Source organism: Fulmarus glacialis, unplaced genomic scaffold (genome assembly GCF_000690835.1).
Source record: "Fulmarus glacialis isolate BGI_N327 unplaced genomic scaffold, ASM69083v1 scaffold3624, whole genome shotgun sequence".
Taxonomy (NCBI): Eukaryota; Metazoa; Chordata; class Aves; order Procellariiformes; family Procellariidae; genus Fulmarus; species Fulmarus glacialis.
Window position 1 is genome coordinate 1 of NW_009208495.1, and position 106,258 is coordinate 106,258.

The following is a 106,258-nucleotide window of genomic DNA, read 5'->3' on the forward strand; positions in this document are numbered from 1 at the left end:
CCCCCCGCCCCGCCCCCGTCTCCTGGGCCGCGTGTTGATCTCAGAAATTCCTGCGAAACCTTGGCCTTCGTGTACTGAGTCTGGAAGTTGAGCGCTCCTTGACCATAACAAAAACACTGCATGGCTGAGGCTGGGAACGTACCCCTACTGCCTGGCCCAGGTGTCATCTTATCTGAGTTGTAGCTCAAGTGGAACAACACTGAAACCTTGAGAACTTTTTAGTAATTACACCTGGGACTGTGACCAGGATGGAAATTTACAGATGACTAAAGCCAATCATCTTGGAAACCTATAAACAGTGGTCCTTTGAGCTCTTCGGAACAGCAGCAGGCTGTGCCCAGCATCTCCCTCTGAGTGGGACGCCTCTCAGAGCTTGTAGCCTCTGGAGTCTGTGATATTCAGAAGACTGTCGTATGACGGGACCTAGGCTGAAACGCTTCACTCCTCGAGACTCAACCCTTCGCCTGTTAAGAAATGCTGAGACATTTTATGTGAATACTTCTTCACCAACCTCGATTTTTAACAGGTACCTTTTGTACATTTTTATATATATATATTTCTGTCTGTGTTTGTGTGAACTAAGAGTAAGCATAATCTGTAATTAAGTCGTGATTATAGTAGGCTCTACTAACATTTACTTCATAAATATTGAATTAGTTAATGATTAAGTGCTGCTAAAGTTTGTTAATGATTAGTTAATGATTAAGTGCTGCTAAAACTGTCAATGAACCCTAGACTGCTGCTAAATACATATAATCTCTAAGATATAAACTGTTAAGACATAACATGATTTTTCTTTATACGTTTCCTCTGTGTAGTAAATAATAGAGTGAACCTTGCCATCGAACTCTGTTAAGTCGCACCTTTATAAATCTCTATTAAAATCCCCTCCTGCTAGTATCTTTGACGGTGATTCTTTGGGCGGCCTCTAAACCACTCAGTCGCGACAGCTTGGTTTATGCCATTGGGCATGGTAAAGTAATAAGAAGACAGATATGAAATATGGCAAGCATATGGCATTTGCATATAAATAACAACAAATGTCATTTTAATTTACTCTTCCACAGAAAAGACAAACACTTCATCTTTTCGTATTACCAAAACCATGAATTACAGTGCTAAGTTTATCCATCATTCCTCTGTGTGTAGAATTACCTTGATTCAACTACATTTATGCTTCTTATAACAACTAACTTTAATTCAGTTGTAAAAACTTTCATTGATTAACATCTGTCAAGCTTTGCACAGCTTTCTCTTAATACAATATACAAAATGGATATATACGTTATCAGCTGATACATACATCATATGAATCAAGTCCAACCAACATCCACAGTGCCTTGCAACATGTAGTGTCAGGCCTTTTTAAGAAGAAAGCTCATCAACCTATCTGCTCAACATCAACCAAGAGAGAGTTTGGACTGTTTGGCCTAGAGAAGAGAAGGCTCAGGGGCAATCTTCTCAATGTATATAAATACCTGAAGGAAGGGTGTAAAGAAAACAGAGGCAGGCTCTCGTCAGAGCCCAGTGACAGGACAAGAGGCAATGGGCACACACTGAAACATAGGAGGGTCCATCTGAACAAAAGGAAACACTTTTACTGTAAGGGTGACTGATACTGGCACACATTGACCAAGGAGGTTGTGAGTCTCCATCCTTGGAGATATTCAAAAGCCATCTAGATGTGGTCCTGATTGAACAGGGGGGTTGGACCACATGACCTCCAGAGGTCTCTTCCAACCTCAGCCATTCTTTGGTTCTATGAATCACTGCAACAGGGCATTACAAATCTGAAAACAGAGGAATAAAGACTATCTATTGGCTTACTCTTAAATACCACTAATCTAATTAACTTTAAATAAATTATTGTATTGTTTCAACAGTTACTCTCAGTTCTCTGTTGTGCTTATTCAGCTGTGCTAGGTGGAAGGACTGTTTTCAGTGATGTAATATACATTCTCCCATATATATTGTTCCTAGGTCTGTGGATTAAATTGTCTCTCTTATTAGTTGCAAAACATATACACAGACTTTCCACTTGAAATATTTAACTTGAGTTAAATATTTCTATTTTTAAGAAATGTTAATAGCTTAATATTACTCAGCAAACACACAGGGATATCTCAGTCCTCCTCCTCTACAATATTCTGCTGCAGAAAGCAACATTAAAAACATTTCTGCTAAATGGTATCTGTTCTTCTAATGTATATTTAGGCAACATGAAAGCTCACCGTTAAGGGCAGTGTAAATGAGATTTATAAACTATAGAGAAAAGTTTTCAGGCAAACTGATGATATCCAGACAGTATTTTTCTCTGCCCTCTGATTTTAGAGATACATGTTAAAGATCTACAGAAGCAAAGAGCAGAATAAAAAATAGCAGTACTAAATTCTGGAAAATTCTGTTAACTCAAGCATTTATGAATACAGAATTTGTACTTGTGAAAATAAAGATGTTCCTTCTGTTTAATTAGTCAAATAGATTGAAAATTTCTTTAAATTCAGAAAGGATATGGTCAGAAAGGATATGGTATGGAGAGAGAGATATATATGTGCATGTATGTGATGCTTGAGATAAATCAGAACAATTAGTTTTTAATGAATGTATACATTCACCATCATCAAGTGAAGTAAGTGGAAGCCATCCCTTTTTCTACAAAAACCAAGAACTGTAAAACCATTTTGTCACATATATCTTGGTACTGAGATGCATACAGCTTCTCATGCAGCAAAGAAAGATGAAATAGAGTTAAGCAGTAAAGAAGAAAGTTTTTGCATTTAAAAAAAACCACATAAATAGAAATTTCTCAAGTTTGGAATGCTTGAGTCTAGATTATTGTGCCATAATTAACTTTTTACATTTGTTTGTAAAGAACATGCAAATTTTCAACCCCAGAATTAATGATCTGGATCCAAAATCTTCCACCCATTTTAACTTCTTGTTTAACAATGCATCTAAGATGTTCAGTATGTAGGATAATTGTTCTAAGAGGCGGAGGAACTTAAACAGGTAGTCTCCTTCTTCAGTCCGTTATAAAGTTTTATTAGAAAACACACTCTTGTTGACTGTGTACACCTCTAACACTTGCATCATGGAAGTATTTATGTGAAAGAAAACTTACTAGGAGATTTCTCTTCTTCCTCCTTAGGTTCTACTTTCTCTGCTTTTGGTGGACCTTTGATTTTGTACATTAATGAACGGAGTTTGCCAGTCAGGGAAGAATCTTCCTCTTCCTCTTCCTCCTCTTCTAGTGGAATACCTTAGCAGATAATAAAACTGGTTAGAAACAAAACTTAACCTTTGAAGATTAACTCCTTCAGTATTTAAACAATACCAAAAACATCTACAGGAACTTTTTTTAACCAGCAAATTTCATACAGGGGAAAAAAAAAATGTAGGAAGGCCAGCAGCTTTAACATGTTAGTTACAGTAGCACCCCTCAAATTATGTTTATTTCGGTACCCATACTTCTTATATCCAGATTTATAGTATTATTTTTTCAGTATTATGACCAAAGAGATGGTATTTTTTGAAGATTCTACTATGGCAATTAATTTTGCCTCAAAGTCACATTCGATTACATATCTGACCCTTTGTTTCATATTGCAGGATGTAAGCTAAAGAAAGAAATGTATGGCTGTATCTCACAACATATTTTTCAGTCGAAATATTTAGCAGTCATAAACAAACATATTAACTGAATTTAAAACTGTAAGAAGACAGATGTTCAGAGATCATACCAGTGATACGTGTTTTTCATGAAAATGTATATGATGAGATGGGATGTCATTTTACAAGGTAGTTTAATACAGTTCAGTTCACTACATTGCTTCACAACCATTCAAAGCATTTTCAAATCTCTCACACCTCTTAGTGATGATCAGATGGCACGTGTAATGCGCAGAAGCACAGAACATGTAAGCAGGTTCCCTTCAGACCAAAGCTGATTGTGCCAAGCTGAAATGTAAGCTTTTGCTGTTTGGCTGCTGGTCAAAGTGAAATTGAGAAAAGGAAAAGATTTCCAGACAGAATACTAAAGATATACAAGCTGGAGCAGAGGGAGAACAATAAACTGCAGAGGCTAAAACTGGTATTAAAAAAAGAAACTAAGAAAGGAAAAAAGAACTGAAATGCGGTATCAGGTTGGAAAAACTTTGCTGCTGGCAGCTACCAAGGGGAAGGAGTTAAAGTTGTGACTAGGAGTGACTTAAGTGACTAGTAAGAAAAAATTCAGTGGCAGTGGGAGAGAATGAGAGATCTAGAAACTGAAATTGGAGACTACATATGGAATTCAAGGAATGGGAAAAGTGAGACTGGCTGGGCAAAATGAAAAACTAAGAATGAAGTAAGGCTACAGAGTCTGGAAAAAGTAAGAACAGGAAATGTAGCCAATAAGGAGAGGAAAGAGAAAGCAGACAAGGATGTTAAAGGAAGCAAGAAACTCTCTGGCATTGAAAAAAAAGCTAGGCCCTGGAAGCAAGAGAGAGACACTGGGAGGAGAACTCTTGAGAAGCTGAAATGGACGGACTAGAAGAAATGCACTGGGATCATGAGTTAAGACAGTGTTGGACTGGAGGAGATAGGGTCTGTGACAGGTCTGCTCCAGACAGGGTCTCATTCACTGCTCCGTATCATTCATTATTCATTCTGCATCCTCTTAAGAGTTGCAATCCATTCAGAAGCTGACCATCTCATGTTGCTACTGGCTAATCACTTAATTCAAGTGGCAGAGGTTGATGCACTGGAGCAGATGGTTCCAACCCAGATAAGTGTCAATTTGATATTATGCAATAAAATCTGTTGTAAATTTGTTTGGTTTGTTTATAACCAAGACATTACACACAAAAATTACGATAGAGGACTACGATTTTGCTGGCAAAATTAACCACTCTCAGTTACAACATGCTAGGATTAAGACTGCCTGAGTAAGTTCAATTCAGACTATTTGCATATATTCATTATGAAGCAGCTTTTAATTACTTGATTGCATACATATTTTTCCACTTAGACTGCATAGTATACTTAGTATTAAAAAGCTGATTAAATATTCCAAGCACAACTACTATTCATTTTATCTGCAGCTGTGATTGCTTAGCACCGATTTTCAGGACTAAGTCCTGAAAGATAATGAGGAGCATTTATCCGCAGTGACCACCTATGATAAATCTGTACAAAGTAATGAATATGGTTTTGTTTAGTATCCAGAGAATCAATAAATTACTTTAATCATGAGACTGTGCTTCCTCTATCTTCAATTCTCTCTCTCATTCAACATACACATTTATAATGTAGTAAACAATGTCCCGGTTTCAGCTGGGATAGAGTTAATTTTCTTCCTAGTAGCTGCAATAGTGTTGTGGTTTGGATTTAGTACAAGAAGAATGTTGATAACACACTGATGTTTTATTTATTGCTAAGTAAAGTTTACACTAGTCAAGGACATTTCAGCTTCCCACGCTCTGCCAGCGCACAAGAACCTGGGAGGAAGCATAGCCAGGACAGCTGACCCAACTGGCCAACGGGGTACTCCATACCATATGACAACATGCTCAGTACATAAACTGGGGGTTGGTTGGGGAGGAGGATTGCTGCCTGGGGATGGGCTAGGCATCGGTCGGCGGGTGGTGAGCAACTACATTGTGCATCACTCATTTTGTACATTCTATTATTATTATTATTGTTGTTATTATTATTATTATTTTCCCTTCCTTTTGTGTTCTATTAAATTGCCTTTACCTCAATCCACAAATTTTTTTTTTTTTCCTTGATTCTCTCCCCCATCCCACTGGGGGCAGGGACAGGGAGCGAGTGAACGGCTGCGCAGTGTTTGGCTGCCTGCCAGGTTAAACCACAACAACAATAATAAAAGTACACCCCTAAAAAGAAAAAAAACCTACAATCAGTAGGGTTTCACCTCATGAAAAGATGAAGAGTGATCAGGAGCTAAGCTAACTCAACAATACCAGCAACAAGATTTCAAGGTAAAATAAATATATTGCAGAGTTAAGACATTTCCAAGTAAGTTGTGAGTCTTCCATAATCATCCTGGAGTCTCAGAGAACTCTCTGATGCCAAATAGGTCAGATCAAGTACTAAGTGACTGAACAATAGAGATGATGGTATCTATCTTAATAAAAATGGTAGAAAAAAGGAGTAACTATAATATTAATTATTCACTTCAACGCTTGGAACAAAAATGCCGGAATGAAAAAAGCAGTTTTTGGTAAGCACTTAGAAGCAAGGATGAATAACAATCAACACAGGATTGTCAAAACCAAATTACATTAAACCAACTATATTTCCACCTATAATGTAGTTAACCTTACAGATACAAATCTTGATTTTAAGGTCTTCTAATACTGTCTTATACAATATCTTCAGAAATAAGCTGATGAAATACAACCTAGATACCCACTGACCTACTCATCTTTGGCTGAGGCTAAGGCTGAGGTGATTGAAAAATGGTAATTGGCTTATCGAGAAATCACAGCTTGATGGTTGCTGGAGGTTCTAATCAGGTACTCGGAAATAGCAGCACAAGATGATAGCAGAAGCTTTCACAATACAAGCACAGAATGGTATGGGAGGCACCATGGCTACAAACAGACATCACAAACTGTTAACTACAGGTCACTAAAAGAATGCAATTCCATGAACTGGGTAAAGCTGGTTTTAGGGATAACCAGTGAAGAAAGAACTAGCAGACTGTATTAGTAAACATTTAAAGGTGACCTCAAGCAAACAGGAGGAGGAGGAAGAAACTGTTAAGATTACCATGCTCTTCCTGGGGAAGAACTTGAGATGCTGTCAATTCCTGCAATGACCCTGTCCTGTTCTTCTTGAACAAGATGGGTGCCATCAACCATAGGACCAAGAAATGCACTGGAAAAGTGACTACCAATATATCTACCAAGTAGGTAGATATGAAAAAGCTTGTGTATATCAGTTTCAACTGCATAATTATTGGGAATGAGCAGTAAAAACTGAATGACTCAGACTATAAATGTTAGTATCAGTGTAAATAGACTAATAATTCCATGATTGTCTTGATTAGACTATGATCTCAATGGACTAACAGAAGATTTTTGGCATCACATATAAAATGTGATTCCTTAACTCACATAAATTGCACAGGGTATCTGATATAGCTCACCCTTAAGGATACCCTAAGGAAATTCAGATTCAATGACTGGGGCAACTCAAGCTGTAATCTGCAGTGCAGTAGTGTTTTGTAACGATTGACCATCACAGTTATGTATACCCCACTAAACTAAAGCAGCAGCACCACCCCTCATCTAGTGTTTTTTATTAAATTTTCTACTGCTCAACTTCACAGCAATAATGTTCTTTCAATACCTTTTATCTGTTTGCACACATATACATGCCTATATAAATCTTTTAAGGTCATCCAACCTTCTTGTTTGGATCATTTTTATTTTTTCTAATTAAGTCTAAAATTGATATATAAACAGAATAATACCAGATAATATTTAATAGATATACAACAATGAAACTTAAAACCATGCATAGGTTTCCCATATTTTTGTAGTATGCACCAAAGTCTGTCAGGGAAGTCACCATGTACACAGTAATACATCTAACAAAAAAACCTCATACTAGTATTTTTTTTAACTGATCTGCTCTTCTTTCATGTAAAGTGTCAAAAACACAAACAAAAAATGTAACAAAACCTTGCCACTCACCGCAGTGAATTAGAAGATCATCATGAAATTCATATAACTCATCCCGAATCTCCTCTGGACAGGGACAATCCTCTCCCAGTTGAAAATTCAGCAACATATTAATCTTTAAGGGAATTAAAACACAGTTAAAACATTGAGATAACCTAAGACGTATTCTAATGTATAGCCATACTTTACCTGTTTATAATCAAATTTATAATCAAATTAACATAAAACATAGATTTCTAATACAGCTTAAAGGAAATGCTAAAGCAATGGTACTTCATAGGCTTTAATTACAATTAACATCAAAATAAGTTACACTTAATAATAAAGCTATTTCCTGGAGGTAGACAAGATTATTTCCAACATACAGATGTCAGCACAACACTAACTTCATGCTAACTTTTAACAACTTAAATTATCAAATTATCATCAGCTTGCAGAACTGGATGAATCTCAGCTCCTCAGCATTGAGCAGTAATGTTCAATTTTTCTGTACTGTTGAGAAATGCTAAGTTAACTCTGGTTTAGAGCCTGAATTCTGAAGTACAGGTATAAGCGTTCTGACATGCAGTATTTTGTGGCATCTTAATAAATTTTATTTCAAATTCAATTTTGGTTCTCTAGCAGTTCCAATGGTAGTTTAGAAGTCAGAAGTCTATTTTACCATCACAAATTATTTCTTTTATCTTTAGATTCAGCCATTTGTTTAATATTACCTGTTCTTGAGGAGGAGACCGAAATTCTTTAGTCTTCTTGGCAGTCAAAGCAGCAGACATATTCAAGGCTTGCATGAGTTCATTATACCTGTATTTCTGATTGTATTGCAATTTTGATACATATCGGTCTGCAAATGATACAATTGCTTCCACTCTATGTTGTAGCTCACAGTCACAGAAATAATTGAGTAAATGACACATCTAGGATAGAAAAACCAGACTTAAGTTCAACAGTTTAACAAATTCTAATTGGGGAAGAACTGCAGTGGATACTATACACTGCAACAGGCTGTAAAAATGAGAGACTTTTTTCCCCTGTTTTTCTTTTAACACTCTAAAGGTGACAAATTTATACAGTTTTATTATCTGATCGATAATACTATGTTGCATTCACAATCTTTCACTCCATGCACTCAAAACATGTAGAAATCATAGAATCATAGAATAGTTTGGGTTGGAAGGGTCCTTTAAAGACACCTGGTCCAACCCTCCTTCTTTTAAAATACACCTATGAAATAAGTATTTGCATATCTATTTTGAGTGTAGATACATGTAGAAAAAACTGCATCATCATTAAATTTGGTTATTAATGTGAGGTTATAAGGCAAAGTGGAATAAAGATCTTCAGGATTTTAAATCTTACAAACTAGAGAACAGACAAAAAGCACTACCTCTCTTTCATCAATAGTAGAACATATGTAATAGATTTATATTAAATGATCACCTGAAGCTTAACAGATTCTGGTAATCTTGTCTGCAATAAGCCCTTTGCAGGAGCTTTTGTTTCTTTTATTGCTTTCTCCCCAGCTTCTACAGCTTTGTCTTCAACTTGTGTAACTTCCTCCTTCTCTGTCCCCTCTTCTGTTTCTTCCTTGTGATCTCCAAACACATTGGGATCAATGAGGAGTAACACCTGCTTCACATCATCATCATCAAAAACCCCCATTACGAGCAATGTTGCTATCAGTTTAAGAACAGGAACGAACTGGAATGCAACCTGTCCTCCAACAGGGTCTCGTATATGAGTACCACTACACTGTACTGCCTCTGTTAGCATACTTATGGCTTTGGATTTAAGTGTATCAAGGGGTATCTCTGGGCTGGATGTTTGACATTCCTCACTGGTCACAATAAAGCATGGAGTAGAAAAATTAAAGCCTGGTTTCAGACAAGTGCTAAGCCCTACTCCAGGTAAACCATGCTTCTTTGTTTCATCAGGATATAATTTAATAGTTCGAGTTTCATCTGTAACTGGAATGATAAATTCATTGTTCATTATGAGCTTGGCTTGCTTGGCGTGCTCCAAATGGATACTAATGAGCAAGTCGTAGAATCCAGAACGTAGGAGTCCAGGTAAATATTGATTATCTATCGTATAAAATAGCTGAGATATGTCCACATGGCTACAAAGTGCATAAGCAACTCTAGTGTTTCCTAAAGCACTAACTGAGCTATAGAGTTTTAAAGTGTGGTAGTGAAACTTCATCAAATCTTCTTGTTCACATAGTTCCAAAATATCAACGCATCTGTTATGAAATAAACAGAACACCAGTCAATTTCATGAACACTAATTTTGTAAAAGAAAAGTTTTATAATCTCTGCACATTTTGGTCAGTTTCACTTTAAACCATTAATATTAAGGTTGATACTGACTAATCTGATAACATGTGGATCATTAAACCACAGTAAATGGTGGTAATAATTTGATGAGATTATTTACAATTAGTACTCCATAGGGAAAAAAAAGGAAAAACGTAAAATAGAAAAGCTTCTTTGGAAGCTATGGTAAATTTTTTTTGTTTTTAAATTTTTTGCTTGTTTTTAAAAGAAATGCATTTGGAATGCTGAAACTCTGTGGTAATACTGTCACTAAACAGTGCCTTTATACTTTATTGAGGATTACTGTTGCATTTTTTCCACAAAACACAGTAATTTTTACTCTTTTCTTGAATTCAGTTTTATTAACAATAAATAAAATTGGTTATTGAATTATTAAAAGAAGCTGCAAAATAACTGATAAAAGTACAGCTTTTGCTTAATAGTTTGATTTGTCACTGGTTACGATATTTGGTATTTGGATACATTTTTATTATCCTCACTCTGAAGATAAAACGTAATGAAAATCTAAGAAAGTCAGGATCTTGTCAGTAAGAACACAAAAACTTAATTCATGTAAATTCACAGCAGATGAAACAGGAACAGATTACATGTTTTTATTACAGAAAAAAAATCAGCAAAATAGTACTTGCGTGTTCTTTATATTTGTTTTTTTCAAGCTGTGAAAATCTCTATGTTTAAAGACCTAGCAATTTATAAATTATTTTATAATTTAAATAAAATCAAAATAGTTATGTTTTCTCTTATGTATGCAAATGTCATCACATGGCATTAAAATTATTCAATTCTTGAATCTACTTAAACTTCACGAATATGATATTAAAGCAGATAAGATCAGAAATTTTAAACAACTCCAGTGTAAATATTCTCCAAAGCAGGTTTAACCAATACCCAGGTATCAGCTTTCAATACATTTTGTCCACATTAAGTCACTGCCGTTCTTTCCAAATGTACCTGTTTTCTTCTGGGATATGAAGTGCCATCATCTGCAGAGGTTCCAAACACTGCACAACCCAGCCATGACGTTCACTGACACGCTCAGTTTCTACTTTCAGAAAGCTGTTTGGCATCCTGCTCCATAAAACAGGTGTAATTGTTTGCACATCAAGGCGAGGGGGACACTGAGGAACAGGATTTCTTTCTTCACTTTTAAAAATTGCGGCTGATAAAGGCATGGTATTCTGAAACAAACAAGTGTATTAAAATTATTTTTGTAACATCTAATTATGACTAAACCTATAATACCAAAAGGAAGTATCATTTATTGATAGCAAAGTACTAATAGAAACATATACTATTGCAATAAACAAAATCCATTTAAAAAAACCAGCATTAAAGGTGTTCTCTCCAAATAAATCTAAACTATTTGTCAAAATAAACTGAAGTTGTTGAACAATTAACTTCATATAATAATTACATTTACAGAGGTAAATGTAGAAGTCAAATAAAAAGTCACGCCATTGATTCAATCTTCCCAAACAAATTCAACTGAGCAGAAATGTCTGTGGAAATAAACAGATTTTAAAAAGCACCTTTATAGAGAATATTTTGTACCTTTAATTTACCAAGTTCAAACTGAATCAAGTTAGTGCTCGTAGGCTGTACAAAAGTTGCTGGAAAAAGCTTTGTGTTTGGTTCAACCTAGAAGAGAAATGAGATTAAAAAATTTTAAAAATTAAAAAAGCAACAAGAATCTCCTCCCACAATATGATACAACATAAAATAAATACTATATAGCTTATACTTCATTATCAAATAACTGCAGACACTGTATTGAAGTGTTGATTAGTGTCTACCTGTAGTTTACCTCTAATATAGTAAAGCATTTGCTGAGTTATCTTTATAGGCCCACCTAACTTTCAGGCAGGTGTGTCTGCTGCCTTATGTGCTCTCAACACCCATAACAAGAACTTTGGTAATACCATGTGTTTATTCTTCTCAAACATATCCAGATCCAACACCTCATTCTAGAGCAGCTCCTTAAAAATCCAGCCACTTTACAGCTACATACTTTGGCTCTTGCTCCAGGAAATGCACCCCCAACACAGGGTAGAATACAGCTTTTTAGACCACCACACATATTTCAGAGTTCTTTCACATTTTATGCTGGACAAAATAATCACTCCCAAAAAAGCTCAAAAACAAATTTCTAAATTTCTAAGACAAAGGTAGCCAGAGGGGGATAAGAAGAGGGTGAGAGCGCATCATTTGATTGGGATAGTGCAAATCTTTATCTCCTATTAAGATCAGTGAATTTCTGATCCATACTCCAAAAGTAGAAGAATGTAATTTTTGTAAAGATCTCAAAGATCTCTTTATTTCCAGGCTTAGCATTTGTCTGCAGTCTTATGAAATCACAGTGAATCACACTGAATCACAGTGCTGAAGTTTTAAAGTGTCTGTTTGGGTTTGGGATTTTTTTGACAGCTACATTATCCTCATTTCCCCATTACAGCTGGACTCAAAGTACATGTCAGTAATACTAGTTTATTCTGAAGAATTCTCTACAAGATCACCCACCCCTACTGCCATGAAAAAAAGAATTAAAAAGATGCTTATAGAGCAGTATATTATTAAAAAGACTTCAGTGCTCAGGGTGGCTGAAAAAAGGTATGCTCGATACAATCAATTCAACGTTTCAGGAGTTCAATTAAATACTTTAATCACATCATTGTGTATTTTGTGTACTATGCATATACATTATACATGCTAAGTACAATTACAATACTCGTGCTGTGAAGGAGTAAACTCCTAACTTTGAGGATAGCAAACTATCAAAAATTGCAAAACAATAAACTGAGAGTCACAAAAAAAAAAAAAATCCATATTCTTTTAGACAAGAAAACATCTCCAAAACACAATATAACTTAAACAAAATGTAAAATAATACCATGCGTGCAGAATAAAGTTTCTGCAGAACTATGACTATTGGGATAGACAAAATAAAGTAGGGCCAGGTATGTACATTCTAATCATTTTGATAAGGAAAAAAACCATAAACCCAAATCCAGAAACAAAAGGTATCCTGGACTGAAATACACTACTAATAAAATGTGTCTTTTATTTCATTAAAGCCTGAAAGTAACTGAGACAATATAACTCTCAGCCTCTGACCAAAGATAGGTATTTCCTAGTAATAATAATTGAATTTATAATTTCTAACCTTGTTTGAAGGTCAGAAAACCATTACTAACTCAGAATAAAATAAAACGTCATGTAAACTAATATTTAAGATGTCCTTTCTGTTACGAATACCTTAACATTGGCCTGACAATTAATGACGAAATCTCAAATATATATGTATACACTATCTTTCATTTACTTTTCTATTATAGACAGTGGGTTATTTTCTGAATATCACCATGGCATTCAATAGTTAGATCAAGAACTACAGCAAAATGCATTTCTTCTCCTCAATATATTGACCTGTAGGTCTTTTAAAATGAAAACAGCATACAAATATTGTCCCTCTACTTCAGTTAATCAAAATGAAAAGTGCAAACAGTTACAAGGTTAAAATAATTATCCTGCAGCCTCTAGCCCAGGATCAGTCTGGCCAAATATCAGTCATTTGCTGCAATATGGGTGAGAGATTAGATTTACTGAAGTATTTTAAAGATTTTATTTTACGGTAAAAATATTCAAGAAATGAAAATGAAAACTACATAAGACTATTTTCACTACTTTCAAAAATAGAGAAAAGATTTAAATTACTTGAAATAAGCAAAAGTTGAGAAATATTTCACCCTCAGACGTAATACGCCTGTTGGAATATACCATTGTATCTTTACAGGAAGTGCTGGGTGTTCTCATTTTTCAACAGACCAGGTGCTAACAGGTTTATTGAAAAACATTTCCAAAAGCAACTCCAGGTATTTTTCCGTGGAAAAGAGAGGAAACAGAAGAGAAATAATTTTATTTTCTGAGATGACTTTAAATTTAGTACAAAGAACGTGGTTACATTAATTGCAAGTCATAAGAGGAAAAACCTGAAAGTGCTTTTTACACTAAAACTTCCATGGCTTTGTTCAGAAGCTGTCATATTAATTTTTAATCTAGCTAAAAAAACAGCAAAGCATGGGGCTTAATCACTTTCATCTCCTGTTTTCTTTTCCCAGGATGTCGACATTTAATATCCTCCCAGCATGGCACTGAAGTCTCTGACTACTCTTATAAAATATACCAAAATCACAGCTGCTAGATCATCTCCACCCCCACTTACAGTCTGTGTGCAACTCTGCCACATTCATTTTCAATGGAGTCAGTATACAAAGTTCCACTAAATGTAGTTGAGTAACATTTAAGTTTCATTTGTATTACAGATTTGTGGAGGTTTTGTTGACATAGAAGAAAGCGATGCATTGGTCCTAACACCGGATAATCTCTTGCACAGTAGATGCTCCGCTATGGACAACTGATTTTACTAAGAGCAAATCTCATCAATCTGGTGCTGAAAACTTCTGTTAACTACTGATCCATTCGCATAATGACTCCACGTTTTGAGAACATTAATAGCATTTAGGGCCCACCCCATTTATTTTGGCTTTGCACATTAACGCATATTTGAATTCTGGGTTTTGAAACTTAACAAATCACAAGATGTCCAAATCATAGCTATCTGCAGAAGACACAAAACCTGGTAATAATAAACTAAATTTCTTTTCTCAATCCACACCAAAAATTACTATATCTAAAGTCTAATTTTGACCTTATGCTAACTTAAATAATTATTTCCCCTATATTGTATAACAGATTTAGTTGACAAAAAATATTTTAAATAATAGTTGACATTATAAATCAAGATTATGAACCACAAGAATTGAGAGGTAAAAAAATATTTTTCTGAACATATCTACCCATAGTCCTTCCTCAACATTTGAAACAACTGTAAGAAGTTGGAAAAATGTAGCCTTACAAAAGAGAGAGAAAAAAAGAGGGATAAAACAGAATAATATAGGAAAACATGTTATTGTCACACGAATAGTGTTCAGTTAGATTTCTGAACAAGAAAAAACAATTTTATAATAGCATCGAAATGACCAGCTTATTAGATAGCTTCCTGAAAATCTGGTAATACCTGATAACAAGTGCCAAGCTCTTTTCCATTGGCTGTGAATGACAACATTCCAGTAGCCAGGTCAACAAAGCATCCAATTTCTAAATCAACATTACTGCGACCTGATCTCTGGGAATTCGCAATTACATCTCCTCCCCAAACCATATAGCAATTGCTGCGCTTCACACTGAAAGAACAGCAAGAACAAAGAAAACAAATCATAGGTCACTTTAAACTTGACCAAGTATTCAGTGAAGATGTACTTTTCAATGGAGTAATAGAGATCGTCAAAGGTGCTTGTGCTATTAGTTTTGTTTTCTCATTAACAACCCCCCTTTTTTTTAATAATGTAAGCATCATGGGTAAGGGATTAGACTAAATGGACCTTTTTTTTTTCCTTTTTTATAATTATGAAACAATTTCACATACTTCTGTGTGCTTATGTAAGACACATTAAAACAAATAACAGGTTCATCCACAGTGACCAAATATGGATGTTAAAAGAAAGAAGCACCACAAAACATTCTTTCAAACAGAACATTAATGATAAATATACTCACTTTAACAAGTCTATGTAAAACACATTCATATATAAATGAGCACAGAACACTCCTAACTCCATAATCAATTTTCTTATTAGTTTAAATTAACGTTTAAAATATCATCAGGCTTTTGAATAATTCACTGTTGAACAACAGTATTAAAATACAATCTTTAATAAGTGATAAATAAATCCATACCTTTCATGAACCCTGCCTCTCTCATCACCTAAAGTAACTGTCACTGTACAATTTTTATTTAGGTCAAAATTCTCACTGTAAAAATGATAGTCTGGTGTTACCCAGCCAACCCAGACAGAGGATGGGTCTTGGCCAGCAAATATCCGTAGTGAATAAAAATACTGAAAAGAGGAAAAGAACATATTAGTAACAGAAATCAAAATTATTTTATGAAGAAATACTCAAATAGTGATTAAAAAAATCTCCTATATATCAAACTTTAATAACAGTAATTCACATTCTCTTAATAAGTCATTTAAAATGCTCCTAAATTTAAAAAAAACAGACTACTGTTTAAGATAGTGAGGTTTATGCCTCTAATCATACAACTCTGGGCATTATTATTTATTCACAGTGTTATATCATAGCAAATGATTAAAAAGGCTTCTTTCAACAGATCAATTTCTAATCAACATGCTGCCACGACTAAATTTACTTCATAAAGTAAGAAGAACTAAGCATCTCAACGTATTTACTTACTATAGTAGAAGGAGCAGCAATTTCTTGGCTGTGCTTTCTAAAGATAAAGGAACATCAGTAAATTAGTTTAAAAAAAAAAAAGTAGTAAAAAAAAGTACTCATTATTAAACTAAGTGTACTTACAAGCTAACTCATGTTTGCTGGGTACTGAGTATGCAAATTAAGTATGCAAAGACTGTACAGGATACAAATATATCCAAAATAATTGATTGCAGTTAAGGTGGAGAGGGGAGAAGAGATAGATTTACAGCAATTAACTAAAGGTGAAGGCAATGCTGGAAGGTGCTGAACTCAGCAGCACCTGGTCTCTTTAAAAATCTGTCTCACAATCTTTTTTTCTTTGCATGGATTAGTCATTTTTCCAATAACAATGAGCTATTGAACAATAATGTAGATGAGCATTAATTGGGTGGACAAAAGATTCTGAGGTGGTTTCCAGCCTGGCTGAAGAGCTTTGCAAATCCCAATGATTTTGAAAGGATGGCAGCTGCTTAGCAATGAATAATTATAAACCTTGTGATGCACCTCTTCAGAAACGATTCTCTCTTGTCTGGATATAGCATTCTGCAGCAAATTGTATTATATATTTATTAAAACCATTGAGAACAAAAAAACCTCATTAACATGCATCCCATGATAGTGTGTGCTTAGTGCAAAAACAAGTATAAAATCATGAGTGTACAGTCATAAAGAATAATAGAACATATTACATTTACATTGAAAGCATGAAATAGGATAACTAAAAGCAAGCCTAACCGTTTTTGGAAAACATCAGATGAAGCATTTTCCACACCCATGCCAAAGTTGAATGATGAGCGGAACTCAATGGGCATACTCAAACGACAATATATCATGTCTGAATTGCTGTTCTGTGTGCCAAATGTTTTGTGAGTAACTTTTAGCCGAGGTGGATTCTCAATGGTTCCATCAATTCTCCATATCTAAAAATAATAGAAATAATTTTAAAATAATACTATTCCAAGAAAAATGCTGAAAACTTTCATTAAGCAACTAGAGGATGAGATAACTTGAAGAGTCAACTTAAATTATTCAAAATGAATTAATTTCAAAACTATGCAACTTTCTTCTCTTACAGGGAATCTAGCCTGAAGAGCAAGGGAAGCAACAGATTCAGTATATCCTGACTACAGTAAATATTTTCAAATTGGTCCATACAGCATTTAAAAAAACAAAAGTATAGATTTTATTAAATTAATTCACTTTGAGTGCACAAGTCATTGAAAAATTGCTTCACAAGAATCGGTAGTTTTCTACCACAACACAAGGAAATATCAATTAGAATCCTTCAGATGATCATTATGAAGTCCGAGTCTGATATTATTATTTTTCCTTGTGCTGAAAAAGTGAGTATGCATTTAAACTCAGTGACAGGAACATTTCAAAAACTTTTGAAGACAGGAATACAGTTGAAATGATCCTGATAAACTGAAAAAAATGCTGAGATCATTTAGTTGGAATTCAGTGAAGTGTATTTTGTTTAAGAAGGTCATGTTCAAAGACAAGTATTAGGGAATAATTGGCTAAACACTTAAATTAAACTAAATGGCCTAGGGATTATAGTAAAAAAGCTGATCAGGAAATTGTGGAATATATTAATATGGAATATTTTATACAAAACATAGGACATATTATTCTGCTCTAGACTAGATCAGTTAAGGATTTGTGGAATTCCTATCACTGGTGCATCATAAGAATGAACGAAACAGATAACACTCAACGACACGACAGGTACACTTAAATGTCCCTCAGATTAGTGAAGTGGACTAAATCAGTCTTTGTTTAGCTCACACTTCCATTAGCTTAAGTGATGCTGAATTCAGCTGACAATTTTTAGATATTTAAGAAGAATGTATAGTAGAGAAGGTTTAAGAAAATGGAAGCAAATGTAAGGTAGAAAATAAAAAATGGTTCTAAGACATCACAACTGACATGTTTCAAGAAGCTAATCACAACAACATAAATTAGTAAGACATAGAATAGAACAGATAGGTATACCCATATGAATGGTAATACTACCATAAATGAAGTTGGAGACAGACAAGATCATCTGGAATTATCTAAGAGTGACTTAATAGATTTATATGACAAACTATCTGATGACAGTAAGTATTAGTAAGGGTTTAAAGTCTCAGCTTGCTAAACAAACAGTTGATAAACAGGTGTCTCCCCAACATGTAATGTTACCTCAATGTGAGGATGATTTTTTGGCACATTGACAAATGTTGGTAAGCGTTTACTAAACCACATAGCAACATCTCGGTTCATGTTCACAGCAAAAGGTTCAAAACCTTCTTGAAGGCCACACATTGTATAATACTTGAATGTACTGGCATCCATTCCAAGGTTCATACGACCAATCTGAGATAGACCCAGTGCACAAATTGGAACAAAACCTAAGAAAACGATACAACAACAACGAAAAAGCCAACAGTAATTTATTTGGAGAATACAAGCATTCTATTTTGGATCCATCTAATGTGAACTAAACTTTAGCTCCTACAAGTAATGCACATGAAGTGATGACATAGCAAGCATTTAAAACATTAATATTGAAGGTGGCTTAAGTTCAATATAATTGCTACCAAAAACCCTGAGGACGTAGGCAATGAATCGACATTACACACACTATCCCATTTATTTAAGCATTAAACCAGTTTAACAATTGTTATTAGTTAGTAGATTTGTGTGAACAACAAACAAAAAAATGTCAAGTCAAGAGGTAGTTTTGTGAACAATCAGATTTAAAAAACCAAGATTTATCAAACCAGTTATTCATTTATTAGGAGAATCAGTTATCTTCATCATTTTTAGACTAATAAACATGCCTTTATACAATGAATTGGACACCGGAAGACAATGTTGGCTAGATCAAAGTTATTAGCAAATGTTAAGTATGCTCTCTGAGGGCACTGACGTTTCAAAAGGACTTTGAGATGAGGTTCAGGTACCTCAGTACATCTGTTTAAAATTTAGTTTGTCATCAGTAGCTAGAAATTTGTTTCCAACCTTCATCCCTCCATCATTCATGATGGTTAAATATACACTTCTTTAATGCTGGCATTTTTCATGACCGAACTTTTTTGGTCTCCATATACATGTAGCAGCCAATAGACAGGGATGAAAGGGTGTTGAATTATTTCTCCATCTCGCAAGAAACAGGACTTGGAGCAATTTCAGCCAAAAGCCAATAGTTCAACCTCTAAAGGAGAAATTTTCTCTCCTACGCTTCAATTTTAAGCCTTCAGAAAAGCTCTCTTAAGACAGTCCCTCACTCTCTACCATTAGAAAAACTGCATCAATGGTCAGACCAAAGAGGGACAGTAAGCAATTGCAAAGTCTTTTGGCAATTACTAATGGGCATGAAGCTACTACTGGTTGGAGGAGATATGCTTCCAAAGAAAATGTCAACTAAAAAATAAAAGAAAACAGTTTGAAAATACTCCCTGCCTCCTTCAATACAGTCATGTAGATAATATTGTTCAAAAAAGCAAAGGCCAAAAACAGAAGAGGAAAAATAGCCCTGGAAAAGGAGAAATGCAGAAAAGCTATGAATAGGACAGAGAAAAAAAAATTACAAATCAGACTCAATTTATGTTGCAAAGAGTTGTTCTTTTGGTGCAGCTTCTCACCACATAGTACTCATTTTGTCCTTCACAGACAAGAACATAATACATGTATGCTCCAGTGAGATAATCAGAGACTACATTTTCAGCTTTTGGGAATTTTTCAAGGTGCTGATTATTACCACTTCTTCTTAACGCTGAAGTTCAGTCCTGTGAGTAAGCCTAACAAGGCTTGAAGAAAATTTACTCATTCTGATTACTGAAATCCCATTAATATCTTCTTGTGGTTAAAGAAAAAAAAGAAAATCAATTTGTGCCATATAAGCGGTCTTAAAATAAATTTTTGTGAAGTTAATGTGTAGCACAGCCTGAAGGTTCACATCAGTGAAACACGATTTCTCAGCTCACTAAGCCATTATGACAGACTAGTTTGTCTGGGTTTTGTTTTTTCTTTTCTTCTCATAACCATGTAATTATAAAAAGAAAATTACCACTTTCTATTCCAAAGTCAGCAAACGCAAGTTCTGAACCTTTACTAGTTATAAGCAACTCTCCATTCAGAGTAAAGATAATTGATTTGTCATCCAAGTTTATCATACAACCAACCACGTCTCCTGGTTGCCAGCTTCGTCCAAAGAATCCACTGCCTTGATGCCAACGCTGGCCCTGAACAAAAAAACAAGTAAATAAACACCATGCTAAAATTAAAACATAAAACACAAAATAAATAAAGCAAAACAAACAAATATTTCACCTTCCAGGATCCCAAAGTAATTTGCAAACAGTACTGACCATGGCTTTCAGGTAATTAATTTAATTATTATCTTAGTTATTTCACATACAGAAACTAAGGCACCCTAACTTCAGTAATATGCAAACAGCAATTTAGAACCTGGATGATAACCATTGTTTATTGGATTCCACTTCTCACATGCAGTGTCATTATCATCCTTCTGGTCCTTTAGGAGTCAAGTTTGGGAAGAAAGAATGCACAGAAAGCAGAAAAGACAGAAAAGGGAAAACAGAACTGTGGTTCTCTCTTCCAGTCATTGAAGAATCTTTGCTTTATTTTTGTAAAACACCACTTACAAAAAAAGGAAGTGAATGCTGTATTTTGTTTACGCTTATAACAGACTTCTTTACTCAGTTGGGTATATCCTAGGAAGATAGATATAAACCAACACATTTTTGTTAGCATAATTTCAACAACCAGAACCGAAATGCAGATACTATGCAGCATGAAACAGAGCTCAGAGATCTCTTTATATGAGTCAAAAATATTACAGTAGTTGATCTGGACTATACAGAGGAAACCTATACGGTAGGTTTATAGGTCAAAAAAAAGATAAAGATGTACTGACTTTGCTTCCTTCAAATACAAATGCTTGGTCATCAGCGCCCAATTCTATGTCAGGTCGACAGCCTGGCCTGGCCCAGCCAACACGCATATCTCCACCTGTCACAGCTTCAAATTCAAAGTACCACTTTCCAGACTTCACTGCATAAGACTGTTCTACTCTGAAAAATCGTATCTTGTCAATGCTGACTTTTTCCACTGTTTGGTCAGCTGTAAAAATAAACAGAGAAAAAAACCCCACCTTTTATAATTAGATGAAACTATAAATGCCACCGTTTAGCTCTTCATCTGTCCCCAGCATTTTCTATCTCTGAAAACAGCCATTATCTTTCATGTTTAAGAACCTTCATAGTAAAAGTTAAAAAAGGAGGAACAGTAATCAGCATACAGAGCCTCCCACATTCTGATTCTATACAGGATGAGCGATTATCCGCTATTTAGAATCAGAGTATTTCAAAGTATCACTCAATGCAGAGCCCCAAACACAAAACTGACTAGAGGAAACCTCAGAAGTGTAAGATTACTACATGCAATACAATCCAATGCAATAATGCAGTACTACAATAAAACAAAAACACTTGCCTACACAAGTCAATACATTTAGAACATTTTAAAAAAATTATCAAATAAGTTTTGTTTTGGTTCGTATTTTTGTCAAAAAATTACAGTGGCATAGCAAATATGAAGAAAACTTCTAAACAAATTTCTGCTCCTCATTTCAATTAAAAAAATTACTGAACTTGGTGCACTTCTTTGACTACTTCTTAAGAACCAAGTTTGATTTGAAGTAGTTAAACCTAATCTGCATACCATGTAAAAAAATTCTTTTAAATTAATCCCATATTATTTTATTTCTTTCATTATTTCCAAATGAAAACCAGTATGTCCACTCACACTCCAGATTTTCTCCAATCTAAAAATCATGGAAATTAGAATTATCATATCATTAACTACAACCAATCTTTAAAAAGAATATATCTAAGTAATATACAAGTAATTTACAAAGTATATTTGCACCTTTCATTAAAGTCCACTGCAAAAATACAGTACTATTAATTCATATCTTATGTCTTCCCTATCTATTTCAGTGTTTTATGTTTTTTTCCCAGCAGTGAGGGGAAAAAAAGGCCATGATTCATATTGAAAGTACATACCTATCTCTTGATCAGGTGGCTCAATACTATAACCATAGCCCGCAAATGTTCTCACAGCTTCACGAAGGCTATCTCTGTTTGATTTTTTAGTACGTTCATCTAATAATGCATATGGCACTAGGCGAGGATTACGTTTGTTCTTAAGATCCTAAAAGGGGTTATAAAAAAAGAACAAGAAGAAAACTGTGTTTAAACATCACAAAGATTTTATACGAGACAGAGTGTATTCTGAAATAATGTGAAGATTGCAGGAGAGAAACAATACTGATGAAGAACAGTTCTCTGAATGCAAGCCCAATTGTTAATATTAAAAACCTAAAGACAAGAATGAAAGAGAAGTATGGAAATATATTCTCATACATCCTGCAGCTGCAGCCATGCAGGTCTGACAATCCACTCAGACTTGCATGGCAAGGCTTCTTTTCCTGCTCCCCACCCCCTCTAACTTTTCCAGACATTACACGACATTCAGTATTTATCCTCTTATTTAACACTCCCAATTGATGTTCCAGAAAACAAAATCTCACGTTCTTTACTTACTCCAAATGCATCTAAAGAAGTCCTTACCTGCTGAATGCCATAGGTCCATCCTTGCTTTATTCTGTCTTTTGCCCAGACATTATGTGCATTTTCTGCTAGTTTGTCAACTAGAAATTCTTGAGAAGGTAACAACTTCACTTCAGAAAGATCAAGAGGGGCAGGTTTATATCCATTTGACATCATGTAACTGTAAGTCAACAAAGGAAAACAGAGAGTCAAGATACCCCACTAATGGTATTTAAAGTTTTCTACGTGGCATTCATAGGGTGGGGTTCACTTTCTCTCTCCACTTTTCAATCTCCTACTCTCCCATTTCTTTGAAAAAATCCTGCATTGCATTTGGTCATCTAATTAAATGTGACCCAGATCTGTATGTGCACCCCTAAATAGTTGCTATGAAAAAACCAAATTGTTATTAAATGAGTACTCTTTATACTTTTTAAAATATTTGTCATTTAAAACTTTCAAGTAATTTCTATTTTAAAGACCTGCATGATGACTTCTTATGAAATTATTTTTTATGCATTATTAAGTATGGTATCTTTCATACACTAGTCTGTAAAGATTGCATTACCATTTTTCCAACAGAAGAAAACATATTTTAACTACCATTCTTCCCACTTCTTCAATAATAAGTTTAGTAGTTTTTTAGTAGTAGGTACCACCCTCTCCAACCTTTCCACATAGTATAAAGACTGCTCTGCTGTTTTAGACATATGCAGACTCCCTCTTGCTCAAATCAGATCATTTCCATTTGTTAGGATGATTCATGTAGGCAGTAGATATTTTAACAAGAGTCAGAAGCTAAAATTTATTTGTTCTGTTATTGAAGACAATAGTATCAAAACAGTATTATAATAGACTGCCTGCAGGATGAACCTTGGGAAAGGTTCTTTTTTCCTTTTTTTAATTTATGCCATCAACTGGATCAAGATTACCATCTCCCATATCATAAAACTATTTATTTTACTGTTCTCTTTAAAAACCTAACTTTGTTTCTCATGGATAAAGCTGTTTCAGGAAAAAAGACATCTTGTGAGTTGAAAAACTGACGTGAAATGGCAGTATCCAAATCATTGTTTCTGTCTTCAAGTTTTGTTGCAGGACAGGGCTTTAATCTGTCCCAGGAGGACTACAGAATCCTCACAGACAAGGCTAGAATACAGATGTAATCCGTGATTAACCTTCGCCACTTTTGGGGTGATTACTACTGATGACTTAAAGATGTCTACATACAAAACATCATTCAACTATTTTAGCTCTGACTGCCATAGTTTAGCTACCAAATAAAAATTAAAGCAAAAACCCAACTGTATTTTATGCAATAATCCATGTATGTACATTTCCTAGAAATGTGTAACATTATAAGAACAGTAATCTTCTATTTTTTTCTCTTCTTTAAAGAAATGCATTAATAATGTCTCTGGAAATGTGTGTATGTTGAACAACCCTTTTCTTGGAAGGGAGGGAAGGAGAGGTGCAAATCGAAACAGGAGTTATGGGAAAATGGCATACCCTCTTTCAGGTAGATCAGTTTACCATCATATACATATACTGTTCTTTGCTATGTGATAGTAAAGCACTGAAATGTTGCTTTTAACTTTGCAATATCTATTCTAAGATCATGTAACACAGGTATAATTGCATGTGGTTTAAGTATGTGACTATTTTTGTCTCTGTGAATCATTCCACAAGGTGATGTAATGCAGCAATATTCAGAATCAACCATCATCACAGATAAGGTAACGGACCAGCCATGTGCTCTGTAAGTCCATTTCGGGTATGGGTTCATATCAAGTATTTTTAAAATGACCTTACAATATTTTCGTTTAATTAATACCCTGTAGTTACAAATAATATATAATAGTTACCATAAGGTACGTACTTTTTAGGAAGTTTGACTTTTTCAAGATCTTCCTCAGCTGCTGGATGAGCATGAACAATGTGACATCCAAGGGCCAAAAGGGTTCTGTCAACATAAAAAAATAGCAGTAGTGAAACACAACATTATAATGCTCACCTGTTTTATAAATTTCTTTTGGTTTTAGTATAAATACACAGAACTAATGATATTTAAAAACCAGGGAAGTCATTCAAAATAATGGAATTTCAAAACCCAAATATTTTAACTTATCAAAAATAATAAATAAAACCTTCAAAGTCTAAAAAGGTACAAATCTGTGGTTTGAAAGTTATGCCACTTTATTAAAACCAATAGGATTTGGTGTTGTTTTTTTCTTTGTATCTCTGTAGAGACAAGATTTTTCTAAATTGCTCTGAATGTGTTCCTGGAACTCCTAGCAAAGTTAGCAGAACACACTTTGAATTAGATATTCTAATGTTTTTATATCTTACAACAGTATGAAGTGCTTGAATAAAAATTAAAAACCCCCAAACTTTATTTTCTTTTAAATTTAAAGCTCACTTGAGGGTTTCAGTTGACATTTGTAGATTATAATTCTTCTCTGTCTCAGGCAATTTTGAGAATTCCACAAGACAAGGATGATGCCTTTTATTATCATCCCGTATCTGTAACAAAACAACAGAAGAGAGTACTTTCCTGATACCAGAATCAGAGTAAAAAATCAGTTAATTCTTTGCAATAATGAAGACATTGTAAACAATACCATTTATCTTTGCTCAATGACAGTTACTCATCATTATATAAATGAACTTTCCCATAATTCATTTCTAATGCACACTATAAGTACTCCTCTATAACCAACAAATCTGAAAAAAAAAAATAGCAATTTCAGGCGTTCTGCATAAATGTACAAAACACAAGAAAGCAAGCCTGTAAGCTCAATGAACATTTCTGCTGAATGCCTGAGCAATATATGCTCAATAGAGCACAACCTGATCTATGGTACACATTCTGATTCAAAAACCTTAAAGAATCACTTGGCAATGTTTTCCAAATTCTACTGGAATAATTAAGCAGAGCATTCTTTTTGTGATACCGACATAAGTCTTTGAATACTTATCTGACTCTTAATTAAACAAGCTCTTTCACTCAATGGCAAGTGCTTCTATCCTGATGGCAACTAAGAGTTACGACATTTCACATACAAAAACCTTTTTCAATTGCCAAAGCTCAGAAACATTAAAAAGGTTAGTAAAGCTCAGAATTCCAACAGCAATGACATTTTAGCAGACAGTATGATAGAGTTACTGAAAGGTAAATCAAGTCCCTAAGTAAAAATTGCAGAAGATAAGAGAACGAAAAAGATTCTTCTGAGGTAGAATAGAGTTGTGGTGTGCATATAGAGGACTACCCCAGTAAAACTGAATTTGAATTTTATATTACTAGGGGAAGGTACCAATTTTAATATAATTGTTGAATTTAACATAATATTCTAAATACAATATTCTTGGCCTACTTTAACTGTTTTTCATTTGGTGACATCCATTGGGCAGGGAATGCCTTGTCATATGCATTTAAATAATGTTGACCAGGTCGCCTTACTCTCTTCAAGCTGTTAGGTTATACCACATTATAAGGGATCATTATAATGATAAGTTTTAACTGTAACTAATTAAATAAAAAAAACTGAGCTTTGAGGAATTTGAATGTTTACAAAAGTCACCAAAACCCTGTCTCCATTATCAACAGAAGCAAATTTCAACAACGGACTTTTTGCTTGGTATCTCTTTGATCCCCAACGCTAGAGTAACCAAAGAGTTAATTGAGGGGTTACTCACTATTGGTATGATTTTCAGTAGATTTCCATCTTGGTATAGCTAGTATGTTTCTCAATTAAGATATTTTTTCAAATGGTTAATTACTTATAGTGCTAAAATATGTACCTTATTTATATTCCGAATTTGCCTTCTAATCACTAGTTAATATCACTGTCTCCTGCCAGCTTACATGTTCATCTATTGTCAGTAATGTATAGATCACTATTAAATACTCTGTTCAACTTCCAAATCCAGGTTTTCTGGTAGGAGACTTAACTTAATATAGGTGACTGTACCCAGACAGGCCATTCAAAACATACCTTGCCATACGTCCAGCCCAGTTCTATTTTATTCATTCCCCACAGTTCATGGATATTTTCAGCTAGTTTGTCCCGGATCTTTTCAAGATGAAAAGGAAGAGCAATCTAAGAAAAGAGCATAACAATTCCACAAATAAGAAAAGGTTCCAGTTACCACACCTTGTAGATCCAAGATCATCTAGTTCAGTTAAATACACCACAACACACAAATGATGAATTGCTAAGAAAGGGGATAAGCTAGCTTAGTTTTTATATTGTGAATTTAAATTTTGTTAAGACATATTATTGCATACTTAACATACCTGACTGGTGTCTATTGGACAAGGGATAAAGGAAGCTTGGGAGAGAAATTGTGTTGTACCCAGCAAATCCCTCACTCCATCAGAATCTCTCTTATATTCTTTCACTGGTTCCAGTTTCATCTTCTCTTTTGGAAGCAATGCTTCGTAACAAGGAGCATAGCCAGCAGGAGGCAGAAATTTAAACTCTCCATGACGTCCACCCAATAAGAAACGAACTCTGTGCAATTTTCAATGAAGAAATTATACTCTTAAATAGTCAGCATATACTAACATTATAAATAAATAATTTAGAAACTTAAACATTTATTTGAATAGTATTTACAAAAATGCAGGTATTTCATGCTTTGATAAATACCAAAGAGTTACCAAGCATTCATACTAGCAGATACTATCAATAACACCACCACCTACCCACTATTTTTTGAAAATTTGTTTTGGCCAAAAAAAAAAAAAAAAATTTCAATGCAGTAGCGTATTTTCAAAAAAAATGTTTCTTACTTAAAATCAAATGGTTGTAAATTGTGAAATTTTTAATGCATTTAAATTATTTGGAAACACAAATCTAATTTACATCGGACTGTTACTCTAAAAAATCCCATAGGGACTATTTATATACCACTTGAAAGTTTTAAGTGCACTCATGCAGGCAGTTGTCACGTGAGGAAAAAAAACAACAGAGGATATGGTGAAAAAAACCCACTACAATCATAATACATAAATCAAGCAAACAAAATTATACCAAATAATGCAACTGGGAATGAGTTTCAGAAGCATAACCAAGATTCCTATTAAACCCCTAAAGTTTTCTGTTTCTCCTCAGATATATATTTTTTGTACAAATTTAAGAGTATATCAGGAAAAACAACAAAGACAAAAAACTATCCAACTTCACACTTTGGTCCTCATGTAGGCAAACTCTAAAGGTAAACAATCACAAAAATTAAGAGCAATTCTTATCTCTAGGAACTAGCCCATCTATTGATTGTGATGGGGTGACCAGAAGCAGCCTACATGACTTTTTACTTACACTTCTAGAAATACTAGAACTATCAGATCAAGATATTTCATTGACAGTAAGAGACATAATATAAAAACAGGAGAAAAATTAAGACACACAAGTTTTCTCAAACAGGATGTATATTAGCACAAGTCACAAATATCTGAAACGGTTCAATGTCCACGAGAAATGTATTATTATTGATTACTTCTATTAAGCTTGAACTTTCTAATTTCATTTTAAAAACACATTGTTTAAAAGATTTGAATGATCCCAAGGCAGCTAAATATTTGAGATGACAACTTTGAGCTTAGACCTCTCTTTATGGCAAGCCCCCACACCGATCAAAATACTTTAAAAATAAAAAGGAGGTCAATTTATTTTAAGACCTAGAAGTCTAACTTCCTAAATAGACAAAAGTCAAAGGAAGAATCAAAATGAAAAAACGTCCATGAAATTCTTCCCTTGCCAACCACACCCCAGTAAATAGCTCCTTGCTTCCTGCCAACTTGGTCAATTTTTCTGAGTTGTAGCAAACCATTCAATCTCACTTGATCTTTGTGATGTTCTTATTCCTTCCAAGGCCTGTTTTCTCCCTGCTCTTCACTGCAGTATCTAAACCTCCACACGGGCTATATCCTCCTAATGCTGCACACTCCCTTTTAAAAACCTGAACACTCCAAAAAGTTGTGGCTTTTTGTCTCATTTTAAAAGAAATGTTCAGATCTTTCCATTTGAAAAACTTGTTTTTAATTTGTCTGACCTTAACCTTAAACACAACCCTCCTGAAAATCAAATATAAAGCAATATAACTCCTAGAAGACAGCTAGAAATAGCTCAAGAGATCGATTTAGGTTAATTACTACTCCTTTTGCTTCATTTGGAGTTGGGCTGTACATAAGCAACTGCGCCTACCATTCTAGCAATTTACTAGCAGTTATACTTAGTTTTCATAGCCCGAATGACAAGACTATGCTAAATAGTCTTTTGCTTACTACAAAGGCTGTGTGTGAAAGACAAGACTCCCATGATAACAGTATTTAACATACCTCATGTTTAATTAATAAAAGCACCAGGCATTTACTTTTAAGATGTTGACTTTTCACGTCAACACATCCAGACCCCTAACTTCCCTAAAAACATGCTGGATGGCTCATTTAAAGTTAATCTCATATTTCATTTCTTTATCTCTGTGTTTACGCACTTTTTAAGATAAGGTTAAATAAATCTGAGTAGAAGAAAAGAAAAATAGACGAAAAGAAAATTAATTCTCAATACAGAGTTGTTGTTTAAATTCCTTGATTATTTGAATGGCCATATTGTAGTACTACAAGTAGAGCTCATAGCACCATTGGCACCATAGAAGGAGGAAAAAATGCATAGGGAGAAAATGCCTACAGTAAAAAACAGAATAAGACACAGTGCAGGTAAACAGGTGCTGAAAAGGTTTAGAGAGGAAAAACTGATGATGGAATGATAAAGCAGACCCAGAATCAGTGATGAGAAAGTCACAGAAAGCAGAGGAAAGGCAGATAAGCCACAACAGAAGTAGAAACATAAGAGTTTGTGCCCAGTGCAGAACACACTCCTCCACTCATAAACTCAGGATTCCCATGTAATAATATTTCTCTGATATTAACCGACACAGAAGGTGACATATAACCTGCTACTGCCACCAGTTACTATTAACTACAAGGGAAAATGCTCTCACAAAATACACAAACAACATCAAATAAGAATGAAGAAAAATAATTACACCAGTTTAGGCAGATTTCTTACAGAAAAAAGTAATGAACATTTTCAAAAGCTCTTGTACTAATGCAGCTACATAGTAGGGTCATTCCCAGAGAATAAATGAAAATTGATTTATTAAGCCCTTCCCAGGCCCACTTTATTCTGTTTGGTCTCTGTTAGTATTCTTACCTGGGAGGTTCTCTTAAGCATGAGATGCTCCAAGTATTTATATATTGATCACAGAAGGAAAAGCCCACAGAGAACTAGTTATCTGATTTACTTCACCTCAGAGAAACAAAGATTTCTTTTTTCTTAATTGCTAAATGTATGAACCATTTATAACCTGAGCTTTCTTTCACTTATGAAAGCTATATACTGTCTATTCTGACCATACCGAACCTTCACATCTCAAAAATTACCACGTATAAGAGAAACCCTCCTTTAAACAAAAGCCAGCCCTTTGCATTTTTTCACTCCTTCACCACAGTATCTTAGTCCACCCCTGACTATTTCTTCTAAGTTTGGCAGTTCCTGCCAGCTCTTGACATCTAGACCGTTAGCATTTTTTCATAGTGAAAAATTTTCATAACTTATCCTAAAATTGTTGCCTGTCAATACCAGCAATAAAGATGCTCTAAGATGAACTGAACAGAAATTGGTCATGTTACAACAACAGTGCAAGAGCTAGTGTTCTGTTGTTGTGTCAGCTTTGTACCGTTAACAGAAGTATTTTGACCACTTAAGTAGAATGACATTTGCAGATTTTCTGAATGAATTAAAGGTAAGATGACAATAGAAGCCTGAAGGTGGTAAGTTTGAATTTCAGTATTTTAGCTACAAAAAACAGGTAAGAAATGGGCAATATTAGTAACGAGATTCCAAAACTGCTTCCATCAGTTCTTTGTGTTTCCTACTGTGAATATAGTATCAGTTTTCATGATTCCTGAAGAATTTTAATTAGTGCCAAATGTAGTGCTGTGTTTCTAATGTGGGGTTTTGTCACTGATAATTGGAATGAGACAAAATTAATTTCCCCCAGGTCACCAAATACTCATAAAATAATAATTTTCAGACACTGTGACTTGGTCAAATTGCTAACAGGCTCACATTTCACCCTTTAAGCGAAATCATCACTAAACAAATCAGTACTTTCCTGCCTCCCTCCCTCCCAGCTGCTGGTTGGGCAGAACCGAAACAACAAAACAGAACAAATCATACATTAATTTGGACAATATTTTGTGTGACAAGACAGCAAAGAAAACAACAATTAAAATTAAGTTGTACTTACTTCACACCTGCTGATAAGCTTACAACAGGGAAGAAAAACCCTTCTGTACTGAAGTTCTCAAACATTCCTTGAACAGGCTGTCCATTAATGCGGAATGAAATGCTGGGTACACCTAAATCCAAGCAGCAGCTAACCACATCATCAGATGCTAATAAATGCTGATTGACAGATGCTACAGCTCTGGGTACTCGACCTAGGATAAAAGTACTCAGTAATCAGAACCTTTAAGCAGACTCTCACAGGTTTAATAATGGAATTATTTCCTCAAAAACATCATCAAGTTTTTTGTTCGTCGTCATGAAGACATGATCTTGCCTTCATCTGTTTTATGAATGGTTCTGCTTTTAGAGACAGACAGTGAGTCAACATTCTTCAAATTGATATGTGGCAGAAAAGTGCATAAACTGAGCAAATCACTTGAGACCTCTGACACTGTTTGCAAGACAGAACATGCTCAGCTGAAATCATGGAAGTTCACACCGTAGCCTGATGCAAGAGTACTGAGACACAGTAAATGATGCCCTCTTTTTAAAGCTAACATTGATATATCAAATTTTTTTTTTCTTTAGTTATTTGTGAAATACCAGATTCGCATATCTCTGAATATTCAGTGGTGAGACACTGGAACAGGTTCCCCACAGAAGTTGTGGATGCCCCGTCAATGGAAGGTGGAACCTTACAGCCATGCACAAGACTCAGCAATTATAACAATTAACTACAGATAATATATCTCAAGTAATCTAACTATACACATTTACAGATAACTGCAGTTTTTCAATTGCACTTGAGCATCTGAGTATATTTTTAGCCAAGGAATATCTCTTCAGAATTCCTTTCAAAACAATTCCCTTCACAACATTGTATTTTAACTGTAAAGCAAGACTAATTAAGCAGTTAAGCACTATTCCAAACTATGTATTTGGAACTTCTTAAGAACAAGCCAAGTCAACTGTTCAGGACAGTTTAAGTACTCTGAATTTTCCCTTACTGCAGGATCTGAGATTTAAGAGACTTTCCAGCACTGTATTTCTGAGGTTCAATTAGTGTTTAATGATTTATTCAGCCATTTCTAATGGAGTATGTTACAAATGTCTCTCAGCCTACTCCCAAAAATCAGTTTCTGTCATTTGAGAATTGTTCAGTAGTGCTGAAAAAAAAATTGAATTATGTTTGTGTGTGCACACACAAACACAGATATTTTATACACAAAATCTGATGCTAGAACAATGCTAATATAATTGAAAAGTCAAACACACCCAAATTAGGAAATGTTAGAATTAAGGCCATAAAATCGAATTCAGCGTATTTATGTACACTGGATCTACAACACACCTCTTAATTGTGTGGCCCCACACTATTCTTTTCTGAGCAATTAAAGAGTACTTAGCTGTATATGGCATTTCAAGGCACTAAGAAATACGGGGAAATTAATGATTTTGCCTACATGCCTTGAATAGTGTACAGTAAATAAAGCACAAGTCACAAATTGAAAAAGTTAAAAAATAACCATCATTTACTATATGCAAAAGAGATCTGGAAGGAAAAATAACATGCTACTTCATAATTAAAGATTGTACAAACAAGGACTGAAATAACGTCTACTTTTTTCCCCAAACTTCTGAATGCTTATGGATGGCTACACACTCGAGAAACAAAACCGTTGAATCAAGACAGATCTATAGAGTGTGCTGATATTAAAGTTTTTTCGAAGTCTTTTGAACAAATTTTAAGAGACTTTTACAGGAAACATAGAAAGCTAAATTCCTGGTTAAAGAAATTGTTACAAAATGTCTTTTACAACAAAATGTTACATTCCCAACTCAATGTTTGAACATGTCAGAGAAAAGGTGGCCAGAATTGTCTAACTTTGGAAAAAAAAGTCCACATCTCATTCCGGAAAATGAACTCAGTTTTCAACTCAATTCTATCTTAAGGCAGAGACCCAGCCAATAAAATTTGCTCTCAAACAATTTATGATTAACTAAGGTATAAGCCAGAGACAATACAATTTTAGACCATATTAATGCAATGTTAATAAAAGGGGATCCTTCAGCTTCATCTATATTCTTAACAAAATCTTCTATATGAACGAAAGACCTTTACCAATTAAGATAGATTGTTACACATTTTAGGTACAAAACCTAATTGCCAGAGCTCTGTTTTAAATATTTATGTAAGCAGAATACATATGTAAAATCGTCTAGAAATTTTAGCAACTGTTTTGCTTCCTACTGCTTTTCTTTCTCCTTTCATTACTTGTTGATAGTTTGATTAAGAATAATGTTACAAAGATAGCAGATGATGTAATTAAGGGTATACAACTAATTACCTAAATATTTTATTATTTTATGGCCTTATGCATTATTTCTTCTCTGATGTGTTCCTTATTTAGAGAGTATTTAGGAACTTTCAGAAAGCAAAACCAACCACCGGCATTTCCTGTGTTGCCATTTGATTCTTACAATTAGCCAATAGCACTTTGCTGGTTGTTTCTACAGGAACATACATTGGCACGGTCAAAAGGTATTCTGCTGTGACAAAACCGTCTGCTTACAAAAAGTATATTCTAGATCCCTTTCCCTCGATATAGTATTAGGGGAGGCATAACCACACAAAAAGCAACAGCCTTGCTCATAGTCCAAAGCCACTTTCCAGCTAACTATGCACCCCAGAGGGATCTCACTAACCCCTCTCCAAAGCATCCTAATCAGATTCTTCTGTTTCCTCTTTTTTCCTCAGTGGTTATTCTTTATAACACACTCATTGTTACAAAAATTATTTGAACTGCAATGCTTCAGATGAGCCCTCCTGTAAACTCCTTTCACTCTTCTAGAGCTCTTAATCAAATCTATCCAATTACATGGCCAGTGACTTCCACTTTTTTGTTAACTCAGTCCACGAACATCTTCAATTTGCTTGAACAAAGAATGGCTAATAAGACCACAAGTTTACCATCACTGATCCTCAAGTGACCACAAAATATGCATTTTCTGGCATCCATTAACTAACTTCTTTATAAACTGCAAGAGTAACCACTTCACTGCAGTACTAATTGAGAGCCTCCTAGATTACGACACACATTAAGAAGCATTCCTAGAAAAACTCTTTTTTTTCTGCTAAGCCTATTTTAGATAATAAGCCTATTTTAGATAATAATAATATTTTAGATAATAATTTTAGAAAAAATAAAAATATTTTTTCAAACAGCATAGCAACTACAGGTTTTCAGTTTGATATTACACCACAGAAATTTATGTTCTAAAAACAACCTAAGTTGGTTAATTGTGGAGCAATTCTTATTTCTAATTGCCAAAATTATCTTTTATGAAACTATTTACCAAAATTTAAATTCAATTTATTAAATCTGATAACAATGTCATTTTACTTCAACTGTAGATACAAAGTGAAAGAATAATGCAAATGTAGATCCATATACAATGAATTTGCCTGAGATCAATACATCCATTGATCTTGAACAGATAGACTTAAGTCATATTGATCTAGATCTGGAAAATGCCATTTTTGATCGAAATCATGAAAATAGAAGCTATCTGCTAAAAAGCCTAATTGGTATAATTCAATATTAACTGAAATCTCAGACAAGAAGTCTGATCTGAAATTCTAAATAACTTCATGGTATCCTGGAGTTCTGAATGTAGCTCACTATAAAATAGCACGCTATATACACACAGGTACTGAAGGTAAAGGTAGGTAATTCCTAAATGTAAGAGTAAGTGGAAGTGAACAAAGTACTTACCAGACCACAGATGAAGGCCATCAAAACCGTAAGAGTACAGGTCATCACCAACACCATTGCCTCCCCATCCTTCTCCACCTCCAGGATAGGGGGCATAACCTGAAGTACAGGCCCATCCAACTCGTAAATGGGTGGGTTCTGCCGTCAAGAATGGATCAACCTGATCAATTATTAACTCAAAGTACCACTTCTTGTATTGTGCAGAGCCCTCAGCAACACCCAAAAATATGTTTGGCCTTATGCTAAGAAAGAAAATGTAAGCCAGTTAGTGTAAACATAAAATGTGACATATGAATTATATTGCTGTATAATAGTCAAATTCACTTTGCAAATACAGTAAGAGTGTAGATGTCCACATTTTTCTTATAATATTTAAAATAGTGAGCCATTTTATGACTTTATACAGCTGCTGTAGAATCATCTTCTCAGGTATAGGTTCCATGCTTTGAAAAACTTATAGTCAAAAAAGGAATAACAAGATCATTTCCTAAAATCAAAAAAACAGGAGTGAGGTTGCCAGGAAATCAGATCCCTCTTAAAACACACAAGTACTTCACAGCATGTTTACATACTCTGTAATAATTATTAGGTAAAGCCATCCTCTGTTTTGAATGAGAAACAAGCAAATTTCATCTTTCCATTTCAGAACAGATCTCACTATTAATTGGCAATTTCTGTTTGAGCACAGTTTCCATTACAATTGCTGTATTGTTAGTAGAAATGTTTTTTTCAGAAGTTGATACATAAACACTTCCTAAAGTGTGTGTCTCAATATTGAAAGGTGTGGAACATATCTTAGGTTACAGTATTTTCTTCAACTAATCATCAAAGACATGCAAGTTCCATTTTTTCTAATATAACAATAAAACATGTCACTATACCTTGTCACATCATTAATCAAACGTGTTTGCAAGAGTAAGTCTCTTCTAGGCAGTAGATTGTCACAGATCAAATTTTGATTGGCACGAACCGCAACTCCATTACAGACACAGAGAGAGCAAAGCACATCGAGAATCTTAAAAAAAAAAAAAAAAAAATCAGAAGAAAGTTAGGGAAAGGCAGTTGTTAGCTTAATTTACATTCAGAATAGACCTCTAAAGGAAGGAATATAATACACATTATCATGATTGTTTTCTAAATACTTTTCACATATATGGACCAAGTGTAGTCTGTACTACTGATAGAGGATATCAAACATTCCTGGAACACAAATTCAGAACACAGGGTTTGCAAAATGCCTCAAAAACCTTCCTTTGAGTTTCCTTATTCTCATTTCGATTAGAAAAAAGCAAAGCTAGAACAGCAGTATGTCAACTCTTTACAATTTTTTTAATTAAATCTCATTAAAAACTTGAAATGTAAAATTAAATTCTTTGAGAAATTTACTGCAGCCCAAAAAACTTTCTGAGCAAAATTAGTGGGCAATTCTCAACTGCAATTCTCAGACTGCTTATGAATCTGTTCTGAAAATATGTTTTCAATATGAGAAGTAATGCATTTATTTTTAAAATGAAAAACATTTAAAAGAATTCACTATAAAAGCAAAACAGAGTTTCAGAAAGATCTTATTCTAAAATTTTGGCTTTCTTTTTTTTGGTCACAGTCTGAAAAGTGAAAGAGATTGACATAATTCTCCCACAGATTACTGAAGCAAAAGGTTTTGGAAGAGAGAACACGCAACAGCAGTGTAAACTAATGTATTGTGAACTTTGCTATGTCCCAGCCTATGCATTTTCCTTTCTACCACCTCTGTTATTGGGCAGAAACCTCTAGCAGAAGGATAGAGGTAATAACTTAAATAACTGCAGAAACTCTGACCAGTACTCAGCCGTAAAGTGTCTTAATAACCTTAACGATTATCAATAACTCAGAATTTACATATAAACCGTTTAAACAATTTCTATGCACTTGCTGACCATATTTTTGACACAAGGCTTTTCATTTAAAAAATCCTTCAAATCAATAATTTCCAAGACAATTTTGGCTAATAATATTACTGTTTCGTATTTCCTAAATCACAACAGAATTTCTAATCTAGCAGGAGAACAAGATATACTGTTTCCAGAGTAAGAAATAAATTCATTACTTCACATTACTTCATTACTTACTGATGTTTAGTCAAAGACATTGCAAATGGAAATGCACAAATCCATTACTCAGTCTAATTCTTCTCCTGTACACAACATTTTCCTTTTCTGCTTTAAGTTCTCACTATGAGGTCTACATTAAGATGCTCCAGCTGAAAGGTTCTCTTTGCAGATGACTGGCACAGCACAATAATCTAGCTAATAGCTAAAAATAGTACACTAAACTTATCGCTGTAATTTCAACTTTTTTCTTATGCCTACTTATATCAGTTCATACTCCTTAACCATGCTTAAAAATACTTCTCTCCTCTTCCGTGTCTGGAGTTGGTTAGGTTCTCTGTATTACCTTCTCCTGTAAATCAGTAATTTCAGCTCACTAAAACTTTCTTTGTTCTTCCTCCAGATTATCAGTCTTTCAAATAAAATTTTAATTGAGGAAGGAAACTCACATCAGAAAATCACACATAAAACTATATATTCTCCTCTGTGTTGTGATGACATCCTGATCGCAGTCAGAAACTGTGTTCACCTTCTTCTGTCATAATAAATTGCACATTGATGTCTAAATTTATTTCCACCATTATTTCTTCTGGTATAACTCAGGGGTTTTTTTCCTTTCTTCTGAACTCCTGTGTTTTCAGAAATTTGGATTATTTTTCCGATCTCTCATTTTATTTTGTTCTTTTCTGCTACTATTACTATTACTCAAGTCAGGAATGACTTTGCAGGATTTAGTTCTGTCTTTCTGCAGATACAACAATGGTAGTTCACTGCTTCTGTAGAGCCCTGCATCACAAAGCAAGCTACTCTGTCCACCTGCTTACAGCCACCAGAATGCTTCATTTTCTCAGCAAATCCAAAGTTCTGACTGGTTATCATATTTCTTAACTATTTGCTTGTCATACGTATTTGCTGTATTTGAAACGGAAAAGCAATTATATATTACACATTTTTTAATCTCAAAGCAATTTTGCACATGTACTTCAAGGTTATTTTATCCCTTTAAAGGTACTAAAATCACATATCTCCATGTAGACATTTCTCTGGGTTTTTTCCACAAATGATTGTAAGATTATCAATACATCCCTAGTTTTCCAAACATACCTTGTATTTGCGCCCGTGTTTATCCAACAATGAAATAATGGATTTGATGTGCTCCTCAGCTATTATATTCAAAGCTTCTGGGCTTTCAGTCAAGATGCAGTGCAACACTTCCAAAATACCTGTATGAAGGCCACACAAATAATGTTGTCATTAAATCATCCGTGCAACTGAACACAATCTAAAAGCTCAGTAAATAACAGAGTATCTTAAGAGGTGCTATCTTTTCTCCTAAAAAGAGAATGAAAACACTTTTAAAGGGTATTGATATGACTATGATGTGAACCACATTAGACATAAATGCATTATGAAGCTGCTAATTTCTGTTTTCTTTTGAAAAGAGCCACAATTTTAAAACCATTTGAGAAAAATGCAAGTTTAGCTCCTTCTTTTCAATGAAAGAGATAAAGGTTTTAGTAGGGAGCATTTTATAGTATTTCAGTATTTTGTATTAAAAAAACCTTCTCTCTCTCTACATATATATATACATATATATGTTATTTGTACTTGTGCCCACAAACAGCTCTGGTGTTATTCGATAGCAATGGGACAGTAGTTTTAATACCGTCTAACCCAATTCATTAATTCACTGAAGTCACGTTCAGCACTGATTGGACGTGATATTGCACATACCAAATGTATGGAACCAAAAAATGCCATAAAAATGTCTGTTTAAATGTAATACTTTGCTCAATTAAAAAAAAATGCAGTGTATTTGTTTTCTAACACATAATGTATTCAAGGAAAACTGCTCTGACAGCTGTGTATGGTGTATTGATAGTTAATTGACACTGATAAAAGTGAGTCTTACCTGAGGAAGATTCTACTCTGTCCAATTTACTTATTAGCCAATCGAGGTTACTGGAAAACTGAGTACAATTGTTTCTGTTGCCACGAATGAGAGCAGCTGGAAAAAACCCACAAGGTATAATTTTGTAACAGGAGATTTCCTTTTTAAATCACCAATGTTAATCATAGATATTTTAACACAATTTTTATAACAACTTCACAAAATAATAAACAGACAAATCCCAAATACACATATGTTACGGTAATAAAGAATTAAGATTTTCATTAATTTGAATATCAGCAACTGACATAACTTTTACAGAGCATGTAGTTTTTGAAGTTGACAGGGGTCTACTGGATTAACAACAATTTCAGCAAAAAAAATGTTTTATTTATCTTTTATTTTATTGTTAAATTTAAATAGAAATTATCCACCACCCTTGTTTGATGCAAATGTCAAGCACTGTCATGATCAAGAGGCTGAAACACTTCTTTTTCTATTTCTTTGTACCAATGAGTGGGAAGACCATATGCAGAAGTTTAAGCTCAAGTACAGGTTGGTTGTACTGCTCTTTAGCTCTACTTTCTGATTAAAACATGTTATAGAATGGATAGCTTTTAGTCTTCAGCAGCGCATAACACAATGTTACTTGACTGCACTTTGAAAGTTCATCAGCATTCAAGTATTTCAAGCAATACTGGTTTTTTTTTCTTCCAGAAGTTATTACTTATCATAGAAAAACAATAAAAAAGCGTTTTGCATACAATTGTCAAGGGTTTTATTATGAAGTATTAACTTAATTTTTATTACATCAGAACAAGCGTGTTCAAGATGTACCTGCAGAAGAAAATCAAGACAAAATCTGAAAAGGCCTACGAAGCACTAAAGAGGTTTTTTTCATCCTACTTTTCTTTAAACTCATAAGACTGTAGTAAAATGCAGGCAACGGTATCTCATTACTTTCTAAAGCAATGAGAAGATTTCACCAGAAGCATCTGTATGTCTGTGCTGTGCAAATAACCTCATGCTTCAAAGCACTTCCCCTTGTTTATTCTTGTCCTAACTCTCGACTTGCATATTTTACTGTGGTTCAGGACTAACTTTCTTTGTAATGAAATTAGAATGTACTTAGACTCCATCAGAAGACAAGATTCTCCTATATGAGGAATTACGCAACTCAGGTAGCAAATTAGTGATTTAAAGAAATACACTTATATATCTCCTACTCTATAATTTTGGCCCTACTACAATACAGAAACAGTTTGACCTAGAAAGCATGGCACTGAAATTGAAAAAAAAGATTTTAATTTCTTTTTTATGTAATTATTTTTATTAACATTTACATCTAAGCCTTAAGTGACAAACATGGATTCAGCAGATCTATAAGTTCTGACTATCACTTTTAGGCTTCTCGTCAGCTTCATATATAAGGACTGTTGTCCAGTTTTTCCAATTTTTAAAATAATAATTCACACCTATTTGCATATCACGGGTACATTTAAATTAAAACAAAACAAAACAAAACACATTTGGCATGCTGCGCCAATCTTTTTCCTAGCTGAGATTTATTTCTCTGCTGTATCATTGCTCAATGAACTCTGTTCTCTGTAATAAATATCAGCAAGTATATGGAAGAAATTCTGTAATTTACATGATAGAATGAATAACACACAAACTATTCTTTGGTGGTGAATATAGCAAGTAGAATATAAAGAATACATATCCTGTTTTTTTACATTAATAGATTATTGAAGAACTTACCTAACAATTTGTAAAGGAGATTCAAAATTTCTTTCCATGCTGTACCATGCTCTTCTCTTGCAATTCCTGCAAAATGAGCTGCGCTGTTGTAGTCATTTAAGCGATCAATGCAATTCAAAACTAGTGCCAGCATTCCCTAAACACATGACAGAGACGAAAACGAACTGTACATGAAAAAGCATCTGTTGTTGTCCTTTTAAAAGATTTTTTTCCTGTACATATTTAAAAGTTGCATCATCTTAGAATAAAAAAACCCCAAACTACTGTGCTTGTAAGATTTGAATATGTATTTTTCTGTATCAGAATCATCCATTTTAGAGAATGATTCAATACTGTTCCTTATTCAGCTAAGTATTATAAAAAGTAAGGAATAAACACAGCTGACAATAAAGGCTTTTACACTTTTTGTGAACAGACTCTCTTTTACATAGGAAAAAAACCACTTCAAATTTATATACGAAGTAATTTTTGTTCATTAAAAAAGGTGGAAATTCTACTATCCAATAAAATATCTGTAAAACAAACATGTTCAAATACTAGAATAGATTTTTAACTTCAGTTTGATTGGAGACTAAAATGGTATGGAAAACCTGCAAGCAATCCAAACATGTCTAAAAACATTGTAAAATATATTTCCTATTTATACAGAAGTGTAATCATTCTGTTTTCAGAGAGAAGCAATTCTACAATTATGTAATACATATCTTTCTCTAAAACTAGCATTCTTCCAGTTTCTAGAGATAAAGAGTTCCTGTTTCACACCCTGGTGGACAGAAAAGACACCAGAAATAAACCTTGAATCAATGATAAATGTTATTTTTCATTTGGGGTATCCAGAATGTATAACTTCATAGAAAGAAAAAGAAATTTCTTGTCACAATCGTTTCTTTTAAAAATGACATCTGTTTAAAGATGCTTAGAAGTATTTAAAGATGCTTAGAAGTATTAAAACCAAATTTTATGAGAGAGCACTTGTGGCCTGTGACAAGTGTGAAGTGAAAAATATGTAACAGCAAGTTATACAGCATTACAGTCTATTTTTTATATATATTTCAGCTATGGAACTCTACATTATAAATCATCTGCGTGCATCTACATGATAATGTTTACGTTCTACTCAATGTTCGTGACATGATACACTTAAAATTAAAATAATGTAACAATTCCTCTCTCTGTACCTCTTCTTTGAATAGATTTTGTCTGTTTTTGAGTGACCGAAGCTTGCTTTGCTTATTTTCATGTTCCAGGTCGTCTTCGGGAAGCTGGAAGTAAGTAATCAGGTCTTGCAGAGTCTGAGCCATCTCCTCAACAGGCAGGGCAGTGGGTGATAGTGTTCTGTTGTTTCCACTACAGAAAACAACAACAAGAAAGACTGGCAGCATTATTCATTTTCCGACTGTAATTTACAGTATTATGTAGCAGCCTATTTTCTGTTGGTATCTAAATCAAGTCTTGTTATACATATGACATACGTATATGAGCAACAGATGATCTGAATGGTAAATCATTCAAACATCTATTGTTTGGGTGTCCAGCACTCGGAATTGGAGTGGAATTATGTTTCCCTTTCTGCACTGATGTAAAGCGAGGGAATGATTTAAAAAAACTGAAAAAATGAACAGAAGAAAACAATGTAAGTCAGCAAAAAGACGAAACAGAGATGAAAGATGTACCGAAGTCCTTTCTTACAGTAATTGATTTTGTTTAGATACTTTAAATCCTATTGATGATATAGGTGTAATGTGCAGATGGACTAAAATAGTAGCATTTATTGAGGCTGTACACCCCCAGTCTTCTAGGCAAAGAACACAAAAATAACAGGTAATCCTAACCATTAATTAGGTCTTCTGTATCAACTCTATATAGGAAATAAAGAAGAGTGGTATTTAAAAATACAAAGCATTTCAAGGAAATCTCAGTTGTCAGTAAAATAATGTCTCTTTCCTGTTCAAGCATTTGCTCAATCTTGGGTGACAATGCAATTTTTCAGGGTCTGACTCACTATTATAAATAGCATAATCTAGGAGGAGCTGATTGCTAGCAGAGGTGGCTCTGTTTTTATATCCTCAGCACAAGAAATATAAAGGAGTAGTATAGTCCCTTGTGATACCGAAGAAGTGATGTTTTAAAGGCAGTCTCATATGGTGGGTTCTGTGGAAGTGAATTCTTAATTATAAACTCATTTTTCTTCATTTTTTCATCTATTAGGCAGTAATACAAGGATGACCACTTGATCATCATAATTAAAACTTCTGCCAACAATTTACTGTAAAGAATGAGGGAAGGGAAAAGGAACAAAAGTAACAAAAGAAATAGCATAATAGAACTATGCTTCAAAATGCCCCATATTTTCAAACCAACATAGCTAAAGGTATTATTCGAAAAGTCAAATACAACCACACATGTAAGACAGTTTTCGTGATACTTCCCTTCATTATTCGAATACTAAAGCGCTCATGAGAACAATCAGTTTACAACTATTTCCATGTAAAGTCTCAAACTTATTGGTAACTAAGGTCTGTGAAAATTAAGCTAAATTGGTAAGTGACAGAAAACATTCTGAACAGTTTTGTACAAATTGACAAGCCAGATGATGTAAAGCATTAGAAGAAACCTTTTTAGGCACAACATATACTTGAAGAGGACTGGAAAAATTTAAGCTGAAGCAAGTGCATTAATATGGTGAAAGCAAGTCAAACTTTGATTCAAAAAAACTATTTCATAAATAATATTGTTTAAATACAGGCTTGAATCCAGAAACTAGGGATGAAATGTGATAAATACAGTATCTTTTCATGCTCATTTTGTCAATGGTTCATTAAGATTCAACATCTCCTGAGGACGCAAAGGCTCTTCAGTCAGCAACATACAAATTTAGATAAACTGCTTTAAATTATATTCATGTCCAACACATTTGTTTTGCTATTGGCCAACATTGTATTTTTCCATGAAAAGAAAGGTGTTATGTTGCCACATGTGTGGCAAGGATATTAGGCAACTACTTAACAAGTACAGCTCTTTATACAACTTTCTCAACAAATCAAGATTATGACAGAGCAAGTCTGGCATCATATTAAATTGTTTAAATTCCCTGACTTTCTAATATCCTTTGTAGTATTGACTCCATGCTCAGGGTACTCATATATTGCATGTTTCACAATGCCCAGGTATCCAAGGGCTTTGGTGTTTTGATCTGTGGAAATAGCCATCACTGTTTCCACATTAGTTTTTGAGTTCTATTATACAGTTAGTGGAACAACCCAATCTCAGATAATTCTTACTGAGCCATAATTACTAACTGAGTTGCCCTCTAGAACAGCAAAGATTTGGAAGATAAATGCTATTCAGAAGGTGATTCTACTGATTCTATTCTAAAGTCTTAGAATCACAACTTGAATTATTCCTTAAAATCAGACATAGTCAGTGTTTCACTGCTGAGATGCTGTTACTGACTTTGAATACCCATAAATCCATTCCACTGCAAATAAATGTGTTAGTTTAAACAGGACATTTAGGAATGCTCACATAGTAATTTAACTGAGAGAGAGAAGTTAAGAAGTCGTTCGTTTTACCTTTTCAGCTGACAGTTAGCCTTCTGCCCTAATTGTTGTTACTGCCTATAATCTGCTATACTGCATACAGTTTACCAGAGAGAACTGCCTCTCGTCTGATCTTTAAATCTTCCAGGTACGATCAGAGGAGTGATAGAGAAGTCGGAGGATCAACAGGATGGGTGATTAAAAACGTACAGGTAAAATATTTCAGCCCAGATTTTGAAGGCAATAAATTGGTATTCTCCTCCCAGACATGTAGAGATCTATTTTGTACTTCCTTCTATTGTTTATTTGCATGGACTTGGGGCTGCTGTGGCTTCCCATCGTATTTTTGATCTAAACAGTATTAGGCATCAATATTCCTTTCCGATAGTTTGACAAATTTGAATAGACTTAACTATAATATTTGGTCTACCAAGAAAAACAGAAAAATAAGAACCCTTTTATGAATATTGTGAAGTTCTAGCTACTGTAGAATACTTACTAATGGAGTTACACTAAGATCATTTAGCATGTTTTCTTCAACCTGGATTATGATCGAGTTTGCTTCTGGCTTCAAGGTATTAGATTTCATGTAAATAATCTTAAATAAGCTGTTTTATTTATTTAATGGCATTACTCATCAAAATTACAAACTTAAGTCAGTAAAAATTTATTGCTACTAGCTTCTAAATATAAATACTTGAAAGCAGGAAATAAGGATTCTTTTAGAGAAATTCTTACCATTTCAGAATACTTTAAAAAACAAACAAACAAAAAATGATTGTATAGAAGATGATAACAACTACCTTATAAACTGGCTGAATAAGCTTGTAGTATTGCGAATGATTCGAGCAGCCTGGGATTCCTCGTGCTGACATCTTTGTAATGTTAGACCATCATCCATATGACCTTCTTGGTGTAATATAACCTATTGAAAGTCAGTAATTATCACAGTAATTACTTAAAAAACCTTTGTGTTTTTAAATATTTTGTCACTTATTTCAATATTGCACTGAAAACAGTAATTGCATATATACTGAGCTACTACTTGTTAATCACTTTATCTGAACACCTGTTTATTAATTAATTACAAATTTGTCATCAGTCTCACATAAAAGTTATTCAGAGAAGACATTTTAATGTACCCTTATTCTCCTGCAATTCGTTAAACATATATGCTTATCAAATATTTTCCAATTGAAACAAAAAATGTCATTCTTTCTATATGCTGGCTGTCAGGGAAAGAAGATCTTCACTACCTTAAGCATCATTTACTAAAGGATTCATGCATGAAAAGACTACTGACAAGAAAATCAAGCTGGAGTGACAAACATCATAAAAATTACAATGCAGTTAAAGGCGCAACAACATTTATGAGTAACTTCTGACTCAATTTAACCCTTCTCTACACGTTATGCTGGATTCTTATCAGAACCAGATGTGAACTTCAAGCAATAATAGACATCCTTCGGTGGGTTTTTAATTTTTCCCTATAAATAAATACCCAATTTCACAAAAAGCCAGCACAATTTTTAGGTATCACAAAAACAAGTCTTGATCATTTTGAGTCATTAATCCTACAGCACTTTTCTAAGAATTAAATGTGAGTTATGCTGCTGCTTTGCCCAAGATGTAACCTATTGAATTCTTCACTGAAAAATGTATTTTTTTAGCTCTGAAATAGTAAAAATTTGCTGTCCAACTTCCCAGTTAGCTGAGTAATTCTGAAAGCACTGAATAGTTAACAAAGAAACTAATAATGTTACACAAGTGTTTACTGCCACAAATGGGAAGGTTATTTACCAACAGCTTTTTGTACATACTGGCATATAGGTATACCAAAGCATTGGAATGTGATGTTTTTCTATACTTGGCAGGATCCAAAGTACACATGTGCTCTGTTCCTTCCTTCCAATGCTGAGGAAGTGCTTTTAAAAGAGGCAGACATCACCCTATGAGTTTATCCGGACCCCAGAATCCATGGAAATGTGATAGAGAAGGCTAGGAAGACATTTTTGAATGAGTATATTGATAATATTATCTTAAAGGAGACTAGTTTACATATTGGTCATCTTTCCTCTTTGTTCAAGTACCTCTTTACACAGCCACACTCTGGGTGACTCTGTTAGCTGAGATATCACTGTTTCCACAAAGAAGGGTCCCGGGGTCTCTTAACTGAACAATAACTAAAGAACCGTTCTTCCCATCACAAAACTAGTAAGAAAACATTTGACAATCAGATAATGTTTCCTCAGGCCATTGCATGCACCTAAAGATTTTGGAGCTACAGGAATGGTACAGGAATGAAAACATTTGACAGATAGGATATTAAAGCTGCCACGCTTCGCAAAGTAATTGCACCTTCACCATTGTGTAGCAGATATGCACTCTTCTCCCGAAGTATGCAGTAGATCAGGGAAAAGTCTTTTAGAAGAATCTAATCTTCCCTATTTCTCTGACCAAAAAACACCATCCCAAAACCTCAGCTAAATCATCCAGAAACACCACAATGACAAGAAAGTGCTACTTAGAACTCCAGTAAGTAGATCATGGCCAGAAGCATCCAGCACTGCCTACTCCAATTCCTCAGATAAACCACTTCGCTGCATATGAAGGGGCATTTGGCACTGCCTTGCTTGTTGAGGTACAGCAGGGCATTGGTGTTGACCAACACCCTGAGCAATGGTCTCCAGGACATGAATCCAAAACATGTAGCATATGTTTCTCTGTTCTGTGAGCTCTGGCATTCTGGAGCTCTGCAGGAAGAGTTCATAGCTTGCACAGAAGCAAGCTCTCAAACTGAAAAGACAGGCATCCATCACTCACACTGGATAGTGGAGGAATGTTGAGTAGAATATTGATGTAAACATCTTCACCACCTGGCAAAGTCTTGAACCCTTGGTTACCAAGATCTCAGAGAGAGAGATGCAACAGATCAAAATTCTGGCAGAAATTGTGCAACAGAAGCCTCATAAATGATGGAGAATTTCTTACCTATTTGTGTCTTGCAAAGACAGCATGATAACTGGATACATGAAACTACACCAAAGCCAAACAACAGAAATTTTTACTTGGCATTTTGAGTATTTTATAACAGAACTAATCCCATAGTTGATTTCTCCTCTCTACAGATTTGCAGCAGCTGTCAGTGATAATAGCTAGGTTATGTGAAAAAAAACACCCTTTGCCTCTAGCAAAAATAAGGTATTTCTCAGTCCTCCTAGGGCTACTGAGGCATGTTAACAAAAAGTGCAGATCTGCTTGAGACTGAAAGTGAAAATCTCCTGACAAAATGATGGTGAAGGATGCATACAAAGCTATGACTTCACTTCTACTGTAGAAAAATAAATTTGATATGACATTTAAAGGGATGTGTATAGCTAAACTTGCTTACAAAATTATAGTCTAGTACCATATTTTGCAGAGGATGAAAAACTGTCTCTTGCCTCCACAGGAATATCAATTACAGGAAGCCAGAAGGTTTGGGTTTTCTTCTGTTTGAAGGCACTTAACAGGAGAGAATTCTCCAGGTGAGAGGGCAACAAAAGATTTGGAGTCTTTGAACATGAATGAAACAGTTTGAAAGAAGAATAAAAGTTTATGACCATGTGTGCTGCATAAATAAATAAGATTGTGCCAAGGATGTGCTGAGGACCTCATTTTTTGTATTACAGTGCTTGTGTATGGGTATCCTCTTGTGAATTAATTAAAGTAATTAAAGAAGAATTCTAACTTCTGTTTGTAATGAACGTTTTAATTTTTCATGTTCTAACAACAGGTTCAAGTTGTAAAAATCTATGAATACAGAATCAGAGAATCATTTGGTAATGATGCAGTTATATGAAGCTAGTAGTAAACCCCTTAATTCTGAATGAAATGTAAACATAATTTGAAGAGATAACAGGTCATATGCCCCTAATTATGAATATACTCATACCTTATAATCAAAAGGCTGAGAGAAAGACCTTCTCAATACCACATCACAATTACATCTAACATTTTGGCACGAAATTGTTCGTTAATATCCCTTAAGAAACTTGAGGAGTTTCTAGGGCCATTTCTTAAGTAACAAATTTAATTGCCATTTCATACAATATACTTAATTTAAAAATCTAAAACACCAGTGAATGTAAGACGACTTGCAAGTTTACGCCCTTAAACAGTTAAATGTAGATTTACAAAAAAGTGATTTGACCATCCAAATCAGGAATTTCCATATTTTACCGACGTGTCAAAAATAAAAATTGAGCCCAAATTAATAATTTCTTCTGGCAAGAAAAATAGCTAAATACATTTCTTAGTGGCAAAGTTTTTCTTCAGGTTACATAGTTATGTTAATATCCGCCATTGTTTTCTTTTTTAGAATGAAACATTCACACCATTTTCAATAAAACAGCACAAACCAGTTAAGCCCACAATTGCCACATTGGTAGAATGGCAAAAAAACAGGACAGACCAAAACTGTTATGCAACTAACAATCATACTACAAGTAATTAAAAAAACCCTCAAACATTACCTTTCTTTTCAAGGGACCCAAACGTGCTGATTTAGCGTCTTGTGCTTTGTAAGTCAACCATAAGGCACTGGCCACATGTTGGACAAAACAGATTGAATCACCGTACTTTATTTCTGGGACTCCCATTCCATCAATGTCACGTTTAAGACTAGAATCCTGTTTTTCTTTTAGCTCCTAAGAAGATAAATTAAAAGCTGGCATTTAATCTCTGTACTGGATCAGGATAAATCATTGAATTCTACACCGAAACACATTCCACCACTGAACAATGTTTACACTGCTTACGTTGTTAAGATGCAGCGAAATTTCTTTTCACATAATTTGTTTCTATCCAATTAATTAGTCAGATTCTGATTAAAAATAATTTCAAATCTGAAGCAAGAAAAATCAAGTAAAATCCATTACCCTGTAAAGATATATATAAAAAAAAGATTTAAATATTTAACCTAACCTAATCAATAATTGAGTTACCGATGTAAGTAAAGTTTCAGTTTAGTAGAGTTTGTAAAACTCTATATTACTAAAATTTTCAAAATTTAGCTTAAATATGAAAAAGAAAAATAAGCAGAAGCATATTTTGTAATTTAGTTAAAATATTTTTATGCTAAAGAATTTTTTGGTTATAAATAGTATATACAGGTAAAAACTTCACTTGGAATAATGCCTCTGTATTGCAACCTCCAGCAAAGAAGAAAATGCTAATTTTTAAAGTAAGTGCAATTTGGCTTTTACATTTATTTTACTTTTGCATTTTAAAATTTTTTTACATTTATTTTATTTTTCCATTTATCCTCTTTGTAAGAGGAATTGGATTCTTTCAAATCTCTTTTAAAGACATTGCTTAATGCTCGGCTGGAACACACAGTACAATTTTTAAGACCAACCTATTTCTTAATCCCATTATTCTTCATTCAAAACCAGAGGATTTTAAGTCTCTAGCACAAAAACAAGTATCTTTTTCTTTAAAATAAAATAGTTTTCCTTTCAAAATTGAATCCAGGAATAAGAACAGAATTATGCAGCAAATTCTGCAATAGCAAATTATGGATGCATGTGCATGTGTGTAATTAAACAAAAAACTCTAAATAGAGTAATTAGATTATATCATTTTTCCATTACTTCAAATGCTGATGGACTTAACCTTAAGTGTAGATAATTGCTCATTTGTTGCTAAGTAAACAAAATATATTAGACTGATACACAGCTTAAATTATTATATGTGTAACAGGTTTTCATATTTCATTTCAGTTTACTGAATGTTCAACATCTGTGGAGTAAAGAAAAGTTTTATTTTAACTATGCTAATCTACTTTTATTTATATGAAATTTAGCTGTCACATTTCAACAATAATTTTAGTTGAAACAGATAGCATTATAATGCCAAGATGAAGTAGAATGAAATTACAAGACATTCCTTGGGGATACCATTACAATATCAAGACTATGGGGAAATCATGTCACATCATATTCATGCAGACTGCACTATCACATACAGATAAAGATTAACTCTTTCCATACACATTTATGGTGAGGCCATTAAATGAAAAATACAATAAAATAGCAAAAATTCATTAACTGTCAGCAATTAATTATTTGGCTTTACATAGCACCCTGAAGATTAAAACATTTTTCTCAAATACTACATCTGCGTCAAGAATCAAGCATCAATGAAAATTTCCATGAAAGAAATCATGATATGGTAACAAGTGATCCTAATTAAGTTACTGTTTTAAAAAAATTGAGTGATACTGATCCTTTTTGACAACACTAAACATAAAGAAAAACCAAGATATTTCGAATTTCAGAAATAAAGCCTTAGAATGATTTTGGGGGCCTGAAGGCTGTTCTCACTTTAAGCAATACAGCATAAATTCCTCTTCGTGATGTTTTGCTTTTTGTGCTCTGTCCAGTTTCTCTAGGATTTCAGCCAAGTCATTTGATAGCAGTGTGCAAAGAGAGGCTGTATTTTCTAACAGCTAAAAGTCCAGTCAGTTAAAGATTATCAAGGGAGAAGGGGAAAAAAAAAATCTCTTATCTAGATATTTATACATATCTTAGCAGCAAAATATCCAAACATTTTCTCCTTCAAACCCCTCTCTTCACAACCTATTCTCAGTTTAACTCCCTCAGGCCATGAATGAATCAAGTCGAAGAAAACAAATCACATCATGGGTCTGGAAGACGGCAAAGGAAAAATAACAGTAACAAAAAATAAAAAAAGAAAGAAGGAATGAACAAAGGAACTTGAGGGCAAAGCTGTCAAAGAGGCAATTTTCACAAGATACTTAATATACTAGAAGAAGGGCAAGATTTAGAAAATGAGAGAATTCATAGAATCATAGATTTCGACGTGATAGAAGGAAGGTAAAGAATGGCAGTGTGAACAGGAAAAATAAACCCAACTGTCTTTACAACGATTTTTCAACAGTTTTCTTGTAAAAACACAGCAGGCAAAAAACTCTTGATATCTCAAGGGCTTATTTACATAACCCTAAGAACGGTAAGACAACCTAACTGCTGAACTCTTACTAAATCTAACCTATGCGAGTAAATTAAAATTGTATCTTTTGGTGTTGCACACCATTATCGCGCTAAAAGTACTGCCATAGGCTACCCCAATTTAACAAAAGAAAAAGATAAAAGGTTTACAAATATAAGAGCAGAGGACTGATACACTGAGCCTATCTATCTTGCTAGTGGGCTTACCGTACTCTGTATACTTTGCTGTATACATCTCTACACCCCAGTAGGCAAGAAAGAAAAAGAAGGTGATTTTAATTTTACCTTCTACTTTCTCCTCCCATATAAAATAAGTAGAAAAAAATAGCTTAATATCTTATTTGAAATGCAGTGCTTACTGGGAAATGATAATTGTAAAATATGAACTAACAAATAAATACTTGAACTTTTAGAGACAATTGTAGGTAAAGGGATCTGTAATACTTATCATCTTATTCCAAAAATGAATTAAACTTTATGATTACTACTAAACTATTACAACATCCTAATGCCATGTTGAGCCTCTAAGATAGCTACATGCTGGCAGTAATATTAAAATGATATCAAATCCTTATGCATGAGTCATCTGTGACTTTTGAATGTGTCAGAATGTTACTTACTCAGACTACACCAATAACTTCTTCATTGTCAATTGTATATGCCATCATGAAAATAAAATATGAAATCTCAAATATTAATTCTGGGCTACAACAATTTTTAAATAAACAAATATTTTTAAATATGCTCTTGTTCTTCACTGTGTTAATTCTCAAAGAAATTTATAAGCAGAATCAAAGTTCTGCTCAGCAGAGTATACTGAGCCAAGTACTGTGCTGGAATGAGAACATCCCATTTCAAAACAGGATTCCATCTGCTGTAGGAAAACTGCTGTCTCTGTGGTCACAAGGCATTACAGAACTGTTGCCTTAAAATATAAAGGTTAAACATTTTAAAACTTTGCCAAAAGTAAGCTCCATATTAAACCCAACAAAAGGCATAATTTTCAGGGTTTTCCATCAATTTCTGATGCTTGTAAGCTTAGTTTGCAGTAATTTGGAGTAAACAGACATATACTGCATATGCTGTTTTCATTGAATTCGGCACCATAATGTTCTTTAGCATATTCTTTCACTTTTTTAAAAGCTTCCTTCTATTCTTATTTATGTAAGGACATATTAAGGAAAACTTTAATTTGAATTTTATAATTTAAAATATCTGTTTCAATTTCCAGTGTTACCCAGCAAAAGGAACCAAAACAGTGAAAGTAAATACATTATGAATGCAATCACAGGTTTTGAAAAGCAAGGAACACACAAGACTGCTAAAGTGATATGTAACAATACTGCGAATGAAGGTGTGCTTTTTCAACAAGAGGGTCTCTATAACAACTGTTGGAAAAATAAGACTTTAAGTCATGTGTTACAGGCTCCTGGGAAGCCTTGGGGATTTGGTATACTCCACATAGCTCTGCCTACTGGCAAAGATAATGTCTTTTTTCCACAAAAACTCTTTTGCTGGCTTCCAGTCTGGAAAGAATACCTCAACGGAGAAATATTTTATTTCCTTTTGGATACTCCACAGCAATGTATATTCTGAGCAATCCAGCCTGAATTCAGTGCTGACCCCACCTGGAGCAGAAGGCTGGACTAGATGGTCCTTTCCAATCAGAATTATTCTATGATTCTAAAGGACAGGAGTGTTGTAAACAGCCAGTTTTTCCAGCACCCTATTTTTAAGGATCTTTACACAGCTGGATAGGAAGGTATTAGACAGTTATCTTGAAATTTCCCTTAATTCATGCCATATTAAGGTCCAGGCAAATGAAAATATTTCTTCATTGAGAAAATGAACATGAGAAAACAAAGGTTTACAAATACGTATGTGCAAAAATTAAGATAATCACACTTGCATATTATCTAGTCTAACTATTAGTTCTACAGTTCTTTTTCCCCTTAATCTGTATGCAATCAGCACTTGGCTTTAAAAGTCCTTTCCTTCTTACAGTCCAGATCAATCTTTGGGGTTTATTCACTTACAAAACCTCACCTTTCTTTCTTCAGGAAGAGTTATCACTGCTTGTTTCCCTCACCTTTGGAAACACTAACGTCTCTACCCATGGGCCAGTGCAGCTGTCACCTGCCCAGACAATAAACAACTATTCTTATTCTTGGCACAGGCTAAAGCAAATTTATAACCTATGGTGAGATTAAAATATTCTTTTCTATACAGGACAGCACAAATCCTAGGATGATGAGACAGTGAACTTGTATTTCATACAACAATGTACATTAGCAACTGTGTTATGTACAAACACAGTAGAAGGGATGAATGCATTACATAGTCATTATTGACTTCTGCTTAATAAATTACTACTGTATTTCACCTTAGTAATTTTGGGAATTGTAACAAATTTCACTAATGTGCGTTTGAGGCACTCCTCAACAAAAAGAATAAGAAAATAGGGTATGTTTATTCAATGTAACAGAAGTTATTTACTTTATAAGTTTGCATACATAAACATAAAATTTATATACTTAAAATTTATATATTTATATGCATAGATTAAAATATTAAGAAATTGGAGGACAGCTGGTGTCCAATTAGACAGTAAGTACGTTATAGGAGTTTGAACACAATGTTAACCAGTAACTGCAGCATTCCTGGCATACTCAATATCATTACCAGGGTGCCATGATTTGCCAAAAATGGGAAAAAATTATAGCTGTAATAAACACCCCTGCACAACATCATACGTACAATCTATACTGCACAGCCTTTACACTGAAGAACGAACCCAGAACTATTTGGTGAGCATCTAGCAATCTAAGGAAATTTCCCTGATAGTTTTTCAATTATTTTGATTGGTTAAAATAAAAATTCTTGGCATACCATATGCAGTCACACTAATAAAATAAATGTTATTTTAAACATGCTAAAGAAGTATTTGCTTTATTATACTAACAAAAGTCTAGCGTCTGTCAAGACTCTTAATGCTAGATTTTATCTAGTATATATCTAACTTTAAAGATTCTTTTTAACCGCCCTTCAGGGACCATACAGAATTACACGGAACATTTAACTTCTTACACTTAATAAAAAACTCTATTATAGCAGCTATGGCAACTATCTATAAGTAATATCATGAAAGCACATAAAAACTTTTCCACACCTTTGGTGTAAAAACCTTTCACTTTCTGGAAAAAAGTTATTAATTTCGCCTACCTCCATAATCATTCTTCATCCTCTCTCACTTGTACTGTTTTTTCTCAGCTGGAAACAATGAAAAAGCTAGTAACATGCAATTAGCAGCTCACTAAAGAGCACAGTTTGAAAACATATGGTTTAGAAATCACTGACTACATTTTCCTTGCAATTCACCTATCAACACACTGCACAAAGAATAGCAAGGGCAGAATTCTGCCCTACTGAACTGAATTCAGTTGAATTCAATTATGACAGAGCTGGAATGAATAACATTCTAATGAGATTCTGCCCAACTAAAATGATTCTATAATGATTAAAACATTCATATTAAACCACTGTATCTTGCACTGTATTAGTTTTCAATCTTGTTTCTTTTAACCTGTTAACAGTTTAGTTTACTCTAAAATTTATTCATCATCCCTATTTTTCCTCAAGGAAAGCTTTGTTACTCTCAACTCAGGTTGTTTACCTTTGTATTTAAATGCATAACCCCTGCCAATTGCTTCCATTCAGAATTTACAAAAAAATTATAAAGTCATTGAACCAATTCAGATCTAGTATTTGAGTGCTCTATATTTAAGACAAATTTGCATTGATGTTATTTACCTTTGATGCTCTAAAACAAAAGGCAGTAGATGTTGTGTCCGACTTCTCTCTGTCTAACATTGCAAGTCCTTCATCTTCATTCAGAGCCAAGTACTTTCCTGTTGTAATATGTCGAAGACGGAAAGGCTGTCCCCATCTGATGTTACTTCCACTCCAGCTAAACATATGAGACATTAAAAAATAACTTATGATGTCAGCAAAACTAGTATTTCTATTTTGGGCTTTAAAAGACGTTCAGAAAATAGAATGTGCTATATATATTCCTTTTTGCTTTTGATTTCAGTATTTGCATTAAAACAGATTCAAAACTGTTAATACATTTGCAAAGGGAACCTTGGAAAGGAGTATAGCTTTAATTTTCTTGTTTCTATACCCTCTCTCAGTTTTATTAGGGTGTTACATACAGTGTACATAAAAAAATCCTACATGTTTCTGAAAAATACTAAAGTGTAAATTAATTATTTGAGTTGACTGCCTCAACAAACAAGTTAAATCTAAGTGAGGACTCAACATTCCAAAGAACTATGCTACATCTCTGTTAGTTATAAGAGTATTTCCTTTGCAATCACAAACACACCAAGAGTAAAACAAACATACACTTCAGAAGGCCATCAAAGTTAAAACACGGTATCTATTGAAATTTCACTTCCAACAAGTTAACAGATAACTAATCACCTAGGAGGGATATAGAGTCTAAAAAAAAAAAAAAAAGACACCCATGAGGGATATTACTGTTCCGATTTCTACCCATGCTTCTAAAATTCCAAGTGAAAACTAGAAAAGCATTTTACTTTTGGACAGAAGCAATGTCTCAAGCAGGTGTATCTCATAGGCAACACTTCTTCTGATATGGGACACAGACAAAAAAAAAAAAAAAGTCTTAAAATACTGACATTCCCCCAGGATTATGTCATGGTAGATTACTTTTTTTATTATTGGCAATTAACATACTAACATATATCATATAGCAGGACAAATATATTACTCATGTTCTGCCTTAAGGGTCTGTAATAATTGAATTGCTGTTAACATAACAAGAGTTGCTAACAAAGTTCAAAAAAATATCAGCACCTTATTCGAAGGGGTTCCACTCTCCACAAAGACCTTGCTCGAATGCCAGCTCCTCCAGTTTCATAAAGTACTTTCCTACAGAAAAGATACAGAAGATCATGCTCTTGTGTTTATTTGTGCTACATAGTATTTATAACTTACTCCTCTGTAAATTGTATAGGACTCGCTGCTTCTCCCCAGCTAAACAGATGGAGTTGAATGGACAGAAGATTCCTATTCATCAGTGAGAGCACGATAAAAAAATCCAAATGTCCCAGGTAAGTTAGGCGATTTCCATTAAGCTGTTCTCTCTCAGGAGTTGATAAAATACTTTGCCTTCAAAGCGGCTGAGAAACTTTTGCTGTTACTTAATCAGTCATAAAAATACATAATTCATACAGTTCCCAAGAGATTAATCTAAACTACTAATGCTCTTAAACACATATAAACACAATATTAAATTAAGAATACACATTTGCATACATTAATGATTATCTGCATGAATACGACATCAGAGACTTCATTTCTAGAATTACTTCTAACATTCTTATTAGAAGACAAAAATGGTGGTGATAAAACAAAAATTTTGTATTATAATTCTTACAAAACAGATAATACAGATAAAATTATATATTAGTTTTAGGAAAAACAGAGAAATAAAAAACAGGAAGTGAAGGGATTCAGCCTTTAATATAATCCAGTTTTCTTGAATTACTAGCCAGGGGTTAGTGACATGTTTTAGTGCTGAAACTAACATTCTACTCAATAATCAAATACAAACAAATACAAACTATGGTGGATTAGTCCTGTTCACAGGAATACATGCAAGAAAGTTTTTCACCTTTCAGTAATTGTTCATGTCTTGTCATCTAAGCACCAGAATTTGTATAACCTTTCTCATATATAATAGGTATAGGAAATACAATGGATAATAGGAAAGCTCTTGATCTGAAATTCAGGATACATAGAATCTTTTTTTTTTAATTACTAATAAAAGCCTTTCTCTACTGTACTACTAGATTTTTTTTGTTAGTTTGTTTTTGTGAGGTATAAACAAAATGCTAGGTGTGCACATTTTCACACCCAGTGCAAACGTCTTATCTTTTTTTTCTAGGCACATATGAAGAGAACAGCAATAAAAAAAATTCACCACCAAATGAAGTTTTCTGACATTCAGTTTGGGTTTTCTTTTGGCTTTGGAAACATTTTTACTCCACAGAAATATAAATATGGAAAATTTAGAGCTGAAAAGTTTACTTGACATAACTGAATGTTACTCGTGGTATTACCTAAAGTGTAACTTATTTGCCACAACTGGTATAGAGATCTTATTTGTTGAATATGATTTTTAATGCTGGGGTTTTTGTGTATCAAAATGATTAGCTGCTTGTGCTTTTGTTGATCAGCAAAATGCAAAGTTAAATTCAAATAATAAATCAACATAGTATATAACAACTGTAGATTTAGGTTTAATACAAAAGTGATTTAGTCTAGCTAATATGATTTAATTATCTTAAAGTATTAATCAAATTTGAGAGAGCAACAACTTGCAAAAAGGTGCAAAATATATAAAATATGAAAGTCATTGTAGAGGCCGAGCTTTCAGAGATTTTTTAGGGCTTTTTTTTTTTTAAATTACCATCTTCCCTGCTAATGCTTGCTTATCTCTGCTTATAGTGGTATACATTAAAGACAAACAACATAACAGGCTGAAATCTCAGTGGAAATCAACTACTTGAATTTCAGCAATAAAAGAACTCATGACTGATTTTCTGCTTAGTAGGTCTCAACTTCTTGTAACAATGTCACTGCCTATTTAAAGATTGCTGTAAAGAGTGTTTAACCTACCTAACCTCAAATTCAACTGATAATCAACAATCTACTTCTTTTTTGAGAGAAGGAAATGTATAAAAATGCACCACCACTTACTTGTGCTGTGAATCATTCTGATCTGTAGGTGGAATTGTCAAACACTCATCATGGCCATGGAAAAAACGTACTACGTGCCCACCAAGAAGATATCCTGTAGAAGCAGCACATTTACTCATTAGCTTAAACATTGACAGTATGAAAATAACACCTTCAGAAAAAATTGTAAAAATTCAAAAGACCTAGGTGAAATCTGTTTTCCAAATTTTCACTCATAACTGAAATTAAGCAAGAAGAACAAATTCAGTATGACAACATACTATTTTCTTGTATCTTTTTCAGTTAAAAATATTTCTTCTGAAAATAAAGACAAAAAGAAAGCAATCTTTTAACATTTAAAAATCAAATTAGGATTCTGGGACAGAAAAGGAAAATAAAAACTTCTGCAACAATTACTGTTTTGAAAATTGAATGCTCTAAGTAAAAGCCAAATCAAATATATAATACCACAGTGTCCTCGCCCTTAATACAAAATAATTTGGTGCATTCATCAGTTTGTTCTGACATTTACAATTTGTATCAAAATCAAAACTGCACAGCAGCAGCAAAAGACAGAGGACAGAAAAACACTTAGCGGTTCTGAAGATTAAGTTTAATGGAAGCTAACTTTCCAACCCATTTAACAAAAAGACTACAGGTCAAAACCAGGCACTTTGCCTCACAGAAAAAAAAGAAAAGAAAAAAAATGGTGTAAGAGGAGAATGATTCATCAGGCCCTCAGTCCAAACTGTTCCGACCTTGTAAGTGAAATTAATGCCTTTTAAAAGAACAAACACACATAAAGGAGGAAGGGTAGAAGGAAACTTTCATACTGTGTGGCCAATTCAATATAAATTTGTAAATTAGGAAAACAGTAACTGGCAATTATCCTGTTGCCAATTAATACAAAGGTCAAAGCAAAGAAAGAATGCAAAAAATATGTACTTTCCTGATGTTTATGTTCCGTTAAAAGTACTTCAAACAGCACAAGAAGTATGTTGTCTGACTTCCAATTCCATTTTAGACTCAGGAAATCCCACTTTCTCAATCTGTCCATTCAACTTCAGCTAGGCTGCTAAGTCTTTTGATATATGATCATCCCTCATGTAAACCATTCTGAGAAGTGTACATACAGCTAAACCTAAGCTAAAGTAGTTGGGGAAAAAAATGACGCACAGAAAACCTACTTCTCTGCTTACCCCACCCTATCTTTTTTTTTTTTTTGATTATGCAATTTTGGATTATGTGTCCAATTCTGAGCTACACAGTACAAGGGTTCCAAGTACAACAAAGGGCCACTAAGATGATTAAGAGACTGGTGCATCTCACACATGAGGAAAGGCTGAGAGAACTGGGATTGTTTGACCTAGAGAAGAGGAGGCTCCGGAGGGATCTCATCAATGTAAAGAGGATGGAGTGGCGCACAGTGAAAGGACCAGAGGCAATGGGCACAAACTGAAACACAGGAGGGTCCGTCTGAACATCAGGAAACACTTTTTCACTGTAAGGGTACCTGAGCACTGGCACAGGTTGCCCAGAGAGGTTGTGGGGTCTCCCTCCTTGGAGATATTCAAAAGCTGCCGAGACATAGTCCTGGGCAACCTGTTCTAGATGGCCCCGCTTGAGCAGGAGATTGGACCTTCCAGCCTCAACCACTCTGTGATTCTGTAAGCACTTAGGAAATTCAGCTGCCAAATCCCTGCTGTTACAGAAATTTAAAATATACCACTGATCTTCCATGATGTCTCTGTGTAGCTCATTATGTTTGTCATCTGTTACAAGATTTTAATTTTACTGTAGGATAGCTTTTCTGTTTGCTTGGTTTTGTTTTACCTGTGAAACCTGAGAACACAGGGACTTTTCCAGAGTTAACCTCTATTCTATTTATGACCCATGATGGCAAGGGACCAGACAGCCATTTATAAATATACGGCTCCAGCATAATACACTTCTTGCCACAGAAAGCAATCAGAAAGTATCACAAGGAAAATCCATATTCCATATGCTCTTAAAATGAAAACCTACAAACACTGAGACGAGTTTCTTATGGGCCAGTGCACAGAAACACTATGGGATACTGATTTACCACTTGGGGTCAGAAGGACCCCACCATAGTTCAGATAAGTCTAGTGACTGTTGGTCTTTAGCACCAGGGTAGTCTACTTCTATCAAGACTTAGTATAGCTGATCCCAGGGAAATGCAATGTCTCTTTCAGGTCCCTTATAGCTCCATTTTTTCCTATGATCCTGTATATTATTATATCATAAATGATTAGGCTTAAGGCCAAGTGATACAAAATGATCCTGACTTAAAGACATGTACCAAACATGAATGTGGAGGGCTGATACTTCGAACAGAGAACAGCAGAGTACAGAGTAAAGTACAATGTTTGTTATGACAGTGTTAATGACAGAGTATGGCATTGAAATAAGGAGCAATATTGAGTGGATGAGCCTTTCATTACAGAACAAGACATTTCTCAAACAGAATAAGGTGATGCTTCTCAAACATGGTTGTAAAGTACAGTCAAGTACCCAGAAAGAAATCCTGACCCTGTGGTGTGGGATTTAAGGCTGATTAAGAGAATGCATTTAGAGAGCTCATTTTCATTGACTATTACAGAGAGACAATAAGGAAGCATGGGAAAGGATATTGAGCAAATAACCTTAAAAAACACAACTAAGAGATTGAAATATGAGAAACCTGCTTTCCATTTTGCATGTACCTTTATCTCTCCTCTGTTATCTCTGTTACAGGGTGATTGAAAATCCTATACGAAATCTAAGTTTACTGGCTTTAGTTATTCTGCAGCTCCTACTCCCCAAAATTAAACTGAAGACAATAAACTCATCTGTTGCTCTCTCAGTCTTCATTTCTCAGGCAGCTTTTTATGCTTTGCTATTCTAAAGTCACAGAACTTACTTAGCTTTTCTTCAGTTAATCTGGCTGATGTATGTGTATTTTCCCATCTTCCCTTCCATTATTCTTCTCTCCTATGCTCATTTTCTTTATTTTCATTAAGCTCTTTGGTTTGATGTTTTAAGGGTGGGTTTTTTTCATTTTCACTCGTTATGAAAAGCAATACAAAGTCATCTAAAGTATACACATTTCTAAATAAATAAAATGACAAACCTTCTGTAATATTGCTTCCTGAGCATGTAGGATGAACATTCCATAGCGTCTGCATAAAGGAGGCATCCACCTGAATACTTCCATTTGACATGGAGAGATGCTGAAATAAGATGACAGTAACAGGCAACAGTGAAATTTATGCACTTAAAAATATTTAGTATAATAATTTCTCAACAAAATAGAAATACATAAAGTAAATATACAAAAATTCTCTAAAAATTAGTAGTCACTTGCTTTTAAAATTAACTCTTTTCTAAATCTAATCAGCAGACTCCAGCTGCAGCTTAGAAATCCTTTACAGTTACAGAAATAAAAACTTCCCAAGATGGAGAATGCTGAAGTACACCTCAGGATAAAGGCATGGAAACAGTCTTGTTCTAGGCGGGGAAAACTTTTCACTGAGGAAAAAAAAGTGCATTACAACCAGGCATTATTTCCTAGACTAGAAAAAATTTTATTCATAAGAATCCCAACCATTTTCCCCAACTCCTCACAGCACTTTGTATTTTCCCACCAAGTGTCCACCTGCTAAACAAACAAACCTACCAGGTATCTTTCAGAGGACACACTGACCAGGATAAGATCATCACCTATTCGAACTTTTTCTCCTTCTGACCTTTGTTTGGAAGCAGGGTGTATTGTCCACCAGCATGCCTCACCTAAAGGACAGAGATACTTATCAAGGGTATACAAACCAGACAACTCCCAAGAAATTTAAGGATATCTTTAAACAACATTTAAATAACATAATAAAGAATTGTGTCTTATAAGACATTCACCTTATAAAACCATCTCATTCCTCTTTTCAATCCATTTGAATTTTTTTCTTTTTCCTTAAAACTTTTTGTCAACCAATCTTTGTCATCACTGAACCTGATATTTCTCTTTTCATGTTTTTTTAAAGCAGCTAACCACTTACAAAACACTGCTTAGAACTGCCCTCCCTTCAAGGCTCTCACTGCCAGTAAATTGCTGACAGCTACCTGTCTTAATTATCACCTTTTCTGTCTTCTTTTGCTTAATGTTCATATTTAATTCACAATCTTCTGTATCATTTCCACTCTAAGCTACATTTATTTTGTAGAATACAGAATTTTGAAACAAATAGTCCATAACTTTACAATATTGCTACACTACAAATATCAATTCTGGGAGCATTAGCACTACAAACCATACGACTACAGGACAGCCAAGCCTAAGGGTGACAATCACAGAACATTTTCTACACATTAAATGTAAGATTCCAGATTACTTTGCACACACACAGACACCCTGATTCTGAGAAGATTACCTAATTCATTCCACAATTTCACAACCTTCAGGGTTTAGTTAAGACCCTGAAGAAAACGAATTGAATACAGCCTTCTCATTGGGCTATGCAAAGTGGGAGAAAATTAAACAAAGGCAAAATTGGTAGCATAAGACAAAGCACAAAAGTCTATTTGATCAACTAAGAAATTTCATGTAAAACCTCCTTAAAACAAATTTTGAAGGTTATGAAACTAATTATAAAGAAGACAATAAATAAAAGTTACATACCTAAAAGTAAAAGTGTAAAGTGCTAAATCTTTAAAAGAGAATAATTTTAAATATCCATTGGCTTTTCACTCAATACCTGCTAGGTGAAGAACACTTCCTGAAGCTGAAATTGATTCAATAGGACAGTTTCACAGGTGGGGGAGTAGGGCAAGGGAAAGTGATACTATGGTGTTCAGTTTATGAGGTTTACAAGCATGCAGTAGTTATCAAAATCCTCTGTGTAGAAACACAACTAAGCATTCCTTCTGTGCATTGCTTTTTATATCTTACCTATGTGTACAAGGGTCTTTTTGTGTATGTACAGTTAAGCAAATACCAATATGAGACAACTACAGATATTCGTTACAAAACCTCATGGGCACAAGCAGACACATGTACAATAACTCTGAAAAAAAATATTAAATTGTAAAGACAGATTTCACTGAAAGTATTTTCAGAGAGATATAACACATCCTTTTATCAACATGCCTAAAGAAAATGGTCTCCATCTAAGGCAGCAACCAAAGATATAATCAAGTAACAGGCTGCTAATATTTGTCTGAGACCATCTTCTGTATGACCACAAACAACTGAAAGACAAACTTCACTCATTCAAAACAGAAGGTCATATAGATAATCAGAAAATCACCTGAAAAGGAAGTTTCAAAGATCATTGTCCACAAACATTTTAACACCTACACTGGCAGTGCCTCTCCATCATGAATTAGTCTATTCTAATTTTAATATATTTTCAAAATAATGAAAAAACAACAGAAAACACAGGTTTATATTAATACAACTGGCATTTCTGTATTTGAAGCTTCACATTAATGAGGTGTGTATACAGGTACTTAGATTTTTCCCTTCAAGGTATATGTCTGGGCCTGGGTACTACAGGGTCACCCGTTACTTTCTGATGAGTACTCATCACACTCAGCAACCATTAACACTATGTATACAGCAGCACATAAACCTATTAATGTCTCTGTGGCTGAGTTGCTTTTAAACTCATTTAACACAGCCCCCAGTGGCATCTCATAACTTATATGTGATTTCATGGAAGCACAATTTTTTTTTTTTTTTACTGTATTTCCGTCAGCAGCACTGTTACTGGCTGTACTCCTGGAAATCTATTAATTAGATTTTAAAGCTTTCTCGTCATTTCTTGGTTGTGTCACATCTCTTCCACTCTGTCCCATTATCATTTTGCTCCATTTTATGCTTTTATTTTTCTTTAGCTCTTTTAGCAACGTGCTCATTACATTATTTCTGTTTTCCTGCATTACAAGTTGCATACTTCTTTCGTTGCATGGTTCCAATATATATTGTGAATGCACCAATATATGGCTTTTCCATACTCTAATTCTATTGAAAGTGCCAAACCATACAAACAGAAAACAAATGCATCAAATTTATTTTATTCAATGGAAATCTTTTACTTTGACCATTATCACCAGTGTTATTGCAGTTGTGCAGTTTAATTGCAATGCACTCTCACATTCTTACACAAAGTCAGTTAATTTACTAAAAGTCATCAATATTGACACATCATCATTTACTTTCAGTCATCTTATTTCTAATGAACACATAAACATGACATTCATAAGCTTACAGTGCCATTAATCTCAATGTCTCTTCTAAAAAAAGAAGTGTGTGACACGTTTTGCTTCAAAAATAACTTGCCATACCTGCTGCATTTTCTCGTAGTCCCACATCAAATGCAAGTTTATCCGTCTGGGATCTTGATGATGTTAAACATGTCAAATACTGCAAAACAGTGAATTTATTGAAAACAAAAAACCAACAGTATCCATTAACACACGTGCCAAATTAATATATTCACATTACTCCATCGTACTATCAGCTTGTGCTTAACTTTTTTTTAAATTAGTTAAGCACTATATTTGTATACAAGCTCTTCCTGACTTTAAAACATCAAAATCCTTTTCCATTTCAGCACATTTCTCTGTGCAATTTAGCTCCTACCTTCCGAAGTTTCACATAGATAGGAACACACAAACATCTCATTACAGTGTTACTGTAATAAGTTTGCTTCATGAAAACATAGCAAACGTACCAAAAGGCAGTAATCATACTTGCAACTCTGGTATACCAACGCAACTACAACTTGTATGGTTCATAAACATAAGTAACAGAGTTTGAAGACTAACGTCGAGTCTTCTAGCACAGGAAAAAGGAGGGAAGATGTTTTCTTGACTTCTCATTTCTTCAACCTCCTATTAGGTATACTTGCGTGGGCCCTAATAAGTCAAAGATCCAGAACAATTAAAATTTTCCAGTTGGACAATGTAGTGAAACAAAATTTATACAAGGTAGCCTGAAGATAGCATGTTTGTGGGCATAGTCTCTGGGAACCATGGGATGTTAAAAGGAACTCCTTATCTTATAAAATATGATGGAAAAAATAACACATATCACAACAAATTCATTTGCGATAGCAGAAACTTGCTAATGGAATTATTATTAAAATGGATTCCTTAAGGACACAGAAATAATCCATGGCTAAAGGAGCTTTTCAGCTACATTTCTGAGTGAAATGGATTGAAGAATCTGAATTTAAAATATAAGGGCCACTTCCATTGCATTGAGACACCATAAGCTATTCAATTTTTTTTATCTAGTGCAGAAGAGAACTTAGAAAGAACATTCTTCCAAATTTATATATTTTTTACTTTGATAAAAAGACATTTATTTGAGTTTCATGTTACTCATTCTGTGCAAGTGCTCTTTCACTTACCATTTCACTAAACGAATGTCGAAGTAGTATAGCATGACCATACAGCAGGGTTCTGTGACCACCCCCTTGAGCTGCCTACAGAACATGACAGAGAACGTCAGAACTCCACTGCGCTGCATGGACTACAATCAGAATTATGTAACAACATGAAGAGCTACTACAGTTCAAGTAATAAGTACAAATATTCAAGCAAATTATGAAACGTATATGCTGGGCAAAAATCATAATAATGAAGTAGCTACAGCAATAGCCAAATATCTGCCAAGGGAACAAAGGTTCTTCTTGGTCACAGACTCTTATTGTGACCTAATTTTTATTATAATTAAGTAAAAACACAGCATTTTCAAAAAAATGTTTTAAATTAAATAAGATACTACTTACCTTTTTTATAAACTTCTCAGAGGCATTAAAAAAATAATAATAGAATAAGTACATATACACATACACAAACTGAAATCTGAACACCTATTGCCCCTATTGCCCAGAATCATTTAAGCACATACTAAGGATATCTACTTGCTAGGATTAATGCTATATTAAGCATTTAGCAGATTCATTAAAGCAACTGCATCCATAATGTCAACCAAGCACAGTTATTAATTTTGAATATGGAAACTTATGACAAGATCAGGGAGAGGCAAAACTGGATTTTCCACACGCTTCCTTTAGATAATTTAACACACATCTTTTGAGCTCCTTTTGGTGACCAGAAGAAAATAAATTCCAAGGGAATAATCTTAACAAGAAAGTTACCTATGGAACAACAAACAACAAGCTTTGTAGGTTTTCAAGTCTGCCTCTCTCAGCCTTTTTCTGCATCTACCATCTTATTTTCTAATTATTTATAAATAACAAGCCTATTCAAACTTAAATAAATATGACCAAGAAATTAAATTCTTGATTTATTGTGGTGCTTTCCACTGAAACGAAGAATTTTTTTTTTTTTTTTTTTTTTTAAGATATCCTCAATCCCAGATTATATGAAGCACTTTTTTAGGAAAGTGATCTCCAAATTTTGCAGAATTATGGATTTCACGATTAATGTTAACACTAATTATACTACGGTGGGCAACATTATACTTCATTTTTTTCTCTCAGTCCCGACCATAACATTTGCACCTGGCAAGTCTTGAGTAATAATAAAAGGTCTAACATCAGGATCCTGGGAACAAGTTAGAAATTGCTAATTCAAGAATATCTAACTAATTGCTTGAAACTGTTCTCACACACACAGAGAGCTTTTTTTCCATATAAAAGAGCGTTTACTTTATGGTCTTCTTGTTTCATGTATATTTAGGCAATCATTAAATATGAAAGATGATTCCCCAAAATATAACTTTAGAACAGGGATCGTCTCTAGTACATACTGCTAGAAAGGACTGCCTTTAAGGTCAGTTGTTCTCCTTGGATTCATGTGGAAGGGACCAAGATAATTAAAGGTAGTTCCAGGAACTCAAATAGCAATTATACATGTGTAGGCAAATGATTTTGCACTCTATGAACAATACATTAGTTAAATTACCAATTAGGTCAACAGGTTTACAAGCTATGTACAACTTGTGTTCTACAGAACCCCAACTTACACGACATCAAGCTGAAGAAACTACTACATTCTGTTGCTCGACATATAGAATACTTAATTCTAATTCAAAGGCTTAAACATGATTTTTTTTTTGTCCAAAGAGAAGGAATAAAAATCTAAAAGCAATTCAGCAGAGGTCTTTTATTACAACTGCAATAAAATAAAAATCCTAATTCTATTTTTCTAGCTAATAACAAAGACATTAACAAATAGGGACTTGGTTACACTGGAACTTAATGCTGTTAACAGATAGTAGACAGTCTTATGTAATTTTATGTAGTAAATTTTATTGAGAAATTTCTCAGAATTATACGGATAGTATGTATAATCTCTTCCACAATATGATCCATATAATTATGTGAAATTTCTCAGTACACCCAGTAGCAAACTAAAATAAAACCAAATTCCTGGATAATGATTTTTGGACCCACACAGAAAATGTGTCAGATTATTGGAAAAAATTGGAGATAAATACAAGATCGTTATCACTGGCCATTCAGAGAACATAGCATACTTTTAGATATGATTATAAAAGGCTGATCAGAAACAATAAATAAAAAAAATTCCAAGAGCTCCTCCAAAATATGTCATCCATAAAAAATGGTTTTAATAATATATCCTGCAGGAACTTATCACTGCTTGGGGGAGAAAACCAGAAAAACATCATGTAACAGTGTATATAATACTTCTTTTATAAACTACAACTTTTTTTTTAATCAACAAGGAAAACCTTAACAGCAAAATCAACTGCAATTACAGACAAGTTGTCAGAACAAAATTATATGTAGTGAGTTTGTAACAAACATACATATACTGAGAACAAGCAATAAACCACCTCATTTTTTTACTGAAAGCTTTTAAGTGAATCACTTGCAATTTTAAGGCTAACTCATTAAAAATAAAACACAGCAAACCAGCAAAACCCCAAAATCAAATAAGCTATGTTCTTCCTCCAGAAAAATCTGAAACTAAGACCACAACTCTATTCCAAACTAAATTTAATATGGAAAGCAAACCATTCAATGGAGTGATAGATTGGTGGAACCAATAAAAGATTAATGATAATTATATGAGGCCAGATTCTATTCTTAGCAATGCCGTTGTATTGCGAACAGAATGTAAATGAACATTTTCAGATATGCATTCCTACATTTCATGCTGTCATTTTTCTCTACATATATAACAACTATTAAAAGACAGCATTTTGTATTACTCATCTCAAAAATAGCTTTTTCTGAAATCTAGTTTAGAAATTATTTATTATCATATCAATTTGCTTTCATGGTGCTATAGTGCCTCATAATACAAAATATTTAACTTGATTGGTAGTTATGACATATGTCTCAAAACAGAATCAGTTAACGGTAACTTAAAAAATAACCCATCCATTTTACCAACAACTTGTTGACAGAAGCTAATTAAGAGTCCACCTTCTCTGAATGTAACAAATCCTTGTGGTCCAGAAAGAAAGTTTCTTGCATTATTGTTCAGGCTTTCATTTTTTATTTCATCCTTGCTATTTATATGAACTGCTGTGTTCCTATTACAATTTCCCCAATGGATGGTACCCAGCTTCAAAATAAATGCAGGGCAAGGTAGTTTCAAAATAAATATGGCACAACAGACTACATTTTCTTTTTTATTGTCCACTGCCCCCAAAGCAACAGTATGATCATTTTTACTGAAGAGATTATTTGTTCTCTACTGCCAATCCCAAATATAAATATTCATATATTACTAGTAATCTCAGATTAAATCTGTTGGCTAAGTTTTTGGGTGAATATTTTGGAAATACTAAAAACTGTCTTATTGCTTAGGAGTCCTAGAAGTGTTTAAATCAATCTTACTTTCCCTAAGCAAATGCTTTTTTCATCAAGAGTTCCATTATCTAGAAACCAACATAATTGCAAAAATAAAAAACTACACTTTAAACTGGAGAAAACAGTGGAAAACAAGAGGTCAATAACAATGAGGTCTGAAAACCGTGTATGCAAAGGCTGACACTGCAAGATCGGAGATGATAAAGCAGAACTCCAGCTTCCCTGAGCTGGGCCAGTTAAAGATCTGGAGTGCAGAATAAGCCAGTAGGTTGTGGTTATCCTGCCAATAAGTTACAGTGAAAAATAAAGGTTCTTCTACTTCTCAAAAAGTAAAAATGAAGGAAGAATTTAACTCCTGTGAATCAAATAGCAACATGTGATGAGAAAACATTAACCGAAATACTGAAGTCTTTCTGAGTACATATAATACACAGTCTTTCTATAGCACATCTCTTATCCTCATGCAACCTACATAAGAAAGATGGGTACAAGAATGACAAATTAATATGGAATTAAAACAATGAGTAAGCATAAGACATCAATTTATTTCGCTTTTTCTTTTCAAGCTGACATATTTTTGAACTAGAATCCATATTTGTGATTTCCCTATCATATTTCTCTCTTAATTTGTAAGATATAAAAAAGATAGAAAATATTTAAGGGATTTTTATTTATAAACTATAATACTAATTGTTTATTGTGGTAAAGGCCAAAATTTGTATCCGATAATTTCATGGTTATATCATTTAGTCTATACACTATTTAGATGCTTTCCCAATTTGGTACAAAAGAGTTAATTCCTTAGACGTATTCAAGAATTTCTCAATATACAAAGTTCCTCTATTTTGTTATTTATGCTGATGTATCACTTACTACCATAGTTTAATTTTAATACTGTACTATGAAAGAAACTTTTAAAATAGTAAATAAAATAATAAGATTATTGGTTTCATGCATTTGAAACAACAACCTGATGGAGGCCTACTGGACTACTATTACTGAAGTTTTGAGTATTCAATGTATGAATCTGCAACAATTCTCTCAACACGTAAGAAAATTTCTCGTTAGAAATCACTTCATTCCACCAGGTATACTATGCAAACAGTGTTCACAATGTATACAATACCTTAAACATTTTAAGACACTTTCTGTAGTTTATCCTAAACTGCACTCCCATAGACTTATGGCCACTATCCATTGATTATAATAGAAAATGCATCTCATGATTTTAGCCTGCTAAAAATTAGGGGATTAAAAGAGCATAAAACAGACAGTAAGAATGCTCCCTCTATGCATGCAAACATACATTTCTATATGAATATGGTTTACATACCTTGGTGCTACATGTCCTGAATATACCTATCTCCTAATTGAAGATTTCCACACATAAAGTACAACAGAAACAAGCTTATAGAAAAAAAAAATTAATATTCTTTAATAGAAAGAAAGGTAGGTACTGAAGATGGCATTATAAAATTGTGAAAGCATAAAACTGTAAAGTTTCACTCTTTCTTGTCAACCATTCTTAAATAGCAACCTTCTCATTTTTTAAAATTTAAATTCTGCAGCCATTTTTATTCAGACAAAAACAAATCCTGGTTTTGAGTCATTTAATATTTGCTGATCTGCATGAAATCATGATTTTTAATCCATAAGCATTCTAAACATCTTTATAATTTTATATAATTGAGAAGCAATCTTGCAAAGTGAAATTTCTTCCTTCAGAAGTAAGAGACTCTACAGCTCACCTTGAATGCTTGCAGCAATTAATTAACTTAAGGGGGGAATAAAAAAAAGCAAGTTCCACCATAAGTGTTAGTTTCTTTGGGATGATATAAAGCTTTGGCAAATTGTTTGATTTCAAATGAAAATTTTATAAATTAAGATACATATTTGACCACCTTTACTTTTATCTTTTTGAAAAATAAAAATGTTTTCAAAACCAAATTTTTTTTCCTTCCTTATTACCTAGAGCATACAGTCTATTAAAAGTTTCAAGAAGCAATCATTGCACAGCCAGTCACAGCCAGAGGAACACTTAGATTTCCTGCAAAAAACAAGACTCACTGTTGGGTAACAAATGCTTAAGTACTGCTTTGATGCATCTGATTTACAAACAAATAAAATTAAGTAGTATATTAAAATGGTGAATTGTTGCACAACAATGAAGAGACTTCAGAATGAATGGCAATTTATAATTCAAGTGAAAAAAGATCAAAAATTTATTCTATAGCCATTTTCATCTTTAGAAAAATAACACGCGTTTTGAACGTATCACTTCTGCATAGATGGATATGACATTCAAAAAATTAGCCTCAAGTAAATAAAACACCCTTTTGATTCTCCCTTCCAGGTTATTTACTTAAATCATAAAATTCCCCTCCTCCCACATACTATTCTATTTTTTTTTCTATGTTTGTACTAAAAAAGGAAGAAAACACTAAAACTGCATGTACAGTATATGAATCCCAGAAAGAAATCAAAAGAAATCTCTCATCATGAAACAAATTCAGCATAAATCTGTATTTAACAACAGAAAAAAAATTATAGTGAAATGTTATCTCTAAGTCAATTTCTTTAGATAATACTGAGATTACTTGTATTTTTATGTTTGGTTTCTTCCTCAAGACATCCATTTCTCCTTTTACTTAATGTGACAGAGTCTTAACTCCGTGTGTAAGTACAATAAAAGAAAAATTACAACTCAAAGAAAATATGAGTTTTCTGGTTCTACATAAAATAAAAATGAAAACTGACAGGCTATCTAGCTCTGCAGATTATTTGCATTGTAATTAGTTGCCATTTAGTCTCATAAAATAAGTAAAACCACAGAGTTTTATCATGCTCTGTTTGTAAGAGAATAAAAGTCAAATTCAATTCAATTCAACTGAAATTGGAGAGTTAGGGTCAAAGCAATCAAATTAAGATAAGTCTTCCATCCAGGCTTTTGGACTATTCTGGGAAATCAATTAAAGCACAGTATCATAGAAGATAATAGCAAGGTGATCTGATGAGGTAGCAAAAATCTGAGAGGTATGCTAAACATCAATGCACTGAGGTTGCACGCAAGAAATTCAAGAGTTTAGTCAACTTTAAGAGACATACATGTGACTATTACCAAATTTAACTCTAAGTGAGAGTGAAATGCAGAAGATTTTTATTTACACAAGTTTTGTGGTTTTCATGGTGCCAGAAAGCAATTACAGAATCTGTCATAACAAATAAACATTATAAAGTCTTATTTAATATTAATTTGTTAATAATACTTCACCCCATACATTAAGAAGTGGCATTTCCAGTTTTTTTCAGATTTCAGTTGTTCACTGAATAGAAGAAAACAATAAAGGTGATGTCACATTTTATTTTAAATTCCTAAAACTTATACACATGAATATAACAGCGCAGTGACCAACTGAGTGCAGACCATAGGTCAATTTCATTTACTTTCAGAGAAACACAAGCTCTACCTAAGTATATAGAACTAGACAATTTACCTAAATTACCTACTTACAAGCGATTCACAGATGCCACAGCAAGTGTAACTTATAAAACTTCTGGAAGTATTAGCGCGTAGATGAGAGGTAAGTCTGTCTCATCTCAACAATTAGCAATGAGGTTCAGCTGATCATTGAAAAATGATCGTTGTTCATGCAGATCATTGAAAATACAGGCAAATCTGTATCTGGGGTTTGGATTAGGCTTAATTTTTACTTATGCCACCATCCATTTTTGTCAAACAAATAGCTTAGAAGTTCTATGAAAAATACAGTTCTTAAATAACATTGTCAATAATAAATAATGTATAATAAAGTGTACGGGGGTTTTTTGAATCCTGATTGCTCCAGTGTGGAAGTCTTCTTTCAGTCATTCTTAGCATATCTTAAATTTGAAGTGATAAATAAATTGAAATTTTAGTAACATGAAATGCAAGCATAGTTACAGCATTTCACCTTACTGCAAAGTCACTTTACACTATACTGTAAGCATTCCAGTAAGTATGCTTGTGCTAATATAGTAAAAGATTAAGAAACCCAAAGAAGAGAATTTTGAAATAATTATTTCTATCCAACAGTTGTTGTTACCACAGATTAAATAACTTGAAATTATACTGAAACAGTTTAGTTATACAACTACAAAGAAAAATACGTATTTTTATATCTGAACTAAAATAGATTTAAATTTGTCACTTTGTTTCATTGTTAATTTCATGTGAGGATAAATCAAATTAAATCCAAATACCTGAAATACTTTCTTAGCTCAGTGAAATGAGATAGAACATTTACATGATGAGAAAATTATTTTCCTTTCCCCATTAATAAATAGCACTGTAATACAATAATGCTTTTATGGCAATGATTTATGTTTCAGATAAAACCTATCTCATATACTCTCCTCAGGTTCATAAAAGCCAGACTAAGTCCAAGGGTTCTCTTATTCCTTTTTCAGTATCCAGTTCTGGACTGATGGTAATAAAAGATCTCTGAAGATGATGTTTCTGGTTTTTGTAAATATGTCAAAAGACTAACTGCACCTGCTTCCAATGCTAAAAAGAAATTAATATGATTATAGTAGAGGAGCAATAATGTCCCAGGAAAACAGAAAAACTGAAGAATCTGCTATGACATGAGGCCCCTCTCCTAGAAAATCCTGAAACAAGGAAAGAAACGAGAACAATCCATATTCAGAAATCTAATATTCTTTGATGTCAATTTACTTACCCCTTCACTAGCATTATCCCCTGTGTTGGCCAGCATTTCTTGAAGGGCTCTGACAGATAGGGACTGTTCAAGGACAAAATTACAGATGCAAAGGTCCGGAGGAACATACTGCAAAAATACATTAAATAGTGTAAGAACAGATCATCAGAGCCAGTGAAACAGGATGAAAAGTGTGTTTGAATACACATGTATTTTAATTTTAAAATCCAGACTTAATGGTTATTCATTTGGTTTTGAGATACGTGCTATTTCCCTGTATGAAAATAATTTAAGTCCATTCTTCATAACTTGTCAGTGCAGTAACTTTACTTTTCCTAGAGCTGTATCCCTCACAGTAAAACGAAACATCTTCAGGTTCAAAAGTGGAAAGTGTTTCTCTACATATTATTGCTTTCCTGTCTTCTAGAATGACACCATGAACATTGTATTTGTTCTATAACATCACTGACAAAACAGAAGAGAACGTGTATGATCTTATTTGACGTATAAGGTTGACACTCTGAACATATTTATAGCTGTCACTAAATGGCAAAGATTCAGAATCTTATGATATAATAATATTAACTATTTTAGGAGATCTTCTCAATTGTTGGATCAATATGTCTACTGGTTTTGAAACATGAACCTTAAATCCACTTCAAGAACAGCAGACTTTTTTTCAATTTATTGGCACTGATGTGTCCAAGGAAAGATGTGTCCAAGAAAAAAAGTCTCAAGGGGAATCATCAATGTATATAAATATGTGACAGGAAAGTACAAAGAAGACAGAGCCAGACTCTATGCAGTTGTACTCAGTGAAAGAACAAGAAGAAATTGACACAAATTGAAATACAGGAAATTCTATTTAAACATGAGGAAAAAAACCTTTTTTTACTGTGAGCATGGTAAACACTAGAACAGGTTGCCCAGAGAGGATATGGAGTCTCCATCCTGAAGATATTCAAACCCTGACTAGACAGTGTCCTGAGCAATCTGCTTTAGCTGAACCTACTCTGAACAGAGGGGTTGGACTTGATGATCTCCACAGAGTCTTTCCAACCTCAGTGATTCTGTATTCTGTGATTTATGATATAGAATATGGCTATGAATGAGCTTTGAAGTGCATACGCATTCCTTTTTCTTTTGTAAATCAGTGTGACAGAAGGGAATAAAATTCTTGATAATGCTGAGTTTTAAGGTGGTGAAAAAGGAAGTGATACAATTAAGAGATTTCGAAACTTGCTGAAGTGAAGTCTTTATAGCAAGCTAATCAAGTATAGTCTTGGAATTCCCACCCTTCGATCTCTACTATGGACTCTTAACTATGGGTTTTTTGGTGTTTTCAAACACATTTTGGAAAAGACTTTGAGGCCAAAGACTTGACATTGAAATTGCATATATTATTGAAGTAAAGTGAACTCTTGCATCTTTCTTACACAACTAAATAATTGTAAATAGTAAATAGTTAATAATTTCATTAACTGCAACAGGAACAACTTAAACTGTAGCACTTGTCATCACTCATCTCCACTACGGGGTACTATTTTTTTTTTAGCATTCATTAACTGCATCTGTGTACGTATACACACGCACACGACATACTCTGTTATATAAACTCATAGTATACATATATGTGTGTGTGGGCATGTATGTATGTAGCATCCATATATACATACATGCACACAGATTGTAAGTGGAAGTTTACTCTTTAATAAGTTACATTCAAGGTCTCTCATACAACCAGACACAGAAAGATAATGTCATTTCTCAGTGAAATGAATTACAAATGAAACTAGGTTAGATTTTGTGTCTCATATTTGTTAGTAAAGTCTGGAAAGATTTACTTAGAATATTTTATCCTATGAACATAAAAATTTACACAACATTAAGCAGTCTCTACTTCCCAATGAACCTGACAGGTAAACAAAACCTCTGAGTAATACTTCGCCCATTACTTTACTGCCTTTAATTGCTCCTAGCAGGCAAATAAGCCACATCACTATTAAAAAAAAAAAAAAACCACCAAACCAAACCAAACCAACAAAAAAACCCACACAAAACCAAAACAACCAACCAAAAAAAAAAAAACCAAACAAAAAACCCAGATATTTTTCTATTGTCATCCTATGGCAGCTTTCAGATTATGCAGCATCCATTTGATTAAGACATTTTGAGTATGCATTAAACCACAATGTCCTTGAAGTACATTTGAATTTAAAAAAAAAAAACAACAACAATCTTTATAATGTCTCTCTATTTTCAACATGAAACTTGAATTCAGAAACTAAACTGGAATTTTATCTGGGAAAAAATAACATAGCTGGTAATATAGTTTCAATCAGCATCAGACTACCTCTGGTACTTAATACCACTCTAAACTGAATATGGCATGATCAGTATGATCCAACACCTACCAACTGAACAAAAGAACTCCCATCTGTCTCACTGGCCACTGGTCTTGTGCAACATAGGCTGCATTTTGATTTGAAAATTGTTGCAGCCCTTACTTTAGTACTGTATTAATGAAAGACACACTCTAAAACAATGTACTCCTAGTCACAGTTTGTATAAAACGTGCATCTTAGGTTAACACAATTAATTTTTCACTTCTTATTCTTCTTCATAGCCTATGGAGCCTTCAGCTTTATTTAAGAATATTGACACTGAGAACTATGAAATTAATGATTTTTCCACCCATGCCTTAGCTTATTGTGTAACACTGCAAGTTTGAAAGAGGGGTTAGCTGCTCTAACACTTCCATGCTATCACATACCCCATTTCTGTGGTTGGATGGCAACAAATTCTTTTTTAAATTCCACTGACCTGAGAAATACCAGTGAAAGGTAATTTATGTGGATGGTACATGATCTAAGTAGTAACTGATCTCCTTAATTAATCTAGATTGCTTCCTTTTTATTAAAAAAAAAAAAAAAAAAGAAAAATTTAAAATTAACTATTGAGTCTGTCAAGGCTCATTTGTTTTCTGGTCTTTTTGCAAATGATACTGCAAATGATAAGTTTGATATTCAACAATCTCTGTGTGGCAGACTATTTTACGCTCTTAATAATTGCACAGCTAAAAAGGGTTTAATAAAATCTCGACCATCTGCTAATCTGTGCTTTTTCTCCCCAACTCTGAGTGATGTTGTATTGTGTGGAATCCCACAAAAAAAAGAAAAGTGCCAATAAGGGATGTTCAGTGAAACAAGAATACTGAGAGGTGAGAGCCACAGGTAGAAGATGGGGAAATATTCATGTGAGGAATCTTTATGCTGAAATGAAAAACAAAATCTGTTCAGGTACTAAGATAAGATTTTAGAAATTTGCTGTAAAGTAACAATAGGCATAGGTATTTATCCCCCTTCTGGCTATGGGAAGTTGTAAAGACCACACAGAAGTAAGACTACATCATTTTCAAGAATCATCAATAAAGAAAAAAATTCAAATGGAGAATGAAGTATTTTAATTTGCAGGCATTTAAAGATACACTGAGCAAGCATTACTGTAAGTGAATTTGTGTAGCAGAATAAGTAGACTGATAAGATATAAGATATACGATAGAAGAAAGCAGGAATTTGGAATAAATAGTTCTTCAAAGTCAATGAGAGTTTTTGGGAGTTCTTCCAGCACACCTCTGCGCAGTCTTGTCCATACATACAGGAAGATAAACAAAAAGACAAATTTGATATAGGAAACCTACACAAATTTGCAAAGTAAATCTGAAGAAACAATTGACAGTTCTACCCTGACAGCTGCTCTTTTTATAAGAAGAAAATGTTTATTTCTGAAATTATTTCCAAACAGGTCTTTCATGTAGAGCTACCAGTTTTCCATCAACACACTCATAACACTGAATATACCTAATTTTTCTGAATGAGGTGTTAGGATAAGTAAAACTAGCTGGAAAACTGAACTGGAAATGTTCAATAGATCTGGAAAAAACTTGAGTCTTAAAATAATTCTATTTTCTCACAGAAATGAATCAAAGTCCAGGTCAAATTACTTTATTTTAATCTAAATTGATTTCTGGAGGAAGAGCAGAGAGCAGGTAAAGTATATCAATAGGTCAAAGCTCATAGGAGAGGTGACATGAAAAAACAGATACAAGCTACACAGTAGCTAGAGAGGAGCAACACAAGCAGTTATAGAAAAAATAGAAGACCTACAGCAATGAAAAGGGGCCACACTTTGTAATAAATTAAAAAAAAAAAGAACTATCAAAATACTTTATAGAAAGTACAGAATAGAACAGCAGGTCACCTTTTTCACAGACTTCTGATTGACTGTAGAAACGCTCATCTGCCTTAGTTTTCCATTTAAAAGGGAGACACCAGAGAAGAAATTTCTCCTTTCAGGTACACTGTGATTTACTGATAAAACATAGATTTTCACAATTTGGTATTATTTATTAACATTGTAAAGGTATGTGCATACCCAGTCATCAGTAGTGAAGGAGAGCTACCCATCCTAAGCCAGTCAATAACACACACTGGTCTAATTTTCACTTGTAGTTTCTTAGAATAGACAGCAAAATGCAGCAAAAAAAAAAAGTAAGGCCACAAGAATAACCACTGGTAAGGCCACACCTGGAGTACTGTGCCCAGATCTGGGCTCCCCAGTACAAAAGTGGTATGAAGCTACTGGAGAGAGTCCAGCAAAGGGCCACTAAGACTGGAGTATCCCTCATATGAGGAGGAGATGAGATGATGATCAATGTGTATAAATACCTGAAGTGACGGTGCAAAGAGGATGGAGCCAGGCTCTTCTCAGTGGTGCCCAGTGAAAGGACAAGAGGCGATGGGCACATACTGAAACATAGGAGGGTCTGTCTGAACATCAGGAAACACTTTTTCTCTATGAGGGTGCCTGAGCACTGGTGCAGGTTGCCCAGAAAGGTTGTGCAGTCTCTATCCTTGGAGACATTCAAAAGCCATCTGGACATGGTCCTGGACAACCTGTTCTAGGTGGCCCTGCTTGAGCAGGGGGGTTGGACAAGATGACCTCCAGAGGCCCCTTCCAATCTCAGCCACTCTGTGATTCTATGAAGAGTAAACTTCAATGAAGTTTCTAGTATCAGGCTTCAACATACAACCCCAGGTTGGATAATAGATTGACTCAATGCACGCAGTTAATGCTGGCTGAAACATTCTTACAAGCATATGCTCATGAAGAGAGCTTCATATGAAAAGACTTCAAGGAAATATTTTCTACATCAAAGAGACACAGCCAGGCAAGTACAAAGTGCAGTGGAGGGAGCGCTGAGATAAGTTTTATGTTGAAGTTTAAACTTGTTTCTCATCAGTTTTATTTCTATTTTGTCAGCCTACTATTATTTCAATACACAATAATTATTACTTATTATAAAAATAATAGCTGTGCAAATAGCTGTAGGGCAGTTTTAACCATTTTATATATAATTATATATAATATAAGTTTGTGCTGGGTTGCATAGGGGGAAATGGAGGCCCATAAAATAGCTAATCGGAAAACCCAGCTCCCACATTACACTTTGAACGCAATTCAGTCTTCTGGATTCCTCCAGGCACTATCATAACATGAAATTTTTGCAGGTGATATGCTTACTAACCAAATCTTTGCCCACAGCTTCTGGTCTGCAGTGTAAAAAACACTGACATAAGCTGGTACAGGTTATTGATTTACTAGGTTTACTTTTACCAGACCTGTAAACTACTACATTCTGTCATTAGGACAGAAATCTTATCTTAACTAGTTATAATTCCCTTCAGGCATTTAAGTTTACTTGACAATTTTGCTACCGAAAGAGATGCTAGTACATTGCAATTACTTTCGAGGTATATTTTTCTTAGGTATCGGTAGAAGTTAGCCTTGCAGCACTAGACTATCAGCTTTGAAATACATCATCTTTTAAATAAAAACAAGGAAATCAGCAATGAAGTAATATAATTAGATCACATCATTCAACAATTCTTTTATTTCTTATTTAGTATAAAAAATACAATTTTTCACCTCCAGTTAATTAGATTTTTCCCTTTACATTTTAAATATCAGACATTACTTAAGCAAACATCATCTGATAATTCAAAAAGCAGCCATATAGACAGGAGGAACATAATTTCATACTACTGAATTAATGCAAAAGTGCTTTTAAAAAGTGCATTCAAAATCCAGTCACCATAATATAAATTATTAGCAAACCAACACTGTAATAGTTTTTATTAATAAACTGTAAAGAAATAACATGCAAGTTGCTTATGGATTTATAGTAAAATCTGAACAAAAGTATTAGTAATTCTTACTCCCTTCAGCATGTCACAAAAAAAGTACCAAAACAGCTAATGGGCAACCATAGAAACACCATTTCTTCCTGTTTTTAAGAAATATACCTTCTCTTTCCTTGCCTCCCTTTACTTTTAGCTACTTCTATCTTCTGACTTTTACTACATACAACTCAGATAAAAAAATTAATCATGAAGTTACACCTTTTCATTCTGGAATTAACAGATACACTGAGTTTTCTTCCTATCTTGTTATGTTTTCCAGAATTACTTGAATGGAAAAGCATTTCTTTTCTTGATTTAACAATCTCTAGCCAAAGTTTAAGAAGAAGCTGTCACATGTACTGCAAATAGATTTTGGCTTTGGTAAAGTGGTCAACTGGAGAAGAGAAGGTAGTAGAAGCTATCACTGATTTTCTGCTCTGGACTTCTGTTGATAAACATGCCTTGAATCTTCTTTCATGCAATTTCTTCTTAACACACAGAAGAAATCTAGCTTTATAAAGTAATTTCCAGGGATAACGAAGGGATAAGGAATCCATCTCAGGTAAATAGAACCATTTTAACAGGGAGGACAGTCTTCTGCTGTCTAAAATAGAAGGACTTCTGTTATTAACTTTCCCATTTTAGAAGCTTATGGGCAGTGTTCATACTTCCCTTTTTTAAACCGAACAGACTGTGCCCTCCTCCAGTCATGGTTCTCATAGCACTTCCTAGAGCAATCTCTATTTTATCAACATTCTTATGAATTTGAATGCCATGACTGTACTCTGTATTCCTGCAGCATTGCCACAGAAGTAATAAAAAAAAACCCAAAATCTGCAGATACAGTATAACTTCCCATCTCCTACCAAGTTTCTTTCAATTATACCTCTAAAGACTATGGTAGATCTCTTTAGCACATCATCACTCAGGGAACTTATGACTGTGTAACATCCACCATGATGTTCACATTCCTTACAGGGGACAAGAATAGCTTCCCATTTTGTAAGCATATTTACATGCTCAGTTATTAGACTTTACACAGGCAGCACTGAAATATACCTCTACTTTCCATTAACATACAAGGCACTGCAGATCTTCCTGTGTGTCATGACTTCATCAACTGCCAGCTCCCCAATGTTTTTATAATCTGAAAAAATTGTGTATGTTAATTTAATTGATGTCTTAGTTGACAAAAATACTCAACAGCATAGCAGTAAGAACAGAACCCTGTAGGATTTTATTAGAAACACATCTATTCAGTAATTATGTTTTAGTCCACTGGATGTGTGCCATTTTGGTTTTCTCTTTCTTATTTCATAACCAAAATTTTGTCCAAATGTAAATGAAAGTAAGCGTCATTGCTAAGGGTTGTTGCTAAGTATTGTACTCTCTAATCATCCAGATCAACCTTCTACACTTCTTATTTTTCAAACAGATGTATTTACATGCCTCTTTCCAAAATTTTTCACTGTTCTCAGTCAAGACTAGCAGTTCAGAAAGCTCCTTGGTAAGCTCTTTTAAAGCAGTTACATACAAGTTTTCTGAACCTCTTAATTTTAAACAAACTTTAGAAGCTTCTGTAGTATTGTCTGCTAGGAAGACACTTACAAAATGTAAAGTAAATCTATGGCATTCTACAGTAATGCATACCATTCCTCCTTTTCTCATAATACGATGAGCAACATGCTGTCTTACACATTGAGATGGTCATCATCAGTAATAGATAGACCACATTGCAGTTGAGCTGTTGATTAATAAAAAATTCCCAATCACTGTTGAAGATTTTAAGACAATAGTTATGTGAAAACTAACTGATTTTACTTAAGCATGTGAAAAGATTATTGGTGATTTGTAAAGCACACCAGAGATAAATTATCTGACTGAACTCTTGGAATGCAAAGAAATGCAAATTTAGAAGAAGCATAATTTTTCACCTTAGAGATGAACAAGGATCTCTCATACTGCATAAATAAACACTGCATATGTAACATGGTCATAATACCTAGACTAAAAATAGGACCACATGGCAACATTTCAAGAGAAAAGATACAAAGACCCCACTAAAAAAAATCAGGAGGAGAAATAAATTGTCAGGAAGAAGAGAAAAGAAATAGAAACACAAAACAAAGAAGAAGAAAATGATGCAGAGAAAACAAAGAAGAGAGGGAGAAGGTCCTCCTCCGTTTGTCTTTATTCTTAACATTCTGCTCTAGTACAGGTCTAAAGTTTCACCTCTTCTCTCCTTTCTCCTCTCAAGCTCCTCTCACTATTTTCTTTTATTTTTAATTCACAGCTCTCTAGCTTCTTTTTTCCATTTGCCACTTGTTATCTTTAAAGCTTTTCAATTACTTAATAATTCTGTTCCTTGTACTCTCAACTTTCTGATTAATCAACACAGTTAGAAGCAACACTTAATGCCAGTAACTAACAGGTGACAATGCTTCTAAAATTATCAATCCAGTGTATCATGATATTTGAACCCACAGCAGTAATAGGAATACATTTTTTAGTGAACTTAAATCTTAATAAGAGTCTGGAGACTTAATCTTGAAAATATGAAGTATTTCAGTTACAGGAATTATTTTAGATAGTTAAAGAATAGTGGCTTTTGACTGTTCACAGGTATGCCTCAAAGTATATTTAGAATCTCTAAGAAATCTCATGTTGCAGTCACAGAAAGAAAAGCATACAAAAGATGCATCTAGCATCACATTAAAGAAACTGTAATTAAATGTATTCATGGATAATAAGTAGGTTAACATTCACTGATCGGTTACACCAGTTGAGAGTATTGACTTCTTACTTTAGCTTCTGATGTCGGTTCCAAAAAGCATAGGCGATTCCCAAGTCCCTCGGCTGCCAAGCAAAACTTCCTTTGTTCTTTGTGAATACTGGCAACACACTGAAGTACTACTTCGTCATCCTGTCACAAAACGAGAGAGGAGAAAAAAAGTAAATATTTGGAAGTTACATACACACTATAACGCTAAGAAATCCTGGATAACAGAATCTGTTGAAAATGAACACATTATACTCCTATAATTGATATCATGTACATATGCAGAGATTCTTTTGATGTGTATGTAAACAAATGTTTATGTATAGATTGATATTCAAGACTATATCAAAGTAACAAAGACTACATACTGTCTCCAGGGCTTTCACAAGCGTTGTGTCCTTCTGTTGCTTTAGCAGTGGCTTGCTATGGTGCCATAAAAAAAAACTGTAAGTAGACTGTTATTTGGTTTTACTCAGTAAAACATGTTTAATGTTTACAGTAAAAACCTGTTACTGTGATTTTGCAAACAGCAGTAACCTAAATATAAACAATTTTATTTTGTCAGCACAGTAAGCCCTCAACACAAGTCCTCTGAATGCATGATCTTAACTTTTAAGGTCTCATTTAATTTAGAAACCTCTGAGTACAACCGAAGATCCAAGAGGTATTTTTCAAGTGACAGTTCAAATAAGCCATAAGAACTTGCTCCTCAAAAGACACATTCCAGGAATAAGAACACTGTGGAAAAGTGACATGAAACGGCCCTATTGTTTAGTTATCCTAATTATTCTAAAAGCTCTTTTACAAATTGTTACGTAATGCAATGCCAAAGACACACTTATAAAAGTGCCAAGTCCTTATTCACCTCTTAACATGTGATACTAAAGCTGATATAAGCGAGCCAAAACAGATTATTTCTAATGTTCAACTGTCAAAGGTATATACAGAATTAAAAATCATTTTATTTTCCAAAACTTGTCTGCTAACCAAGAAAAACACGATTTGCAGACTAGCACATAGAAGAACTTATTTTTATACAAGCATGTAACTGTTCACCAAAAGACACTACCTCAGAAGTTTTTAAGGGGGCGGAAGCTGATAAAACAAGAGTGATATCATATGTCAGTGTCCCATCCAGCTATGAAGTTATACTGGTGTCAATTATTATTGTCAAAGCAGATACACAACAGCCGCCTGTACTGAACTCAGAGATCACTTGAACAATTATGTTCTAAAAGCAGCACTGCTTTTTCCAGGCCCCTTATGCAACCGCAATACTATCACAGTAGCACAGCTGGGAGTGACAAAGTGATTTTCACCAAAGGAATTAAGTGATGCGCCTTTTAAAAGGGGAACTCAAATGCAGGTTTTTCACTTGTGTGATTTTGCAAGTGTGTGCAAGTTATATGGCTTGCTTTTAGGTGACACTTCACTGCCTACTTACTACTACTAAAATGGACAGCTATTATATTTCAGACTAACCAGCAGTTACAGAAAGTGTCTTCCTTATCTAGCTTTGCATAACAATCAATAGCATTTTTAACAGTACAGAATGGGAATTCAAGAAATTTTTATAAACAATTCTAAGATGTATAGTCAAGTAGGAGGTAGACAGAATTAGCTAATTAATGCTAAACAAATTAATTTTCTTTTTCCCCTGCTGCTTCTGCTTCCATTTCTGTAAAATGCTCTCTGAAATTCTCAGCTTTCAGACTCCTTAGTAAAAACATTTCTGCTTTTTAAACTTCAGTGTAGTAAGTTCCAAAATACAAGCAATACGATTAAGCACTCACTACTACTACCCTCTGTTCGTGAATTTTTAAAAATTGGCATCAGAAACATATCTATTTGGGGGGAAAAAATCAGAACACGTGTAAGATAAAAACAAAGATATTTAAAACATTTTTCATCATCTGGTTCCTGTATCAATCTTTGAACATACATATTTTAGAGATTTAAAAAGAATAAAATCCTAAAACATGAATTTATAAATACCAAGATTTAGAATAAAATTGAGATTTGCCACTTAGGTTGCACTTATCAGTGGATTACATTAAATTACTTATATATAGCTGAAATTGTATTTATTCTCCCTACTACATTAAAGTATTCATCATTCTACAGAGGCATATACATCATATCTATTCTAATTCATAGTTTTCTAAAAAATAAAATTATGCCGTCAAACAACATACATAAAAACTTACTTTAAATGAGAATTACTCAAATAAATGAACTATTTTCTTTTTAAATCCATATGCATAAAAGGGCAAGAGTTTCTAGCATAATGAAATGAATATTTTAATTTTCTAGAATTCAAAAAATAAGCATTTCTTTTTAGAATTTACACTGGCATCACAAAGTCTTTATCAATCATTAAATGCCATAACCCCAAAATACAAACACCAATAATGTCACTAATAAAGTAAGGACTGTATGCAGCATTCAACATCGATGTTTTACATTATTCCCCTAAATTTCCAATGTACCCTTTCATTTGTGCTACAATATTTAACAAACTATGTATTTGCTACATAGACGAAGAACTTTAATACAGTTCCTAAAAAGTGGCAATAATAGTGTATTTCAGAATGTTTTGGAGCAAAGCTTTAAAGAGTTTATCATTCAGGTGCAGGTGGACTGAGCATAAGGAATTAGTGGAATTTATATAATCTGCAAATAAGACAATGACTCGCTGTTAAGATGACTCAGTACCACAGTGTACTTACTGAAGTAAGATCATTCTAGCTGAGGTCTGAAATTGCTTTTCTGGCCTGAAGATGCTAATGGAAATGAGTTTTATGGAGTTGTTATCCTATAATGAAATTGCAGAGCATGTCTCAGCAATATCTTGTTTTCTTGAGTCTTCTCTCACACAAATTCTGGTATTCTGAAACTCTTTTTCCTGGTAAACTCATTTTCTTCTTCCCTTAGTTTTTAAATACACATGGTGCCAGAGCCATTTAACCTTGATCTTCACATTCTCTTACACAGAATTTCATCCATTTACTTCAATATACCTTTTTTAGTATGACAAGGAAAAGCCTGCATGCCCAATGAGATGCGGAGACTCACGCAATGAGCAGTGATGAGTTGTTAGTTAAGTTATATACAGCCAATTCTCAAAGATAACCAAAAGCAAAGCAAAATAAATAAAAAAAAAACCACACACAACTTCCTTGAGATCCAGTTTGTCAACCAGAAATTTAACAAATTTAAATGTTTTAAATTAAGTGTTTTAAATGCAATCTTTCTCATCTAGCAGCTCTGATATTTCCGTGTCTAGAAATTTAATTTGTTGTAGTTCTTTTAGTTTTGGTGGGGTTTTTTGTTGTTTTTTTTTTTAAATAAAACAGGTTTAGAGTGCATGGAACCACAGGTTGGAAAGGACCTCTGTAAGCAACAGTCCAACACCTCACTAGAGAAGGGCTAATTTAGATCAAGTTTCTCAGATGATCTAACGTGTTTAATTTCGGAAGAAAGTCCACTTCAAAGTTCTGATCAGCTTGAGATATTGTTACAGATTCACACCTCTCTCTCCACCACACAGATCAAAACTGTAATATGCAACAGTTGTATCAAAGTTCTCTAAATTTTTCAAGGTTTTGCTTCAGTGCACAAACGGGGGGAATAATTTCAGGTTGATCAAAATACTTCTACGATTTACTGAGCACACAGAAAAATAATACACTTGCATACCACTAGGCCTTGCACAAGAAACTGCCTTCGCTATTGCTCCTCAAAAAGTACACACATTCTAAGTGTCAATTACTAATAACTGGTTTCCACGAGTAGCAGCATCAATAATTACATAAAGTTAACCATGAGATCCATTTTGTACTACCATAATTAATATCTATTCACAAATACAGATGCTGTATTCACAAATAACAGCAATTTTTAACTTTTTTTCCTGAATGAAGAGGAAGTGAAAATTCTCCCCTTCTGTCCAGAAATCTCCATCTGGTTAGGATTCATAGCAAAAGGACACAGACCAGGTAACTCCAACTCCAATTCTAAGAATATTTATACATAGAAACACACTGATATTACTAAAATGTATTTCAGGTGGTCTGAAATACTGCAGAATCTACCAAGTGTCATGTAGCTAATATATAATAATTCTGTCCAGTACTATTCATCTATTCACACAAATGCATGACTTTTGCAAAGAGAAAAAAGACAGCTTTGGAGATTTGCTTTCTTTTTTTTTTTTTTTTGAAAGTAGCTACCTGCATAACTATGTGTACTGAAAACATAAATTTTTATTTGCTTTGGCCAAAGCTGAAGCTGCAATCTGAATTTGCACTATATAGTAATGTCTGCATAGGCTGAGAAACAAAGGTATTTCTAAACAAGTCACTCACTCAGTATCTTCTGCTTTTAAGACAGAAAAAGTTACCAAAACAGAACTTGGCTCTTTGCAAAAGTATGTCTAATATTAAACAATTTCTTTAACTGAAAACTGATCCTAGCCTTCAGCAATGTAGCATTAAGCAGCATGCTATCTAATTTTAAAAAAGAGTTTTTAATGAACCACAGTTGAGTGGTTCATTACCAGACAGTATTTAGTCTTGGTCTTCAGGCTGTCTTTCTCCTCAGGTTTCATAATAAAGTGATGGTGAACTTAAACTGAGATTCCTATGATGGAGCAATAAGCCAAAACATAAACAAAATCTATTTTAATTAATCAATGATTTCACTTGATGCCAAGTGAGTCAATGATCAAGGTGAATCAATGTATTGTAGGCATGATCTTGCTTCTGCTCGGTTCACTAGTTTTTCAACTCAGAATTTGAGAATAAAGAAATTCCAACAACTAATGAAACCCCTTCTTCATATATGTTGCATATATATCCCAGAATTAAGAATTACAGTCATTTATACAATACATTTAATCTGTATACAGGTTGTATTCAACAATAGACACACTTCCATATGTTTCATATTAAAAAGCACAAAACCATCAGTACACCAAATATATACAAATACATATAAAATATGCAAATTTTGCTGGAAAATTACACCCTAGATTTACTTTGTTACTTACCGATTCAACATCTCCCAAATCTCTACATTCTCTATTATATTCAATACTGAAAATGAACTGATAAAATAAAATTGACATGACACTGAAAACTAATCGGTCATAGAAAATTAATCAGCTTTGTTCTTAAACCTGTAGATTGTAATAAGGAGAAGCTGTTACCTCAAAAAAGCATACATATTTTGCTTATATTTTACTCACAGCTGCACACAAACATGCAAGTGGGTGCTTGCACATGAATGACTAACTTTAATGTAAATTGACATGGAATTGTTTTGAAAGTATGTTCTTCTGTAACACCATGGAAAAGTTTTATTTGATAATATATCCCTTCCGTGAAGAAATGTATGTTATTTTCAAAAAAACCCCGTATCTGTTAAACAAAGAAACTCAGAGCTCCTCTTTTCTATGGTAAAACAAGCAGGCATATCAAGTTGATGCTCTTTACAGGCCTGATTACTGTGATACTGTGACACTTGCTGATTATAGACCAGTGTTGCAAAGACATGTATGAAGTAAAAATCCACAGCCGTCTTCACTCTTTCATAGACAACATCCTACTCATGCATCTTACTGTATCACAAAGCACAGGATATAAGCAAACAAACATCTTGATTAGCATTAGAACACTAGCTACAAAATGATTCTTCCACAGGACTGCATTCCTTTCAAGTTTTCTGAAATAACCTTAGAGAACAAGTAAAATTCACGAGAAATTGCCATCTACAGTGGCTGCATTCTTCTTAACAAAATAAGGAATTATAGGCAGAGTTGACAATGCTCTAACCAAAGATGGATTTGGTAAATCTGTGGGTGCGCACCACTTCCTTTCACAAGAGGAATAGTCTCACTGCAAAGCTGTCTCCATGCACTTGTATTTTTTGCAGAACTTTGTCCAAAATGTGCAGCTTCAGTGCATGGCTAATGTCACAAAATATTTTCTGTCATTTCTAAAAACAAGTACAGGAAACATGCAGTCTTTGGTCCATTTTAAAAACAATCTTACAGTCTTTTAATTGAGACATAGAAGAGTATTTCTACTTTTAAGCTGGAGCTTGAACAACAGTGTTGCCCTAGGGTATGTAACTGTATTCTCCTCTTCCTAAGGGAAAGAAATCTCTCCCAAATCTGACCCCATTAGAAGAATTTGAAGTGGGGGGGAAGAGGGTATGGTGGAAACCACAACAGATGAACACACAAATCCTTACTAGAATTTTACATTTGCTAGAGTTTGCCAACTTAGTTTTGCAAAGATCTTGACATCAGAGTACAGAAGAGAATTTCTTATGCTAGCTATGATTTCTTCTGAATTATCCAGGATTCAAGGGGGATGAGCACCATTATTTTCAGGTCAGGAAATTTTTAGATCCAGACATAGTTTTTGAACATGAAGTGGATATGCCTTCCATGTAAAATTTTAACTCGTAACCTCCTTTGCTCTGCAGTGATACAGCTCAGCTACAGGAAAATCAAATTCTTGTGTTTGTTTTGAACCTGGTTCCTACAAGCTCTATTTAATATTACCAAGCTCCCACATCACAACAGTCAGTGAAGATTATTGTCCATCCTCATCAAGTCACACCCAGCCTGTCTTTTCCAGGCTGAAAAGTCCTAGCCTCCTAATAAGTTGTTCCTCATCTGATCGTCATCCTGATCCTCATCTGACCTTTCCCTGAATATTTTCCAGTTCTAATGGTTTCTTTTTAAAATGAGTAACCAGAATTCCACATACTATTCAAAGTATGGAAAAATTTACATATTTATGCAATAGCAAAAAGATGTTCTCTGTTGTGTTCTTTATTCTGTTCTTAGTAATTTCTAATATTTGATTGCCTTTTTTGGCCATTAATGAGTATTAAGCTGATGTTTTCATTGAACAATTATAACACCAGGATCTTACTTTTCAATTCAGAGTCAATAATTTTAAACATGAAGCTGGATTGCTATTTTTTTTTTCCTCATGTCTTTAATCTCACATTTAGCTGAATTTCATCTGCCATTTTACTGCAGTTACTTAATTTCAGAAGTCCTTCTAGAATGGTTCACAGCTTGCTCACATCCTTGCTACCCTAAATAACTTCCTACCGTAGTGTTCTACCTACTTATTCTTTTTCCCAGGTCCTCTCTCTCTCTTCTCTTCCCCTCCCTACCCCCTGCCCCCCACCCAGTAAGCATGGTCAAACACACTGATTGGTTGTGGAGTATCCATCTTTGGAGACCTTAAAACCCAACTGGACAATGTCATAAGCAACCTGCTCCAGAGATCCCTTTCAATTTCAGTGCTTCTGTGGTTTAGTGAAATAAATTTAAAAAAAAAAAACAAAACTAATTAGGGCTATGATAAACAGTTTTTAAACATATAAGAGGCTGCTCCAAAATGGAAGGGAATATTATGTTTCCCACGTGCAACAGACAGCACTAGTAATATAAATCTTAAACTGCAGCAAGATTCAGGCTGGGTATTAAAAAAAAAGGTTTCCTTCTCCTTTCATAATGATAAGGATAGCAAGGCATTAAAATTGTAATTTTAATACAATTATATAATACAACAATACAGGTTGTAGAGCCTGTATCACCATAGGTCTTTAAAAACATGTTAACATCTGTGGGTACAGTCAGTCTTTTCTTAGGTAAAGGAATATATGCACCATAAGGTCTCTTAAAGCTCTGGTTTTTCAAGATCCCATAATTAATACATAATCCTTCATGGCTACTGTATGCTCGAACATGATTTATAATACACATTAGAGTATCCACAACTTAATTCTGCAACAGACCCTCATGCAGGGTTGACCCTGACTCAAAAAGGTAATGTTGCCCTCTGTTTTCTACATATATATATGTTTTCATCTTGTCTCATTAGAAGGAATGCACAACCTGAAGTAAGACAATAGGAAATATACTTTATTATACCGTCTTCTCTCTATTTTATTCGGAATATGTTTTATTTATATGATTTCATTCCCACAATACTTGAGCACACAAGAAACAAGGCATGCTAAATTTCTAACTGCTTTATTTCCTCATTGGTGCTCACGTTCTCTATCCACCAACACTTGACAGTTGTATTATAAATCAAATTACAATAAGTAGTCTCGAGAAGATTACCACTACATCTCACAATTAGCTTGTCTACAAATGTACTGTCAGTCGAGATGCTAACAAAACAGAAATCACACTAATATCATACTGTTGAGTTCCAGAGAACAAACATCTTAGCTTTATTTACTCTATTACAAAATGCACATATAGAACTAAAGTTTCGACTTTAAAACTTCGTGCATGCTAATGTTTGAATATCTTGATAACAGAAGTCCTCTTTTTTTCTTTCTTCTTTCTTTGTTATTCATAGGGTAGTTCTCTTAGCAAAACCTAGCCCTAATCTGACAGTGACTTTTCTTTGAAGAGAAAAAGCAAGACAAAGACTGGGAGAATAAACCAAGACAATTGTTCATTTCAACAAGGTAATGAAATGCAACACCACAATTAAAATACAGTGTGTTCATAGAGATATTCCATGTCAAAACATTTGCTGATAACTTAACTCTGATGCTCCCAGGTGCAAATATTTTGTTCTTGCCCTTTTGCAATTCTGTTTCTGTTTATAGATTTCAAGATCTATAGGGCAAAATATATACTTTTCGCCCAGCACTTTTTCACCAGCACTAAAAGGCTATATAACAAGGTATAACTGTGATGAAAAAATATCTTTGATTCTGAACAGGTTTAGTACGACCCTGAAAAGCTGGGAAAACAGAAATTGAATCTAATTCTATTCTCAGGTATAATACTGTAAACTATGTAGAACTCTTAAATTAGTAGAATAACAAATGCTAAAATTCATGTGAGGAATCAGATTTTTTTCTTTTAGAAAACATATTGCAATTCCACTTAAATATAGGAAATAATTGTTAAAAATTGTATGAATGATGCCCATTAAAATTATATAAAGCATTTAAGTATTATTTTCAAAAAACCCCAAAGTATCATAGCCAGTTTTTATGAAACAGGAAGATCATATAGCTTATCAGATATAGTCGATATCCATCTTCATCATGGGTAATACACCAGTTTTAGTAAAAGCTGTAGGTTAGACCTTTGAACTTCTAAACAGTGTTTTGCAGGGAGCAACTCTAAATCACCAGATGATAGTGAAAAGCATAGAATTAAGTGAGTAGTCAAAATACTTTTTCACTTGATCTGACAGTTTTTTTTTTTTTCTTTGAGTGATAAATCACTTTGCTGTAGTTCAATTTCACACCTTCTGGTATAAGGCTAACAATGTATATGAAACTCTGTGACCCACGTCCCTTGGTTTGCTACATTAAAGAAGAAAAATGAAGAAAGGTGACTCAAGTTAGCAAGTTAGTTCCTAAATACTAGTGTAAAATAAAATTAGTTACTTATGTGTTTCTATTGAATAAATGAGCTGGGTTTTAAATAAAAAAGTCCATAATTTACTTAGTTTCCAACTTCTTAATGGATACAGTCAATCATTCCACTCATTCTAACACAGAAGCTTCATACAATGCTACAGAAAACAGTTCTGGTATAGTTTTTTATTTCTGCTATTGCTTTTCTACTTCAGTTGAAGGATGTGGAAAATTCTGGCTATTGAATTTATTATTTACCAAGGCAACACAGTCCTAACTATTCAGGCTTCCTAATTAATTAGTTCATAAAAATGAAAAGCTTCTTTGATTAAATATTACTTGGATTGTTTTGGTTTTGAGGCTATGATCCAGAAAAATAACTTAATATATTGACTTGCCATCTAGCTAAAACAATTCAGTTTGTTTAGGCTCCTGTACTGAGAAAGCAGTGTAATTTTCCTGTAATTAATAACACCACAATTACACGTCCATGCAAAAGTTAGATTCAGAGCAAAGTATATATTTGCATCAGAAGTCTTGCTGCATGGTATCACTTTTCCTCTGCCAAATCCCCCTGAGGTTTGACTCTCAACAAAAAATTACTTGGGGGAAATTTCCAAAGGCTCTGCTGTATTTATTTATCTATATATTTATTTATTGTGCAAAGGGCAATTCCATTCTTAATAATCAAAAACATTGTTTATTGTAACATTATGACTGATACTGATGTATAGTATGCAGTATACAATTGACTAACTGAAGTTTTGGATATTGTTTTTGTTGAAAGAGTAGATTACTCACTTGAAAAAAAAATTTTTTATTATAGATACAAAACTAGTGTATGACATGGATTTTTTGCTCTGCCTACTCTTTGTTAACTTAAAAAACTAATTTTTTTTTTTTTTTTTTGGACTAGTCATGGAAAAGAAGAAACAGGAAACCAAGTAAAACCTCAAAAAAGGTTTTTAAACCTCAAAAAATCAAACCCAAAACATGCACAAAAACAAAAAAAAACCCACACCCTACTAAGCTTACAGACTTAGCTGTAGTTACTATAAATGCAACATACTGGTGAGGTGTAGTATGTCCTTACCAATGACTCCACATTGATCAGCAGTCTCCAAAAATGACTACAGATGCCCCCGGGATCCTGAGATTCACTGAATACTGATTAGTTATTAGAAGAAGCTTTCCCTTACCAAACACATGGGGAAAGATACATTACTGAAATGGTTACGTTAAGGAGCAGGAACCATTACCCTTGCTCTGTCAACTTGGAAATGGAGGAGGTGATCTGAACCTCCTCTTTGGACATAATCTAAGAATGTACATAGGGGAAGAAAGTTTATTATGTCTTCCAGGAGCAGATTCTTTTGTGTATTCTTCTATTCTCTTTCCTTCTTCAGATCAAAACGATGACAAGTCATCAGGTTCACTGACAAGTCTCTCTTTTTGTTCTTTTCTTTTTTCTCTCCCCTCTCTCCTCCTCAGAGAAGTACTAAACTTTCAAACCCCAAAGGAAGACCGAGTTTACTCCAAGTTTATCTTCCCATGTGTGTGCGTGTACGCACACGTGTGTCGGGGGAGGGTGGGGGAGGTTGGTTGCTTGTTTTTGAAACTGATAGTATGACTTGACCTGATACCTTGCTTTTAAAACAGGGTTGCCACATCTGTGCCCCTTCACCCAATATAGCTTACACAGGCTGAAGTCTAAACTGAACAGAAACATTTACAAGCTCAAGACAGTACTGAAAAATAGATGGGCAGAAAGAGAATTTGTATGAACTCTGTTTCCGTTGGAAATTAAGAGACAAGCTACATAAAGAAATCTCAGTTCAATTAATATTAAAACATTAAGTAACTCCTCACGAAAACAGAACATGAAATAGGGTTAATAAGGGTAAATAGGGTGAAAATGAATGTAAATCGTCCTTGTTTGTCTCAGGAACTAGTTGATGCTGACCTTTCCCTGCCTCATTTGTATTGCTAAAAAAAACCACTACTTTAAGAAAGTAAGTTAATTCAAGCAATACAAACTTTAATCCCATACTTACACATAAAAATAGAAACAAACACAACAAGGAAGCAATATGCAATACATATGATCCATACTGAAGGTATGTGAACATTTTAAAAGTTCTGAAATGTGAATAATTATTTTTTAACCTTATGTTTGGACATACTTAATTGTCCTAATTTAAATGTTCTTATATGTTACTTTACATTTTCTATTCAACTTCAAAGACTGTATAACAGGTACTTATACTGCCATATTTTATTCAGTATTTCCATGTTTAAGAGTTTCCGTCATATTCCCAGGCAGCAGGGGGAAAAAACCAAAACTGCTCAATCAAAAATAATAATGGAAGAAATTAAAAACCAACTCTAAACTGCTAAGAAAGATAATCAAGTTATGAGGATAAATTAAATTATTACCAATTTTTAAAAAAAATTCTACACTGCCAGTCATGAAAACATATGTAGTGGTTTTTGTCTCACATGCATGCCAGTAAAGCAGATGTTTCCTGCTTACAAAACTCCCAATTTTGTCTCTCAGCAGTTACATTCTGCCATTCTGCCAAAAGACCACGACTCTTCCATAGTCAAGCACTCTTGAGTGCACTTTTTTCCCCCTCACACTATCCACTTACAATATTGAAGATCCGATTTTTCAGTAAATTCTCATTCACTTACTACATAAATTAATATTAGGAATAGTTTACTAAAGCATGTATCCAAGCACCAAAGCGAAGTTTAATATCAGAGTAAGCTTTTGAACCAAAAAAGGTTCATAAAGTTATATTTTTCATTCCTGTAATTTAAAAAGTTTATACAGCTTTGCTGCAATACGATAAAGTTTATTTTAGGACACACAGAAGTGCATACTACACAAATATTTTGGTCCCAAAATACAGACATCACAGTCATGCAATTGAATTAGGAAGAGGTCACATGAATATATCATCTTAGGCTTTCCTTTGCTTTAAATGTCTATAAATAAATCTTCTGGCAAGTAGTATGTGTTAATTTCTAAAACAAAAGTGTGCCTAGACACAACTGTCATGTTGTAAATCATCACAAAAACCACAAACAAATGAAGGAAACCAATATCCAGAGCAGATCTTAAATCAGTGGTGGTGGAGGGGAGGTGGATTCTCAGATTTAGCTTTACTTCCATTACTTGTTATCAGTTGTTTTTAACATCTTTTTATAAATTAAAAGCCTTTATTTGTTTGGTAATAACATACCAAGGCCTTTCTTCCCCCAGTAAGTATACTAATTTCTCTCAATAAACACAGCCAGTTCACTGCAAATGGATCCTTACGATGACAGCAGAGTTATTTGATGGAAATTCATGCACAACCATCTGACAGTTCTCAGAAAATTTTAAAAATAGAGTTGGGGTTTCCGTGTCAGTCTACTCCTTCAGCAGCGGTTGGATCAAAGCCTAATCTCAACTCTGGAACATACTTCCGTATCTTATATCAGGTCATCAGCAAAGCAGAATAAGCAAAGCATTAGACAGCAATAAAATGTAGTCAGTCCTTTTCACAAAAATTAATACTTCTGAATGAAAAATTGCTTCAGAAAGTTAAGTATTTCAGTATTGACCATTTTGCTTCTTTTTTCAATACAACTTCCAGGTTGTAGACTTGCCATTGAAGCATTTACATAGCTTGCTGCCTTTTGTATCACAGCTTTCCCCGCCTCTCCCCTCACTCAGTTCTTCATGGAAATGAGATAGCATGAGATAGTGACAACTAAGGAACAACCACACCAAATACCAAGACCAAAAGTAACATCCAAAATATTTATTCATTATCTGTCATAAAAGCTGAGTACTAAATATTCTTTAAAAATCACTCCTTTAATTTCAAACTGTAAGGGCAGGAGAAAAAGAAGCCTTATTAACAGAGCTAGGATGAACTAGCCATGCAGACCAGCTTGAAGCAAATCAGTGGCAAAATAAATATGTCCTCTCCTATCAGGCAGAGTCCTGTCTTGCTTTAAGAAATTAAGTGACTAAGTACACACGTTAATTCTCAGAATGGCAGATTGACTTAGAGCATCGATATATATTCCGTGCTGATCAAGGAAGTGGAATCAGCCAAGAAAGGTGTATCCTGCCTAAGTACCTACTGAATGGACCTGTTGGAGCGGGTCCCAAGGAGGGCCACGGAAATGGTCAGAGAGTTGGAACACTCTCCTATAGAAAGGCTGAGAGAGTTGGGGTTGTTCAGCCTGGAGAAGAGAAGGCTTTGGGGAGACCTTATTGCGGCCTTTCAGTAGTTAAAAGGGTCTTATAAAAAAGATGGAGAGACACTTTTTACCAGAGCCTGTAGTGACAGGACAAGGGGCAAGTTTTAAACTGAAGGAGGGTAGATTAAGACTGAACACAAGGAAGAATTATTTTTTAGGATGAGGGTGGTAAGACACTGGAACACGTTGTCCAGAAAAGTTGTGAATGCCCCATCACTGGAACTGTTCAAATCAGGTCGGACAGGGCTCTGAGCAACCTGATCTAGTGAAAAACGCCCCTGCCTGTGGCAGGGGGTTGGATTAGATGAGCTTTAAAGGTCCCTTCCAACCCAAACTATTCTATGATTCTATGAATTGTGGTGTCAGTATTGGCATGCTTTGTGCACCTCTGACATTGATGACCTCTGGCATAATATTATATGAGCAAATGAAGAAATGACAAGATTTATTAGGAAAGGAGGGTATTATAGTTCATTTTAATGGAACATCTTTTTGGAGAGAGAAATAAATGCAAGAAACATTATTGCATATGTACATACTTGCATATATTTTGTTTGTTTTCCCCATTTCTTTTACATCTGGTGCAAGTGATATACTGGCAGACCAACCAGTTAGCAACAGAAAGATATAACGTAGGACGTCCATAACAACAAACTTTTTTTCATTTCAGCAATTAACTGGTAACTGGCGTTCGTAAATATAAGAGAAAAATTTTGGCATAATAAACTCAACCTGCAGGGTTTAACTTACAAATTTTTACTGTTTAACAGATGATCAGAAATATTAATGGAATAGCCAGCATCTTATCTCAATTGCAGATGAGCCAATTCAAAAAACTTGGCAGCTGACAGCAAGAAGGAATCCAAATAGAAGCTGTCAGCCTTTTGGAATCTTAGTGCATGACCACTACCAGATTAGTAAAGATACCAATAGCAATAAACATTTAGGTCATATCTATTTCAAATGAGAATGGGTGTGCACAGTATTTAGCATATTCTTTAAATCATGTATTCTGTATATAAGATCACTATTATCTCTAAACTATCAACTATAAATATCTCAGATGTTTATTTAAAATCACAGTTTGTAAAAGAACGTAAGATTTCCCTTTTGGACTAACAGTTTTTGCTAGGAAACTTAAATGGTGACTTTGAGGCAAAAATCCTGTGGATCTTTTTAAAGAACCCAATACCATTCAGGGTTTTATGCATTATCTATATCAGCTGTTGGGAAGAGGGATACTTAGGATACAGCTTTGAAAATTAGAGACCTACAATGGGACAAACTATTATCTATCTTAAATTTTAGGATCTCAAAACAAATTGGAAAAGGTTCTACAGGAAGATGAAACAAAGCAGACATTTGCTCAGTCAGTATATGAAGTTATAGGCTAGTTGCTTTCTACATGAAAACAGCAGATTTTTAAATTTTTTTTTTTGAATAGTATTCTGAGAGGAGATTTTACAGTGTCACAATTACCTGAATTTAAGTCCTGTCCTTGTCAGGTGCAGGCAGCAGAACCACAGAAAAATGGGCAGTAGCATTTAAACACATACAGAGTGTTTGCAAGACCCAGGTCTTTGCACCAGATCTCAGAACCAGAGCGAGCCTGTGAATAGCCAATAAATAGTTAAATACTACTTATCCAATTTTTAGGAGCAAGAAAAAAAACAAGATGTGAGCTGGAATGTCACTGTAAAAGTAAAGTTTTTGTCAAGGACCCAAAGATGGAATGACATCAACGATAAGGCAAGATAGGTCTGAAGCAGAAATGCAGAGGACCACAGGCTCTAGAATTACTTGACGCCTGTAATTTTAACTGTAACTACTTTATATCTAGGGGAAAACAATGACACGTTTTAAAGGAGTTTTCAATCATGAAAGCAGAGATTTAGACTAAATCCCAGGTTTCTTACCCTAACTTTCTAACAGGACTGAAATATGGCTGTGAATATATAGCAAATGAGCTGCCAGACTTGCATGGGTTGATAAGAATGGAATAGATATGAAGCAGGTTCAAATATTTACATGTACATAGGGAGGATCATAAATTATACAGATATATAAGTTATCCTCTTTAAACGATTAAACTTCTCTGATAATATCCTTATTGAGTGAATGTCAGAATGGTACATAATGCCACCATATATATGGTGGCATTATAGGAGTATGTTACCTAGCAAAAAAAATTAAATTCTGGGCAAAGCTTTAAAAATTTACTAGAAATGGCATATTCCATTCTGCGGACCTAGAGGCTATATACACACATGATTCATCATCAACCGTAATTACTTCCCTAGTGTTAAACTGCAGAATTAAAAGAATCTTTTTAAAGTGAGCTACAGCACCTACAAATTATTTTAAAACATGTTTATGAGGATACAATTATGAGGATACAATGCCTTTGAAATCCAGCTACGTGCTCCATTTCTTAGTCCATACTCCACTACGCTGATACTGCACTATGTATATGCACATACCTATCAGTTTACCATGTTTTCTATCAGTAAAACTTTTCAAATAAGAGTCTGCTAAGATGAATTACACTCCTATTTGGATAACAAATCCTGAAACCCACAAAATTACTATTATGTATATTTCAACTTAACTATCTGTTACAATGACTTGCTGGAAATTTATTTCAGAATTTATTTCAGAAAAATATCTCTGATATTTTTGGCAATTCTTTAAAACAAAAACCTTACTATAGTCAGTAATCATACACACCTGTTACAGTTTAAAAGAGAAAAGGCATCAGATGCAGGCAAAATTCCAACAGAAATCTTTCAAATAGGATTTGATAAACACAGCAGATCTTTTAACAGCCTTCGTACAAAATATATGAAAAAGGACAGAATAAAGTAGAAAAGATGGCACAGAAATAAAACATGAAAATTGAAGTACATTCAACTGCTGTTCATCCCATGTCAAGTATTTACACATATTACTCAAGCTGGACTATAGGAAGTGGAATACTCAAGGTTTAGACAAGAACTAGCAGGGACAGGGTATTTAAAGAGCATAAATGAATCACATCCATCCTCAAAAATAAAAAATTCAAACCACCAATAAACAGCTGCATGGCAGTTTCCCCTGCATAGTGATTTTTACAGATGTCTTCCAGTTATTTCTACTCCTGGAGGGGATACCTACAAATCTGCAAGCAGTAGCAGTCTTTAAAAAAGTGACAAATCAATCAGTACCCTCTAGCAAACCAAGTGGAAATATGTGAGCTAACTACGTGTTCAGCCACAGAACTCTTATGTCAACCATGTTCTCATTACATTGGATCTATAATTGAGAACAACTACAATTAATGCGAATAGAATGATTTCCCATAAAATTAAGACAAGTATTTCTCAGTGTCTACCTAATTGATGTTACAAAGCATAATAAAGACACGTGAATTTACTTTGGTTTTTTCATAAATTAGATGGTGGACCCTGCCAAAGGAAAGTGCACTTGATTTTGTAATTAAGTTGATTTCTACAGAAAAGTCAGTATCACTGTATTTCCCACTGCTTCTATCCCAGATAAGACGTTAGCAGTGTTTGCTTACTTGCAAATTACTTCATAGCGTTCACTTACGAAGTCTGTAGTATCTGTTCTACCAAAAATCAGCCATCATATTCACTAGCAAATTAGAGAGCCAAAGTTTTCAGCAGAGAAGTTCATAAAATTTTACTACTATTTAATGATCACTTACACCCTTTGCACTTTACAAATTTTAACCACAAAGAATCACATCAAATGATGTTGAGTTAGAAGTGACCTTTAGAGACTGTCTTGTCCTATCCCTGTGCTCAAAGCAGAGTCAGCAACAGCAAGGTGCTCAGGACCATATCCAGTCAAGTTTTGAACATCTCCCGAGACAGAGACTCCACAGCCTTTCTGGACAACCTGTTCCAGTATTTGACCATCCCCACCATAGAAAAAATTATTTTATTTTCAGGACCAGGATTGAAGTTTGTTAGTGAAACTCTCTAGACTCACAAGCACACAAAAATTTGCAGTTCCCTCAACTACCAGCACAGGCCCTCTGCCTGTCTAATACCTGGGCCTCATACTTGCCAGCCAGTCCAGTTTGTAGTTTGCTAGGCAAATTACACACACATGCCCACGCACCCCAGTTTAGGGGAAAATATAAGTAGTTGGTGCTTAGGCACATAGGCCCTATGAGCCATAGTTCCCACTCCAGCTGCTCACACTAAGACCCTTGCTTCATTTCACTCAGCCCAGACCCCTACAGCTTACAACTAGGACACACAGGACCTATGACCCATGGTCCCACACCAGCAGCTGACACCGAAACCCTCATTTGCTCCACTAACTGGTACAGACACAAGTGTCCCTTCACCTTCAAGTCTGATTCCAGTTGCTGGCTCAAATTCACTCACCCCAGTCTGTCTAGCAGCTGTCAATCCTTCTAAGATCCATGGCCCCTCCAGCTACTGATGGAGATATTCTTACTTGCTCCAGTCACTGGCACCACAGACACAGGGGCCGCTTCACCTGAGGTCTGATTCCAGTTGCTGGCTCCAAATTCAGTCCCTGTAGTTTCCCAGTTACTAGCACTCATTCCTTACAGCATTCATGCACAGAGTAGAGAGAGAGATTACATGAGAGATAGTTAAGAAAGTATGTAATAGGAAGATAAACTGCAGTGATCAGGCACAGGGCTGTCAGGCAAGCGTACTGACTGGACACGGTTTACACACAACCCTAGCACCACCTTGCTCTTTCCCAATCCCTTTCCCCTAAGCATCTCTTCCTAAGTTTTGCAGAGTCCTACAGACCGCCCCCCCCCAAACATTCAAAATCTTCATGTTTGCCTTCTTATCAGTTACAAAGTCCAGACTGGCCCTCTCCAAAGTGCTGGCTCTAGTTTCTCAATGGACCGTCAATTAATAGCTGAAGAGCTTTGGTCTTTGTCATTATCTCAATTTTGCCATGTCTACTAGGTTTGTATCTCTGTGTGTTTTTGTTTATCTACCAATCCCCCCCTCCATCCCTTCTTCTCCACTTAGTCCTTGTTTTAAGAATGAAAGGAGGAAGATTCAGCAAAGATTTTAATGCTACTTGGGGAAGAAATGAGTTGGGAAAGACCCCATAGAATGCTCAAAGTTTGTCATTTCAAAACCAGCTACCACAGGTGCACTCCTTGATGAGCACTTTATACAGCAGAAAAAGCTAAAGGCTTCACAGCATGTTAGGTTTGCATATGATCAAAATACATGACCCAAGATGTATAGAACACTAGTGGTTTTTTAATGCTACACCATCATAAACACCATTGGTTCAACTGACTGCTGATGCAGATACAATACAGCACACAGCTGTAAGTGATAAAACAGAATAAAGTTTTACTTTTGATATCCTATTTCAAATGTAGTCACTTCTGTTTCAGACAGTTACAAATTTTCTTCTTCAAGTTTCCAAGTTATTGTGTGCCCGAACTTTCAAAATTCACAATTGTACTGCCTGCTCCCATGAAAGCTTAGTTATCACTGGAGAGCTAAATTAGATTTTTCTAATCAGGAATACTGAGGCTGATTTTATGCTTGCATGTGCTAAGTTGGATTCAGATCTTTCTTGACATATGAAGAAAAAAGAAATTACAAAATCTATCATCACTTCAAGCTGTCTTGCAGGGGAACTATTATTCCCACTGTGAATTTCTGCCACAGAAATTACTGCTTGACATCCACGATTTCAAAACGTTAATGTATACGAAACTCATCTGGGATAAGAAAATGACTTAAAGTTATGAATCTTCAAGTATTCCATGACTCTTTTTTTTTTCCCCCCCTCCAAAATCTATATCCACATTTTGCTTCATATAGGATCTATAACTTTTTGTTCATCTAAACCGGCAAGGGATAAACAAAACCTCTCGTTCTAATTTTACTACCACTGGGTAGATCAGTGAGTGAAGTTACTTTAACAGTTCCACTCATACTTCAAACCAAACAGAAGTAGCAGTGAGATAGCCAGAGATTTGGAGTCTATCTGCTAGACCTTCTCTTCATAGAGACTTTCACTAGAAAAACAGAGAGGCTTTATGCCAAAATGTAGACAGATAAATAAAATTTCAGATTTTAATAGAATAATTTTAAATAGTAAAATTTAAGTAGTGAAAAATGTGTGGGCCCCACAAAATAAAAAGGATGTTAAGGTACTTGAATGCATCCAGGGAGGGCAACAAAGCTGGTGAAAGGGCTGGAAGGCATGTCCCATGAGCAGCAGCTAAGGACTCTGGGTTTTTCTAGTTTGGAGAGATTGAGACCAAGGGGCAACCTCATTGATCTCTACAGCTTCCTGAGGAGGGGAAGTGGAGAGAGAGGTGCTGATCTCTTCTCCCGGGTATCCAGTGATAGGACATGCGGGAATGGTTCAAAGCTGTGCCAGGGGAGGTTTAGATTGAACATTAGGAAGCATTTCTTTACTGAGAGGGTGGTCAAACACTGAACAGGCTTCCTAGAGACGTGGTCGATGCCCCGAGCCTGTCAGGTGTTTAAGAGGCATTTGGACAATGCCCTTAATACCACGCTTCAACTTTTGGTCAGCCCTGAAGTGGTCAGGCAGTTGGACTAGATGATCGTTGTAGGTCCCTTCCAACCGAACTATTCTGTTCCAAATAGGAAAAAAAAAAAGTTAGTAGGGAAGACCCAACAGTATTAACAGAGGAGCATAAACAACTTCTGCCTGCCCAGTTTGCCCCTGCTTACAGGTCCTTGCTTCAAAGTTTGGTTTTACAAAGATCAATTACTTTTTGACTGATTGCAAATCTAACCACTCAGAAAGTTCTGTCTTCACTGAGGCCTCAATGGCTGCACCAGGTTCCTTTCAGAAGCTTCTACCTGAGCTGTAGCCTCCCACTTGCATGTTATTTCCAAGTTAGTGTTACACCACAGTAGAATCTTCCCACCCTTCACTGCTCCCAAGCTCAGTAGCAAGGAAAGGAACCATGTATCCCTTACCAGTCTGTCCAGTCCAGTCCCAACTCAGCCATTCCTAAGAGAAAATAACTGTGAACAAGTATTGCCTATCAAAGATGGTTTTCAGGAAATAACTATACGTTCTAAAAAAGCTAGACTAGCACAGTCAGTTTTGTTACTAGTCTTGTTTAAGATTCACATCAGGGAAGCTAGTGAAGAAACATGCAGCAGAACATTTATTACGATGATTTTACTCAGATCAGATTGAAAATTAATTCAGTTACAAATCAGGTGTCTGAAGTTAAAGAATGGATGAGAACCAACTTTTGTATAGCTGAGTCCAGACGAGACCAAAAGCTTGGAAATAAACAACTACTAGAGCAACTAGTGTGATTCTTGTGAGCGCTCTATCATTTGTGACTCAGGTTTGCAACACTTCGATGTTACCGAATCTAGGATCGGAAATCTGCAAAAACCACAGCCGCTATAGCCTCAGTGTTTCTACGCATACTCAGATACTACATTTCTCTATTTCTGTGCCTTCTATTTCATGTAGAGACCAGTGTGCTTTAAAATATCAGGGCTTATTCAATGGGAGTGAACTGAGGGCAAAAACTTGAGTACAAACAAATCATCCATTTGTTGAGAAGTTACATGGAAAGAACCAACAGCAATTTCCTAAACACAAACAAGCTAGTAGGAATTCAAGCCACTGACTTAAACAATGAAGACATAGTTATACAACAGCAGTACAGAGAAAATTATTTTCAAACTAACACACCTGGCACCACCTCCTCCCTCCTATAAATCCGGTACTCTCTCCCTTTCATACCTTACTCTGGATTAACAAATATTATGGCTCTGCTACAAACTTCTTCTTATCACCATATAAACATCATGTCAAATTATCACCTTGCAGCCATAAACAAGCCAGGATGTTGAAGATGTCGAAAAACGGTATCACAGAATATAGCTGAAAAGAATAACTGTAATTCCTGTAAAAGTCCAGTAGTCACTAGAATGAAATACAAAGCATAGATCTTTAAAATAAGGTTATCAGACTTTTTTTTTTTTTTAAAATAAGATCTGCACATCTACCTTCTGGTATCAGTTCTACCGATTCAACGCCAACCTACACTTTACCACCACCAAATTTTTGCAGCAGTGGAATTTTCTGAGGCTTTTTAGATGCTCATTCATGATTAAATAAACAATATAGGCCAATTTAGTTAGTTAGTTATTTCAAACCCCACATTGTCTCAAAACCAAATTAGAATATGACTTTTTTCTTTGGTGCTAAGGCACAAAAATTCGACTGCTTAAGTAAAATAATACAGAGATGTTTCAACAGTTATTACTGACGTGTTCCCTGACACTGTCATCTTGGTAGCTTTTATCTAGAAAATACAAGTAGTTTGATCTGGAATTCACAATAACTTCTAGAAAAGTCTCACTCATGAAACAGTCATATTCATATTCTGAAAATTAAGATATTCTATAAACAAACTCTTTACTCAATTTCATTCATTCAGGTTTCAAAAATACAGGCTTGAAGGTACACACTATGATGTGTGTCAGATACAAATATTAGGAAGCAAAGACAGATTCTTGCCTGAACTCTTTTATTTAGGTCCACTTAATTTGTATCCCTGAGATAAAGTTCCCAAAAAGCTGAATTTGGATCTAAATTTCCTGCCTCTGCCCATTTGTAAAAAAGAAAAAGGAGATACTTTCTACTGTTATTATTTGGGGGTGGGTGAGAAATCTTCTGGAGAGAAAACACTTGGAGTTTTGTATAAAGTTCTATTCACATAGATTAAAAAGCATCTTACAGATTCTACTAAGGATAAGCTTGGTTGAATATTTGACTTCAATATGATCTGGGGACCCAGGGGGCTCTGAGTTGATCTTGACCCAGATTCAGAATTTCTTGTTAGTTGGTTAACAATGATATTTCAAGCTAATATGAATATAAAGTAAAAGATAAACTACCACAGAGAATCCAAATATTTTCAGACTGACGTTTCTTGACTTCTAGTCAACTGACCTATAGCAAGAAATATGAGTTGCCACTCAGAGAGCAAATGCAAAGGGCAGCTCCTGTAGTTACCAAATTCACTAGAAGTTACAAAATTTGTTTTACATCACATCCCACGGAAAACAAAAGGTAAACATTTACTGCACCTAACACAAGCACTTCAGAGAACCGTTTTCAGACTGACGTTTCTTGACTTCTAGTCAACTGACCTATAGCAAGAAATATGAGTTGCCACTCAGAGAGCAAATGCAAAGGGCAGCTCCTGTAGTTACCAAATTCACTAGAAGTTACAAAATTTGTTTTACATCACATCCCACGGAAAACAAAAGGTAAACATTTACTGCACCTAACACAAGCACTTCAGAGAACCGAACCGACCAAAAAGCTAGTCAGACAGAAGTTGCTAAATGTCAACAGTATCTTCAGAAAAGCACAGCTCATTCATATTTGACAAAATGTGCATTAGACTATTCAACTATTACTTACAATACAGAGGACATTACAAAAGATTCACAGTATCACCAGCAACAGGCGGGAAATACTTGGCAAGTGGCAATAGCCCTGCCATTCTTGACAACCAAAATTATAACCATGACTCAGCAATGGCTGGGTATTTAAAATTATAAAAACCAAACAAAACAAAAACCCCAAAAAACCACACACCCCAAAAAATTATGTTAGAGCATATTCTACCTACCGTCACAGAAGATATTAAAGTGATATTAATAAGGTAGAAATTATTTTATATATTGCCAGCAAGCCACATTAGCCTTACATTATTCTTCCTTCTCTGTAGTCAATAATGCACTCTGCCGTACAAAATATTTTTTCAATATCCACCAGAAACTGTTTTAAAGCCACAATAAAAGGACAGAATTGAACCTATCTGTCTTCATGTAAATTCTAGATAAATTTTACAGGTATACTAGATATAGGAATATAAGGAAGAAATTTTTTACAATGA

At 34.4% G+C, this 106,258-nt stretch overlaps 1 protein-coding gene across 1 annotated transcript; it reads right to left on the bottom strand.

The window, feature by feature from the left end:
- Positions 1–3,121: 3,121 nt before the first annotated feature.
- LOC104072332 (ryanodine receptor 3-like) lies at positions 3,122–82,782 on the bottom strand (the record flags this gene model as incomplete). Its single annotated transcript, XM_009576488.1, has 37 exons — positions 3,122–3,259; positions 7,704–7,806; positions 8,405–8,605; positions 9,129–9,930; positions 10,976–11,202; positions 11,576–11,662; positions 15,099–15,264; positions 15,818–15,978; positions 16,337–16,373; positions 17,093–17,277; positions 18,542–18,750; positions 20,412–20,586; positions 21,282–21,487; positions 22,432–22,579; positions 22,999–23,158; positions 24,857–24,940; positions 25,397–25,500; positions 26,973–27,077; positions 27,275–27,491; positions 31,294–31,486; positions 35,051–35,292; positions 35,932–36,065; positions 38,242–38,360; positions 39,050–39,145; positions 40,790–40,925; positions 41,968–42,136; positions 45,132–45,253; positions 48,843–49,016; positions 55,152–55,308; positions 56,223–56,297; positions 58,131–58,224; positions 61,243–61,342; positions 61,789–61,901; positions 64,449–64,527; positions 65,519–65,593; positions 73,639–73,746; positions 82,663–82,782. Coding segments are annotated over 37 exons (5,821 nt in total), but the record flags the coding sequence as incomplete, so codon positions are not given.
- Positions 82,783–106,258: the final 23,476 nt, after the last annotated feature.